At 41.4% G+C, this 121,896-nt stretch overlaps 5 protein-coding genes across 6 annotated transcripts; 3 read left to right on the forward strand and 2 right to left on the reverse strand.

Moving 5' to 3' along the window:
- Window positions 1-3,084: 3,084 nt before the first annotated feature.
- Window positions 3,085-7,159, forward strand: LOC310944413 (zinc finger protein RFP-like; the record flags this gene model as incomplete). The annotated part of the gene is made up of 7 exons (XM_083910193.1): window positions 3,085-3,675; window positions 4,878-4,973; window positions 5,668-5,901; window positions 5,992-6,139; window positions 6,229-6,255; window positions 6,369-6,544; window positions 6,788-7,159. 7 exons carry the CDS (start codon window positions 3,085-3,087, stop codon window positions 7,157-7,159), a joined length of 1,644 nt encoding a protein of 547 aa, XP_083766319.1.
- A 1,779-nt stretch (window positions 7,160-8,938) lies between these two features.
- vbp1 (von Hippel-Lindau binding protein 1) lies at window positions 8,939-13,073 on the reverse strand. Its single transcript, XM_083909951.1, has 6 exons — window positions 12,937-13,073; window positions 12,042-12,166; window positions 11,450-11,516; window positions 11,239-11,337; window positions 10,152-10,290; window positions 8,939-9,623 (listed from the first exon to the last, which is right to left on the reverse strand). Exons 1-6 carry the CDS (start codon window positions 13,015-13,017, stop codon window positions 9,553-9,555), a joined length of 582 nt encoding a protein of 193 aa, XP_083766077.1. The 5' UTR covers window positions 13,018-13,073; the 3' UTR covers window positions 8,939-9,552.
- Window positions 13,074-16,201: 3,128 nt separating this feature from the next.
- rab39bb (RAB39B, member RAS oncogene family b) lies at window positions 16,202-22,177 on the reverse strand (the record flags this gene model as incomplete). The annotated part of the gene is made up of 3 exons (XM_083909334.1): window positions 16,202-16,447; window positions 16,980-17,160; window positions 21,963-22,177. The coding sequence occupies 3 exons, from the start codon at window positions 22,175-22,177 to the stop codon at window positions 16,202-16,204; spliced, it is 642 nt and encodes a 213-aa protein (XP_083765460.1).
- A 6,318-nt stretch (window positions 22,178-28,495) lies between these two features.
- On the forward strand, window positions 28,496-34,164 carry LOC310924136 (ras-related protein Rab-38). Its single transcript, XM_083885779.1, has 4 exons — window positions 28,496-28,739; window positions 31,763-31,893; window positions 32,873-33,022; window positions 33,700-34,164. The coding sequence occupies exons 1-4, from the start codon at window positions 28,532-28,534 to the stop codon at window positions 33,916-33,918; spliced, it is 708 nt and encodes a 235-aa protein (XP_083741905.1). The 5' UTR covers window positions 28,496-28,531; the 3' UTR covers window positions 33,919-34,164.
- An 8,872-nt stretch (window positions 34,165-43,036) lies between these two features.
- On the forward strand, window positions 43,037-120,750 carry LOC310940064 (phosphatidylinositol-binding clathrin assembly protein). Of its 2 annotated transcripts, XM_083904983.1 has the most exons (19): window positions 43,037-43,885; window positions 62,478-62,620; window positions 80,024-80,099; window positions 80,202-80,304; window positions 81,329-81,422; window positions 81,825-81,936; window positions 82,200-82,306; window positions 85,080-85,121; window positions 90,675-90,760; window positions 90,954-91,077; window positions 97,583-97,719; window positions 99,175-99,275; window positions 102,099-102,209; window positions 108,049-108,222; window positions 109,423-109,453; window positions 109,661-109,793; window positions 116,822-116,878; window positions 117,190-117,306; window positions 117,467-120,750. In XM_083904983.1, exons 1-19 carry the CDS (start codon window positions 43,756-43,758, stop codon window positions 117,479-117,481), a joined length of 1,893 nt encoding a protein of 630 aa, XP_083761109.1. In that variant the 5' UTR covers window positions 43,037-43,755; the 3' UTR covers window positions 117,482-120,750. The 2 variants fall into 2 exon arrangements, with proteins under 2 accessions (XP_083761109.1, XP_083761110.1); XM_083904984.1 differs by lacking the exon at window positions 102,099-102,209.
- The last annotated feature ends 1,146 nt before the right edge of the window (window positions 120,751-121,896 follow it).

Below are 121,896 nucleotides of genomic sequence, written 5' to 3' on the forward strand. Positions count from 1 at the left end.
CCATTTAGGGCGCTTTCACACCTATAGTTCGAATGCTTTGGTCCGCACCAGTCAGAAAAATGTTACAATGTAGCAAACAGACGTGGGTACGGTCTGCTTTCACATATGCACATTTCTAAACGAACCAAATAGACGGGCGAAGCACCGGAACCAGACTAACCCCCCGATTTCCACCGGGCGCCTTCACCGCCGCGGAACGTAAGCGCCACGGTCACCGGAGCTGATCGCTGGCTTTGCCGAATACGGCTGGATCGCAAAACAGCGCTGCCATGAGCGCCCGGTGGGGATTGACGCTTGGGCAGAGACGGCGCAATAACACGCCGCTGACATTCCTCGCCGCCGACGCACCCCGTGGAAATTCGGGGTAATCCTGTATCTCATCTCATACAGATAATGCATTAAAGGTCACATAGAGTGGTCCTGTTGCACATATATGTTAGTTATGGAGGTCTACTTACATATATTAACTTGTTTTATGGTCAAAAACCTCCTAGTTGCTGTAAACGAGCCGATAGAAATCCTCTTTTCTGACGGTGTTTTTCTGCTGCGAGATTTCAGAGTGAACTTTCACCCCCAGAAGACAGAGTCTTGTGATTGGCCAGTACTATCCAGCAAATCCGTTCTCAGAAGCGCAGCGCCCCCCTCTGGAACGGTGGATGCACTGCTCCTCATTATCAAAACATTGTTTTAACAGTGTTTAAAAATAGCTTCTTCACGACTCCCCGCCGCAGTCCCTTTTATGACTTTAAACCGGAGTCAGACCCAGAGTCAGAAGACACTGTCGCTCGTGAAACACCTCCACAACGGACGTTATTCTTCTTCTGCGGTTCAATGTACGTAACCGGATGTGCCCGGACTAGTGCCCGGAGCAGGACGATCGCTTGTTCAGGAGAACCACTGTTTACGTAACTATTACGGGATTTTCAGTGATCTCGTTGAGCCCCGAGATTACAATAAACACAGCGTTCTCAGCAATGGCTGAACTGTTTGTTTCGAACCGTCAGGGCTTCTTCAACAAGGTAATGACGCAGATACACACCAAAAAAACAGCGTTAATAGGAACTTCCGGTCTAGTTCCGCTTTAAACTATAACGTTTCGTCCCATTTGGTTTGGTTGTTTTCACACCAGAGGAACCGTACCAAAGTAGGGCAGATAAAGCGATCCGAGACCACCCCTTCAGGCAGGTCTTGGTGCGCACCAAAGTACCGAGATTACATTCGCACCTACGTAAAGGAACCGAACCAAGGGACACAAACACGTTTGGTGCGCACCTAATGCTGTAGGTGTGAAAGCACCCTTAGAGCATCTTCTGATATCTCCGCGGTGGGTGGTTGAGCTTAGGGCCGGCCCTGCACCGCGCGATCACATTCACAGGTCGTCCCATATCACGTGATCACATCTCCGTCCTGACACTGAAACCAGCAGATTATCGTGGTGTAAAAACAGTAATTTAAGCTGAGGTAAAGTGAAGCAGAGACAAAGAGCTCAGTGCTGAGCTCAGGAGGGAGGGAGGGAGTGAGGGAGTGAGGGAGTGAGGGAGTGACGGGCTGATGAATAACTGTGTTGACGCTTAATTTTCCTGTTTCACTGCTGTGGTGCGGTAACGCGTTCATACTCATTCACACCAACAGCAGGAGAGTGTGACGTGTTACCGGCTCACCACAAGCAGCTAGCTAGTAAGTAAAGAGCACATTTGCAGTCATGGGCAACAAAACTATGAACAATGAAAATACTTTGTTAAACTTGTGTAAATATTGAAACGTGGAGTGGATCAAATCATAGTTTTAGCTCAGTTTCCACTATGTTCAGCCTTTAAAATGCTCTTTGTTGATGCTCCGTTTCTGTCAAATTCTAACTTATTTCTTTACCACTGTGCTAAAAAAACCAAACTTTGTCTGCCTTGTAGTGCATGAGACGAGTTTACAGTACAACGAGGGCAAAGTCCTGTGTGTTAAGCCTTTGCTGTGTGTCTGTACTTACATTTATGGCTTATTGGCCTCAGATGACAATATGCTGCTCTCTTGCCCAGCACTCCGCTAGCTCAGCCTAGAATAGCATGGAGCTAGTTAGCTTCAGCTAACTAAGGTTATAGTTATGTAGAAGATGTAAAAAAAAAAAAAAAAAAAACAGCATTAATCATCTTCACAGAAGTTTTGAATCCATGGTCGACTGACTTGTAAAACTCGTCTGAAACTTTGTCTGAAAATGTAAAAAATTAAAACTTTACCTCCAGAACCCGAATTAGCCTTTTTAAAAACATACTATGCTCTGTTGTACACACTCAACCAATCAATATATGGTAATATAACTTTGGTTACAATATGTATGCTAAGCTAGCTAGCTAAGCAGCACTTATTTTTTATAAATAAACTGCACTCACTTTATCTAGTTAACTCCCAAAAAAATTATTCCTCATTATAAATGATTACTTATTTACCCAGTAACTGAGTGGTACAGCTGATGTACAGCGCTAACCCTAACCTAAACTTTAAGCTAATGATTAAATTATATTAGCTTAGCTAGCATAATTAGATATTTCCCTATCATGGTGGGGTTTTTGTGTACCCATGGTGACGTGCTGTTTTCGTTGCTAATCTCAAGACAAATATTTTAACAGTGTTAACACATTGTTTACGTTGTAAACATTGAAACAGTGAGTCGCTTTCCGAAACCTACGTTAGCAAATCAAAGCTAGCGATTTAAGGAGAACATTTATTTTCTTTAATATTCTAATAGTTGATTGAGACTTTAGGTTTTTTTTGTGGTGTTTTCTGTGGAAAGATTGTCACAGAGTGGAAACGATGGGTGTGTTGAGCGTGTTTCTTTAAGAAAACAATGAGTCATTCAGCAAACACTGCAGGGTGTGTTTTACTGGACTGAAAGCATGCATTTTTCTGTATTTACACAGTGACGACACGTAAGACATTTCACCGTGTTGAATGTTTTCAAAAGTAGTTTTCTTTAATTATTATCTATAAATGTGTGTGCTCTTTCTACCACTGTTTGTTTTGCCAATCTTTCACTTTACTTCCTGAGCAACAGATCCCGTAACTTCCCTTTATCCCCCCTCTGTTCTGTAGATAATGGCCTCTTCAGGTAACATGCTATCAGAAAAACAGTTCCTGTGCACCATCTGTCAACAAGTCTTCAATGACCCGGTCACCATTCCCTGTGGTCACAACTTCTGCCAAGCCTGTATCCAGAGAGCGTGGGACGGCGAGGACGTCTGCCAGTGTCCCACCTGTGACAAGTCCTTCAGCTCTCTGCCAGAGCTGAGCATCAACACGGCCTTCAAAGAGCTGTCGGACATGTTTCGACGGATGACCGCGTGCGCGTCGGCACCGCCGCCGCTGTCCGCGGCCCTACCTGGCGAGGTGGTGTGCGACGTCTGCGCCGCCACGTCCCTGCAGGTGAAGGCCCGCAAGTCCTGCCTGGTGTGCCTGACGTCGTACTGCGAGGCCCACCTGGAGCCGCACCAGAGGGTCTCCACCCTGCAGCTGCACAAGCTGATCGAGCCGGTGAAGAACCTGCAGGAGAGGTTGTGCAAGAAGCACGAGAGGCTGCTGGAGATGTTCTGCCGGGACGAACAGAGGTGCGTGTGCCGGTTCTGCACCGAGACCGAGCACAAAGACCACCGGGCTGTTACGGTAGAGGTCGAGAGCGGGGAGCGGAAGGTAAGTCAACGGGTCAAGACAAGAAAAATACAGATATGATTAGGAAAATACGTATTAGAACATCTACCTGAAAGTGTTTCCAGTTGAAAGGGATCGCAGACAATGTCCATATCAACATTTTGTCCAACCAAAAGAGATCCTGGTCCTGGTCAGAAACAAACTTAGACCATGATTCCGTTAATTTTCAGTATGAAAGCCTTTTCGGTATGTTCGGAATTCTGAGGCAAAGAAGCAGAAGAGAAGCAAATTTCTAGAGCTGGTGAAACTGCAACAAAATTACCAAATTGACTTGATTTGTTTATTTTCATCAAGACCACTCCCCTGTAGACTTTCTACACTTGGCAAACTCCCATCGTCAGCCAGTCAAAGTTAGACCTAGCTCAAATAGGTAAGGATGACGAGACGTACGTATATCATGAAGTAACTGAGCGGTATAGCTGATGTACAGCGCCAAACCTAACCCGATTAACAGAAAGCTTTAAGCTAACGTCTAAATTATATTGGCTAAGCTAGCATAATTAGATATTTCCAAATTGGCAAACTCCCATCGTCAACCAATCAAAGTCAGACCTAGCTCAAGTAGGTAAAGATGCCGAGACGTACGTATATCATGAAGTAACTGAGTGGTATAGCTGATGTACAGCACCAAACTTTAAGCCAACGGCTAAATTATATTGGCTAAGCTAGCATAATTAGATATTTCCAAATTTCCAATCGCTTGTCTTTGTCGTCTCGTGTTAGAAGTTTGTGGTCTTTCATGCTAATTCTGATGCTAATGTATATGCTAATTCCTGTAGCAGTGCCATGTACACACCTGGAATTAAGTGTTGTTTTGGAGGAGTTTTCGCGTTGACAAAATCTCCTGAAACAATGCCACATTTACGTAAAATACTTTTTCAAAACAACAAAGATAGGCAGAAAGATGTTCCGCCTGACACTGAAATAAACGGGGAGACGAAGATTAGGCTAGCACGCTGCGTACAACTCCACCAGTTTGAAGGGTATTTCCAAATTGGCAAACTCCCATCGTCAACCAATCAAAGTTAGACCTAGCTCCTACTAGCTCAAGTAGGTAAAGACGATGAGACGTACGTGTATCATGAAATAATTGTTAGTCCACAATGTGAGAGCAGAACTAACTAAGGAGTTTTATTTGGGACTTTCAGGCGTGAATGTGAATGTTCTCATTCGTTATCCGACAGGTCCAAATGAAGAAGACTGAGGCTGGTTTCCAGCAGATGATCCAGGAGCGACTGAAGAAAATAGAAGAAATCAAAAGCTGTTTGAAGCTCAGCACAGTGAGTTTGGGTTTGCTGTATTTGGCCAAATGTAGAGACGGGGACAATATTTCCAGATTCATAGTCGTTCCATAACAGGTCTCGCAGAAGATGTATGGAACGAGCTAAAACTCCATCGGTTCATCCATCCTCTACCGCTTTATCTTCCACATGGGTTGCGGGGGTTGATGGTGCCAATCCCAGCATAGACATAGGGTCTTCTTGAGCTAAAACTCCATCCATCCATCCATCCATTATCTACCGCTTTATCCTCCACCAGAGGGTCGCGGGGGGGTGCTGTGCCTATCTCAGCAGACATTGGGCGATAGGCGGCGTACACCCTGGACAGTTTGCCAGTCCATCGCAGGGCCACATATAGAGACAAACAACCATTCACTCACACTCTCACACCTACGGTCAATTTAGAGTGACCGATTCACCTAATCCCCATATCGCATGTTTTTGGACTGTGGGAGGAAGCCGGAGAACCCGGAGAAAACCCACGCACACACGGGCAGAACATGCAAACTCCTTGCAGAAAGGCCCTTGTTCCGAAGTTGTCCCAAACAGGGCTCAGACCCAGGAACCCAGGTCTTCTTGCTGCAAAGGCAAAGAGTGCTAACCACTACACCAATCGTGGGCCCTGAGCTAAAACTCAAACCGTCAAAAAGGTTAAAAGAGGTGTCCTCGTCTTCTTTTTCCCATCTCCATCCAGGCGAGCGCAGAGAGGGTAAAGCGGGAGAGCGAACGCCTCTGCTCGTCTCTGACTCGATCCGTCAAAGAACGACAAAGCGAAGTCGTCACCGAGATCGAGGAGAAGCAGCAGGCGGCCGAGAGGAGAGCGAGGGAGCTCGTCGAGGAGCTGCAGCAGGAGATCGCCGAGCTGAGGAGGAGAAACGCCCAGCTGGAGGAGCTGAGGAACACCGACGACCATCTGAACCTCCTACAGGTGACGGAGAAGTCGGTTCGAGCTAAAAAAAGAAGACCACGAGGTCAGACGTTTCGGTACCGGTAGGTTAACTTTTCTTTCGTTGAACAGCGGTCGCCTTCTCTTACGTCGCCTCCGCCCACGAGAACGTGGACGGAGATCGGTGTCCATCCTGAACTCTGTGTGGGCAACGTGAGGAGAGCACTGGCTAAAGTGGACAACACCCTGAAGAACGAGCTGGAGAACCTGAAGAAAGAAGGTGAAGTTGGTGTCATTTTGGAATCTACGTAAAGCTTTTTTTGTGTCTCCCTCTTCTGACCAAATATTCTCCAACTTTTCTTCCTACAGAGATGAAGATGATGCAGAAATACGCAGGTATGACCTCCGTGAACGTTTACCGTTCTAATCAAGAACTTACGTACTCAGCAGCGGACTTCCTGCGTTGAAGTTACAGGCGTTTACGTTCTACGACCTTTTTTCCGCCCCAGTTGACGTGGTGCTGGACGCCGACACCGCCCATCCCAACATCATCCTGTCGGCTGACGGGAAGCAGGCCGGCCGCAGCGAGCTGCTGCACGTCGTCCCCGACAACCCCCAACGCTTCGACCCCGTCATCTGCGTCCTCGCCAAGAAGAGCTTCCTGTCCGGGAGGTTCTACTTCCAGGTGGGTTTCTTTGGCGACGTCACCGTAAGTCATAATAGCGAAGACCTGGAACTGCAACAGGAAGAGATTCTGGGCGAGAATAGCTTCAGGTTTACACTGTTGTTTTAGAGATAAAAACTGGTTTTAGCCATTTAGCTAGGAGGCTTAGTTAATAAAGTCTACGCCTGCTAAAGTCAACACTACCTTCAGAATGTTCACGCATCAATGCCTCAAGTAACCACACTTCCACGTGCCTTGAATCAGGTCGCCGTTGGGACGAAGACCTTCTGGGACCTGGGCGTCGTCAAAGAGTCCATCAACAGGAAGGGGATGATCACCTCCAACCCGGAGAACGGTTACTGGACGGTGCGTCTGAGGAACGGGGACGAGTACCGAGCGCTGGACTCGCCGTCGGTCGTCCTGTCGCTCCGGGAGAAGCCAAAGGCGGTGGGGGTGTTCGTCGACTACGAGGAGGGGACGGTGTCTTTCTTCAACGTGGACAACGGCTCTCACGTGTACAGCTTCACCGGGTGTTTGTTCTCCGAGAGGATCTTCCCCTTCTTCAGCCCCGGCGTCTGCGACGAAGGGAAGAACTTGGCGCCGCTGATCATCACCGCGGTGAATCCCGAGACTTAAGACTCGTGAGGACATTTGTTTGACCGTGTCCTGAACCTGAAGGACATACTGTATGCTAATTTCTTTCGGAAAATGGGTCTGAGAGTGGGAAAAAAAATCAAACAACAAAACCCTTTCGTTGAGACTACCATTACGCTAATTTGGGAAAATTGTGATGTCATAGTGCCGCCTCTCTCTATGTCCTATATTCACCGTCGCTTGTCTTTGTGGTCTCGCTCCTTTTTGCGTTAGAAGTTTGTGGTCTTTTATGCTAATTCTGATGCTAATTTTAATGCTAATTCCTGTAGCAGTGCCATGTACACGGCTGGCATTTAGCGTTTAGTGTAGTTTTGGAGGAGTTTTCGTGTTGACGAAAACCTCCTGAAACGATGCCGCGTTTACATAAAACATTTTCAACAAACAAACAAACAAAGATAGGCGGAAAGATGTTCCACCTGACACTTTCCCAAAGTTGCGAATACACAAAAACGCAAAAGGGTGGTAGTTTGACTTTTCCACTCCGGGCGAGTAAAAATTGTTCATCAAAAAGTGCATTTCAAGGCCTCCAGGCCTGTGGTCTTTTTATGCTAATTCTGTTGCTAACGCTCATGCTAATTTCTGTAGCAGCGCCATGAGTTTTCGCATTGACGGAAATCTCCTGAAACAACGCCACGTGACGTTTACGTAAAACTTTTTCAACAAACAAACAAAGATAGGCGAAAAGATGTTCCGCCTGACACTGACAAACTGGAAGATGAATATTAAGCTAGCACGCTGCGTACAAACTCCGAAAGCGGCATCTAGCAGTTTGAAGGGTTAGAGAGGTGGAGCTATGGCATCGTTTTTTTCCCAAAGTTGCGTATACACAAAAACGCAAAAGGGTTGGAGTTTGACTTTTCCAGCTCTAGAGGGATTTGTTCATCAAAAAGTGCATTTCAAGGCCTCCAGGCCGTCGTTTTCATGCATATATTTCGCATTTTCTCCCAAACTCGTTCTCGTATGCAAGGACCCTTCATTTTACGTAGATTTCCCCAAGTTTCCCAACTATTTGCAATCAGTCTATCAATCCGTACGCCCATGAATCAGCTATAAGGTCCGAAAAGTCGATTCTAAAGCATTTTTAAAACAGACGAGAATAGAAAACGTAGACAAAAGTGAGTTCACAATTGTTAAATCTCTACCTGTGTGAGCAGCAAATTGGCAAAACAGGAACATTTGCGATGGAAAGCCCTGGACGTCTGCTTTGACTGCAGGACGTCTGCGTATCCAGGAGCTTTAAATTGCAAATTCAAAAAGAAACACAACAAGAAATGACTGCTTCCCATATCCCAATGTCAGTTTAACTTAATGTAAATATTAGAAATACACTTTTAAAGGTGCATTTTGTAATAAATCTAAAGCAACTGGCCATAAAAATCCTCCTAATATGTCACAGAGACTCAGCAACAACAGTACAGACAAAATATTTGCATTAAAAGAAATATTTTTGCAGACTGCAAATCATGTTTATGTTTTGAAATCATGTTTTGGCGTCATGTGGCGCCACCTACCGCCGTCTACCAATCATTGCAGTCAGTAGAGTCTCAGCTGCCGAGCGACCACGGGTTGCCAGTTACGTCAAAAAACGAAACCTTAAAAGACCTCGGTATTTTTAATTTGAATGTAGTAACCGTTTTTGGCCACATTCTTACATGTGGCGCCTTTAAGGTTAATTTGGGCTTCAAACGTCTTTGATTCTTTTTTTTCCATGAGATAAAGATAAAGACACTCGTCTCGTCTCTTTTGTCCAAATGTTCTTTTACTTCATTCAATGTTCCACGATCACAGTGAGAGATATAAATAAATACAGACGGACAAAAACGGCAGGAAAGAGGAGGAGGAGGAGGTGGAGATGGTGGAGGTGAAGAAAGACGAGGGACGGAGACGTGGAGTGAGCGAAAACCCGAGCTACAAGGCAGAAGTTTATTATCCTCGTACAAAGATCCTGTGGATTATTACGGCAACTGTGTTTTTTTACATAATGAGAAGAGGAAAAACAACAACAACACAGAGAAAGTCGCTCATGATCTGCTGAAGACAAACTGAAATCATTAAAAAGAATACAAAAAGTTGCCTTTTGTTGGGGTTTTTTGTTGGTTTTTTTACTTGAAAAAATACTTTAAAAAGTAACAAATCAGCAGGAAACAGAGGTGTTGGAGGAGGTTTGAGAGGACGTTATTTCTTTAGAAAAAAGGAAACGAATAAAGAAAATCACGGCGAACGCTTGATTTATCCTTCTTAAGTTAAATCAAATTCACCACGACTTCCGCAAATATCGTTGAATTTGGCCTCTTTTTTTTGCGTAGAGATGGAGATCCTGGATGAACGTGGGATTAAATTCCGTTTTTCTTGATTTTTTTGTGGACATTAGGACATCAGTCGCTCGATTTGGGCACATTTTCTTTGCTCCTTCTCTTCACGTCCCAGTTGTAGACTCGTGCCATGTCTGAGGAGGGCGGTGCGTTCAGGAACAACCGTTTTCACACAGTGAACTGTATTTTTTTATATATATATAAAACATTTAAATATAAAAATACAGTATTTGTCTGTGTTTAATCTGATTTAAATTCAGGTAAGATGTTGTTAGTGTGCCTGAAATCGTGGCTCACTGGTTTGCCGCAATTAATATAATATAATATAATATAAACAAAGCAGAAAAAATACATACATTTGTAATTGTCTGTGCCGCTCCATAAAAAAATATTGATTTATTATAACTTAATGCTATCATGAGAACTTAGAAAATACCAATATTATTATATTATATAATAAATACTAATATTTTTGAGTTTGTTCCTAGTCTGAAATCAACTCGCACCAGTAAGAAATCTAGAATTCGGCCACCAGGTGTCACCATTTTTAACTCATCAAATGTTGCAAATGTGTGAATCACTTTGAGTATAAATATTTTTACATCACAAAATATATGTATATGTATATACATATACATATATACTTCACCGTGGAAGGATACTGACTTCGATGGTGGTGAACTGGTCTCGCAGGAAATCCAGATCGTCCATGAGAGTCTCTAGATTGCGAGACGCCGTGGACAGGTTCTTCTCGAGCAGCGCCTGAGCTTCGTCGATGTCGTACTCCAGCATGACGTTAGCCTTTTAGCGAGGGATGAGATTATGTCAATAAAACACACACGGGGCTGTTTATGTGGCGTTTAAACTCTACGGAAGAGGACGAGGGCCACATGTGACAAGATTCAATTCATCATTTAATTTTTTTTCAAAGAATCCTGAGATTGAAGTAAATATAGCGGAGAAAAAAAGTCAGATTTCTGGGATTAAAAATCAGAATACTGGGATTACGGCAAAAATTCCAATAAAACAGTCAGAATCGTGAGATTTAAGTAAATATAGCTAAGATTAGAATAAAAATTCTGGGATTCAAGTCAACACTCTGGGATTAAAAAACAGAATACTGGGATTACAGTAAAGATTACAAGAAAATGGTCAGAATCGTGAGATTTAAATCAAAATTATGGGATTAAAGTTTGATTAGAAGTCATAATTCTGGTACTAAAGTCATAATTCTGGGATTAAAAAACAGAATACTGGGATTACAGTAAAGATTACAAGAAAACAGTCAGAATCCTGAGATTTAAATCAAAATTCTGGGACTAGTCTAATTAAATGTCATAATTCTGGGATTAAAGTCATGATTCTGGGATTACAGTAACATTTTCAAGAAAATTGTCAGAACCCTAAGATTTAAATCAAAATTCCGGGATTCAAATCTGATTAAAAGTGAGAATTCTGAAAAAAAAGAAGCCAGAATCCTGAGATTGAAATCAATATTCCGAGACTAAAATAAAAATTCTGTAATCAAAGTCAGAATTTTGAGATTAAATTTGAGTAAGAATTTTGAAAAAGAAGTCAGAATTCTCAGATTAAAGTCAAAATTCTGGGATTAAGGTAAAGATTCCAAGAAAAGAGTCAGAATTCTCTGATTTTGTTTCAACAGCATTAAATGTAATCACATATGTTTGCGCATATTTGCTCTGTGACATGGATTGGATTTTCACGACATTTAATCCAGGCTTCACTTACCCCTAACCATAGACAGACTTTGTCGGTGGGCGACACCGAGGCGCGGCAGTAAACATTGTCGGCCAACAGGAAGTGCGTCTCCATGGGTTCTGTGGTTTCCTGGAGGAAGCAAAAGTGCCGTTTGTCAATCACAAAATAAAGGTCAACTACACATAATCATTTATTGATTTCTGTGTAGCGGCTACACGGGTGTTTATTACGTCAAACGCACCTTCTTCTTCTGCATGTGTCGTAGGATTTCTAGCGTCTGTGTGATTTGTGGGATCTGACTTTTCAGCCTAAAATGTGAAAAAGAAACGAGAGGAATTAGGCATTTGTGTTAACACACAACCTCACAAGTCTAGATTGTGGAATTTTGTGTTTGACTTCAAATAAAGAGATACGACAGGATGTAATTCACAAATACAAACAACAAGACAGTAAAAATGGAGTCATTGTTCCCCTCCGCTCCACTAGGGGGCGTTTCATCTCGTTAGAACTGGGCTTTTCCCAGTTAACTATGTGGCTAATTGTTAGCGTGTCAGGTGCAATTGGATTAGCATCATGTTTTAGCAAATTAGCAAATTATTTTAAGATGAAATAACATGTAAATTGGCCTCATCCATATCACCTTTTCACTCCGTATATTGGTTTATTCTGTTAATTCTATGTATTAGCTAAAGGTTTGGACTGGTCTGGTCAGATTTAGTCCAATTTTAGTCCTGCTAACATGTTAGCTGGTGTTTTAAAAGTTGGACTAACACAATAACCAGTTTTTTACGAATTCCAAGTAAACAAATGGACTGTGTTAGTGTGTGTGTTACCGATGTTTCTTCTGAGACAGGTTGAGCTCCATGTATTTATATTTCTGGTATTGTTCGTCCAGCCTCCTCAGCACCGCGTCTGCCGTCTCGTTGCCGGGCTGTTTCATAAAAGAGTCGACGTCCTCCTTAACAAACAAACAAACAAACAAACATGTCAATAATAATTCTTATTACCTATTTATTATCCTTGCCTTTCGTAGGCCGATCTTGCGACGCCAGCAACACAAACGATACCAAATCGCGTACAGTCGAGTGAGTGGTGCTAGAACTGTATAATGGAAAAGCGCCATGTGTCTAACGTATTGGCTCTTTAAACGCATTAAGGACGAAATCAACACAACTTGACTTTTAGATGGGAAAAAACCTTCTAGCAGCAGTTGTCAAGTTTCTGTGACCAAATATGTGTAAGTTAAGATAAAAACGTCATAACCATCCAATGAACTAAAACAGAAATTAGCTGTTAATAGACATTTGGCTGAATTAGTCCCAAAATATATTCCCTAGGAGTAGAAATAACTGTCAATTCTACATTTAAAGGGGCTCTTTTTTTAATACAAGTGAATACATGTGGAAGACTAAAGCAGCTAATGCTACTTTTAATGTCACTAGCAGCGTATCTTCTCTCCGTGACGTGATACACGATGAAATATACGTTTAAAAAACACTAAAAATGGGTGAAAACGAGCTGCAGCTGTTGCACCAAAGCTCTGTCATGTCCATAGATGGAGCTGAGCAACCGCCCAACACACACACACACTATGATTAGCTGTTAGCTCGCAGCTAGCATGACGCGCTAACAAACCGGCTTACAGCCGTAGTCGGTGGCCCTTTCGGCGGCTTAAAACCCCCCGCTGTAGACGCGGGGACACGGTGGTAATGGCCGGGGTTAACGCACCAGAAACGCCGCCTCGGGAATCCCGAGGTGCTTCTTCTTGGTCGCCTGGGCGGCGTTGCTGTTGTCTATGGTCACCGCCATCTTGGTGAGAGAGAGAGGATGCGCCTTCCTTCCTCACGCTCGGAGTGTCTGAAAACAGGAACGGGGAGGCTCTGGCGCCCCCAGCGGCTTCTTGACGTCGCGGCGCCCGGTACAACAAGTACGAGAACCACTGCGAAGCCTGGTGGAGGCATTGCGAGCACAAATTAATAATTTTAACAACTATATTAAGGTTCGTGAATATTTTGTGTAGTAAGTAATGTAAGATAACCACCCCCCACCCCCTTTCCTCAGTGGTTTGGTCTGGTTTTTTAACGCCGGCGTGGTGTATGGACTGTACTTTGGTTTTCCAGGTGCGGTAAGTTCATTAAAAACCTTCACGAGTTCGTGGACAGTGAGTTATCGAACACTTTACTTGTTCAACAAACACATACAGAAAATTAAAAAAGCGATATTTCAGCTACTTTTATCGGCTTAATGTGCCGTTGAGTCGCTGCTTTGTTGTCAAAACAAGCTAACATTGAAGTTGCACGTTAGCTTAGCGATGATTTGACAGACAGGTGACATACTGACGTCATCCTCTCATTGACCTACATTAGAGAATATTCTTGTGTCATCACGATGGATGGATATTGTTATACAGCTTTATAAACATGTTTATTGAGGCTATTTTAACTTTGAATATGATGTTTTGTTCTAGCTTTAATGTTATGTAGTAATTTATTTGACTTTGATGTTCACGCTAATGTTACAATAGTCATAACACTAGGGCTAGCATCCGCTCCTGCATAGCAACTAGAGCTAATAATGCAGTTAAAAATTATGTCTTTTATACTGCTTACATGGCTTGGAATAGTTTGCCTATTGCTACACAACTCCTAGCACCAAAAATGATTTTCTTTCATCCTGCAGTTGTGTTTTCTTATTTGTTTACGTGTGTGCAACACCAAGGACCATGCTGAAAAAAAAGTTGTGTACTTTTTGCATGGTTTGCATCCATTGGATTACTGTATTTTATTGGCTTAATCCAGAAATAAATCAAATTTTTAAAAAAATTCAACAGTTATCCAGTTTGTAATGAAGCCAAGTATTGTTAAATTCCGACTGATTTTCAAGTCAGATGTGTATTTATACAGGATACTTGTGTTTTTGTATACTGTCAAGTGAATATTGGGGAAGTCAGTTTGTCAGGGTAAGCAGTAGGTGGCGCCAAACCCTGTATCATCACAAAAGGCTCAACTTGGCATCAGTCACATCTCTTATTTTAGTTTCTATTGCACTCAATTGCATCCATTTTTTCATGTGGGATGCAATATTTTGTTTTATTTTGTTTACCTCTCTGTCTAATCTGTATCCAAAAACTATTATTGGACCTTACATGTGTGACTATAAGACGTTTGTACTGAAAACTAATTAGTAAATACAGAACAATACTCAGTGCTGTGCTATGTTAATGTTTATTTAAGTTTCAATGAGTCGTCTAATTTTATTTAGCCGGTCTGAAGATCTTATAAGTATATTTTTAAACACAGTCAGACAAGAACAGGTAACGACAAAACGAGTGAGCTCGTGTTTATTTTTCCAGTCACATTTTATTTTATTTTTTTTAGTACATTTCAGTTTGTAGATATATAACTAGAGCAGAGGAAGAGGAAACTCTTGGCTTTAACCCGGGGCAGGTTTAAGGACCGTGTAATACAGTGTTGTCTGTACAGGATCGCAAAAAAAGAAGAAGTGTACGATCACTGCTCCTGTGGTGAGAAGGGGTTACACTGAGGGCAGGAAATAACTGCAGTCACCCGACAGATACATGCTTTGAATGCAGGACTTGTGGCTGATTTCGGAATTACCGCGGGGGTTTTTTATTTTTTATTTCCTCTTAATCGTGTGTTTGTATGTACAAAGGCAAAAGAAAAGGAACAGCGTGGAACAAGTCTTGAGGTGTGGCATGTGCAAATGGCTTGAAACAAATCGGGTCTAAGTAGTTCTCTTATCACCAGCGTGTCAGCTTCAGCTCATTAGACGTTTATTAGCCTTTTTATGGCCGGCAGATAACGAGAGTATTTGTGCTAATAGGGGAAACAAATATTTAAACAGTTTAGAAAATTGGCTTCTTCTTCTTCTTCTTCATCCCAGAGCCATTTTGGTACAACTTAATAACCCTCTAATACACACTTTAAGCCTGTATCTGTGTAGGTTTGACTTCAATCCTGCTCAATAGACCCCCTTTCACTTGGCTTCACAGCCCCGTCCATGTTGGTGAAAGGACGCTAACACGAGTCCCGCGCGGACGCCGTTCTTCGGGTTTCCATCGGCGAGGTCCGGCCTTTGTTTGCTTGCTCTCCCTTTTTTTTAGAAATAAATAATCTCCACTTGAGATGGACTTGGCTCTGAAGGTGCTTTTCTGGCTCCAACATTCCCTAATAGTTAACGTTAAAGAGTTACCACGTCGTGAAGGCAAAGAGTTAGGAGTTACTGTCGTCGGGGAAAAAAAAGTCCGCCTCGGTCAATTAAGCTGTACATGTCTTCCGATTCGAGGAGTCCACGAGTGATTATTAGTGGAATGATAGCGGATCGTGTAATAATGTGATCCCAGTCAACAGAATAAAGGCTTAGTGGAGAGAAATCTGTCGTCCCTCGTTCGATTCCGGAACCTCCAAGATTCCTCCGTCAAGGTACGATCATGGAATGTGGTGCAGTTTGTCAGCACGGGGGGGGGGGGGGGGGGAACCACAGTTCTTATTATCGAGGAAGGTTTATTTTTGAAAGACTCAAAGGACGTTGGATGGAGGTTGTCCTATACGTGTTCGTTTAATTGCATATTGGAGAAGACGAGAAGGTTGGGTGGAGAGGTAAAGGGGAGGCATGATGGTAGTCGAGAGCGTCCAGAACAGACCAAAACAAACCCTCGTTCTGATTCGTTCCCGTCGACTAAGAAGAACCCCAAAACTAGGTTGAATCGTGGGAGTCCTCGCAAGAAAATTAGCATCTGCCATCCTTCGTCTCCAACGACAACATATTTAGAAATGGGCACATCCCTTTTGCGTGTTCTTTGCCGCCTTCTACCATCATTTGAAATTCTTCAAGCGATCCCTTTTTTGTGAAGAAAGAACAGAGGGGAACGCAACAGTTTCTGCCAAAGGGCCGACAACTCAGTCCGTCAGCCCGTTTTCCCCCCTCTGAATCCTTCCCTCTCCTTCGGTCCCAATGTCAAACTCTTTCCAGATCAGCAGAGACAGCGGCGGTCGCTCTTGGTCACCTCCTCCGAGGAGTGGACCACGTTGGGCACGAATCCGCTCTTCACGCCCTCCCAGCCCTCCTGGATGGTGATGTCGCCGGACCGCACCAGGGCGAAGATGTCTCGGGTCAGCTCGGTGAAGGCGTGCTCAACGTTGATGGCGTCGCGGGCCGAGGTCTCGATGTAGCGCATCCCGTATGCTCCGGCTAGCTTCTCTGCCTCCTGACGGGTCACCTAGAAGGTAAATTTAGAGGGGATGACTATTGGCAATTGGGGAGTTTATAGATGTAGCACACTAGAACCACACTAGAAGGTCTTGAACTCAGAAATGTAGCCCAGGAACTAAGGAGTTCATGTTTGAGCTGATGAAGTTGCTGCAGTTTGGTTACTATTTTGGCTAATCGCCTCGCAGGCCTACGACCATCTCCTGGTCGTAGGCCTGCAATTCCAAAATGGTAGAGCACCTCGAAAATTAGCTAAGTGATGATAGTGAGTGGGCTTCTTTGATTCTAATTTCACCTGCGTTTTATATATCGTGGTGCAGTGTAATCCTGTAAAGCCCAATTTGGTGATATATTGTGATATTTGAGGCTCCTGCGAGCTGCCGCAAGAGAATCAAACTAAAAGTAAATGAGTCGCCTGTGATCCAAAAGTGTGCTGTTCTAAAACTGAACAAAGAGGTTATTTTTAAAACCCTAACCCGCAACGGATTTAACCTCAACACAGCCTTGTGAGCAGTTGTTTTTGTATTTGTTGCTGTACACACCTGGCGCTTCGCCTCCAGGTCACACTTGTGGCCGACCAGTAGGAAGACGATGCTGTGCGGTTGGACGTGGCTGCGAGCTTCCTCCAGCCACTCGTGAACGTTCTGGAAGGAGCGGCGGTTGGTGATGTCGAACAGGAGGAGGCCGCCCACTGAGTTGCGGTAGTAAGCCCTGGTGATGGACCTGCAGAGGTCGGAAAACGAAGGTTAGATCTAGGGAAAAAGCAATTATTCAACCCATGTTTATGCTACTATTCTTTGTTTTGTGTCACTTTTTATGACGTTTCCTGATGCACGTTTCTCGGTAGCAAGTTAACACTCATTGTTGCCTTGTTAGCCAAATTCAGTCCATTTTCCCTGTTTGTACATGTGTCTTTATTATTAGCCAACTAGCTCTCAGGTCTAAATGTCTGCCTTGTTAGCCAACTACATCTCTTGGTAGCCAACTAGCTTTCTGTATTTACCTTGTTAGCTAATTAGCTGTCAGTGCTTTTGTGTTTTTCCTCCATTTTTACAATCGCGCATCTTCCCTAAACTCTTTGACAACCCGCTTTCGCATTTTTTAGTGTTTTGCACATGTGCCTTAATTGTTAGCCAACTAGCTTGCAGCTCTCAAAACCAATTAGCCAAATAGCTGTCAGTGTGTTTGTGTTTTCCCTCCATTTTCCAGTTGCACATCTCTTGTTAGCCAACTAGCTCTCAGTACTTGCCTTGTTAGCTAATCAGCTGTCAGGTTCTTTGTGTTTTTCTTGCATTTTCCACGTGTTTTATCCGCTAACCACCTCTGAGTGCTTGGCTTTGTTGGTTAATTAGCTGTTAGCATCTTTGTGTGTTTTCCTGTTGCACCCGTGTCCCGTTAGCTAACATTTCTGTGGTTTTATCGGATACTTTTTATATCTTGGAAGATTTTGACAGGATTCGACGTCCCACTTGCACAAAAAAAACACAAAACAAGGAGGCGTCTGTTTTAATAACAGAAACCTCACACAGAGACGACATCGAAAATAAAACCAGGGGGATAATTACAGGTTAGGCGACAACAAAAAGAAAATCTGAAACCAGCAAGCGATTCGTCTCTGATTCGACACTAAGCACAAAAGACGTGGGCGACGTGACTAAGAAACGGCCGTGACTAAGGCAGATTCTCAAAGAAAAAAGGAAGAAGAAGAAGAAAAACAGTCTCAGAACAACAACAACGTTAACAGTCAAATGAAGGTGTTCTTGATATTCAACGGGAATGTCATGGAACCAAAGCCTTTAAAAAAAGACATGACACAGAAGATTAGTTTCTCTAAAAAAAGAGCGTTCTAAACTTGTCCTTTTGCTCTCAGAGGGACGTTGTGTCATAGTTGCCATGGAGACAGGAATCGTGCTGACAGGTGTGACCAGTCCTTCTGTGGAGATGACTGTAGGTGTGTGTGTGTTTGAGAGCGACATTCAAGGCCGTCAGCTAAATTTTCTCTGATGCCTGATAATGTCGAGGCTCAGTGTTTCACTCGAGGGCACTTTTTGATGTCGCTGACGCTGAATTCAAATGGCCGCCTAATCCATAATCTGGATCAGGTACGGATGAAACGTGGCCTGGTGGTAGAGTGTGTGAACCCGCGCGCACACACTAAATTTCACTCCAATCTGATTAGTTTTGACAGAGATATGTTTATATTTCTTTCCAGTTTTGCCCATTATAAGAGATCGGGATTGTTTGAAACTTTGATAATTTTTTGTGACGTCATCTGTTGGTTAATTCTTACAGAAATTGAATGGGTACATATTTGAGCGATCGCCCACCATCACAAAAAAATTTAGACCGATCCGAATAAAAGAAAAATCAAACTGTTGAAATATACCATCATAATAGTCGGCATCGACCTGAACAAGGATCTGTTGAAAAAATTTGGAAAAATATTTTTAATGAATTTTTGGAATTTAGGAAATGATCCATTTGCCCTGATGCACTTTGACAGTGAACTGACTTTCTTCTAAAAAAAAAAAAAAGTATCTCGGAATGACTTGAAATTTACCATCATAATAGTCGGCATCACCCTGAACAAGGATCCGTTGAAAATATGTGTAAACCTCTTAAGAATTATTTTTAATGAATTTTTGAAATTCAGGAAATTATCCATTCGCTCAGATGCACTTTGACAGTGAGCTGACTTTCTTCTCGAAAACAAAAAGTATCTCAGAATGACTTGAAATTTACCATCATAATAGTCGGCATCGCCCTGAACAAGGATCTGTTGAAATTATTTGCAAACCTCTTAAGGAATAATTTTTATGAATTTTTGAGATTCAGGAAATGATCCATTTGCCCTGATGCAGTTAGACAGTGCGCTGAGTTTCTTATCAAAATCGAAAAGTATCTCGGAATTACTTGAAATTTACCATCATAATAGTCGGCATCACCCTGAACAAGGATCTGTTGAAAATATTTGTAAACCTGTTTAGAAATATTTTTAATGAATTTTTGAAATTCAGGAAACCATTCATTTGCTCAGATGCACTTTGACAGTGAGCTGACTTTCTTCTCCAAAAAAAAAAGTATCTCAGAATGACTTGAAATTTACCATCATAATAGTCGGCATCGCCCTGAACAAGGATCGGTTGAAATTATTTGCAAACCTCTCAAGGAATAATTTTAATGAATTTTTGAAATTCTGGAAACTATCCATTTGCCCTGATGCACTTTGACAGTGAGCTGACTTTCTTCTCAAAAACAAAAAGTATCTCGGAATGACTTGAAATTTACCATCATAATAGTCGGCATCGCCCTGAACAAGGATCAGTTGAAAATATTTGTAAACCTCTGAAGGAATAATTTTAGTGACTTTTTGAATTTCAGGAAATTATCCATTTTCCTTGATGCATTTTGACAGTGAACTGACTAGTATCTCGGAATGACTTGATGCACTTTACATTTGATGTGAAATATTTTATGACGTGAATTTAACCTGGAAAAACTAAATTTTTTGAAAAAAGTAGCATTTGGTCGCAGGTTTACTGCGGTTTACTTAATTTAAAAGTTCCACATACGTGGTAACATGACACTTTAGATGTGTTCTTACAAATCTGATCATAATTAAAACATTTTTACAGTGTAAAATGAGGCTGAACAAAACAAACTCTACAGTTTTTCCTGAAGGCCCCTGCAGCGCCCCCTACAGCAGGAAGTCGAGGAGTTAACCCGACTCAAACACATGTTGAGTGTTTGCCCGACACAAACGCCTCCGGTCGTTTTCTCCGCTCGCGTCGTTCTCCCGTCAAAACCCTCGTTTAAATACCGGATCTTTTTTTAAGAGCAAATACGTTTCAAAGCGGAAATACCGGTTTTTACAAAAACCACGAGGCGAAACGATGCGCTTAAATAATACGCTCTTAACTCGCCGTGTTCTATTTACACCCCCAATTTAAAGCAAAATCTGGGTAACGTGCATCAGTTATTTGTGTTTTTGAAATGGAAATATTCATATTTCACGTTTAGAAACGGATTACAATGACATTTTGGCTGGGTTTTTTTAATAAAACATTGGCTGTTTCATGAGTTACTTTCACTTTCGAGCGTCCAACAATGAGTTTACGTGACTTTCAGGAGGAGAAAAAAACGCTTTCAGTTTCTGCAAAAGTCACCGCAAACTTCCTGGTTCCTCATTCTGATCAGGTGCTTTTAAAGGGACATGCCACGGAAATGTGGAACAAACATTATTATGTCATTTAAGTTAAATTTAAACTTTTTTTTAAAAATAACTTTAACTCCCGTTCATTAAAATCACAGCATTTCATCACTGAATTATTGCTCCAAGAATCAGTGGCCAGTATAAGAGTTCATAGATGTGGGAAATTTGACTCATTTATTTTCATATTTATCCAGATTTTCCAGAATTGCAACAGTTAAATGATTCCAAAAGTTCCTTAAATTTTGGAAAAAGTTCTACTTTTTGCTTTCTAATGTTGAATATTTTTGTTTTGTGATGTGAAAACGTCATCATTTTTAAGGTTTGAGGAAACGTTAACTACTAAAAAGTTTAAAAACCAAACGATTTTACAGAAAAATGTAGCATTTTTACTCATAACAACTCATTTCAAATGGATTTAGGGAGTTTTATTTCACTCATATGGCTTTTTATGTCCTTGAAAGTTGTGATTTATGACCTTTAAAGTGAAATATGTTATATGTGAATTTTACTTTACAAAATTGACTATTAACTTTAAAAAAAAATATATATATATGTGGTTATACGAAATGTTTTTCCAATCTGATCATAATCAAACATTTTTTACAGTGTAATTATTTACCTTTTCTGCATTTTTTTTTTTTTTTTTACACCATACATTTCGGAAATTGTGACGTAAACCAGATCATTAACAACATTTAACGCTGAATTGGATTTTTATATCTGTGAATATTGAGATTTATGAAATTTATGAAATTTAGAGTGAAATATTTTAGAATTGTCACAGGTTGAGTTAAATATGTATAAAAAATATGTGGTTATAAGACACTTCCTGTTTGTCTTCAAATCAAATCTGATCATATATCAATGTAATTATTTACCTTTTCAGCTATTTTTGTTACACCATGAATGAGAAATCTTGACAATATAAACCATATAATTTACATTATTTAACACTTATATGGCTTTTTTCAAATATTATTATTAATGTATTTGGTTTTTTTTATGCAATTTTACAACATTTTATGTATTTTACTGGTCGCAGGTGAGTAATATTTACTTGTTTTATTTTTTGAGTGCATTTGACTCGTGTCATTTTTTACAGTGTATCCCTCAGTGTATCATTTATAATGTCATGTGTTGTGTACTGTAAAAGAAATGGACTCGCATTTCCCATGTTTGTTTACGTTTAAATGTACTAAAACACCACTTCCTGTCTGCATATATATACATATATATATAATCTGTAACACAATAATATATAATATAATAATAATAATCTCGTGTCGCTCTCGTGTGTGTGTGTCCCCCTCACCTGAAGCGCTCCTGTCCCGCCGTGTCCCAGATCTGCAGCTTGATCCTCTTCCCGGGCTCGATCTCCACGAGGCGGGAGAAGAAGTCCACGCCGACCGTGGGGTCTGACACCTGCGCGAAGCGACCCTCCGTGAAGCGGCGGATCAGACACGACTTCCCCACCGTCGAGTCGCCGATGACGATCAGCCGGAACTGATAGAGCCAGATGGCCTCCATGACGACGACGATGATGAAGGTGACGACGAAGGACCGACGTGTCCGTCTGTTCCGTCTGTTCTGTGTGTGTGTCTGTTCTCTGTGTGTGTGTGTGTGTGTGTGAGGGAGAGAGAGCGCGCGCTGGAGAGGCGCGTGCGTGTGCGCGTGCCCGACAGAAAGAGAAAGAAAGAGAGAGAGAAGAAGCAGATCAGTATCAATGTGGAATTTGTTCATCTGTGACCTACTTTATCTGCTGTGAAAGTTCAAAGGTCATAATGTAGCTGTTATCAAACACTCACAAGAGATCAGCAGGACACAAAGTAACTACATGGAAGTACATTCAATATATATGTATATATATACACTGTATATATGTGTACATGCATCTGTATATATATGTCATATATATGTGTCATAAACATGTATATATATATATACTGTATATATGTATACATACACATGTATCTGTATATATGTCATATATATGTGTCATAAACATGTATATATATATATATACTGTGTATATGTATAAATACACATGCATCTGTATATATATGTCATATATGTGTCATAAACATGTGTATATATATATATATACTGTATATATGTATACATACACATGTATCTATGTGTCATAAACATATATATACACATATATACTGTATATATGTATACATACACATGTATCTGTATATATGTGTCATAAACATGTATATATGTATGTATATACATATATATGATATATATGTAGGTATATATATATATAAAACTCTCTCTTAAATATATACTGTATATATCTTTAGCTCTCTTTATATATTTTTGCTATCTCTAACTTTCTATGTATTATCTCTATCTCTCTCGCTCTATATATCTATATAGATATATCTATATAGATATATCTATATCTATATAGATATATCTATACATATAGATATATATATCTATAGATATATCTAGTTAGATCTCCATATCTCTGTCCAACTCTTTGTGTCTATATACCTTGATATATCTGTCTCTTATATATATGTATATATACATATATAACAATATATGTATATGTATATATATATATACATATATTGTTATAGTATCTACTCAACTCTCTGTCTCTCTATATATGGTGATATATATTTATCTAAGTTTCTATCTCTTTTATATACCATATATCACTATATTTTATATAGCATCTCACTTTATAACTTGCTATTTCTCTCTTTATATATATACATTATAAACTATGTATATATAATCTGTCTTTACATGTCTCACTATATTTCTCTTGCTTTATATATATATATATATATATATAAATATAGTTCTTGTCCTACTATACTGAAAATGTTTGAAACTGTATATACATATATATATGTATATATATACGCACATACCCAGGCAGGTAGCGGCTACAGGCCTATAAACAAAACAAAGCAAACACTTGTCGCTACATTGTTAGCTTTGCTAATAAACAAAGTAAACACTTCCTGTTTCTGTCTGTTACAGGGCCGCTCCTGGACATTTTGGCGTCCCGGGCACAACATTGTGATTTTAGTAGACCCCCCCCCCCCCCCCACACACACACACCAAACATATCATATATATATATACAGCAGAGTATTAACTATTATTATTGGCGGTGGAGATTGTTGCATGTAATCAGAACCATTAGTGTGACTGACAATCAATGCACCAAAGGAAATCAATGAATATTGATGATATGCTCATGTGACCTGATGACTTTATTGATTGATTAACAGCTTAATTAACATATTTGACGGGTAAAATAAATGCTAGCTTCCTCTTATAACTACAATAAAATAACACAAACCTACCTGTAGTAAGAGAAGAACTTAGATTAACCCTCATGTGGGATTTTTATATCATTTAAAGCAACCAACTTTCAACAAGCTTCTTAGCAGCTAGCTTCTTAGCAGCTAGCTTCTTAGCAACATTCAGCTAGCTTCTTGGCAACTAGCTTCTTAGCGACATTCAGCTAGCTTCTTGGCAACTACTCAGTGAAGGTTCTCCGTCATCAGTAGTTAGCAGTAAGTCCAGTCGCCGACAGATAGCTACACTGGAGATTCTTTGCAAATAGCGGGTTAGGGTTAGCTGACTTTCCAACTAGCTTCTTAACAACTAGCAGCGATAGCTTTTCAGAAAGTTGCAAATGGCTTCTGAGCAACTTGGCGCTGGATTCTTATCAAATAACCGGTAGCTACTGGTAAAAAAAACCGCTCGCTAAACCTAGCCCTGAACAGTCAGCGCAACGCAAACGTATTTCGGGGCTAGCCATTGTTAGCAATACTAAACAATAACAACGCTCAACACCGTATTTTGCACGCAGTTATTAATATTAGTAATATTAGTAGTAGTAGTAGTAGTAGTAGTAGCAGTGGTAGTATTAATATTATTAGTAATTGCAGTAGTATTAGTAGCAGTAGTTATTATAATTATTACTAGTGGTAGTAATAGTAGTAGCGCCAGTATTAGCAGTAGTATTAGTAGTACTTGTAGTCATAGTACTGTATTAGTAGTGGTAGTGTTAGTAATTGTAGTTGTAGTGCTACTAGGACTACTACTAATACTGCCACTGCCACAAATAATAATACAAATACTACCACGAATAATAATGCTACCGCTAGTAATACTACTTGTATCATTTCTTAAAGTTTTAACTTTTTCTTAATGTTTAAGCGTTTTTTTTATGTAGCGTTCTTAATGTTTTAGCGGTTTTTTTTAATGTTGCGTCATCTTAACATTTAAGCATTTTTTAATGTTGCGTCATCTTAACATTTAAGCATTTTTTATGAAGCATTTTTTAATGTTTAAGCGTTTTTAACGTAGCGTTTTTTTAGCGTTTAAGTATTTTTATGTAGCGTATTTTAATGTAGCATTTTCTTAGCGTTTAAGCGTTTTTTATGTAGCATTTTTAATGTTGCGTCATCTTTACATTTAAGCATTTTTTAATGTTGCGTTTTCTTAACGTTTAAGCATTTTTTATGTAGCATTTTTTAATGTTTAAGCGTTTTTAACGTAGCGTTTTCTTAGCGTTTAAGTATTTTTCATGTAGCGTTTTTTAATGTAGCGTTTTCTTAACGTTTAAGTGTTTCTTATGTAGCGTTTTTTTAACGTTTAAGTGTTTTTTAATGTAGCGTTTTCTTAACGTTTAAGTATTTTTTATGTAGCCTTTTCTTAATGTTTAAGCGTTCTCAATGTGGCTTTTTGTTAGCGTTTTAGCGTTGTTGTTTTTTTATGTAGCGTTTTCAAATTTGTAACATGTTCTTAATGTTTCCTAATGTGTTTTCAGCAGTATTATTAATAGTGGGCAATATTAGCAGTATTATTATTATCATTCGTGGTAGTAGTCGTATTATGAGTAACTACGACTAATACGACCACTACCGCTATTAAAAATACAAATACTACCATGAAGAATAATGCTACCGCTACTAATGCTGCTCGTATCATTAGGCGTGTTATTAGTAGCGGTAGTATTTGTAGTATTATTCGTAGTCGTGATAGTATTAGTAATAGTAGTAGAAGTAGTAGTATAATGAGAGGAAAACCTACTTGGATGATAGTGGACTGGACTTTAGGCCACAAACGCTGCTGCTGCTCCTCTCAGGACCTTCAGGACCAGACTGATGTGGACTCCATGATGGCGCTCGCTCCCTCTATGTGTGTGTGAGCGGATGAGTGGATGAATGGATGAATGGATGAATGGATGAATCCCGCAGCGGAAAACACGGGCGACAGGGAAGAATCCTGCTGATGGCGGAGGCTGGAGCAGCGAGAACAGGCCGTGGTGATGTCACGCACACACACTCACACACACACACACACGCGGCAGGTGCAGTCAAACACTCACGCGCTCACACACACACACTCACGCACTCAGACACACGCACGCGCGCGCGCGGATCCGTCGCGTCTTTCGCGTGTTTTTCTCCGTCTATGAGGCGCGGATGCTCGCAGTGGGAGGGGAATCCCGCGGTGTCATCTCCGCTGATGAAATGGCAGCAGCGGGAGCAGCAGCATCACGCACGCACGCACGCACGCGCACGCAGCCTCACGCACGCACGCGCACGCCGCCTGACTCATCCCGCATCAGCACCACTGCCGTAAAGCAGCGAGCAGAGGCGCAACACTCGAGAACTCGGCCACTGCTGCTCCCCGTTCACGCGGATTTCACCGTTTAAACGCCGACGACGCCGACGCTCTGTGGACAGTTGTCGCTCGTGTCGTTGTCATGGCAACAGCGCATCACACGCTCGCGGCGTTAAACGCGCGCGTTTGTGCCGCGCGGTGTCATAAACGTGTGTTTTTGTGCTTAAAAACGTGTTAATACGTTCATTTTAATCACGTGACGTGACAAACTGAGTCATAAACAAAGTGTGAACGAGCGAAACGTGAATAACTGTGGTAATAAACGCGTACAGAGAAGTTTTCCTGCACAGTTAGAGGAGGCTGGTCACGCACATGCGCACCAGAAGACGGAAGTGGACGCAATGGAAGCTGGGAAATGTCGTTTTTAAGCTGTTTTCGGTTTTTCCTTGGACATTTTTGACACACTCTGGTTTCCGTGACTTCAGAGGAGATTATGCTAACTTTAAACCGTTTTAGCGTTTTTTTTAAGTGTATAATTTTCTTTTTTTTTTATTAGTGTTTTCTTAATGTTGTTGCATTAGTGTTTGAGCATTTTTTTAATGTATCTTTTTTTTACGTTTTAGTTTTTCTCAGTGTTTTCTTAATGTTTAAGCATTTTCTTAAGGTTTTAGCTTTTTCTGAATGTTTAAACAGTTTTTTAATGTAGCGTTTTTTTAAGAAGCGTTTTTGAATGTAGTGTTTTCTTAATGATTGTGTTTTTTAATGCAGCATTTTCCTAATGTTTAAGTGTTTTTTAATGTAGCTTTTTTTAAAGTAGCGTTTTTTTTAATGTTTAACCACTTTTTAATGTAGCGTTTTTTTAAAGTAGCGTTTTTCTTAATGCTTAAGCGTTTTTTAAAGTAGCGTTTTGTTAATGTTTAAGCATTTTTTAGAGTAGCGTTTTCTTAATGTTTAAGCATTTTTTAAAGTAGCGTTTTCTTAATGTTTAAGCGCTTTTTAATGTAGCGTTTCTTTTAAAGTAGGGTTTTCTTAATGCTTAAGCATTTTTTTAAAGTAGCGTTTCCTTAATGTTTAAGCATTTTTAAAGTAGCGTTTTCTTAATGCTTAAGCGTTTTTTAAAGTACCGTTTTGTTAATGTTTAAGCATTTTTTAAAGTAGCGTTTTCTTAATGTTTAAGCGTTTTTTAATGTAGCGTTTTTTTAAAGTAGGGTTTTCTTAATGTAGGGTTTTCTTAATGTTTAAGCATTTTTTAAAGTAGCGTTTTCTTAATGTTTAAGCATTTTTTAAAGTAGCGTTTTCTTAATGTTTAAGCAATTTTTAAAGTAGCGTTTTCTTAATTTTTAAGTGCTTTTTAATGTAGCGTTTTTTTCAAGTAGCGTTTTCTTAATGTTTAGGTGTTTTTTAAAGTAGCGTTTTCTTAATGTTTAAGCAATTTTTAAAGTAGTGTTTTTTTTATAGTAGCGTTTTCTTAATGTTCTCCAGGGCCACCGTAGTTATCCCTAACCTTAACCACAATTCAAATCTTAGTCCTTAACTGAACCAGTTTCTCAGAAATTAGATTCTCTCGTCGTTAGGACCAGGTTTTGGTCTCCATCAGGACTACTCTGGTCCTGACAAGGTCAGTGTTTATGACAGGAGAAAAAAAAATATGTCCTTAAGAGGCGACAAATACTAGAACACACACACACACTCACACACACACATAGTGGGCGTGGCCACAGACCAGTTTACTGTCAAACTTCTGCTTGTGTCTCACTTTTTTCCTCCGCGAGGACGAAACCGAACAAACTGGAGGAGCAGAGATGACGAAGATGACGAAGATGATGAAGATGATGAAGATCAAACAAACTTCAGGCTAAACTGAACTCAAACTCTTTCACGCTGATGTTTTTTGTTTGTTTTTGAATTATTTTTTTCCAGCAGCTGTTTAAACATCCACTCTTCCTTCACTTTGAACCACAATAGTTCAGGGTTTTTTTTTAGTCTCGGGTTTTATTCAAACCACCAGGAATCGTCGTGAACTTCGTTTTTTTATGTTAAAAGTAAAGTTTTTAACACGGCTTTTATTGTCGTTGTCTGTGCGTAATTTGCGCATTTACGTGCGTAAATCGTGCGTAATCGATCATTAAGCTGCTTATTCTGGACTTAAAGCTTGACATTTTTTGACTCAGCAGCAGCAGCAGCTTTCACATGAGACTCCAGACTCTGCGCACAAACCCTGCGCGTAATTGGAGACGTGAGTGAGCAGCGTGCCCTTTTGACGCAGCAGCGATGCAGCAGCAGCAGCAGCAGCAGGAGCGGCTGCTCAAAGTGCTCGTCATCGGTGACCTCGGCGTGGGCAAAACGTCCATCATCAAGCGCTACGTGAACCAGGTCTTCTCCCAGCACTACCGCGCCACCATCGGCGTGGACTTCGCCCTCAAAGTCCTCAGCTGGGACCACAAGTCCGTGCTGCGGCTGCAGCTGTGGGACATCGCAGGTGCGTGCACGAGTTTAACAGTAAAACTGTTATTAATGCGTGATACTGCAGCAGTGGCGTGCACGGTGCGTTTCATGGGTCAGGTCAGAGGGAACCCTCTTTAAAAGTAATGTTAAAGTGGTAAATATTGTACTTGATGTTGTGGAAGTTTATTACTGTACAGAAGTTACTGCTCTTTCGCCAAAAAACCAACAATTTAAATGCAAATTTTGAGCTCGAATCGACATTTTTAATTGCGAAGTGATGCAAAGAGACAAAATATATCAGTAAAGTCGTAAAAAATCGACCACAAATGACCACAAAATTTAGATTTTGAGAGACTTTTTTTGTTTGTTTTGACCGCGAATTGAAATCATTTGCCAAAAGAATTTGGACAAACATGGAATCGGAGCTAAACTTTAATAAATATTAATAAAAAATTTGGCAAACTTTAATGAATTGTCTCGCGTGTCCGAGTGATGAAATGAAAAATGCGATCATTTGTAGAAACAAAGAAAAACTAGATAGATTTTGTAGCATTGGTGCAAATTAGCCAAAAACGCCTCCGTTTTCGCGCTCAATCCAAAATGGCCACCTTCCTGTAGGGTTCACAGGACACTTGTCATCGACTTTTATTTACAGCACAACCTAATGAACGTTCGTACCGAGTTTCGTTCATGTACGTTAAACCCGACAGGAGGTGACCTACTAGCACTTTTTTGCGCCAGTTTTTAGCTCCTCCCACTTCTAATTTTCCACGCTTTTTCACCAAACTTTTTAAATGAGTAAATTTCGCAAAAATCGCAAAAAAATAGTGAGTTTTGGTGTATGTTCAGGCCCTCAAAAATGCAATTAATTTGACTGAAGAATAAGAATAATCCCTAAATATACATGTATATAATTGAACAAATAAACTCCACCTGCAGTATTTGTGCATTTCTGTGCATAAACTACACTTATCATTCAGAATTTGACAGAAAACAAGCTTTTAAAGGTCCAGTGTGTTAGAATCAGTAACTCCTCGGTCATGGTGATGGTTATTTTTGTGCATTTGCTGTAGAAACATGGTCACGCACCACGGCCTTTATCTAAAAAACACATAAAGGCTAATTCTAAGGCTATGAAAACCACGTTTATGTTTCATTTTAAAGCGATTATTCTCACGAAAGTGTCCTAAATGAGTTTTTTTTTTTTTTTTTTTTAAACATCTCACACCATCTTTGTCAAACTCGTCCGCTTCACCGTGACTGTGCACGAGAAACGAGAAGTGGTCGCTCTGTCGCTGGAGTTTTCTTTCTCGCCGAGTCGACGTCCGCTAACGCTAATGCGTCGCACCGTCCGCCACATTAGCTGCCGTGAAAGAGACGCTCTGTGAGGACACGCTAATCTCCTGTAATGACGGCTAATTTGAGTGCACATGATTTTGGGAGGACAAACACACACACTCACACACACACACACACACACACACTCACGCACACAGTCGAGTTTATCTTCACTTTGAGGCCGTCGAGCACAGCTTGACTGCAGCTGATAAGAGGCCGTATTTGCGTGGACGTGGCGAAGGTCCAGCGTTCTGTTTGATGATAAGTCACAAAAAAAGTCAAAATATCAAAACGTTTTACATCATTTTTATCGTCGTTTCATTTATTTGCCGCTTCTTTTATAAATATTAACATGTTAAGTTAGTTTTTATAATAGTTTTCAGATTAAATTTTTTAAAATTGTTTTAGCTTAAAATGTACCGCCAAAGAAGTCTTAGCATCATGTGGAGGAAGTGTTTCATGTTGTGTAATAATGATTCTGCACTTCCGGGCCACCGTAGTCCTCACAGTGTGTGTTTGTGTGCGTTTGTGTGTGTTTGTGTGTGTGTGTCATGACACATATTTCCATCTAAAATCATCCTCAGCTGTTTTTCCTCGCCTTAAACTCCAAACGCAGACCGTTAGCAACATTCCTCATCGACAACGTCAACAACAACAACAACAGTGTATTTGTATTTGTGCATTTGACGTATTTGAGAACTAACTACAAACTGTGCTGCGTAAACAAACACACGGAGAAAACAAACGTTTACATCTCATTAGTTTGGTCATTTGTGTGCTAATGACAAAACTAGCTCAAAACTGCTATCAACACCTGTGTTTGTTAGCTTAATAAAACAAGCTAATTTATCGTCTAACTGTGATGATAACGCGGGTTAACAGTGTTTTAAGCAAAACAACAAACAGAGTTAAATATTCTCCGTCACATACTGTCATGTTTTATTGACCTAAATTCACTGGCAGTGACTAACTTTTAGCTAACTTCCTGTCTCTTGCTAACGTTAGCTTCCCTCTCTCTCCTGCTTAAATGACAGCAGTTAAAAGTGTTTGGACATGAACAGTATTTATAAGCAGCTCATATCAAAGTTATTCTTCTATCCTGTGAGTATTTTATGCTTTATTTTTTTTGTTTTTATATGTGATGTTTTCAACTTGCGCTACAGGAACTAGCAAAGTTTTGTTTTGTTGTCTTATAAACGAAATACAGCTCAAAAAAGGAGAAACTTGGTAAATACCTGGTTTTTAAAAGTTTTGGTTTTTTTTAAATCAGATTTTTAAGCTCTTAAATGTGAATATTTTCTAGTTTATTTATTCCATATAACAAAGAAATCAGTAAAAACTGAATATTTTTTGGTTTCAGATGTTTTAATCAACATTTTTCAACATTTTATAGACCAAACCATGAAATGAAAACAACGGATTAACCGACTGTGAAAATAATTGTCCATTGAATAAAATAGTCATAAAATCAATAATTCAAAATTGTATTAGCTGCGGGAGCAAAATTAACGGTAAATGATACGTTTTACTTGTTTACTTCTTTCAGCTGACCTATAACACGGTTTAATTTACAGACGAGAACATTTTTAATCGAGTTTCCTGAAGCCTCAGATGACCTGTGCTCATGTGACAAAACAAAATGGCCGACATCACATTTAAGCTGATTTAGCTTCCTCTTGAAGTGTGAGTTGAATTAAACTCTTGTCCTGTTTCTAACAGGGCAGGAGCGATATGGCAACATGACCCGAGTTTACTACAGAGAGGCTGTCGGAGCCCTGGTGGTCTTTGACATGACCAGACTGTCCACGTTTCAGGCCGTCCTCAAGTGGAAGGGAGACCTGGACTCAAAGGTACGAGTCTGTGCTCTCTTAAAGGAATACTTCACCGATTAGCATTGTATTACTAGAGAAGGGGTAGCTAGTGTTTTTGAAAAACTGTGCTTCCCATCCTCGGTTTCCCCCGAGTCAAAAAATATCTTGGTTCGAGGCTTGAAACTGCTACGCTAATTCCGCACTTTTTAGACCCAACCTTAGGGGGACGGGACCTCACTCCCAGAATGTAAACAGTGTCCGCCATCTTTGCTAGCAGTTATGCTAACAGGACCAAGTGTCACTGGTGGGCACTTAACAAAAAAAAGTTGGGAAACTGAAGTTCGTAAGCACAATTTTTTTTTAGCTAATACAAAGCTAAAATCAAATCGGTGAAGTATTCCTTTAAGAACAATATTTGCTGATGTATCTTGTTGTTTTCTGACTGAAAAATTTACGATATATACTGCTTACTCTCCTTCACCAAAGTCCATAGAGAAAATCTGTGTTTGTAGCGCACAGGGACACAGGAGCTGCTGGTCTAGTGCTGCCTCGTGTGGTTAGTTTGTGTCACTGAGGTCAATCCGAATGAAGGATTTCATGCGCTGAAGTTTAATAATAACAACAGGTTTTAATCTAATGTGTTGCAATGATCTAAAATCGACGATTTTCTCTACGGACTTTGGTGCGGGGAGCGACCAGTTTACGTACGTCCGTTTCCTGTCCAAAAAAAAAAACACGATCTAACTCGTTCAGATGTCGTAAAAATTAAGCAGGAATAGATTTCTCTAATCTGTTTCCCATAGACGAGCTTTTTTGGCGTCTTCTACAAAGTCAGTGTTGATAATTATCTCAGTACCTCATACAAGCCATGGTGGTGCCAAAGTGTGGTGCGTGGGCGCCCTCTGGTGGTAAATCTGTATAAACCAGGACATGTGATCAGAGTGGTCTTGAAAGTTCTTGCAGAGTCCGAGGCGTGGACGCGATCTCTGTAAACGTGCGTCTTTCTCGTCACCGTCAGGTCGCCCAGGGCAACGGGAAGCCGGTTCCCGCCGTCCTATTGGCCAACAAGTGCGACCAGCGTCCCAACGGTCTGTGCCCCAAACTGCCCAAACTGGAGAACTTTTCCCGGGAGTACGGATTCGTGGGCTGGTTCGAAACCTCCGCCAAGGTAAGTTGTTAAAGGGGTAGTTCGGGAATTCTGGACATAAGACCTATTTTCCAACTCAGCCGGTGTGATGGAGACGTCTGGAGTCGTTTTTCAAGAAATTTCATTCAGTTCTTCTAGTTGCCGAGTTGCCGCTGGTGCTATGGCTAGCGCAAGTCAATGGTAGCAGCTAGCATGGCATTAGAAACACTCATCCCGACTCCACAGTGCACCCGAGGCAAATCAATTGTAACGGCAGACTATCGATGTACATATCTGTGTTGATAGAATGATATTTGAAGCGAAACTAACCTCGCATCGCATGAATTTTTGAGGGACTACTTTCTCAGCAGCAGCGGAATCAGTCCGCCGCTGCCGTAGCCTAACAGGAAGTACGGCGCGCTGCTGCTGCTGAGACATAAATTATTATTTCAAACATTCTATCAACACAGATAGTCTGCTGTTACAATTGATTTGCCTCGGGTGCACTGTGGAGTCAGTATGAGTGTTTCTAATGCCATGCTAGCTCGTACCATTGACTTGCGCTAGCCATAGCACCAGCGAACTCGGCAACTAGAAGAACTGAATGAAATTTCTTGAAAAACGTCTCCAGACGTCACCATCACACCGGCTGAGTTGGAAAATAGGTCTTATGTCCAAAATTCTGAACTATCCCTTGTGTGTGTGTGCGCCCCCCGCAGGACAACACCAACATCGACGCGGCCATCACGTGTCTGGTGAAAAACATCGTGTCTGTGGAGGACGAGCGAGCGTCGAGTGAAGCGAGCGGCGGCGTGGCGGCGTCGCCAGCAGGGGGCGGCGTTCTCGTTCTGCCGCACTTTGATTACAACACCAGGGAGAGAGGAGTGAGCGGATGTTCGGGATGTCCTTCGCTGAAGAAACAGAGGGACGTGGACTGAACCACTCGTGGATATTTAAAATTTAAAATACGGGATTTAACTTGTTCAAAACAAGTGGAATTAAAAAAAGAAAAAGACTTCCATTTCTACTAATTTTGTATATTGTTTATTTTTGTAAAAAAAAACAAAAAAACAAAGTCAAAATTGTCTTATAGCATTGTTTGCTAACTAGCGCGCTAACCTCGTCCGTTTGATGATGAACACTTTATTGGGACAATTGCGTCTAAATTAACCAAAATCAGATGAAAAAATGTGGTTAAAGTGATTTTATATACATAACAAAAGATTTATCAGAGGTTTTGTTGACGTTTGTGTGCGTTTTGAAAAAAAATAAAAATAAATTATGTTGCTAATATTTTGCCTCTAAATTAAAAACAGAATATGAACACGTGTGCGTCCGCTTCACTTATTCTTAACGTACTCACGCTTTGTATAAAATTATGTATATACTGTATATCTATATATATATATATATACCTACTGTATTATGTATGTATATAGATACGTATAACACATGTAAATGTATATATGCATATATGCGTTTATAGACATACCTGTGTATATATACATATATAGCTATGTATGTACATATATACACATGTGTTTATATACATACCTGTATACATACATATATAGGTATGTATGTATATATATACATACCTATATATACATGTATATATAGATATGTATACAAACATACCTACTGTATATGTATGTAGGTATGTATATAACACACACATATATATACATACCTATGTATGTATGTACACATATATGTACATACATACATATATATGGATGTATACAGGCATGTATATACACACATATATGTACATGTGTGTATATACATATTTACACATATGCGTATATATGTATATACATATGTGTTTATATACATATATGTGTATATATATACATATGTGTTTATATACATATATGTGTATATATGTATATATATACATATGTGTTTATATACATATATGTGTATATATAGTGATTATATATATATGTATATATATATATACATATATGTATCCAGCTCAAACATTGAGGTTGTAGTCTCTCTCTCTCTCTCCCTCTCATTAACCTCCATTCATTCTTCCTCTTGTTTCCATGGAGATTCCTGCTTTGTAACAAAGTATCTGTTTATCCTCACTGATACCATCATCATCATCATCATCATCATCATCATCATCATGTGGCTCCGCCTCCTCCTGCTCAGAGAAACCTCTGCTCTGAGGTCGTCGTTTTTCTTTATTCCTCTGGAGAAGAAATGGAAGGATGACATCCTCTTCTTCTTCTTCTTCTTTGTTTATTTATTTGTTTGTTTGTTTGTTTGTGGAGAAACCTTCAGGATCAACACCTCAGACTCTCTCATCTTCTTCTGTAAGTTGACAAACAGAGAGTTCATATCCTTGTTTTCCATGATACGTGTCTGTTTTGTTCTGTTTTGTTTTACTTTTGAAAGAATCAGTTTCAGTCGTGTGTGTTTTGTGTTTCCTGTGATGATGAAGACGAGCTGAGACGATCCAGAGAAGATGGTCGTTGTGGTGAAGAGCGTCGCCTCAGTGATGATGATGATGATGATGAAGATGATGATGATGATGACGACGCTTCTCCACTCCAGTTCAGGCGAGTTGATCCTTGTCATGATCACACATAACAATCAGTCACGTCTGCTCTGATCTGGTCACAGATCTCATTTCATCAGGGTTTAGTTCACTCTGAGGTCCTGACTGTGACATAATAACATTATAATAACATTATATAACATATAACTGAACAAACAGGTGTTCCTAACAAAGTGGCTTTATTATCTGATGACTTTCCTCTTTAGTTCTGAAACATTTTCTTAACTTTTGTCGGTGAACAATTATGAATAGTTTGTCAATTCCTGTCAATTGTGTGTAAAATTGTCCTTATTTATCTTATAAAGTGGTCTTTGTTTTATCTGTATCATTGTGTTGTTATTATTATTATTATTATTATTATTAATATTATTTTCATTATTTCACATTTACAGAATGAAACTATAGTTGGTTGGTTGGTGGGTTGTTTAGTTGGTTGGTCTAGATAGGTTGGTGGTTGGTAGATTAGTAGATTGGTTGGTTGGTTGGTACGTAGGATGGTTGATTCGTTGGTTGGTTGGTTAGTTGGTTGGTTGGTTGGTTTGTTGGTTTGTTGGTTTGTTGGTTGGTTTGTTGGTGTAGATAGGTAGGTTGGTGGTTGGCAGATTAGTAGATTGGTTGGTTGGTAGGTACGTTGGTTGGTTGGTTGGTTAGTAGCTCGGTTGGTTGGTTGGTTGATAGGTTGGTCGTTCAGTAGGTTGGTTGGTAGGTTGGTTGGTTGGTTTGTTGGTTGGTCGGTCAGTCGGTTGGTTGGTGTTGATAGGTTGGTTGGTGTTGATAGGTTGGTTGGTTGGTGTAGATAGGTAGGTTGGTTGGTTGGTTTGTTGGTTGGTTGGTCGGTTGGTTGGTTGGTTGGTTGGTCGGTTGGTTGGTTGGTCGGTCGGTTGGTTGGTGTAGATAGGTAGGTTGGTGGTTGGCAGATTAGTAGATTGGTTGGTTGGTAGGTACGTTGGTTGGTTGGTTGGTTGGTTAGTAGGTCGGTTGGTTGGTTGGTTGATAGGTTGGTCGTTCAGTAGGTTGGTTGGTAGGTTGGTTGGTAGGTTGGTTGGTTGGTTAGTAGGTTGGTTGGTTTGTTGGTTGGTCGGTCAGTCGGTTGGTTGGTGTTGATAGGTTGGTTGGTTGGTTGAGATAGGTAGGTAGGTAGGTTGGTTGGTTGGTTGGTTGGTTGGTTGGTCGTTTGGGATGGTTGGTGTAGATAGGTAGGTAGGTTGGTTGATTGGTTGGTTGGTCGGTCGGTTGGTTGGTGTAGATAGGTTGGTTGGTTGGTTGGTTGGTTTGTTGGTTTGTTGGTTGGTCGGTCGGTTGGTTGGTGTAGATAGGTAGGTAGGTTGGTTGGTTGGTTGGTCGGTTGGTTGGTTGGTCGGTTGGTTGGTTGGTTGGTTGGTCGGTTGGTTGGTTGGTCGGTCGGTTGGTTGGTGTAGATAGGTTGGTTGGTTGGTTGGTTGGTTGGTTGGTTGGTTGGTTTGTTGGTCGGTCGGTTGGTTGGTGTAGATAGGTAGGTAGGTTGGTTGGTCGGTTGGTTGGTTGGTTTGTTGGTCGGTCGGTTGGTTGGTGTAGATAGGTAGGCAGGTTGGTTGGTCGGTTGGGTTGGGTTAGGGTTAGGGGTTAGGGTTAGGGTTAGGGTGTTTGTTGGTAGATAGATAGGTTTGTTGGTAGTTTTGTAGTTTGGTAGATGGTAGGTAGATGGTAGGTAGGTAGGTTGTTTTGTTGGTTAGTAGGTGGTAGGTAGGTTGGTTTAGTAGGTTGGTTTGGTAGGTAAGTAGCTGGTAGCTGCTGCTCCTGGAACCTTCCTGTGTGAGACGATGAATCCTCTTCTTCTGTTTCCAGGCCACAGACCCAGCGACGTCTCCTCGTCCTCGTCGTCGTTCGCCTTCACGTTGCTCAGCGTGAATCCTCAGTGCGTGATCAGCCTCCTGCTGCTCGCCCTCGCCGTCGTCCTCTCCACCACCGTCTACGTCTGGGTCCTCAGACACATCTGTGAGGGCTGCTGTTGGCCCGTCACAGGCACCGTGGAGCCCGAGGATCTGGCTGTGATCGTCTGAACTGGAAACTGAAAACGTCTCTCAGCTCTGGTTTGATTCCTTCATCAGTGAGAGAGAGAAGCTGAGTGACGTCATCAGTGAGATTCTCACCAAACTTTAACAGGAACTGAAGATCACGTCCTCGTCACAGAGCTGAGCTGTAGATCACAGCATCATCTGCATAAACATAAATCTAGATCTGGATGGAGTAGATCAGTGATGAAGACACACTCTGAAGTCACTCCTGTGCAGAGAAGTTCAACTGAACGACATGTGATGTTATATCTATAAATGTCATATATGTAAATATTCAGTTGTGTTTTTAATGTTCCACACTTCATACAAATGTGTTTTGTCTGTGCGTTTTCAGGGTTAGGAAGGGAGGAAGGAAGGAAACAAGGAAGGTGTAGGAAAGGAGGGAGGGAAGACTGAAGAAAAGAAGGCAAGTTGCTAGGCAGCGAGGGAGCAAGGAAAGGATGAAGAAACGAAGGAAGGAAGGTCGGTAGGTAGGAACAGAGGAAGGACAGAAAGTAGGAGGGAGGAGGGACGGAAAGAAAAAAGGAAGGAAGGCAGACAGGCAGGTAAGGGAAGAAGGTAGGGAGGAGGGAAGGAAGGAAGGGAAGAAGGTAGGGAGGAGGGAAGGAAGGAAGGGAAGAAGGTAGGGAGGAGGGAAGGAAGGAAGGGAAGAAAGTAGGGAGGAGAGAGGGAGGGAGGTAGGGAAGGGAAGAAGGTTGGGAGGAAAGAAGGAAGGAAGGGAAGTGAAGAAGGTAGGGAGGAGGGAGGGAGGAAAGAAGGGAGGAAGGAAGGTAGGGAAGGGAAGAAGGTAGGGAGGAGGGAGGAAAGAAGGAGGGGAGGATGGAAGGTAGGAATAGGAAAGGAGGGAGGAAGGACGGAAAGAAAAAAGGAAGGACAGACAGGTAAGGGAGGAGTGAGTGAGGGAGGAAAGAAGGATGGTAGGAATGGAAGGAGCAAGGATGGAAGAAATAAAGGAAGCAAGGAAGGAAGGTTGGGAGGTAGGAACAGAGGAAGGACAGAAAGTAGGCATAGGAAAGGAGGGAGGGAGTGAGTAAGGAAGGAAGGTTATATTTAAGGTATGAAGGGAAGGAGGAAGGAGGAAAAAGGAAGCGAGGTAAGAAGGTGGTAATGAAGGACACAGACTGAAGATAAATGTCTTTAAATATCAGGACTGAAGATAAAAATGTAACAATGATCGTTTATTTTTTCTAAATAAATAAATAAAAGTTTTTTTTGATGATGATTAAAACAAACAAACAAACAAACTCATCCTGTGATTGACAGCAGCAGAGAGTTGCCATGGTTACGGGGGCTCCCCGCATCCGCACGTGCACTGCAGTTACCATGGAAATAGGAGGTGAGTTGACGCCTCTGTCCAGCAGAGGGCAGCACCGCGCTCTACAGTCAGGTCACGTGGTTCAGAGCTGTGCTTTCACTCCGTCTCCTGTAGAGGGCGCTGTTCGTCATCAGTCTGTCTGAGCTTCATCACTCACGTTTGTCACTTCAGTGAAATCTCGTGAGATTTCAGAGGAAACTGAAGTCACTTTTTAGAACAACGGTAATAACGGAGTAGATTTAATCCAGACCTGAAATCAGTCTATGATCTGAAGTGATTTACAGATTATACACAATATAGAGATTATATACAGATTATATAGAAACAGTTCACTTCACTGCAGCTGCTTCTTTATAAACTTTACCTGTTTATAATCTGCAGTGAGGAAGGAAGGAAGGAAGGAAGGAAGGAAGGAAGGTAGGTAGGGAAGAAGCTAGGAAAGAAGAAAGGAAGGAAGGATGAAGGAAGGTAGGTAGGGAAGAAGCTAGGAAAGAAGAAAGGAAGGAAGGATGAAGGAAGGTAGGTAGGGAAGAAGCTAGGAAAGAAGAAAGGAAGGAAGGATGAAGGAAGGTAGGTAGGGAAGGAGTAAGGAAAGAAGAAAGGAAGGAAGGATGAAGGAAGGTAGGTAGGGAAGAAGCTAGGAAAGAAGAAAGGAAGAAGGAAGGAAGGTAGGGAAGGAGTAAAGAAAGAAGAAAGGAAGGAAGGATGAATGAGGGTAGGTAGGTAGGGAAGGAGTGAGGAAAGAAGAAAGGAAGGAAGGATGAAGGAAGGTAGGTAGGTAGGTAGGTAGGTAGGTAGGTAGGTAGGTAGGTAGGTAGGTAGGTAGGTAGGTAGGTAGGTAGGTAGGTAGGTAGGTAGGTAGGTAGGTAGGTAGGTAGGTAAGGAAGGGAAGGAGCAAAGAAAGAAGAAAGGAAGGAAGGAAGAAAGGAACGAAGGAAGGTAGGTAGAGAAGTGAGAAAGGAAAGAAGAAAGGAAGGTAGGTAGGTAGGGAGGGAGCAAGGAAAGAAGAAAGGAAGAAGGAAGGAAGGTTGGGAAGGCGTAAGGAAAGAAGAGAGGAAGGATGGAAGGAAGGAATGAACAGAGGTAGGTAGGGAAGGAACAAGAAAGGAAGGAAGGATGGAAGCAAGGTAGGTAGGTAGGGAAGGAGCAAGGAAAGAAGAAAGGAACAAATGAAGGAAGCAAGATAGGTAGGGAAGGAGTAGGTAAGGAGTGAGGAAAGAAGGACGGAAGGCTGGGAGGGAGGAAGGAAGGGTTGTAATAAGGTAGGTAGGAAAGTATATAGATATGGAGGGAAGGAAGGAAGGAAAGTAGTAAGGGAGGAAGGAAGGAAGAAGGAGTGTTCATCATCATCATCATCATCATCATCATCATCAACAAACTACAAAACATCAGAATCATTTTAAAAAAATTAGAGAGAGGTCATTAAAGGTCACGTGCACCTGCCACACACACACACACACACACACACACACACACACACACACACACACACACACACACACACACACACCTAAAGGACAGTATGTTCTCAGACTGGAGTCAAACAAGGACACAACGTCTGAACGATCGTCTCATTCCACCTTAAACTCACGCTTTACTTCAGTCTTTGACTCAATAAAAGACGTAATAATTGAAGGAAAATCACGTATATTTACGTCATTTCCTTGTTTTCACTGAAACAGAAAAAAAACCAGTTGAATGTGGAACAAAAATGTTGTGATTTAATTCGATTGTTTCACAGATTCCGCTACAATTTAAACCGGGACACCTTAAAGGCAACACTCACTCCTCAGCTCTGGACCAATGGGAGCGAGGGGCGTTCAGGGGCTGTGGGAAATAAACTCAAAAGTCATTTTAGTCAAAAGGCTGATTGTAAAATGATATTTTATTATGATTTACCTCTATTTCATATTGTTATCTGCTCATGTTTGACCTGTTTTACATCATATCATCATTTTGAATCTTTGTTTTTTGACATTTAGTACAGTACATGTCGATATATAGATATATAGATAGATACTTTATTGATCCCGAAGGAAATTTTATGTTACAAAATTAAACATTTGCATGACATTTAAATATGTACAGAGAATAGACATTTACTTAAGTGATATTATAAAGTAAGATTGTTTTTTTTAAGTTGTTTATTCATATGTATCTGTGTGTATGTATAGATATGTATATTTTAAATATTTGTATGCTCTACTTTTGTATGAGCATATACCTATATATATTTTTCTTGTATTGTTTTTTAAAATAAAATAAAAATTGATCACAAAAAATAATATTATATATATATATGTGTGTGTGTGTGTATATATATACATACATACATACCTATATATGTATGTATACAGGTATGTATATAAACACACATATATGTACATACATACCTATATATGTATGTATACAGGTATGTACATAAACACATATGTATTTATGCACATACATACCTATATATGTATGTGCATAAATACATATATATGTATGTATACAGGTATGTATATAAACACACATATGTATATATATGTACATACATACCTATATATGTATGTATATAAACACATATATAGGTATATATGTACATACATATCTATATATGTATGTATACAGGTATGTATATAAACACACATATATGTATATATATGTACATACATACCTATATATGTATGTATATAAACACATATATAGGTATATATGTACATACATATCTATATATGTATGTATACAGGTATGTATATAAACACACATATATGTATATATATGTACATACATACCTATATATGTATGTATACAGGTATGTATATAAACACATCAACCCATATATGTATGCACATATACATTATGTGTTATATACATACCTATATACATACACATAGTAGTTATGTGTTTGTATAGGTATGTATATAACACATATATGTATGTGTAATTATGTATGTGAATGTATATTTTACAAAAATGTCATCACAAAAAAGTAATATTATATATATATATATATATATAGTAATAATAGTAGTAATAATAATAATAATAAAAAAAAGAATAGTTGTAATGTAGTAGAGTAAAAGTAAGTTGCTAGAAATATAAATAAAGTAAAGTACATATACGTGAATGTTGTACTTAAGTCTTTCTACTTACAAATCTGCTGTTTCGGTCCCCTCTGTACGTGAAACCCGCACAGCGTTCTTACGTGTTAAAAATTCCGAGCCCATCAAAGGCACGCGAACGCAGCACAGTAGTGAGATCAGCTGATTTTTTTACGCTGCCATTTTGTCCGGTAGAGAATCCGGAGGCAGTCAGTCACTGCCGAGACTTCCCCCTCAGACAAGCGGCACCGGAGCGGACGAACGGACGGTGGAGCGGAGAGAGAGAGAGAGAGAGAAAAGGGGTACTATAAACGGAACACTTGTGTGGAGCCAGGAGCCGCAGGACAGCACCAACTGAGCCCGAGCACCGCGAGAGGAAACTACGGAGCGGAGGGAATTGTCACCCCCCCCCCCCCCCACTTAAACTTAGTGGTTCCGTCGGCGGGGCGCTTGTCCTCGCTCGCACCGCCGCTGCTCGCCCGCTCTCCGCCCGCCCGCCTCCCTCCCAGCCCCGCTCGCTCGCTGTGTTAGCATACCCCCGCTAGCTAACACACCCGGAAGAAAGTGCACCTGTCCCGGCTGTCAGTCACCCACCACCCCGGTGTCACCTCCGAACAATGTCCTTGTCCGTTTTTGGTGACTTTTTACGTCCGACGTCGGCTTTAACGCACACTTTCCTGAGCCGCCAGTGACCGCTAAGCTAACAGGCTAACAAGTTGACGTGGAGGCGGAACTCGGAACCTTTTCTCTTTTTTTTCTGTGTGGATTGTCGAGATTGTTGTTGCTCTTCTCCCAAGCTGTGATTTCACACACGGATTATCATTTAATACCAGTTTTTGGACTATTCCCCCCCCCCCCCCATTTTTGCTGGTGACATTTTAAAACAAATCATCCGCGTTTTTTAAAAAAACAAAACAAAAACTAGTTAGCTATGTTTATTTATGGCCAGAAAGTTCGAGTCTCCAGTGTTTACAGATTCCACAGCGGGACGATTTCCTGGTTCCAGCGCTGCAACGGAATCATTAGCTAACACAGACTTAGCTCACGTTAGTCGTAGTACTTTTATGTTTGCTAGGTAGGTAGTTAGTGGAGACGAACTAGTGCCAAAACCGTTAAAATCGCACATCGGAATTGGGTAAAAATCGAATTGCGATTAGCCCGTGTTGCCATCGTTGCGATTTTTAATTAACGATGTTAACTGGCTTTAGCTCAACATTTTATCGTTAAAGTTACTGCTTCGTGTCAAAATTAGCTTAATCGCAAAATTAGGCGATTTTAATCGCGATTTGGAAACGATACTTTTGTTGGTAGCACAGCTGTTGATTGTGTTTTGTATATCCGGTGTTCACAATTAAGAATAATCGAATAATTGAAATCCAGCAATATTGATTTAAGTCACTAAAACAAACAAATATAGGCCCAAATTTCATATTTTTTTTCTCTTTTTGGAACAGAAGTCACCAGCTGGAGAAACCCTCACACCTGCAGATTTTCCCCCCTCTCTTTTCCAGTGACATTACGCCTGTTTTTCTACGAAACCTGGACCCAAACACTGGGTCTGATCACTGAACCCTTTTCACCTGCACTTGACAGTGAAGTCACGTTGACTTGTGTCCCGCGGGGAGTCGATCCATTGATCGGATCGTTATTTGTGCGTTTTCGTTGTCGTTTTTGTTTGTTTGTTTGTAGGAGAAGCAAATAAGACGCAGAGAGAGAGTGCAAGAGAGAGATAATAATAGATAAGTGAGAAGATGTCAGGCCAGTCCATCACAGACAGGATCGCCGCAGCACAGCACAGCATGACCGGCTCGGCCATCAGCAAAGCTGTGTGCAAAGCCACCACACATGAAGTCAGTGGACCCAAGAAGAAACACCTGGACTGTGAGTACAACTGTGTGTGTGTGTGTGTGTGTGTGTGTGTGTGTGTGTGTGTGTGTGTGTGTGTGTGTGTGTGTGTGTGCAGACATGATGTATTGTTCCTCTGTGCTCGATCTGGTCCTTCACACTAACACTGAGAACAAGACAGTGGGAAGATTGCACAGGCCCGAGGGGTTTGAACAGCTTGAAAGATTTATTTTCTCTCTCTTTCTCTGGCAGAGATTTGTGTAGCAGCTCTGTCACACTAAGCCCCGCCCCCACGCTAGATCAGATCGATAATCGATCCACGTTTTTGGTCTCGTTGTCCGATAATCGCGGGGTTATCGTACCTTCAAATTTTCGGCTAATTTGTGCAGGTTATCCTGTGGGTTAACTGGCGCAATTTGAACGTCAACGCGTTGAGGTGAATGGATCTCCGTGTAGACGGCAAATACGCAAAGAAATACGTAAACAAAACAGTTTTTCGGCGTTACAGCGCAACATACTGTCCTGGCGTATGTACTACAGCGTTTTGAGTCGACGTCGAGTCTTTTACGGGGGAACTTTTCCCGTTTCCGTCAAGATGTAGCCTTAGCGCGATTAGCGTTTGATATTTTCTCAGCACAAACCAACAACAGCTACTGACGACAGTCCGCCTCCGTGTCTGTTAAAGTTCTGAAGTTAGCGTTAAGTCACGCGAGATTCCAAATCCCCGGAATCTCCTCCCTGAAGTCGTTTTGACGAAACGTGAACAAATACGTAAACAAAAGAGGGTTTTGAGTAATTTCGGGGGGAGGTGGGGGGGGGGGTTCCGTGTGGACGTAGGATGCCGTCTTTACGGGGGAACTTTTGCCGTTTCCGACGTAGCCTTAATCGCGTTTGATATTTTTTCCGACCATTTTACGAGTAACCAACAAGTTTCTCAGCACAAAACAACAACAGTTACTAACTGACGACAATCCGCCTCCGTATATCTGTTAACGTTACGAAGTTAGCGTTAATCACGTGAGTTTCTGTGAGATTCCAAATCCCCGGGAATCTCCTCCCTTAAGTCATTTTTTTACTAATCTGTGCTTTCGGTGCGTTCCATTTGTAGTTGGAACTCGGATTTCCATGTAGACGGCGAATATGCAAAAACAAATACGTAGAAGCGCAACCTACTGTCCTGGTGTATGTACTACAGCGTTTTGAGTCGTTTCGGGGAAGGGGGGGTTTCCGTGTGGACGTAGGATGCCGTCTTTACGTGGGAACTTTTGCCGTTTCCGTCAAGACGTAGCCTTAATCGCGTTTGATGTTTTACAACCATTTTACGAAAAACCAATGAGTTTCTCAGCACAAAAACATCTACTACAGATGTTACTACTACAACAGCTACTAACTGACGACAGTCCGCATTCATGGCTGTTCACGTTCCGAAGTTAGCGTTAAATTCACGCGAGTTTCTGTGAGATTCCAAGTCCCCGGAATCCCCTCCCTGAAGTCGTTTTGCGTGGTCCTGCGTCTGGACTGGATCGTCTAATCTGTGCTTTTGCTGGGATTAAAACGTTTAAAATGATCGTTTACATCATTTATCATCGTTTTACTTTGATTTTGTAGGCTATAGAATTGTAACTTAGTAAGTTCTTCTGCCCCTTTTTCCCCCAAGTTTACTTTCACTTTTAATATCTGGCAGTTTTTCAACCGTTTAGGAATGATGGTACTGAGAAGCTAACGTCACAAACGCTGGGGAATCTCATCTGCGATTGGATGGTTGTACCATGGAAGTCCTGAGGTTCTCCCGTAATATACAAGTATATGGACGTAATGCTCCGATTCTCTGCTTTCCGCAACATTTTGAATGTTCTAGACGTCGCCAACGGTCAAACGGAGTTAAGCTAATGAGAAGTGCGCGGGCCAAATTGGCTAAGAGCTAAAATATCCAATTATATTGCAAAATGTCCTCGAGCAAATATCGATTTATTAAAATTTTTCTCTTTTGCGTGTAAAAAAAAAGGCGATTAATGCTAACATTGCTATGTCCCAGACACATTCATGAAGACCAAGACTAGAGTTTTGGGGGTTGAGACCAAGGCAGGACGTCTTTGACTGGTTTTGGTCTTGCTAATGTGCTAATTGCCTGAAGATAATTCTGTTTATTGACATGCTAATACAAGTTGTTATGAAACAGAAACTAAGAAAAGCACATTTTTCCACTCTCCACCCGCTGATAACCTGACCATTCATTCATTCACGTGACGTCAATATCATTCTGACTCGGTGACAAAACTCCTCCAGCAGGTTTTTCTTTGGACGTAGAGACAGGAAATGACGGAAACGTGTGACAAAAGCAACGTCTTTGATTGAGTTTTCAGCCTTGGGAAGTACATTCTGTGCCCTCCTGTTTTTTTGTTTTTTTTTGTTGTTTTAAAGACGGTAGACGGTGCACTGTAAAAGCTCCCAGATGGTGTTTGTGAGAACAATCGCACATGCAGCATGATATTTTCTCCTGAGGCAGCTTCTGTGGCTTTTATTTTGGTCGGCACATTCCTCACACGACACATGCAGGTGCGTCCAGGAGTTCTGGAGCACAATCAGCAAAAGCAGAGACGTTCCTCGAGGTTGATTTTGGCATTTTCTTGTAAAGCGCCGGATAATTCTGCGTGTTTTTGCACTGTGTCATCGAGGGGTAGAGGTAGAATTAGCCAAATCCTTACAAATGATGCTTTTTAGTCTTGATAAATGTTGCTAAAATTCAAATTTTCTTTTCAAATGTTGATTACTTAATGTTTAGTTTACACATTATTCTCATTGAGAATCCTGTATATAGTTGAACTGAAGTGCCGACATGGTTAGTTATTAACCGATGACTAAATTACAGTGCGTTCCATGTGTAGCCGGAACTCGGATTTCCGTTTTCGGAAAGTCGGAGCAACCTGTACTAAACGCTGTTTCTTGTACAGCTAGTAGCACACATGGTACCGTTGTATTCCTTTATCGTATTTTAACATATATGCTTTGCTATATTGTTACGGTGCGCAAAATACCACATATCGGCATCGCTATCGACTTTGTATTGCTAACATTGGCGAAGCTGAGATTCGTTTGCGTGGCCGATTTTTTCAAATGCGACGCGGTGAACTAATTGCCAACTGTTATAGCGATTATTCGGCCAGACCTTTTCTGAATTTTCAGCTTCTTAAATGTGAATATTTTTCGAGTTTCTTATAACAACAAAAACAACAAAAAAAATTAAGCTAAAATTAAGACATTTGATGAGAACACAATTGGTTTTAGGTTTGGGGAAACAACGATCAGCTAACGCAGTTTCTTGTGCAGTTCGTAGCACTTCTGTTCAGTCGTACACACGGTACCGTTTTATTTGTTTAACGTATTTTAACGTAGACGTGTTATATTGTTTCGGTGCGCAAAATAGTCTGGTATCGCTAACATTGGCGAAGCTGAGATTCGTTTGCGTGGCCGATTCTCTCGGACGGAATGCGATAAACTAATTGACAACCGTTCTAATCGATTAATCGGCCAGACCTTTTCTGATTTTTCAGCTTCTTAAATGTGAATATTTTCGAGTTTCTTATAACAACAAAAACAACAACAAAAAATTAAGCTAAAAACAAGACAATTGATGAGAAAAACCATTGGTTTTAGGTTTGGGAAACAACGATCAGCTAACGCCGTTTCTTGTGCAGTTAGTAGCACTTCTGTTCAGTCGTACACATGGTACCGTTTTATTTGTTTAACGTATTTTAACAAAGACGCGTTGCTATATTGTTTCGGTGCGTAAAATACCACGTAGAGGCATCGTTATCATCTGGTATTGCTAACATTGGTGAATCTGCGATTTGTTTGCGTGGCCGATTTTCTCAAATGGAACGCGGTGATCTAATTGCCAACTGTTAGAATCGAATAATCGGCCAGACCTTTTCTGAATTTTCAGCTTCTTAAATGTGTGAAAAATTTAAACTAAAAACAAGACATTTGATGAGAAAAATACCACGTAGAGGCATCACTATCGACTGGTTTTGCTAACATTGGCGAAGCTGAGATTCGTAGCTTCTTAAATGTGAATATTCTCGAGTGTCCAGATAAAAACAACAACCAAAATTTTAACTCAAAAACAAGACATTTGATGAGAACACCATTGGTTTTAGGTTTTTGGGAAACAACGATCAGCATTTTTCAAACGTTTTCTGACCAAACGGCTAAATAGCCGACAGTTTAATGGATGAATAAAATTATCGTTAGTTGTCATTTAAAATGATTGACTTGTTGTGATATTTGTGCACAAACAAAGATGTTTTCTTCTAAAATGATATTGAGCGGGTGGCTGTATTGCGATTTCGATAAAATCAGTCAGCCCTACATAAGATATAGACGGGAGAGACGGACTATTTATTAGTGTGGTTCAATAACTGGTTAACGACTAACCGGATCAATGTAGGGGCCCAAAAAAAAATCAACATCGACTCTTAGTTATCGGCTTATTAGTAAAAAAAGAAGATCAATGTTAGCTGCGGAAGACGTCGGTGGAGTTACACTGAGCCGTGATGAAAGTGTCAGAAACACTGATCGGATAAACGCGCCCGTGGCCCAGAATGTGCTGAAGTTCTGTTTCTGGGAAAAGCTTGCAGATGTTTGATGGATGCTCCGGCTCAGCTGCCTCACATCCGTCACCTCCTCCTCCTCCTCCTTCCTCTCAGGCCTCTGCTGCTGCTGCTGCTGCTGCTGACGTTCAACTAAAGTCATGCATTGTCTCTGTGAACTTGGCCGGATCTTTTACAGCCAATACGCCACGTCGAGCTTAATCATTGTGGATTATTGATTATTTTTTTTTTCATGTGGGGGGAGCAAGGACCTCGGTGGCGTTTCTCGCTGGAATTTCCAGTCAGTGCTGCATTGCATAAACGCCTGATTGTTACGTTGTTGTTGTTTTTTACCGTGCAGGTAAAAAAAAAAAAAATCCTGGCTTGTCGAGCTGTCAGGTTTCGTTGTGTTGTCTCTAAAGTGTGGGAGAGTTTGTGAGTCGGTAAACAAGTCAGTCTGTCATTACTTTGTCAAGCAGCCAGCGAGCCGATCCAGCCCTGAGCACAGCGGTAGTAGCAGCAGCTAGTTTAACAGCCGTTCAGTCACCAGACGTCCTTCTATAACGACAGATCTACAAAAAAAGTCTCCAGGAGGCCAGACCCAGACCCAGACCCATACCCAACAGGGCTAACCCTAATCCAGGGTTAACCTGGATTTATTTAGATTTTATGGCTGTAGAATTGTCTTCTGCCTCCTATTTTCCAAGATAACGTTCATTGTTTAGGAATTAAGATAGTGAGAAGCTGACGTTACAAACGTTGTCTGCGATTGGACGGTCGTTTCGTGACAATCCTGTGGTTCAACAAGTACCCTGGACAGATCGCCAGTCCATAATTTTTGAATTTTTGGAGATATCGCAGGATTCGGTAAGCATGCCGAATCCTGTTAGCGATCACGGCAGGAATGGTCACGGAAGGCTTTAATCTCGCCGTTTAATCCCAGAGACTTTGATCCGATAAAGTTCAAATTCGGCGTCTGCCATCGTAAGACGTTAAAAGATAAAAAAGACGAGTAAAAAACTTAAATTCTGTGATTTTTAAGAAACGCAATCATGGTACATTTTCAGGGTGCGTTCCACACTTGATTGTACTTGTAGATTGAGTGGTGGCTTAAGAAATTCAGTTTGTCCATTTTGATATTTTATACACGCGTTTGCAGAGCTGTAATTGTGATTTGTATGTAGCGCGCTCCTGTTAGCATGCTGTTTTTCCCTTGTTGTCAGATTAAGAAGCAAAGTGGCCGTCACTCGTTTTTTTACGCATCCAGTCGTCCGTTTTTCGTATTTCGCAAACCGTTTAGGCGTCGCGTTTGTCCCAGGCGGACACTTTGCAAAGGGAACCTGCGCTGGTGTCTGGAAAATGATGCAACGTTTGGTTGGGCGCTAACTGACGAGGAGCAGGTACCAATTTAGGGGATGTAAGAATAAGTCTTTTACTGTATCTGTGTTTCATCCTCCTGGCGTTTTTGGCATTTTGCCTCCTGAAACTGTGTTTTTTTTGCAGACGAGTCCCAGAGTGGGAAGATCTCCAAATGCCACCCTTGCGTTTTTGTGTTAACAACTAATTAGCGCTGGTTCTCGATTCCCATCGCGAGTAGACGGACAAGTGTCCGCCTGTGTTAGCCGTGTGTTAGCTACTGTGACCTCAAAACCAGGTTAACCTCTGTTTTTTTTGTTCTTTTTAACCTCGATTCGTCACAGAATCAGCAGCAGAGGCCGTGTTCACACAAACACAGACTCTCACAGTAAGGCCGTTCTACAAACAGCCATCATTTCCTCCTCCTCTCTCTTCCCCCCCTTTTGGCACAAATTCACTGCCAGCAGCTGTGACTGTCTGACAGCAGGCTGATCTCAGAGACCCAATAACCGAGCGACAACCCTGGCACGAGTCTGTCGGCGCGCGAGCCTTCGAGGTCGCCGCCGCCGCTGCTCCGGCAGCCGTGACATTCACGCACCACTGGTGAAAATAAGTGCCTGATCGGAACAATTTAGCGTCATGATTTGGACTCGCCGCCGTTTACGCTAGCGTCGTAAAAGTCAACGACGGAGGGTCAAACGATTGTCGGATTGTGTCTGCGTCTGCTCGCGCACCTGCTCGCCGTTTGTCATCGTGAAAGATGTTGTGTGTTTAATCCATTATTATTTGTTATTTATTCATACACACACACACCACACACAGTATTTCCCTCACAATTACATTCCGTCTGTGGCGGTAGCCGCCCGGAGGCGATGGAGGGGAATTGATTATCGAGTCCACTCCAGTGCAGAGGCGGCGCGCGAATGTGTGTGAGACTCAGACGGCGTTAGAGGCGTTGTTAGCCCCGCGGCCCGCAACATATGGCCAAAAAACACAACCAGGGATGGGAGGAGATGGCAGCTGCCGTCACGACGTTACGTACGTCTGCGAAGACGGTTCGAACAGCGGAGAAAAGTCTCTGCGGAAAAGCTACGCTGCGTCATATCGTAGAAAAAGTGTCGACTATAGAAATTTCACTTTCACAACAATAGATTTCTTTCCCCGAGTCTTTATTCCTCGCCACAGTTAGTGATTTCCTTTGCGTCCTCCTCTCCCATTAGACGACACACACACAAACACACACACACACACAGAGGGGAGTGATTAACCGCCATCGACTGAACGCCACGAAGGAAAAATTGGAAAAAAGCTCCATGAGTTGTTTTGTGTTTTTTTTTTTTTTTTTAAAGGCCATTTAAGGATCTACGAAGGAGTCCCAGTGTGCATCGATTCTGACGCCCGATAACGGCGGGCGGCTGCAGGGTGGAGCCGCGTGGGTGGGCGGTGTCTTAAGGGATTGTGGGTGGGGTCTAATGCTATCTGGACGGCGCACGGGGGTACGCCCCTCCCTGGCTGCACGGCTGAGATAGGACCTGTGTGTGCGTTTTTGTGTGTGTGTGTGTGTGTGTAGAAGTGGAGACCCGGGAGAATTCATGTGTTCACCGTGAGTCTGGAGAGGAAAGTGGGTTCATTCGCAGTCTGTGAATCGGTCTGTCCTTGTCCCAGAAAAACTAACTTTGCAGAGTACGAAAATTCATGATATTGTTGAGATTAATGTAAGAAAACAAACAAAAACTTGCTTTAATATTGTAGATTTTAGCTTCTTAATCGTACCTTAAAATCCCTTAAACAACCCAAGCCTCAATATGTCCATCCAGACTTTTTTTCCCGCTTATTTTAACCATAAAAGGGTCAGAAAATGTCCTAACTTTCAATATCCTGGCAGTTATTTACAATTTACTGCATGTTAAAAATAAAACTTTAAAATGAAAAGGAAAAACAGATTTTGCACGTTTTGTGCGCTGATTCGCAAGCTTCCTGCAACGGCGCGAGCTAAATTTACTGTAATCGCCACAACACGTTGAATTTGACGCACCGGCGGCACAAACAAATTGCGTAATTACGGTAACGTGTCGTCCGCGATGTGCTCGGTGTTAAAGGGTTTAGAGTTTAAATTTGGGGAATATTCTAAATGTTACCATTTGCTTCATATTGGTTAACAAATATGGACGAATGATGGAGAGGAAACAAAATGTTACTAATCTTACAAAGACGTTAGCGATGCAAAACTTTGCTAATGTAAAACGTCACAAATTACATATTTGACGTTTTAAGTTAGGAAAATGTAAATTGTGGTCCTAAAAAAGTGACGTTGTACAACATTACATAAATATGGTACAGGGACATTTGTCGTGTTACCAAAAAAACATTACAAAACGCTGTAATGTCAAGAAAATGTTACCAAACGCAATCGAACTTGAATAAGTTTTGTTTCTAGTCAAGTTTTTGAAAGTAAAAGTATTAAAAACAATCACCACAACACGTTGACTTTAACGTGCAACTATTATCTGATATCTGTAAACAAATATGGACGAAAATGATGGAGAGGAAACAAAATGTTACTCATCTTACAAAGACGTTAGCGATGCAAAAACTTCACTAATGTAAAATGTTTTTTAAAAAAGAGGCTACCGGCGCATATTAGTAACGTCTCAAACAAATGACATATTCATGACATTTTAACGTGTAAATTGTGGTATTAAAAAAGTGACTATCAACTTTTTTACAAAATGTGGCGACTATGTTACAAAAAAAAACTACAAAAACATGGTACAGGAACGATTTGATTTCGTCGCAATGAGTCACAAAGATAGTTAGTGAGTAAATGTAGTGGAGTAAAAGTAAAAGTTGTACATAAATACACATGAAGCGTATTCCGTGTGCACGAATGTTTGGGAACGCTCGCTGCTCCTGTTCCTCGTTCCCCAGCACTGACGTTGTTGTTGTTTTTATTTATTTTTAGCCGTGTTCCAGAGCCTTTGACTGACTTCAACAGTGTTCGTGCGTCACTGTCACGATCTGTGGTTTTTATTTTTTTTTACCCTGACAGAAATCGGTCGACGTTCCGCTCAGAGCTCCTGTTTCCTGTTCACTTGACAAAATTCCACCTCTTTCTTTGTCTGTGAGACACCAAACAGAGAAGACACCACTTCTTATTTCAAACCTCAAGGGTGGAATTAAAGCTCAAGAACCAGAGCCGCTCTATTAATAGATCAAACTTCACTCTTTTTACCCCCTTCTCTCCATCTTAATTCTTCTTCTTCCCTCGCCGCCTGCCGCCTGCACTCATCTTGACTTTTCCTCTCCGTGAGACTCAGACGCTGATGCCAAAACTCACTTTTGGCAGATTCTCAACTGTGATCTTGCTGCCAGGGATCTTTTTTTTTAATTTCCTGTTGTAAAGTAGCTCAGCTTCACTGCTCGGGAAACTCCCTTTAATGCACAGGGTTGAGTTCAGGGCTGCAGCTCACGATCGATTTGTTCCATCCATTTTAAATACAATGAATTGGAATTTTGATACATTTTTCAAATCGGAGGAGGCGCAAAAATATCCTGTCAAGTCACAGGAGGCGCAAAAATATCCCGTCAAATCACAGGAGGTGCAAAAATATACTGTCAAGTCAGAGGAGGCGCAAAAATATCCCGTCAAATCACAGGAGGTGCAAAAAAATATCCTGACAATTCACAGGGGGCGCAAAAATATCCCGTCAAATCACAGGAGGCATAAAAATATCCTCTCAAGTCACAGGAGGCGCAAAAATATCCCGTCAAATCACAGGAGGCGCAAAAAAATATCCTGTCAAGTCACAGGAGGCGCAAAAATATCCCGTCAAGTCACAGGAGGCGCAAAAATATCCCGTCAAATCACAGGAGGCGCAAAAATATACTGTCAACTCACAGGAGGCGCAAAAATATCCTGTCAAATCACAGGAGGAGCAAAAATATCCTGTCAAATCAGCATTTTCATATCAAATATTGTGGAGTCAGTAGAGCTGAAACAGTTACTCCATTATTAATCGGTTTGAAGCATTTTTTTTCATGATTAAAACAAGATTTCTGACTGTTTCTGCTTCTTAAATTTGAATATTTTTGTTGTTTCTGTGCTCCGTAAAAAACAAACACGGATTAACGTTGACTATTGCTCGATTCACTGCAAAACTAATCAACAGTCTAATCATTGACGGAAATAATAGTTAGTTGCAGCCCTAGAACGGAGCAAACCAAGACGAAGCGCACAATCGGAATGCGCAAATTGCAAATAAAATATGGATTTAATCGTTCAAAAATATTGTATTTTTGCTCCGACTCTATATATAATATCTACTTTGCTTCTTGTTACCAGACAACGGAGGAACGAGACACGAGCATGAATAAAAATACAGATTTGATCGAGGCTAATAAATGCAGCCTGGTTACCAAGGTGAAGCACAGTTCTGCTGCTGCTGCTCTTACACTTTCACTCAAATCAATTTGAATGCTCCGGGAGTCGTACAAAACACCGGCGCAGCATCAGTCAAGTGGAGCACAAATGAACCCAACTGATTAAAAACAAGAGAACATGAAAGCGTCTCTGCCTGGTGGTGACTGGAAGCACCATTTTTATTACTGTCGTTGATGCTTTTACGTAGCAGAAGGATTCCCGCAATGCCCGTTAAAGGTGAATTTGCTGGGTTTCCGTGACCCCGGAAAGGAAAATTGTTGCAGTTGGGAGTTGAATTTGTGCATCTGTGCAGATTTGGACCAACAAAGAGACAAAAATTTAAGTCTTTAATTGAATATTTTGATGTTTATAGATGGCAGAGAGACGCGTAATTGTGCTCGACATGAGGGCGAATGCATCATCGACTATTTTGAGCGTACAGTTTCCAGCTTCTGCTTTGCTTTTGCTCCGTACGACAAAGAAATCGTACAAATGTGGACAAAACATAGACGACATTTTTTGACATTTTCCGACACATTTATTATTTATGGACCAAACGTGAACCGTTTCCGTTCCTGTTCCAAACTTCGCAAATCCCTAACTTTTGTAGCTTCCTTCATAAACTTGCGTAATTTAAAGGACGTAGAAAGACTTAATCGGACTGGTATCGCTATCGGAAGATTCTTGAGATTTTAATATGAGCGGGGCCATATCGCCACCTAGTGTTTCGGAGGCGTACGCACTTCATTCAAAAATATATATATGTTCAACGTATAGTTTTCGTACCCGGGAACTCTGAGCACGAGCTTCGGTTGACACTCGTCCTTAACCGAAAGGATCTCGCGAAGCCGTCCTTTGCGTTTTCTTGTACGAAACTAATTTACGCAACTTTGGGAAAACCATCATGTCATAGCCCCGCCCCTCTTTTTCTTTTTTGCATTAGCGGTTGCGGCCATCATGTTTGTTTTCTTCTTCTTCTTTTGGAGTTCGTACACGGTGCGCAAGCTTTATGTGCATACTCCGTCGCCTTTTTCCTTTTGTTACACCGCCCCCTACAGGCCTGGCATATATACTGCAGGTTTTTTTGTGTATAAAGACAATTTGTCAAAAAAATGCTGTATTTGTGGAAAACCTTTTGGGTTTTTTCTTTCGAGAAAGTTTCTAGCCCGTGTATCCATGTCGTCCTGTTAGTGCTACAGTGCCACATACAGGCCTGGCATATGTACTGCAGCGTTTAGAGACCTTTGAGAACCAAATGATAGAGAGATCGTATCGGGAAAGTTTTTAGCCCCAGTCTGTTCAAAAAACTACAAAAAGTCTTTGTCAGTTTTTTTTATATTCATGTACTCCAGAAAGAGGAAAGGCTGTCTCACTGTGCCGGTAAAGCTTAAAATTGAAGAGCAAGGCAGCTTTGTGAAATTAAGCAGGCTTACGCGTCTTTATCCATTTGTTCAACACCTCTCGCCTCCTCCTGTCAGGAGGATTTCAGAGGGTGAAGAAGACGTGGTGGAGCGCTGCACTGATTGAATCCTCTTTTGTGGCCAACCCTATTCGGCAATCCTTAACAGAGACACAGAGATTACTAATACATGCCCGACAAGGTGCTGATGCCACAGAGCGTTAATCTTTAACAGATTGGGGTTGCACGCCTTCCTTCCCTCGTCTGGCTTTTCATCAGCGGTTCATGTGCAGGTTTCACCCTCGTTCACTCTTTAAAACCTCGACGTTCGAGCGTTTGGAACCCGCGGGACGGCCGGTGTTTGTTGTAAAACGCCGTCCTTCAAACGGAACGGGCAACGTCCGCGAGTCCGCGTCCACCTGAGGAAATGTCCTTGAGTGAGAAGCTGAGCTAAAAAAAAGAAAAAGAAGGTGTTCTGTAGTGAGGTCAGTCTCTGGAAAAAGAAATTTCCCACGAGAGCAGAGAAGAATTTCACAGTTTTGTGGATTTTTTCAGATTTGGTGAAAGTTCCAACATGCTTTTTTACACATTTCATAAAAGGTCTTTGAGAGATTCTCGTGGCTAGTTTTTGCAATTGTTGGTGCATTTCTTCACGCGTTGATCTGCAGATTGTCCCGATTTAACCCCCGAAGGAACTTTTGAGAACTGAATCTGTCGAGTAGCTTCATTAGCTACTTTGGGAAAGCGATATCTTTGTCGTCTCCTTGTTTTTGGATTTGTGCAATAACGTAGTTACACGAATTGGCAAATTTCGACATTATCCATCAAAATATCCGAAGCGATATCTGTGGAATACGTAGCAGAGGCACACATACGCAATACACAGGTACGCTACAGTTCCATTGTAGGGGTGCTAACGGCGCTAAAAGGAGCTACTGCAGCTAATGGAGCTAACTGGTAAACGGTGCCTGGACTCCGTTGTGTCGTGGCACGTAAACATGACGTCATGCACATTTTTCTGGTCAGTTGTCATGGAAACGTGTCATGCGTTAACGGCACTAATTTTTCCAGATAATTATTAGCCTGTTTATCCGTGGTTTCGTTAATGTGCTAACCATCTCCGCTAACGTCGTTGAAATTAGCTTTATTTATCCTACGCTAATAGAGCTTAGCAGTTCCCCCACTCAATTTCTGTGTTTTCTGAAATCGATTGCTAGTAAGAGCGTGAGTAAGGGAACGGGTTTTTCTTTTTTACGAGAATCCGCATAACGAGCGTTTTGGAAACGTTTGTGTTTATGAGCACTATTTGTGTATACCCGTCGACTAGCTTCATTTCCGCGATAATTGTGAAGCCGAATCACTATTTTTGTGTCTTTTTTTGGTTTAAAATTCACAAATATAAGGATGAGGAATGAGTTTTATAGCCTGACAACTGTGTTTTTCATCGGACGATGTTGTGATTCAGACGATCTTGCGTTTTTCCAGCTAATTATTAGCCTGTTAGTCCGAGGTTCCTCAGCTTACAGAGTTGAAATTTGCTTTATTTTTGCAACGCTAATAGAGCTTAGCAGTTTGATGTCTTCAAGCAAATTTCCCTTCGCTCAATTTCTGCATCACGTTTTCAGAAATCGATTGCTAGCAAGGGCGTGAGTAAGGGGATGTTTTTTTTCGTTTTTTTTACATGAATCTGCAGAACCGGCGTTTTGGAACCCCCCCCCCCAAAGATAAACGTTTAATATGATCACTACTCAACATTGGGAAAGGGATATCTTTGTCGTCTCCTTGTTTTTGCATTTGTGCAACAACGTAGTGCATGAATTGGCAAATTTCGACGTTATCCATCAAAATATCTGAGGCGATATCTGTGGAATACGTAGCCAGGAAGCTAACGGAGCACTTGTCTGCTAATCTGAGCAGAGTAAGAACGGTAAAAGAGTGGATAGACAGACTGTGTGCGTCTGTGTTTGTGTGTCTGTGTGTGTTTATTACGCAGTAGCAGGTGTGCAAAAGAGACGAGTGTAGACAACAGACTGCAGGTAACCAGCTGGGCCAGATGTCATTTGTCTACACCTTCCCCTCCTCCTCCTCTGGTTCATCCTCTACATGATCTGACCACCTGCTTTCTTTGTCGCTAACACACACACACACACACACACACACACACACACACACACACACACACACACACACACACACACACACACACACACACACACACACACACACAGGTAATAACTCAAGTTCAGTATCGCAGGTGTTCACTGGTACAGCTGACTCGATGACCTCACACAAAGCAACTGTACAAGAAAGTGCAGAAAATGTTTGTTTTGCACTTTTAGGATCGAGCTTTTCCGTTATGACTCTTCAGAGCATCATGATGTTCAGGCCGCCTGGATTTATTTTGGTTTTATGGCCGTGGAATTGTCCACGAGGGAGTTCTTCTGCCCATTTTTACCCCACGATAACTTTCACTCTCGATATCTGGCAGTTATTCAACCGTTTAGGAATCACGGTACTGAGAAGCTGACGTCGCAAACGCGTGACTGCGCTTCTCACAGGAAGTCCTGAGGGGCTAGCGTAATGGCACCCAAAGCTCTAATTCTTCTTCTAATGATTTCGTCCGTCTTCTGCCGCTTTATCCTCCACACGAGGGTCTTTCGTACTTGACGGGCTTCCCAAATTGGAGCTAACGGCGTATTTCCACGCGGCGGATATAGTGGTCGACGGTGCAGCCTTGAACGTCCTCTGTTGACCCGTTTCGTTTCCATCGTACATTGGACAGCTAGTGCGGCGGCGCCGTTCATGAATGTGGTAAAAAAAAAAGCCCCTAAAACCGAACCGAGTCCTGTGTATTGAAAGGTTTTCATAAAGTCTTAAGTGTTTTAAGCCGAGTAAATGGTCTGTTACTGGTCTGGGGTTACATGGTCTTGCCTCACCAAGGACACATCGCCACGTAGACTCGTGAGGTCAAGAATCGTACCCACGGCCTTCCAGTCTAAAGACGGTCTTTCCACGAGAGTTTGAAGTAGTAACTCGAGCGGCAACTAACGATTATATTCGTACTCGATGAATCGTTTGGTTCATGAATGTTAAAATTTTTTAAAACGTTTAAAAAACGTTGGTCAAACCCGGAGATTACGATTTTCTAGAAAGTCTTGTTTTTTGATCGCAAACCAAAATGATTCAGTTTTAATGATTTCTTTGTTATGTGGAGCAAAGAAACAAAGAAAATACTCACATTTAAGAAGCTAAAACGATCAGCAATCTCGTTTAAATCATGAAAAAAAGCTTTAAACTGATTAATCGATTATCAAAATAGTCGTTGATGAATTGTTTCAGCTCTAAACGTCATGCTAGCTACGTTTAACCGTGTCAAAACAGCCCATTGGACGCTTCACAGTGAGTCACCTGACGGTCTATTTGTATCTTTCACTTCATGACCAGTTACTGATATGTATCAGTTAATTGTTAACGGTCCCTAAAGCCTCGCATCTCGTCCGCGGCGCCGGTCCCTCGGTACCAGGAAGTCCTTACGGTCTATTGTGGTTCGGCGAGAGGCCGCAGAGGTCAACGCGGGACCTGTAACAATGGGCCTCACATCAGACAGGAACAGAGAAAGTCCCTGTTAAGGGAGTGAGGTCATTCTTTTACACATTGACACAGCCGTCACTCCCACACCATAACTGCTGATGCTAGATTACGACGAGTTTCCCCCCTGACAGATACAGCCGTCGATTTAGCTTTGTCTTAGCAATTCAAGGATTCTGTTGTCTCTTGTACCTTTTTGCGCTGATGTGAGGGTTTCTACCTCAATTTCGTTGTACTTTGCAATGACAATGAAAGATATTCTATTCTATTTTATTCTAAAGGGAGCTTTATTGTCATATTTATTGGCGGTCAGTGTGAATAAAACGGGTGTTGGCACCAATTTTTCAGGTGAAGTCAATGCACAGATGCTTTTTTTTTTTTAAACCAATAAACTAATATGTTTATTTTTTGAGAGGTTTGAAGTACACTTGAGTCATTTTAGCAGTTTTATCAGCCAAAAACAGTTATATATTGTATAGAGGCTCCACAGACATGGTTGCAACTGGCTACTAGCACGTCAAGCGCAAAATCTTTAGTCCTTAGCTAGCTTTACTCATGTTCAGGCCGAGATTTCATGTCTGTATACATGATTTTTGTCCTGATGAACAACAACAGTTTGACCTTTTATAACCTGTCACGATAGTCTCCACAGACATGGTTGTTACTGGCTACTAACACGTCTAGCGCAAAAGTTTTAGTCCTTAGCTAGCTTTGCTCATGTTCAGGCCAAGTTTTCCTGTCTGTATATGCGATTTTTGTCCTGATGATCATCAACAACAGTTTGAAAACTCAAAGATTACCGTTCAAAACAATACCGTTCTGTACCAAACCAAACTGCACCATCATGAAGACTAAAGCTTCATGCGGAACAAACTGATTCAGCTCAACCAAAGGCCCGTTACCTGCTCCACAACGTGGCCTCTATTTGAGGAAATGGTGTAATAAAGAAGTTGGCCGGACTTCAGTGTCTTCCGTGGCGTTGGCCGACAGCCAGCTCGTTTCTTTTGGTCGGAGTCTTGCAGTTAATGATTGTTAGAAATGAAGCGTATGTATTTTCCCCGTCTGTGGTTGAAGTAATTGCTCGGCTTGTGCTGCAGCTCAGAGATATGAAGACACAGGCGTGTGAATTCCAGCAAATTGTCTGGATGAAGAGATGCTCATGTCTCACATCTCGTTATCGCTTCTGTCGTTCACTACTCTCCTCGAATCCTTGGATCACTGCTCCTTTTTTAAAATTTTTATCTCTTTCTTGTAGCTTTCAATCGGACTCATCCTCCATTGATTATGAATGGACTTTACTGAACTCGTCTTCAACTGATCTTTATTTATTTATTTTTACATCTATCTATAAATCAAGTTGCATCTGTGTGTCTGTCTGTGACAGGCATATCTTGCTGACCTTAAGTCAGATCGCCCTAAGACTTTGGATATGGGTTGAGCATGGCCTGATGGTGTGCATCCTTGATTTTCACATATTTTGGAGGATTTTAACTTTTCACGGATTTATCACGCTACACCAGGCACGCAGCGGCTCATCAGCAGCAGCAGCTGCGTGAGACATTTTCACAGGGTTCACCGCAGAACATGGCGTTAGACTGAAATGTCGGTGTCCATTCACCAATACGCAAGCACATTTTTATGTAGCATTAACATGCTACTATTTTTCGTCTATCTTGGGCGAACCTGTTCCCAAAGGTAAGCTAGCGAGGCTACAATTTTAGCATTAGCGTCGCTAGCTGTTTTGTGACTGTCAGCCACGCTGGAATCTCTTTACAAGCCGTATTTGATTTGTGTTGTGCTTTATGATGTTGCACAGTGTTTGTATTATGTTAGCCTTTACGTATCCTCATCATGCATTACCATCTTCTTCAGCTCCTGCTATAGAAATACATACTTCCTACGGACACTGCACTAGTTTATATTTATTTAAGAACATCTCAGAAAAGTTCACTCAATAAAAACACGAACTGTCCATAAAAATCTGTCATTGTTTGGCCCATAAAATGTCACCAAACCTGGAAAATGATGACGTTCTCACGTGTATTGTTTTGTCTACAAACTAAAACGATTCAGTGTCGACGATGTCTTTGTCGTACGGAGCAAAGAAACCAGGAAATATTCACATTTAAGCTGAAAAGTCCTGATCTACTGTACCACACTCGCTTGTATTGACTCCACAGCTCAGTGTGGCCGTTCTGAGTCGAGTAAAGGTGCCGTGCGAGAATGAACGAGTGAGAATAATGGACGAATGAAGCGCGAGTGTGTCAGCAAGTGCCTGGCGGACGATTATGCGCTAAGTGAGTGAAGGTGGGAGCGAGGACGAGGCTTCTTTATTGAATGAGCGCGAGCTCCCGCCACGCCACGGTTTTCACGGATACGGAAGAACCTCTATACGAGTTGGCTCCATAGTCCTGCGCTCGTCTATAACGAGAGGCTGTTGTTGCCGTAGTTACGCGAGCCGCCGCCAATGAATAACGTCCTGCGGTGAGAAACAAAACAAAAGGATGGAGGTGACGAGGTGACCCGACGGGAAGCAAATACATGTGGTCAATGAGGGCCAAAAACGTGGCATCGTCATCAGGCAGGAAGTGCCTTAAAACGACAAAAACCTGCGTCGTCGTGTGTGAGATTCGTACTCCTACCGTTTCAAGAATGACTGCTTCTTCTTTGGGCCGAACAGACGTGAAGTAAAGAAAGAAAAACCCTCCTCGTTATCTGCGGTGAATGATCAGTGCGTGTCTGTGTTGATGCTCGAGGATCCGCGTTAAAGACACTGAATCTTTACGACGAGCCCGAGGAGCCGAGTAGAATCCGCTGAAATCAATCTCCACTAGAGTGGAGACGGCGGGCGGAGGAAACGTGCCGGTGTCTGGTCAGATTCTATCAGGGCTCCCCTTTCAAAATAAAGCTCTCATTTGAGTACATTTTGAGTACGCGCTTAATGGGATGAGCGCAGTACCCGTGATGTGGCCTGCTTGGAATCCCGTATCGCGGTTTTTATCCCATTATCGTACATCCCTCATACTTTCTAGTAATTGGCTGATTCGTACATAATAATCTGACTATAATGCTGATTCTTGAGTGATTTAACTCTTGGGATAAAACCCAGTTGGAACCTTCGAAAAACAATGCCGTACAAGTACGTTTTCCCCTCTCCTCGTCTTTCATGAGAAGTTTTAGTTGCTGTTGTTATCGAAGGTGGTTTCTCTGCTTCTCTTTTGTTGTTCTTTCTCTTATTGGGTGTTGTTGTTTTTTTTGTTGTCTTTTTTATGCCAGATCTGATCCACTGCACCAATGAGATGAACGTGAACATTCCCCAGCTGGCAGACACGCTGTTTGAGCGCACGGCCAACTCCAGCTGGGTGGTTGTCTTCAAAGCCCTTATCACCACCCACCACCTCATGATGTACGGCAACGAGGTAGGAGACACACACACACACACACACACACACACACACACACACACACACACAGGTTTCCATCACCTCATAGGACATTGCATTGACTAACATTGGGGCTAACCCTAACGTTGGGGCTACCCTTAAACCCTAACGTAGGGGCTAACCTTTAACACTAACCCTGATGTTAGGGGTACCCTTAGACCCTAACCGTAACGGTGGGGCTAACCCAAGGGTTAGGGTAACCTTAAACCCTAACCCTGATATTGGGGCTAACCCTGGGGTTAGGGTAACCTTAAACTCTAACCCTGATGTTGGGGCTAACCCTAGGTTAGGGTAACCTTAAACCCTTACCCATATGTTGGGGCTAACCCTCGGGTTAGGGTAACCTTAAACCCTAACCCTGATGTCGGGGCTAACCCAAGGGTAAGGGTAACCTTAAACCCTAACCTATCCCTGACCTCAGTCTAACTTTAAAAACACGTCTTTACCTTAAAATGTAGTAAATTGCACGATGTGGACTAGGTTTTTGTCCCCGTAATGTGACTGCGTAAACAGATTTAAGGTCCCCCCCCCCCTCCACAACAGCTCTACATTGACTTCCACTCCATTTGTCCAACCTAAACCAAGCCTTATCCCTAACCTAAACCTAACCACAGTTCAAATCTTAGCTTAGCGTCCTCATGAGGACCAGGTTTTTGGTCTCCATGAGGACAACAGGTCCTACATCAACCCTTTTTTACAAAATGTACTCACTTCCTGTGGTTTTTACAAGTTTTTTGGGGGGATTTTTTGTTAACAGTAGAAGAAGAGGGCGGGGTCACTAAAGTATAACGGAAACTCTGGGAGTTAATTAGCTCAGCGTGAGCCGGAAGCGATTTGGACGAGGACGGCAGCCTTCATCGAAACAGTCAAGTCGATTAATAACTTCATTAAAAGTGTTGTAATAACAACACTGACCCTCTGAGGGATCGGGAGAAAAAGATTGGAAATTAAAATTCAAGCAGCCCCCACGCTGTGTTAGGGACAATGTTTTGATTGAATTAATTAATTGCGTGTTGTTTTTTTTTGCACAAAGACACAAAGAGTCTGATTTGATCAAATCCCGTGTCTGCAGAACATCTCCATTTATATGCACAACAACACTGTGTCTGGTACTGGACGATCAACAAACAGACGCTCAAATAAAAAGTGTTTCCTCAAAGGAGGATAACATTTTTTCGGGGCTTATATCCGGCCAATAGTCAAAAGATTCCTCTTGTGTTAAAGTTTGGCTTAAACCAAATGTTATAGCAACCCCTAACACCTACAACTTTTTCTAGAAGCCATGTTATCGCTTAAAGTTAGCTTGCCTGCTACGTAAAGCTAGCGAACCGTTATGGGTGCGACAGTTCACCAAGGCCCACAGTTGCGGTTTTGGGTCACGGCTTTTTCCTTCTTGCATTTTGTGTTGTGTTTAAAGATAAATAAATCTGTTTGGACGCGATGAAACGTCGTCTTTCGTATGGCGACAGTTAGCTGGGCGGCTATTGCTAGAAGTCGCGTATAAACACAGTTGCACAGATGATGCCGTGGATTGAACGCTTCTGTTTTTAACGGTTTGGTTTTGCTAGCCCCACCAAAGACTGACCAAAGCACAAGTCTTACTTGTTTCTGCTGAAAATAAGATCCGTAGTTTGAGCCTTTTGCTAAGTGGCTAAAGTCCGGAACCTCATACAAACACCTAAACTATCCCTTTAATTTTGTTTTGTAAGTTTTGTTTTTCATATAAAACACTGCGTACATTTGCGCTATTAATTAATGATCGCCCTTGAAAATGTAAAGGAACACACACACACACACACACATATATATATATATATATATATATATATATATATACACTTTATTCACACACACACAGATGGTTATTACTGATAATTAATAAAAACGCAGTCTCTCGCTTTGTTTTGATGATTTTTTCCCTTTGATCGTCACTTTTACAAGCGCTATACATATGCATGAAAACACCATGTACCATTACTTTATCTCCTTGTGCACACACACACACACACACACACACACACACACACACACACACGTGCGCTGTAATCACACACACCCAGAGGTTAACACACCCTGAGCCACATTCCACTGCTTTCTCTTTGAAATGGGGAAGCACTGCTTCCCTTTTTTTTTTTTTATTATTCAGTTGTGCTGTCGTGACGCAACGCTTCCTTCAGTTGGCCCCTCCGAGTTTATTGCTTCAATCTAAACTTCCTCACAACGACTCGGCGAGGAGTGATTTTGATTGCGTTCGAGGCGAACGGCAGCTCTTAAAACTCTCTGGAGTCCTTTATCGGGACTTTGTGAAGAAGAGAAAGAAAGTTGAGTTGATGTTTAGGTCGAAGATTCCCTCGTCTGTTACGACGCCACCGACTGTTTCTTTGACAATCGCTTGTCCGGATAAAAGTGGACGTGGAGTGGGTGAAGCGGCCCTTACGAGTTGCAACTCCCATCTTCAGCTATGTCAGCACATTCTGTCCTTTAATTTTGAGGGAATTTCTCCTGAAAAGTCCTTGAATTTTATGTTTTTTTTAGTGTTCGGCGTCAACGCTAAGGAATGTTAACCCATGACGCGTTTCCATGGCAACTGACAGGAAAAAAGTCGTGCGTGACGTCATGTTTACGTGCCGCGACACCGGAGTCCAGGCACCGTTTACCAGTTAGCTCCGTAAGCTGCATTAGCTTCTTTAGCGCCGTTAGCGCGCCTACAACTAGAGCGGCCCGTTTATTAAACGAAAAAGAGCAGCGCTAACAAATAACTGCGTATGTTTGCCTCTGTTTTTAAAGTTTAGCGTTACTTCAGAGACTCATTTTAACAATCCGGAGTCACGTAAACATGACGTCACTCGCGTCTTTTTCCGGTCAGTCGCCATGGAAGCGCGACGTGCGTTAACGTTGACGCCGTTAACCGCAGTTATCGCGTTAACGTGCCCAGCGCTACTCTAAATTAACGCTAAACTTTAAAAACACGGCACTAAAGGAGCTAACGGAGCTAACTGGTAAACGCCGCCTGGACTCCGGTGCCGCGGCACGTAAACATGACGTCGCGTGCGTCTTTTTCCGGTCAGTCATCATGGAAACGCGCCATGCGCTAACGTTAGCGCTGTTAGCTGTGATCTCTGGTTTCTTGCACGTAAACATGGGAGATGTTCAAGACACTGAATTGAACTGATATTGGTACAAAGTACACCCACGATGCACAGCGGTTAGAAAGCTAGCACACTGTAGCGCTGCACACATGGTGTGTGTGTGTGTGTGTGTGTGTGTGTGTGTGTGTGTGTGTGTGTGTGTGTGTGTGTGTGTGTGTGTACATTTGTACATTTATCACAGGTGTCAAGGCGGCGGTGCTGACTGAGACTCTGTGGCCAGGTGTCCCTGCTCTCTGCCGTCGCTCCCATCCATTACCGTCAGAGCAGAGAGAGAGAAAACCTGGCCGCAAAATTAGAAACCGCAGACCCACAGAATTGGGGTCAATGGACTCTTCGTTCTCCCCTTTCACATCATCCACACTGTGTGACTGGTTCCAGCTGGTCTGGCTCTCTGAAGGTGGCCTCGTACTGTCGTCTGTTGGACGTCCTGACTGTGATGAACATCTACGTCCAGTTCAGCTTTTTATTTAACGTACGCAAACCTCTGAGTGACGGAAATATGGCATTTAAATTGACTTTATGTCACTTCCTTAAGTCATGAGCGCGACTTCCGACCAGGCTTCAAGCTAGGATTCTTTCCATTTTTGTTGTTTGCTGGCTGTGTTCACGCGCTAACCGCCGTTAACGTTTGCGCATGATGCGTTTTCGTGACGACTGACCGGAAAAAGACGTGACTATGTGACTTCCGGTTGTTAAAATTAGTCTCTCAAGTAATGCTCCAGTTCGACTGTAGGTGCGCTAAATGAGCTAATGCAGCTAACCGAGCTAACAAAGCTAACCGGTAAATGGTGCCTGGACTCCGGTGCCGTGTCGCACGTCTTTTTTTTCTCGTCACTTGTCATGGAAACGCACCGTCAACGCACACCGCTAGCGTTAACGCGGTTAGCCGCAGTTGCACCAAAGACGACAGCTTTACAAGTCACGCGTTTGTGTGGCGTTTTTTATGGAAAACGACTCAACTGATTCCAAACCGAGTCGTGCTAGAACTGCGTCGTAGAAAAGTGCGATAAAACGACTAGTACTCCAGTGACACAAGAATACGTTGCACATGACATTCACCCGTTCTCGCACTTGTTGCCTAGCGTCTATAGTTTTATTTTTATCGTTAAACGGACTGTGGAAGAATAACCTGGCTGCGTCAGTCGTCTGTGTGAGGCCTATAACACGTGACATTTAAATTAAGTCTGCTGTTGTGTTTCGACGTAAAGTAGCTCTGCAAAAATACAGCCACTTAAAAATGCTGCGGCACCGTTTTCATCCCACCGCTGATATACTCTCAACCCTCTCCGTGTTTCCAATTTATTTCCAGTGTGAGAATTTACCGTTCGGAGCAAAATGGCAGCTGAATTAAGTCTCAATATCTCTGATTTGTGCCACAGCTGTGGCATTTGTTAGAGGGCTTGAAATTAGAGTAGAAAGCCTGTGTGTCTGTGTGTGTGTGTGTGTGTTATAGTGGTTGACAGGTGTGTGTGTTGACACTCATTCAGTTCCTCACCTTCAGCTGCAGAGATAAAACCGTGGCTCGCTAAAAACCCCGCGACACTCGGGAGTTTGATGAGCGATCAAGAGCCGGTCGATAACTTTGATCACAATTTCACTTTTTTTGTGCTGCTACAAAAAGCCGCTCAAAGACTTTGTTCAAAAACCGAACCAGGATCTTAACGTCATTACCTGCGAGAAACCGACTTCCCGTCTACGGCTTGCGACGAATCGATCGAGAATGGTACGAAGCTACGCTACCGTTCAAAAAGTTTGGTCTCACCCGTACAATTTTTGTTGTGTTTTCCATTAAAAGTTAGGCTTTTATTCATCAAAAGAGTTGCGAAATGAATAGAAAATATAGTCAAGATGTTGACGAGATTAGAAATAATGGTATTTAATTCAAAATAAAACAGTTTTCAGCTGTGCTAACATCATTGCACAAGGGTTTATTAGCCTTCTAACGCGATTTAGCAAACACAATGTACCATTGTTACCATAGTCGTTTACCACATAAACAATGTATAGAGTGTATTTCTGATTCATTTAATGTTAGATTCATTGAAAAAAAGTGCCTTTCCTTCAAAAATAAGGACATTTCTAAGTGAGCCCAAACTATTGAACAGTAGATTACCTGCTCATTACGTCCATTCCAAGAAATCCCTGAAGGAAAAGCACCAAAAGAATGGGATGGAATGGACTGTTCCGTACCAAAATAGTCCCAAACAGAACCGTTCTTATATCACATTTAAATGTAAACGTCTAATCTGGCGTGTGATTAGCACACGTTAGCGCAGCACTCCTCGTCTCGCCCATTTGTCTGCCTTGTTATCGCTTGTCAGCGTGTTCCTCTGCTTCCAAGTCTTTGAATGAAAGGCCAATATGTACCGAAAACAAACCAGCAGGAAACTCCAAACAATGGCTGCCTCCCTCTCTCTGCAGCCTCCTCCTCCTCCTCCTGTACAGCGCTCTGATCGTCCAGGACGATGCATGTACACAAAGATAAAGAAGGAAGTGAAGACCTGAGAGAAAATGAGTCTGCTATTTGCTCATGGAATTACAGGAATTGGGGGGAGGAGGGAGGACAGAAGACGAGGCGAGCGTTCAAATACGAGGTAGAAACGAGGGTCAACGCTGGAGTCAATGTCATTGTAAAAATCGATCTTTGTAAAGGTTAAAAGCACCTTCGACACGTACGACTCCTCGCTTCTCCGATTTATCGATTTATCCCGACTTTACTTTATGCTCTGAGGGTGTTTTAGTGGATCATTTGGCCGTTTGCTGCATGTCTGTTACTGTAGAGTGGGAAAATAAATGGCTGTATTGTGTAAATACTGAATTAATACTGGCATTTAATTCATCTTATTTAATTCTACATGATATCACAGCACTGATTAGCTCGTTTATCAAGTGAATTACTATTCTCAAACCCCTAAAATGGACTAAATAAGAACAACTTAAAGTATTTATGATTTATATAACTTAAAGGTCCAGTGGGTAAGATTCAGGCACATTTATTTTTCATTTCAGAAATTCAAAATAAAACACGATTTTTATCACCCCCCCCCCAAAAAAATTTTACTTTATTTTTTCATGTCAAGAGCTGTGGGGCAGCCATTTTGGACCACCATGTTTTAACAGTAGCCCACAGTGGACAAACTAAATGTCTTTTCGGCCTCAATGCTAACCCCGCTGCAACATGCAACTTCACCAATAAATGTTGCCAAATTTTTACGCACTTTACCTTAAAAAAAACCCAAAATAAACAAGAAAAGCACTCGGAGAGCGCAGACTTCCGCCGAGGCAGCGTCTACGGATCATGACCAAAATTGAATCACTTGTTCCTGGTCCCATTGCGGATATTTCCTGAAAATTTCATCCAAATCCGTACGTGACTTTTCGAGTTATGTTGCTAACAGACGAACTCCGGCGAAAACGTATAAATAACATAAACTTTAAATCGCAACTCGTCAAAAGAACCTCTCGCTTTAACACATCTGAGTCCTGAGGAGCCATCTTTGTTTCTGAGGGAACTGTGCTCGTTTTAGCTAAATGCTAATAATCGATTGCTGCTCCCGCGCACAGTCATGCCAATGCTAACGCCATACTGTTTGCGAGGATGTTTACTGTGTTAGCTATCGTAGTTTAGCATGTCGGCTTTAGCTAATTAGCAGTAAAAATCCACGGAGGGCATTTGTCCTGATGATGGCGCTAAAACTTTTTATTTATTTATTTATTTAATGGCAAAAAATTATTGATGATGATTTTTACGTTTATGTGAATTTAGTTTTGTTTTGCGCCGCGAACAACTCAGGTTTTCTACGCTGGATTTTAGACAAAGAGTCGAGACGGAAAATACGGGACGAAAGGATTGAAATGGTGAGGAAGGAAGAAGAAGAGGAGAGAGACGGTGTGGGAGTCATTAAGGACATGAGAGGAGACGAGGACGGTCTGGTGAGGACGGCAGGGAAAGTGCTGATGGAAGCTGTGTGTGTGTCTGTGTGTGTGTGTGCGTGTGTGATAGCAAGAGATAAAGGGAGGGAGCGAAGTGCAAGGTTTGTGTGTGTTTTCACGTTGTGTAAAGTCGCCCCGCGCCGCTACACCACCACTGTCCCAGATAACGGGGCGACGGCCCATTTGTCTCCGCCGTGACGTCACCGGAGCGCTCGACGTCCTGCGATGTGGACGCAAGGATTCACGAGTTGAAGTTCATTGAACGAGTGATAGTGTGATAGAGGGAGAGAGAGAAAGACAGACGTTTGACTCGGTGGACGAGAAGGAGATAATGTAAAAGTGCTGATTCAAGCACAGTGTCAGAGAGAGGGTGTTCTCTCTGTGTGTGTGTGTGTGTGTGTGTGTGTGAGTGAGGTCACCCTGACTCTAACAGGGGTCACTTGTGATTATCTGACGAGCTCGGATGCACAAAGTCACAACACATGTGCTTCCCTATCAGCTGCTGGTGCGGCAAACATCAGGATGATTAGTGTGGACGCTGATATCGCAGTACATGGACTCTCTTTGTGTGTGTGTGTGTGTGTGTGTGTGTGTGTGTCCGTGCACATCCCATCTATAAATGAAAAACATCAGGGTGACCCACAGCTCGACACACTCTGCCTTCCTCGGGGGGCTTTTTTCAGGAGACTTAAAGGGGCCACGGGCAAACAAGGGCCCGTCATTAAAGCCCCACAGAGCCCAATTAACAGGGACTGATGGGGATCGGGTTTCCCACGGTAAACCCTCCGGTTACGAGCCCAAATCCCTTCCGCTTGGCCACTGGCGCTGGATCCATTTTTGAGATGTTTAGCTGTCGTATTTTCCTTTTTTTTGGCCATGCGGTTGTTGGTTTGCGTTTGCCTTTGCATTATATCTATCTATCTATCTATCTATCTATCTATCTATCTATCTATCTATCTATCTATCTATCTATCTATCTATCTATCTATCTATCTATCTATCTATCTATCTATCTATCTATCTAGTTGGCTTGCAAGCTATCTATCTAGTTAGCTTGTGATCTATCTATCTATTTATTTATCTATCTAGTTAGCTTGCGAGCTATCTATCTATCTATCTATCTATCTATCTATCTATCTATCTATCTATCTATCTATCTATCTATCTATCTATCTATCTATCTATCTATCTATCTAGTTAGCTTGTGATCTATCTATCTATCTAGTTAGCTTGCGAGCTATCTATCTATATTTCTAGTTAGCTTGCTATCTATCTATCTATCTATCTATCTATCTATCTATCTATCTATCTATCTATCTATCTATCTATCTATCTATCTAGTTACCTTGTGATCTATCTATCTATCTATCTAGTTAGCTTGCAAGCTATCTATCTATATTTCTAGTTAGCTTGCGAGCTATCTATCTTTCTTTCTAGTTAGCTTGCGATCTATCTATCTATCTATCTATCTATCTATCTATCTATCTATCTATCTATCTATCTATCTATCTATCTATCTATCTATCTATCTATCTATCTATCTATCTAGACTTTGGATCCAGATGAAGGTTGTTCTTAACATCACCGTCTGTGAGAAATTGTAGTTTCTTGTTGTTTTTTTTACTCCACTTAGCCGCTTTAATTAGCAGAGCTGTAATTAGCTCTGCTCCCCCTTGGTTACAAGTGCTGCCCAAAACCCTACAATTATCCCATTCACCGAGTTTGATCTCCGCTTAAAAGTGATTTAAAGGACACGACTCCTAACCCCCGTGTTTCCTTTAAGGAATAAATAGTATCCTCGACTTTTCTCCTGCTTCTGAAAGATTGCGAGTGACCACACGCTGTAAATACACTCAAAAATAAACGATATCTACTGCGTTACATGACCGTAAAATACTATCAGATTATACCTGGGTTAATTTCTTTGACTTTTTCAATGGTAACTGTTAAATTCAGGATATTCACGTGCGTTAGAAACGATGTAATTGACCGTAAATATGGTCAAATTCAGCTTTAACGCAAGCAATTAGATGGAAAATTTTAATTTTAAATATGTGTGACACTAATTTATTCCATATAATACAAAAAAAAATGTCCTTGATAAAATATAGTAAGTCATTTTCAGGATGTCCAGAAAAACAGGTCATCGTTGGTTTCTCTTGGTGCAGTGTTTTGGTATTCCCTCCTTAATTCTGCGGTGGTGGATTATTTTTTAATGGCGCACTACAACATCCATGAGCCTCGGCCTCGCTGTTGCCATAGAAACAGAGGCAGGATGCAGTACAGACGCTGGAGGAAAACGTGGGAGGAAAACACTGCGCACAGTGGGCGCCCGCATTAATCCAAAACTGACCCAGAATCTGATGTTCTCTAATCTTAATCTCTGAATGTGCACAGAGAGGAAGTTTTATTGAATCACTTAAACCCCCCTTATTTTTGAATTTAAAAGTAACCTTCTTCTTTCACTTAGCTTAAATTCCTATTACTGTTTATGTACTGTATAATGTAACTAAGTAATCACGCATTATGTCACAGATCTTAAGTATCGCATTCACGTATTTTTCCAGAATAAAGTAAAAATCTGAGGACGGAGCGGTAACGCAACGCCGACTATTTCTGAAGACGAACGCGACCTTTAATATAAAACTCCAAAGGACTTGAAGCAGATCGTTCTTCACACTTTCCCTTATCATTATTTCATAACACAAAGGACTAAAGGTTAATTATGTAACCTGTAGCTGGGACAGTCTGTCAAACTTAGAACGGAACAGACTAGAGATTTTATTGTCCTTGTATTAAAATATCAAATAAAGAGAGCTTATTCTGCTCAGGGCAGCCAATAATTAGGATTATTATACATTTTTGCGCATATATTTAGCCAATTTTTCTTTTTTCCTCCATCTAGTTATAATGTAATTGATTAATGATAACAAATAATACAAAAAAAGTTGCTTAACTTAACCTCAATAACTAGTAGCTACAATAAACCATGTAAATCTCGTCAGTGATGGGGAAGTGCTGGGGGCTTATGGAAGTAGCTACAAGATGCGTTCAATAAACCTTGTAAATCTCATAATTATGTCTGCAGGTTACAGAGGGTGTTGGGCTTAAAAGAGCAGCTACAGGATACATTCAGTGAACCTCGTAAATGTCATTATTTCTGCCGTATCCAAAAAGCGTTGGTCTTAGCGAAGAAGCTGCAAGATGCGTTCAATAAACCTCGTAAATCTCATAATTATATCTGCAACTTCCGATGAGTGTTGGGCTTGTAGGAGTAGCTACAAGATGCGTTCAACAAACTGCGTAAATGTCATTATTTCTGCGTTATCCAAAGAGTTGGAAGTAGTTTCAAAGATGCGCTCAGTAAATTTTGTAAATGTAATCACTTCTGCGGGGTCATAAGAGTGTTGGGCTTGGAGTAGTAGCTACAAGATGCATTCAATAAACCTCGTAAATGCCATCGTTTCTACAGAATCTTAAGTGTTGGGCTTTGAGTAGTAGCTACAAGATGCGTTCAATATACCTGGTAAAATCTTATAATTATATATACAGGTTTTAAAGAGTGTTAGGGGTTGAGAGGAACGCTATAAGATCTATTCAATAAACCTCGTAAATGCCATACTTTCTACAGAATCTTAAGAGTGTTGGGGTAGGAGTAGTAGCTACAAGATGCATTCAATAAATCCGGTAAAATCTCGTTATTATATCTGCAGGTTCCAAGTAGTGTTGGGGGTTGAGAGGAGTGCTAGAAGATCTATTCAATAAACCTCGTAAATGCCGTAATTTCTGCCCGATCTAAAGAGCGTTTGGGCTTAGAGAAGTAGCTACGAGATGCGTTCAATAAACCTCACAAATGCCATCATTTATGCTCGATCTAAAGAGCGTTGGTGCCTTAGAGAAGTGGCTACAAGATGCGCTCAATAAACCTCGTAAATGCCATACTTTCTACAGAATCTTAAGAGTGTTGGGGTAGGAGTAGTAGCTATAAGATGCATTCAATAAATCCGGTAAAATCTCGTTATTATAGCTGCAGGTTCCAAGTAGTGTTGGGGGTTGAGAGGAGTGCTAGAAGATCTATTCAATAAACCTCGTAAATGCCGTAATTTCTGCTCGATCTAAAGAGCGTTTGGGCTTAGAGAAGTAGCTACGAGTTGCGTTCAATACAACTCGTAAATGCCATCATTTTTACAGAATCTTAAGTGTTTCGCTTGGAGTAGTAGCTACAAGATGCGTTCAATAAACCTCGTAAATCTCATAATTATGTTTGCAGGTTTTAAAGTGTTGGGGGCTGAGAGGAGCGCTAGAAGATCTGTTCAATAAACCTCGTAAATGCCGCAATTTCTGCCCGATCTAAAGCACGTCGGTGGCTCAGAGAAGTCGCTACGAGATGCGTTCAACGTATCAAACGCACACGTGTCGGGTAGATGGACGTCACAGGGTCAGGGGGAAGTCGGTAACGTTAAAAACGTGGAGGAGGAAGTGACTCAGAAGTCGGGGATTGGTGGACGTGAGTCAGTCCACACGTTTGTTTCTCTTCTTACATAAGAGCAGCGTTCATTCAGCTCACGACTCATTCTCCGTGTGTGAGTCATCGCCTTTTTAACTGGAGCTGGATTCGTCATCACTTCACGTGTGTGTGTGTGTGTGTGAAGTAATAATAGAAAAAGAAAAGACTCTGGAGTCCTTGAACTCCGTTTGGAGACGACTCCACTTACTTGACCCTTGTTTGGAAACTGATAAAACAGTGAATCCCCAGATTGAGAGAATTTCACAACCAGGATCGATGATTCCTCTGGTGGTTGTTGTTGTTGTTCGTAGGTGTTTGTGTAAACACTTGAGCGGTGACTCTTTTCAGAGTCACAGATATCATGCAATATGTGGTCAGTAAGAACACTCCTGTTTACCAACCAGGCTGGTCTGTTTCTCTCTGTGTGTGTGTGTGTGTGTGTGTGTGTGTGTGTGTGTGTGTAAGGAGAGTCCGTTTGCTGTATTTGTGTGAAAACAGCTGCACTGTAGACGTCAGACTTTATTTCCTTGTTGGTTTGTGCGACGTCACAAAAGTGAGACGGAATCCACTCGTCAAACAGATGAGAGAAAAAAAACAAACGGTGATCCGGCTTTTTTTTTTTAGCTTCTCACGAAATAAGAAGAAAAAAAAAAAAAGCAATACCCTTTTACTTTGGTGCAACATCATGACTCACCTATTCTCATTGGTTCCCATGGAAAAGCTTTAGTATAGTTTAGTTTAGTTGACGAAATCTAACGAAATAACGAGAAATAAAACTGAAAAAGACATTTTCGTTAACTAAAATAAACTAACTTAAATTCTAGCTAAAATGTGCTAAAACTATATATATATGTTTATGTGTGTATATATATATGTAGTTTATGTTTCTATTTATGTATATGTGTACGTACGTGTGTACCTACGTACACACACAAGTACATATGTGTACGTATGTATGTTTATATATGTACTTATGTATGTCTATATATCCACATATATATGTATATACACACGTGTGTGTATATGTGTATACGCGTGTGTATATATGTGTGTGTATAAAGTACACGTGTGTATATATACGTGTGTATTCATGTATATATCTGTGTATACGTGTGTATATATGTGTATATATACGTGTGTGTATAAATGTGTGTCTATACACGTGTGTATAGATGTGTGTATACACGTTTGTGTATATATGTGTGTATATACATGTGTATTTATACATATGGGTATATATGAACGTGTGTGTGTGTATACATATATATACGCACATATATGTATATGTAATTAAATTTTTACCAGAAGTTCTTTATTTATTTATCTATTGAGTATTTTCTGGATTCATCGATTAGTCGTTTGTGTCGTGAATCGTTGTAAAAACGATGATTGGCGTTTCCTCAAACCTTGAAAGTGATGTCTTTGTTTTTGTCCACAAACCAACATGAGTCAGTTTTAATGATTTCTTTTCTTTTATGCAGCAAAAAAAAAACAAACAAACACTGAAAAAACATGAAACTGATGAATCAACTCTCAAAACACTCAGCGACTGATTTAGTCGTCGACGAACGATTGTCGTCCTTTTTTACGACTTCAGCCGCGAGTGATTGAGTTTAACCTGACGACGGTGACGGGTCACTCCTCAGACTCTGGTCTGCGGTTTCTATGGAAACCACATCGAGTCGTGCACTTGGGGCGATTTGAAGAGAGAAAAGAAAGGAGATGGAGGAACGAGGAGGAAAAGGCCGAGGTGTCTTCATCTCCAGCTGCTGTAGTAAATGAATCAATAATACATGAGATTGTTCTTCGCAGATGCTGACATGAATTATTTGACGAGCGGAGGCCGACGTTCCTTCTCTACCTCCTCACTGTCCTCTCACTCCTCCTCTCTATTCTTACGCCTTCTGAATAGCGTCTTTTCTGGGTAATCTCCGGCTCGGCAGGTGTCCTTATTCTACCTCTCGCCGTCACTCGCGGCAATGAGCGTTTCTGCCTTTTCAACTATATCCACGTGTTTTGTGTGGGTTTCTCTCTGCCGCCGCCGCCTTTGTGCTCCAGGCATGCGATGGACTTTTTGATGAGGGAAAGACAACAGTCGGCAGAGAAAGAAAGAGCTTATGAAGCTTATGCTTTTTTTTCTTTTAACCGGCTTCCTCTTCCTCTGCCTCTGTTCATCTGTGACCATCTTAAGTCTTGACCAGGGTTCATTTTGACACCGGGGAAAGTGCTAAAGTCAGTGAATAATTCATAACGCGTCGTCGTTTACCCTGAAGTCAGTGTCTTTGAAAACACCTCCTCATTGTTGTCACGTTTTAAATTTGCACGTCTGGACCGATTGAGGCAACCTTATCCACACGCAAACGAAACAAAACGTGGATTATGTTTACATTTTTCGTGACGAAAACGTCCGCAAACAGGACATCGTTTCAGAGAAATTACCCTAAACGATGTAGTACATACGCCGGGCCTGTAAGTGGCACTGTAGCGCCGCGACACCCGAATCTGAGAAATACGCAAAATTGGTTACTCCCATTTTGAAATGCCAGCTGCAAACTTGTGTAAAGTCGTCCCACCGTATCCTCGCCATCCATTCGGCTCGCACACAAACATCCACCAGAAACCTATGAAAGTTTATCGTACTATAGTACCAAGACAAATTTGTACAAAGGGGTACACAATGTAGGGCTGTCGTTCTGACTTTTTGATAAGATAACCGTCTCTCTTGTATCCGAAATCCGCTAATTTTTACGAATACACTTGACTCTACGACTTAGCACTTCGCTAGCGTCTCTGGGAAATCGCAACGTCAACACGACCTACCGGAAGCAGCCCAGCGTTACCGGAAGCCACGGTTGCTAGACGGAGGTTCCATTGTGCACGTAGCCTATTAAAAAAAAACTTTGGTGGATTCGGCTAGACTTGTTTTCGCGTGCTAATGCTAATGCTATCGCTAGCATCCACCAAGCAGTAGAGAGCTGTTCCGCTCACCACGGTGTGGTTTGGAGCAGTCCACCATCGTAATCTGACGTTACGTAGCTAATCAAGGAGCCGTACCGCTGTTCTTGGTAGCCCAACAAAAAGGTCTTCAACCCTTCTCAAACTTTAACCGCGTTGCAGTGTCGCAACTCAACTGTCCGATTATTTTCATGGATCCAAAAAGTGGTTCGTCCCAACAGGTAGAATACGCAGTACACGGGTACGCTGGTTATTTGTAGCGCTGCTGTTTTCGCTTAATAAACAGACCGCTCCAGTTCAACTATAGGCGCGCTAACGCCGCTAAAGGAGCTAACGGAGCTAACTGGTAAACGGTGCCCGGACTCCGGCGCCGCGGCACGTAAACATGACGTCACGCGCGTGTTTTTTCCGGTCAGCCGTCATTGAAACACGTCATGCGCTTTTGTTAACACGCTAACGTGCCCAGTGCTAGTTTTTACGGATATTTACATCCTTGAAATCCATAGAGAACAAACACATATGGTACCCGACGTGTTTATAGAACATATGCGTTCAACACGACAAAATTAAAGGTTCATAGAACATAGTCCAAGAAGACTTTTCTGCTGCATGTAACAGTTCTTTGGAACATAAACTATTAGTTTGACTCCAAACCAGAGACTTACCCATTAAAATACAAGCATCGACACAGAATCCTGACATCCAGCATGTGACAGTGTGAACACCCCCCCCTCTCTGCACACAACAAATAAGAGGCAAGAAGCAAGATCACATTCTTTTTTTTGCTTCTTTAAACAGTCCCAGAGCTCTTGGAAACGTGTCAGCGCGCCAGAGTCCAACACACACACACACACATGCCCACAAGCATATTTGTGCTCACAGACGCACATTCATAGATGTTCAAACCGGCCAGTGTGGCTTGGTTCCACGCCAGATCGGGAAGCTGGCAAACGGGCGAATCGCATCACATCGTTTCAAGTCAGCTGGACAAGAGAGAGACCGCCTTAATGTTGAGACGCTGTTGGGAAGCCCGAGGCCCCGAGTTCCCACAACCGTGGACGTCGGCCAAGACTTGTTTCCGCAGCGCTCTGCGGTTCAGTGGCGTGAGGAAGATGAGATAGCAGAGATGTTCACCAGGGATAAAGGTCCAACCTTCGGAGACGGAGTCCAGGTCAAGTGTCACGTCTCCAGCCTCCTGAAGACTCGCTAACTGTGTTTCTGGATTCATTTGCTGCCAATATTATCGCACCAGTCAAACTGTTAACTGTTCTATCACTAAGTAAGAAATAAACTTTCTTTTAAAACAAGACTTCTCGGGCAGGAACTGTTGGCAAAAGCTGTGGGGAAAACTACAGAAAGTATCTCAACCAAAGGAAGTATGAACGCATGATGGAGTCGTAAACCTCAATCACATCAACCACGGATGAGCAAGTAAATTTGGTGATTGGATTAACCAGCGAGCAGGAACAGAATGACTGAATGAATGAATTGAAATCCAGAAAGCGACTTTTCGGAAGTCTGTTAACCTGTTTCATATACTGTCCGTCAGAGGAAAACATGCCATAAAGTCACTAAACAAGGTTAGCTAACGCGGCGTTGGCTCGTTGACTTAGCACAGCATGTCCCTCTTGTTGATGTGTTTTCAAGCTGCATACACACATGAAAGTAGACAGATTTTTTCTTTAATAAAATACAAAATAAATTTTTTTGCTCAATGCTTCAAATTGGCAAAAATCACGTGAACTCACCGAATACGACTTCCTCCAGCTTGCGCCTCCTCTCCGACAAAGTGGCGGACTTCCTCTTGCATTTTCAAAATGGCTCCAGGAGACGATGGACAAGATGCTATCGTTGACCAAATTTGGTACGCCTTGAACAAACGTGTGCCAGGGGCGGACTTAAGGTGGAGCTGTTGGCCACGTCCATGACCGAAAATGACATTGTTTGGGGAAATTTGGGGAAATTTTGCACGATTCAAACGGGTCCTTCCAATGCGAGATCAGAAGGGGTGTACCCTTTCGTGGCCTGGCCTTTCGCGAGGTTCCTCGTGTACCAAGGACAAATATAACGGTGGCCAAAACCATCCAAAGAACAGAATTTGCGAAAATCACGTGAATGCTATCGTTGCTCAAATTTGGTACGCCTTGGACAAACGTGTGCCAGGGGCGGACTTAACGTTGAGCTGTTGGCCACGCCCATGATGAAAAATTACATCGGTTCCGAAGTTTGGGGAAATTTTTAATGCGACTTTGGCAAGAAGGCCTCGAGTTGAATCGCGATCTTCCGCTCTAGGACCCGTTTTTTCAAAGAATGGTTTTAGGTCTTCCCAAAATGCCAATTTCTGTGCATAAATGTGCGCCAGGGGGCGGACTGTGGGTGGTGCTGTTGAGCCATTTTCAAAAGTGATCCTTTGGCAAGAAGTCTTTCAGTTGGGGTTAGGGTTAAAATAGGGTTAGCTAAAAGGACACAAGGCCTTAAAAGCTGTGGGTGAGTTGCTAGGCGACGGTTTTAACTCAAACGCGAACTCTCCGTAGACCAGACCGTTTCATTTGGGTTCAGCAGTTGTGGTTTACGCGGCCTGCGAAGGTCATTGTTGGCTACAAAGTCTGCATCCTCAGAAGGACGCGACCACTTCAGCCACTTTAGCCACGGCTTAAATTTTAGCTCCAGATTCGATCTCATTAACATTTAAAAGGGATTCTGTTTTTACAGAAGAAACTCTAGGACGACGTAACAAATACAACAAACGTTTCATCTCACCGCTCCTTTGTTGTTTTTATATTATATATTGTTAATTAATAATAATGAAATGTGTTTGTTTTTGTCTTGTTTCAGCGTTTCATCCAGTACCTGGCGTCCAGAAACACCCTGTTCAACCTGAACAACTTCCTGGATAAAGGAGCTCTCCAAGGTACCGTTTATAACCGTATATGAAAGGGTTTGTATCAGAAACGATCAGAAATCATTTGTCGCGTAAAAAAAAAATAAAAAATAAACCCACTGTCTGTCGCAGGTTACGACATGTCGACCTTCATCAGGCGATACAGCCGCTACCTGAACGAGAAGGCCATGTCGTACAGGCTGGTGGCGGTGGACTTCACCAAGATGAAGAGGGGGTAAGACACACACACACACACACACACACACACACACACACAGTCACACACGAGGTGTTAGCCTTTAGCGACAGACAGACAGACTGAGAGAGACACAGAGAAGCAGAAATCTTGACATTTCATTTCTTTTCTCTGCTAAATCTGTCGCCGTTAAATGTCAGCGTTCCGACATCTGTACGCAGAGCGTCGTCTCCGTGTTTGATTTCGATTCACAAGCGTCTCTTTTTGGGCCGTGGACGCAGACAAAAATGTGGATTTGAAAAAAGAACCCTTTTACGAAGTGATGTGTGGTAACGTGAGGTCCTGTTATGCTTTTATTTTGAAGGGATAGTGGCAAAGGCTTTTCGCAGGAATCGCATGAAAAGCACTCGCATTAGATCTGTTGTCGTAATTTGCCATTATCGTGGACACTCGTGAGCAGGGAAGTGACCAATGTACAGTCCTAGTGATTTTATTTAGCGTGCCACAAGGGGGAGCCGACACATTTCCAGTCTTTTCCAGACCGTGCAAGTTTGTACTGAGGCACGTGTTCAGACATGTTTGTCTGTGCAGGCTGCCGTAGATGCAAAATGGCGGCCTCCATAAAGCAAGACCCGAGCTTAAATGTACATGGCACTGGCCCTTTAAGAGTCTTGTTTTTCTTAACGATGTCCGAACTGCGATGAAAAGGCAAAAATAAAAGTATTTCAGTGTATTTTAAAAAACATTTTTATCACGATTATTTTGCTCACGATGCCACTTTAAGAGTAAAGTTTAGGAGTCGTGGGTGACTGTGATGCTAACTAGCTCGCTAACGCTCTTTCCACTAAAAGTTCCCGTTCTGGCGGGAAGACACACTTTCAATGACATCCGCGCGACATTTCACGTGAGACTACACGTTTGCGAGGCCAAACGGCGATTATCGTCAATTAGCTCGGGCTAGCGCCAAGTCTGGCGGCCGTCATTCATTCCCGTTTTAAATTTGAATAAAGCCTGACGTCGTACAAAGTTTCCCGCCCACAGTTGTTGTTGTTTGTCGCGTCAGGATCGACGGAGTGATGCGAACGATGAACACGGAGAAGCTGATCAAGACTCTGCCCATCATCCAGAACCAGCTGGACGCACTGCTGGATTTCCAGGTACCGTGTGTGTGTGTTTATAACTCTGTCTTTGTGGGGACATTTTGCCTGCTCCGATTTTTAAAGGGCTTTTTTGGTGTTAAGACCTGATTTTAGGGTTAGAATTGGGCTTAGTTTAGGGTTAGGTTAAGGTTTCAGCTCCACTCGACACAGTTTTACGATATAGAACCTCCTCAACGTCGGCGGAGACATCACCGCTCCGCTGCATGAAACTGAACATGTCGTTTTCTGGTGTTAGAATCAGTTTGATTGAAAAGATTTGTTCACGGAATTGTAAAATGTTGCGATTTTAGACGTTTCCATGGAGATTAACGCACATTTCAGGGATTTTTTTTAAGTCGAGTCGAGCCCGAGCCTAAAGTAAAGGAGCGAAACATGTGCTTCACCTCCAACTCTCTGCAGGCCAACCCTAATGAGCTGACCAACGGAGTGATCAACTCGGCCTTCATGCTGCTCTTCAAAGACTCCATACGGCTGTTTGCAGCCTATAATGAAGGGGTCATCAACCTGCTGGGTAACACACACACACACACACACACACACACACACACACACACACACACACACACACAGCAGTCTGGTTGTCACGGCAGCAGCAGAGTGGATTTTTACAAGCTGCTAAATGTTTGTGTTTGTCTCGACTTAATTATGCACTCAGTCCTTCCTCCTTTACTTCCTACGTCGTCTTGTCTTTGTCGTCACTTCATGTTTGTGATAACCTCTCTGTCTCTCTCTCTCTCTCTCTCTCTCTCTCTCTCTCTCTCTCTCTCTCTACAGAGAAATACTTTGACATGAAGAAGAATCAGTGTAAAGACGCTCTGGACATCTACAAGAAGTTTCTGTGCAGGATGACTAAGCTGTCAGAGTTCCTCAAAGTGGCCGAGGTACACGCACACGCCCACACACACACACACACACACACACACACACACACCCACACCCACACGTTCACTTTACTCTCCGAATTCTGAGGGTAAAGTTGACAATTCCCGACACACGTACGTGCGCACACACAAAAACAGGAATTTAAAAAAACTAAGGAAAACGGGTGAAATTATGTAATTTACTCTCAGAATTCTGAGAATACATTCTAAAGTCTCTTTTTTTCTTACCGATCGTTTTCCCTGACACACGTACATGCACAAAATTTTTTTTTTTTTAAACACTGAAAATTTGAGATTAAAGTCCGAATTAGTTAATGAAAAAACTAATTTTCATAACAAAAACGACTTCAGACTCACAAAATTAAGTTCTCAAATTCTGAGAATTAAGTTTGACTCTGATATTGGAATTTGAACTTAAATCTCGAGAGTTTTCAGTCAGAATTCTGTGAGTTATAGACCGAATTCTGTGAGTTAAAGTCCGAATTCTGAGAATTGAAGTCCAAATTTTGTGAGTTAAAGTCAGAATTCTGAGTTAAAGTCTGAATTCTGACATTTAAAGTCTGAATTCTTAGAATTAAAGTCAGAATTCTGAGTTAAAGTCCGATCTCTGAGTTAAAGTCAGAATTCTGTGAAAGTTCAAATTCTGAGAATTGAAGTCCGAATTCTGAGAGTTAAAGTCTGAATTCTGACATTTAAAGTCTGAATTCTTAGAATTAAAGTCCAAATTCAAGTCAGAATTCTGAGTTAACATCAGAATTCTGAGAATTCAAGTCCGAATTCCGAAAAGGACTTTTTTTCCTCAATTTCTTAAAATTTTTCTTTAAATGACCAAAGTCTGGAATTCCGTGTCACACTTTAGCTCCTGCAGAGACGAGAATACAGACGGGAGAAAACCTGCTTTACCCTCACTGACCCACATTTACTACACACACACACACACACACACACACACACACACACACACACACACACACACAATAACAAAGATGGAGGACGTGGTTAGACGCTCCATTAGCTCCTCCACCTCCTTTTTCCTCCCCCTCCCTCCGACAAAGATGGATACCAGTGCGTCTCCTCCTCCTCCTCCTCCACATCATCCCTCCTTCTTCCCCTCCTTCTCTCTCTCCTTTGTTTCAAACACTCAGAATCGACTCTTGTGCTCGAGGAAGTGCAGAAAACTATTAGTTCAAATAAAATCTTCCTTTGTCTTTTCTAATTGGCTCCTAAAGAAGAACTCGTGGGAAATGAATGGTGTTTTCTTTTCTTTTGTTCAGACTGTGGATTAACAAAAATAACTCTGTAAAGATCTTATATTTCATATATCAAGTGTAAAAATTGGTCAAAACACTGAGATGGAAAAAAAATTCAACTAATTTCTGATGAATGAACTTGGAATCAAAATAAAAACATTTTTACTGCATAAAATAGCATTTCAATGCTTCAAATTCAATAATAAAAAACAATCATTATGTTAAAAAAAACAATACAGAACAATATCTATAGTTAAATTTAAAAAAAAAATGCTGAGGTTAATGCAGATTTACATTTTGTTAATTCAAATCAATTAGCAAACAAATTGTATGGACGAGGATTAGATTTACACATTTTAATGAAATTACCCCAAAAAAAGTCAGATTTCCTAGGGGGGAAAAAAAATTGGAATTCTGATAATTCTCAGAATTCCGACTTTAATCTTCGGAATTGGTATTTTTAATCACACAAATCTGTGAATTGTCTGAATTGCAATATTTAAAGTCCAAATTCTGAGGATAAAGTCTGATGTTTGACTGTATTCTTGGAATTCCAACTTAAACCTCAAGAGTTAAGAAGTCTGAACTCTGAGAATTTAAAGTCTGAATTCTGAGATTTTATTGTCTAAATTCTGAGATTTAATAGTCTGAATTCTGAGATTTTAAAGTCTGAATTCTGAGAATCTATAGTCTGAATTCTGAGGATTAGTCTGAATTCTGAGGATTAGTCTGAATTCTGAGATTTTAAAGTCTGAATTCTGAGAATCTATAGTATGAATTCTGAGGATTAAAGTCTGAATTCTGAGGGTTAAAGTCTGAATTCTGAGATTTTAAAGTCTGAATTCGGAGAATCTATAGTATGAATTCTCAGAATGTATAGTCTTAATTCTGAGATTTTAAAGTCTGAATTCCGAGATTATAAAGTCTGAATAATGAGAATCAAAGTCTGAATTCTGAGGTTTAAAGTCTGAATTCTGAGAAAAAAATCAATTATCTGTGATGAAGGTCAGCGTTCCAGTACGGAGGGGGGAGTAGGAATACCGAGATTAAAGTCACAATTCCGCCTTTTATCTCAGAATCTCAGAATTTTTAAAAGAAAGGTTTTTTTTAAACACAGATTTTAAAGATCTATAAAATCAATGATTTTTTTTGTCTTTTTTCAAATGTCCGTCTGTGAAAACGTCCTCGTCTCCAGTCGTTTGTCTCCAGTGTTTTTTATTATTATTCTAATTCTTATTATTCTGAGTGTATTTCCATGTGGTCTTGGTTCACGAGTCTCTCTCACATTTCACTGTACACTCATCATCATCATCATCATCGTCATTATTCTTCAGTGTGAGGATTGACTCGTTTATTTCTGTTGTTGTTTACGTTGACGCTGCCACTGCATGAAGTAACCAACCTTTGTTTTTCTCATTTTTTTTTCTTTTCTTTTATTCTCCATTATCCCCCCCCACCCCCTCCTCCTCCTCCTCCTCCTCCTCTTTTTGTTTTCTTTTGTTTTATTGTTTTTTCGATGACAGCAAGTTGGAATAGATCAGGGTGACATCCCAGATCTCTCACAGGTCAGTGTACATCCCACCTTCCACTCTCTCTCTCAACCTCTTTTTCTCTCTTTCCTCGCTTCCATCCATCAAATCGCTTTCTCTCCTTTAGGCTCCGCCCACTTACCCAAAAAAACTTAACTTAACTTTCTACTTTTCCCTCCCACTCTTTCTCCTCATCACATCGCTCATCAGAAAGCGAACTTCTCCTCTCTTTCGCCGCTTGGATTTCGGGAAAAACCTCACGCGATCGCGAGTGAAATAGCTAGCCTCGGAGGAAACGGTCATTTCAACGGCGAATGGCGCGGAAACGAGACGACGGTATAAACCGATTCAATAATAACTGGAACTGTTTCTACGGGGACAAAAAAACCGATCGTCTGCTTCCTTTTTTTATTTACGAATAGAGACTACTGCCACCTGTTGGTAAGGAAGTATATTTCCTTTTTATTTGGGTTCAGAACATTCATTTGATCGGAAGCCACACCGAACATGCAAATTTTTCAGTTTTCACAATTGTGGAAAATAAAAAAAAATAAAAAATTCTGTATCGATTTCCTACCCACGTAAAATTCCCCGGTACATTCCCAGAAATGTTCCATGGTAATTAACTGGGAATGCTATAAAACGAGTAGAACCACTAATGTAATGCACAGATGCATATATATGCTTATGTATATCTACGAAATATTTTACAACAGATAAGCTAACCTCTGTAACTGAAACGGTGCTAGCTAGCTTACATTTAGCATATCCGGTTAGCCAGCTAGCACACTGTGATTGATATAGTTAAACTCATGGCTCAAATGTGTGGCTTCAGTATTTCAGGTTTTCCCGAAATCACCCGTGGTGTCGTGTGACAGTTCATGTAGGGGGCGTGGCCTCAATAGCCCAACAGTTAGCAATGTGCTATGTGTCTATAATTGAGGAATAACGTCGATATTCAACTGTATTTGGTTTAAAAATGGGATTGTTCGATGTCCGGGGATCAGACGACGCAGATTCATCGTGTATTTATTTATATGAAGCGCGACGACCAAATAGAGCACGTCCATTGCCCCGCCTCCCCGACGACCCATGAACCACGAATGATGATTGGTCGGATGTTCTCAACATTGAGTGTTGAGCAAAATTCCACTTTATTCTCATTAATTCCTGCGGAAAGTTGACAATATTGCAAACTCCCAGACTTTTTTTCCAACCCCGTTTTTTTTTTTTACGGCACATGGGTCGACCCACGCGGTTGTTGATCTCACAGTCGCTAAATAAGACAATTTTCTCCTTCTCCTTCTCCTTCTTCTCCCTTTCCTGCCGCAGAAAACTAAAGGATCGTACATTGTAGGTGGTGGTTTTGTTGCGTACTGTGCTGCTAACTGCTAACTGCTAACTGCTAACCCCCCCCCCCCCCCCTTCCCCCTGCATGAACATGAACATGAGCCTGGGCCACATGCTTGTGTTTGTGTAAACACATGCGAACACATGCCGTTTCTGGTTTTTTCATGCCACAGCGGAGCGACGTGACTCAATACAGTGTATGTGTGTGTGTGTGTGTGTGTTTGTGTGTAGCACTGACGCACACACACTTTGACACGACAAGCAAAAGGGCAGCGAAACCTCATGAATAGAAAATGAGGCTTCACCTCTTCTGCCCTCTCTCCCGTCTTCATCTGCATGAATAAAAAGGAAAAAAATCCCCAGCGCCGGGTTGTGATTTGAATTCCTTCGCCTCCTTAGATGTTGTTTATTTCACATCTGTCGCCGCACGACGATCGTCGCCCTCGACGCGAGCTTTAATAGCCGCTAACCCGGGCGATATATCGTGTTGTTATTGTTGTCCCAAAAGAACAGGAAACTGATTCTTAAACCTGTAACAAAACGCTTACCTGTTATAAAAAAATCCACCTCTGTGATATCTTGACAACACATTTGTCGACTCATCACATTTGACAAGACGGCCTTTTTTTCCCGCCTTGGGGGGAAACTGTAGAGTTTGTAAAGTGCTCACTCGCTCGCTCTCCCACACCAAATCCCATTGAGAAAATCAGCACTTTTTCCACCGCAGCAGCAGCAGCAGCAGCACAGGAGCCTCAGCCTTCATCTGTGAGTCCAAGTGTGTTGTTTTCATGAGTTCTGTGTTTGAAATCCTGTGTTTGGATTCACCCGGTGGACACAAACTCACCACACGAGGCAGCGGCGGCTCAGCGGCTCCTGTGTCCCCTCCAGCTAAAATCGCTGTTTTTCTCTATGGACTTTGGTTTGGGAGGCCATTTACAAACTTTACTAGTGATTTGTTTTTTTTTAGTGGCTTTTTGGACGACATACTAAACTACAACTTTTTTGGTGACTGGGCGACATACCTTACTGTGACTTTTTGGATGACATACTAAACTACGACTTTGGTGACTTTTTGGACGTCCAACTATACTACGACTTTTTGGTGGCTTTTTGGACGACATACTAAACTACAACTTTTTTGGTGACTGGATTACATACTTCACTGTGACTTTTTGGACAACATACTAAACTACGACTTTTTGGACAACATACTAAACTACGACTTTTTGGACGACATACTAAACTACGACATTTTTGGTGACTGGATTACACACTTTACTGTGACTTTTTGGACGACATACTGAACTACAACTTTTTGGTGACTTTTTGGACGACATAATAAACTATGACTATTTGGGGACTTTTTGGACAACACGCTAAACTACGACTTTTTGGACGACATACTAAACTACGACTTTTTTGGTGACTGGATTACATACTTTACTGTGACTTTTTGGACAACATACTAAACTACAACTTTGGTGACTTTTGGGAGGGCATAATATAATGTGACATTTTGGACAACATACTAAACTACGACTTTTTGGATGACATACAAAACTACGACTCTTTGGGCGACATGTTAAACTACGAAGTTTTGGTGACTTTTTGGACGACATACTAACCTACGACGTTTTGGAGATTTTTTGGATGACATACTAAACTACGACTTTCTTTTGACAATTTGGACAACATACTAAACTACGACTTTTTGGACAACATACTAAACAACGACGTTTTGGAGACATACAAACCACAACCTTTTTTTGACTTTTTGGACGACATACTAAACTACGACTTTGGTGACTTTTTGACAACATAATATAATGTGACTTTTTGAACAACATACTAAACTACGACTTTTTGGATGAAATACAAAACTACGACTCTTTGGGCGACATGTTGAACTACGAAGTTTTGGTGACTTTTTGGACGACATACTAAACTATGACTTTGGTGACTTTTTGGACGTCCAACTATACTAAGACTTTTTGGTGGCTTTTTGGACGACATACTAAACTACCACTTTTTTGGTGACTGGATTACATACTTTACTGTGACTTTTTGGACGACATACTAAACTATGACTTTTTGGACGACATACTAAACCACGACTTTCTTTTGACTTTTTGGACGACATACTAAACTACGACGTTTTGATGACCTGAGTAGAATATCGTCACATGACGAGGACGTGTTTGTGTGCGTCTGAGTCAATGTTGACCTGAGGGCGGACACTCGGGCGTATTCAAACACCGCCCGACAGACAAACAGTGGCCAGTCTTGTGTTTCTTTCACAACCAAGGAAACGGTTTGGCAAGAATCCACCGACGTCTCAGCGACCGCAGAGGCCTCGCTAGCCAAAACATTCCCCTCTGTGTGTGTGTCTGTGTGTGTGTGTGTGTGTGTGTGTGTGTGTGTACAGCCCGACTGACAGCAGCTCACTTCACATTCTTGTGGATGGAGACGCAGACATGACGTTGTCATATTTTCACAGTGGAAGAATTTCCTCTCTTTCTCTCAGGAGCAGATCTGCTGCTATTTCTCTTCATGTTAAACTTGTACATGTGTGAAGAAGAAGAAAAAGCTGTTTTCAGCGTTTAAGCCTCTTATGACCATCATGATATTCAGGTCCAGTCTGGATTTATTGAGATTTAACGGCTGTAGAATTGTCAACAAAGGTCAAATGAGTGAGATGACTTTCACTGTTCATATCTGACAGTTATGGAATCTTGTCTGTGATTGGACGGTCGTTTTTGCCGAAATCGCGACGGGACTTTGTGGTCTCATTTCGGACGTCCAACTAAACTACGACTTTTTGGTGACTGGACGACATGCTTTACGGTTACTTTTTTCGATGACGCACTAAACACTGACTTTTTGAACGACTAAACTGTCTTTTTGTGGCTTTTTGAGTGACATACTAAACTAAGATTTTTTTGGACGACATACTAAACTACGACTTTTTGGTGACTTTTTGGACAACACACTAATTCAACTTTTTGGGCAACATACTTAACTATGACTTTTTGGATTACATACTAATCTACGACTTTTTTGATGACATACTAAACTATGAATTTTTGGACGACATACTAAACTACAACTTTTCGGTGACTTTTTGGACAACATACTAAACTATGACTTTTTGGACGACATAAACATGACTGTTTGGGGACTTTTTGGAGAACACCCTTAACTACGACTTTTTGGACGACATGCTAAACTACGACTTTTTGGATGACATACTAAACTACGAATTTTTGGATGGCATTCCAAACTATGACTTTTTGTACAACACGCTAAACTACGACTTTTTGGATGACATACTAAACTACGACTTTTTGGATTACATACTAATCTACGACTTTTTGGATGACATACTAAACTATGACATTTTGGACAACATAATAAACTACGACTTTTTGGAAGACATACTAAACTACGACTTTTTGGTGACTTTTTGAATGACATACTAAACTATGACTTTTTGTGGACTTTTTGGATGACATACCAGACTACGACTTTTTGGGAAACACTAAACTACGATTTTTTGGAAAACAAACTATACTACGACTTTTTGGACGACATACTAAACTATGACTTTAGGGGACTTTTTGGATGACATACCAAACTATGACTTTTTGGGTGACACTAAACTACGACTTTTTGGACAACCAACTAAACTACGACTTTTTGGACGACACTAAACTATGACTTTTTTGTCTCATTTTGGAAAACGTACAATACCAGAAGTACACGACGACAGATGTTAAGATGGCGTCTTAGAAGAAAGCAGGCGTGTAGAGGCGTGATTAAGGTAAAAGGTCTGGAATAAATTGCGTTGTTTTCAGAGTTTCAGAACGGAGGCTGCAGCAGACGCACAAACACAGCAACAGTGAAGATGAATGGAGTAAAAGAAAGAAATAAAGAAAGAGAGAGGCAGCAGCACAGACATTTATCGCCTCCTGCTCGTGTGGAGAACTGACGCGACGTCTCCTCCGCACTCTCCCTCGCTATTTATTTTCCTACCTCCTCCTCCTTTGTTCCCTCTCTCCTTTGAGTCTCCCTGCTAACACTGTGAGTGTTTGCTGCATGTTGACATGGCTATTCTTGGAAAAAAATAACGTCCTGTGAGACCTACTAACTCCGGCTGCTCGGTGTGTGTGAGAAAGTGATTTTTCATAAGAGACGTTAAGTGATTTTTTCCTTCTTTTTTTTTTTCCCTCCTCCTCTCAGGCTCCCAGCAGCCTCCTGGAGGCGCTAGAGCAGCACCTGGCCTCTCTGGAGGGGAAGAAGACCAAGGAGTTGAACGCAGACACCAGGTAAACGTCTATGACCTCCGGGCTCAGATCACGTCACATTTTCCCACAGATATTTCCTACAGATAAGTGTCGCCCCCTGGTGGCCGACTTCCACTTCCATCCTACTTCCTAGCTCATGTTCCTAAATGCATCCTCACAGATCCGATCGCAGAAACCGCCGTCCTCACGTTTTTTTGTTGTTTTTGTTTTGCAGAGCGTCCACGCTGTCCAACGCCGTCTCGTCCCTTTCCACCACCGGCATGTCCTTCAGTCGCATGGACGAGAAGGAGAAGCAGCAGGCTTTAGAGGAGGAGCAGGCCAGGCTGCAGGCGCTCAAGGTAACGCAAATTTATTTTAACGAAGTTTTAAAAGTGAACTTCCATTTTTCATTCACTGCCGGTTATTTTGGTGCAATTCTTAAAAGAATCAAGCTAACTTTAAGCTACTACTATTCACTAGTGTACGAAAGATAGAAACAACACAAATAAGTCGTACATTTTGTCTTTGCCGTATTGCGATTTTTGATAAGATTCCGTAAAATACCTAAAAACGTCCGCTGTCTTTTTGATGCAGATCTTGACGAGCTGCTGGACGTCCTCCTTTGTTGTCTTTGTTTACCGCAGTAAAATTAGCTCGTGGGCACGTTTTATCTCTCTCGAGACTTTTTTTTACGTAGATCTGACGCCATATCTGCCGTGTTGTGTCGATGTCGTACGACGTCAGGCTAAGCTCGTCAGAGATAAACAAAACAACGACGCATACCTAAAAGACCCGAAAAGACTTACGTCGTCACTCCTTTGCGAGCGGTGTTTCTTCAACGTCCGCGGTCTGATCTTGACGAGCTGCTGGACGTCCTCCTTTGTTGTCTGCAGTAAAACGTGTAGCTTTATTAGCACGTTTTATTGCGACTTTTGACATATATCTGTCGCATTGTCGATGTCGAACGACATCAGGCTAAACTCATCAGAGATAAACAAAATGAAGTAAATACTACCTAAAATACCTAATACTGTTGAAAATATAAAAATATAGGGTTAAAAACAACACAAATAAGTTGGACGTTTTGTCTTTGCCATATTGTGATTTCGATAAATTGTTAAGCTCTTACGTCGTCACTCCCTTGCGAGTGATGTTTCTTCAACGTCCGCGGTCTGATCTCGACGAGCTGCTGGACGTCCTCCTTTGTTGTCTTTGTCTGCAGTAAAACATGTAGCTTTATTAGCTCGTGAGCACATTTTATTGCGACTTTTGACATAAACTTGATGCCATATCCGTCATGTTGTGTCGATGTCGTACGACGTCAAGCTAAACTCATCAGAGATGAACAAAATAAAGACGCATACTATCTAAAAGACCGGAAAAAACCAAAACGATAAAATACTGTAGAAAATATAAAAATAAAACAGAAATAAGACGGACGTTTTGTCTTTGCCGTAATGCGATTCCGATAAATTGTAAAGCCCTTACGTCGTCACTCCCTTGCGAGCGATGTTTCTTCAACGTCCGCGGTCTGATCTTGACGAGCTGCTGGACGTCCTCCTTTGTTGTCTGCAGTAAAACGTGTAGCTTTATTAGCACGTTTTATTGCGACTTTTGACATATATCTGTCGCATTGTCGATGTCGAACGACATCAGGCTAAACTCATCAGAGATAAACAAAATGAAGTAAATACTACCTAAAATACCTAATACTGTTGAAAATATAAAAATATAGGGTTAAAAACAACACAAATAAGTTGGACGTTTTGTCTTTGCCATATTGTGATTTCGATAAATTGTTAAGCTCTTACGTCGTCACTCCCTTGCGAGTGATGTTTCTTCAACGTCCGCGGTCTGATCTCGACGAGCTGCTGGACGTCCTCCTTTGTTGTCTTTGTCTGCAGTAAAACATGTAGCTTTATTAGCTCGTGAGCACATTTTATTGCGACTTTTGACATAAACTTGATGCCATATCCGTCATGTTGTGTCGATGTCGTACGACGTCAAGCTAAACTCATCAGAGATGAACAAAATAAAGACGCATACTATCTAAAAGACCGGAAAAAACCAAAACGATAAAATACTGTAGAAAATATAAAAATAAAACAGAAATAAGACGGACGTTTTGTCTTTGCCGTAATGCGATTCCGATAAATTGTAAAGCCCTTACGTCGTCACTCCCTTGCGAGCGATGTTTCTTCAACGTCCGCGGTCGGATTTTGACGAGCTGCTGGACGTCCTCCTTTGTTGTCTTTGTTGTCCGCGGTAATAACGTGTAGCTTTATTAGCTCGTGACCACGTTTTATTGCGACTTTTGACATAAACCTGATGCCATATCCGTCATGTTGTGTAGATGTCGTACGACGTCAAGCTAAACTCATCAGAGATAAAAAAAAAAAATAAAGACGCATACTATCTAAAAGACCGAAAAAAAACAAAACGATAAAATACTGTAGAAAATATAAAAATAAGACGGATATTTTGTCTTTGCCGTATTGCGATTTCGATAAATCGTTAAGCCCTTACGTTGTCACTCCCTTGAGAGCGATGTTTCTTCAACGTCCGCGGTCTGATCTCGACGAGCTGCTGGACGTCCTCCTTTGTTGTCTTTGTTGTCTTTGTTGTCCGCGGTAATAACGTGTAGCCTTGTTAGCTAGTGAGCACATCTTTTGACATAAATCCGACGCCATATGAGATGCCGTACGACGTCGGGCTACGTTTCTCGCGAGAACGCAAGCCTGAGCGAGGGGTTTAGCGTAAATGTTACCGCGGCACTTTGTTTATCCTGACCGATGAATCCTAAAAAACGTCGCAGACTCGGTGCTCTGTGGTTTTTAGAACTCCGCCCCCCCTGCCGGTTGAGGACAAAGGCCACGAGTCTCGGCGGGCGAGTGGAACAAAAGAAAGAGTCGGGCGTAGAACGTGTTGACATTTCTTGCTCCAGCCTTGGGAGTTCCTGCTTTTACACAGACTGTAATTGAGTCAGTGAAGCTAACACTCGCTGTCTGAGCCGTGTGTGTGTGTGTGTGTGTGTGTGTGTGTGTAAAGCCAGGCAGATAAGACTCGGTATGTTCTTGCCAGTGTGTCTTGGTGTGTTTGTTTGTGTGTACGCTTGATTGGATTTTATCCGTGCCCTTGGTTGCCCCAAACCCCCCCCCCCCCCCCCAAACACCACCACCAGTGCTGCCAAGGTCCACTGATTACCTTTTGGGTTTAGCGAGAAAGGACAGAGAGGAGATAAAGTGTTAGAACATGATGGAGCGCGAGGGTTAGCGGGGGTCGGTCCAAAGTGCTCCGGTCCAGCTGTGTGTGTGTGTGTGTGTGTGTGTGTTGCGCTCTCGCCCTGGTGTCCACAAAGAAAAACACACACTTATACAGTCGGCGAGCGTCCAGCTGGGGCCGCAGCCCAAACAATAACAGCCGCTCGCATTTGTTCCGCGGCGACGCCGTCGGAATATCAATGACGCCGCGGAGCAGCAGGAGATTCTGCTTTATTCATCCCACAGTAGTTCAGGGACGGAGGATCTCAATCTCAGTTCCCTGAAACGAACCGTACATTCGTAGTTTGCACCATACATCACTGACGGCATATCAACAATAACTGGTCCCTTTGCTGGGGATTAGACCAGATCACCAAAGATCCTAAGGGATGGTAGTGATGGGAATTCCCCGATTCTGCCCCGTCGTTAATCACGACGCTAAAGTTAGCATCCTGATTCACAGCTTCCCATTTGGCAGTCAAGGGTAAATTGAAGGGTTTTTAAGTACTTAAACCCTCTAATGACCGTCTCGATAATCGGGCCACCTGGATTTATTTGTTATGGCTGTAAACGTCGGTGACGCTTTTTGCGGAATCTCGTCTGTTATTGGACACAGGTCCTACCGTAATGTCGAAGCGTATGAGCGCAAAGCTCTGCTTCTCTGCTTTCCAGTGTCCATCCATCCATAAATGCTACTGCTTTACAGGCCAGTGCATAGTTTTTGAACGTTTCAAGGTGAAACGGTCTAGGAGTTACGGTCATGCAGACGTACGGCGATGACAGGAATGGTAACGGCTTACGACGCACTTTGACGTCATATTTACAAAGTTGAGTTTGCCTGAGTCCGGATTCTAACTTGAGCGTCGTTCCAGGCTAATTAACTTAATTTTTATCGGTTCTTCTTACGTGCTTTTATTGCCATCTGTCTGCGTTCTCCAGAGTAAGATGAAGGGAACGTTAATCCGAAAGTTGAAGACGTCGGAGTGCTACAGGCTGTTTTTTCGTACTTAAATGAAAAAGCACACAGTGTTATTCAGGATTATGACAATAATTCATCTAAATTTTTAATACAATTTCGATTAATTGTTCAGCCCTAGTTGCCAAGTCATTAAAAATCTGCTTTATTTTATTTATTTTTTACTTTTTTTCCATAGTTTACTTACTAGAATAATAAGTGGTTACTGAAGGTTTTTGTATTATTTGTTACCATTAAACACTTGGATATGGAAGCCTGTTTCTGCCAGAAAAAAAAAATTATGAGATTAAAAAGTCGAAATTATGATTTTTATCTCATAATTTCGACTTTTTATCTCATTATTACAACTTTAACTCATAATTACCACTTTTAAACTCATAATTACCACTTTATATCTCAAAATTACTACTTTTTATCTCATAATTTTGACTTTATCTCATAATTTTGACTTTTTATCTCATAATTAAGACTTTTTATCTCATAATTACAACTTTATCTCCTAATTTTGACTTTTTATCTCATAATTACAACTTTTTATCTCATAATTACTACTTTTCATCTCATAATTTTGACTTTTTATCTCATAATTACCACTTTTTATCTCATAATTACGACTTTATATCTCATAATTACGACTTTATATCTCATAATTACGACTTTATATCTCATAATTACGACTTTATCTCATAATTGCAACTTTTTATCTCATAATTACGGCTTTATATCTCATAATTACGACTTTATCTCATAATTACGGCTTTTTAATCTCACAATTACGACTTTTTATCTCATAATTTTGACTTTTTATCTCATAATTTCGAAAGAAAGAAATGTCCACCAAAGGTTGCCTGCCTCTCTGCTCTGCTGCTGTATACACTCAAACGCTCCCTCAGTCAGGTTTTCAGGAGTCAAACGGAGGCAGAATAACAACAACAGCAGCGATCCACAGAAATGACGTACTGCAGCTTTAAAGTTAAAGGGTCCACACCTTCTACTCTTCTGTAAATTGCTTCCCTTTGTCCAGCAAAACCACCCGAAAAAAAAGCCAGATGTTATTTCCCAGTACATGTTCTCACGTGACGGGACGCCATCTTATTGATCCCTGTGGTGAGATCGGGTCACTGCAGCGGCTAAAGTAATAAGATCCAGCGGGAAAATATAGGCAGACGCGGGAGAGCGCCAGCTCTAGAAATAAGCAATAAACGCAGCGAGGACGACAAGAAATCATTTAACGAAGGCGCTAAAATACAACGTTAGTCACTTCTGGGAGGACTCGAAACATCCCCGGCAGCTTGAATGTGAAATATAAAGCTCTTGTGGAGAAATGTAATGCGTTTTTATTTAGGTTTAAAACCCACATAACGCTTAAAAAAAAAAAAACACTGTCACAAAGAATGATTTTTAAACCACGGAGCCTCTGGATGGATGTGGAGAGCGAGAATTTCCCCGCTGTTAACCAGCGTGAGTCAAACCACCCTGAAGGCAAACGTTCAAATTCATGCAAGAAATGAAAGTCTGGAACAAGAAGGGAGAATTTTTTAAAAAATAATAAAAATCCCAGCTGTGATGGAACATCTTCAAAGTGCTGTCTCCCATCAGTAATTAAAATAACTTTACCATGCTGTACGGAAGTGCTCTCAAACTCTTCATATCCACTTATAATGACTTATTTCTCTATTTCTTTTTATTAATACATTCATTTTGAGTCATAAATATGTTTATATTGGGAACTATTACTCAAAAGAAAGACTTTTATTTTGAAAATGATGTGAAATATCATCATAGATATTATTTTGGTGTGTTTTTCCTCACTTGACCTGCCCCCTACTGGCCAAACTTGACACTAAAAACAAACCCGTAAAAAGTATTGGAAAAACGGACTTGAAAAAGAAAAACTGCGTTTCTCGTCCAAAAAAAGAAACCCCAAAAAAAATCTAATGAAAACAGACCCATAAAAAATATTGTAAAATCAGACCTGAAAAAAATCTCGTAAAAATAAACTCTGAAAAAAAAATCTTATTAAAAACAGGCCAGGGAAATAAATTCGTGAAAACAGAACCCGAAAAAAAATCTCGTAAAAACGGAACCCGAAAAAAAAAATCTCGTAAAAACGGAACCTGAAAAAAAATCTCGGAAAAACAGAACCCGAAAAAAAATCTCGTAAAAAACGCAACCCAAAAAAAAAAATCCTGGAAAAACAGAATCTGGAAAAATATCTCGTAAAAACAGAACCCCAAAAAATCTTGGAAAAATAGACCCGGGGAAAAAATCTCTTGTAAAAAGAGAACCCGTAAAAAAAATCTTAGAAAAACAGAATCTGAAAAAAAATCTTGTAAAAATAGATCTGGGAAAAAAATCTTGTTTAAACAGAACCCTTAAAAAAAATCACGGAAAAACAGAACCTGTGCTGAAAATAAGCACATAAAACACTCTGTATTGTAATAACTTCTAATTTCCCCTCTTTCTTTTTTTTTTTAATAATAATGACTAAATACTTGGCGTTTTTTACACATCAAATTAGTATTTTCTGACGTGGGAATTTTCTGGAAACCAAACGTTTAATTTGTTTGTATTTAGTTTTGAAATGACTGGTGTGTGTGTGTGTGTGTGTGTGTGTGTGTGTTGCAGGACCAGCGCCTGAAGGAGATCAACATGCAGACGACGCCCTCTGCCTCCCCCAGCAGCCACTCAATAGGCATCGCCAACAACAACAACCACATCATGCACAACCCAGAGCTGTTCACCTCTGTACTGCCTGCCAACAGGTGCACACACACACACACACACACACACACACACACACACACACACACACACACACACACACACACACTCGGCTTTAGTGGCATCTAGGGGTGAAACGGCAAACTGCATCCAAGCGAAAACAGTTTGAAAAAATGTCGGACTACGTGGTAGAAGACGAGCTAAAAACAGACCCGGAAAAAAAAAAGTCGTTAAAAAAAGACCCGGAAAAAACAAATCTCGGAAATTGAGACTCGGGGGGGAAAAAAAATCTCGGAAATACAGACCCAGATTTTTTTTCCCCTAAAAACAGACTCGTAAAAATGTCGTTAAGAGACCTGAAAAAAATGTCTTAAATCAGACCCGAAATAAAAATCTCACAAATTCAAACTCTGGGGAAAAAAATCTCGATAATATAGACCCAGATAGTTTTTTTTACGTAAAAACAGACCACAATTTTATTTTTCTCCCTAAAAACAGACCCCTAAAAAAAATGTTGTGAATAGCAGACCTGAAATTCAGACTCCGGTGGGGTAGAGGTGGAAATTCTCCTAAAAACCGACCCGGAAATATTTTTTCGTAAAAACCGACCCAAATTAATTTTTTTTTTTTTTAAACAGACCCGAAAAAAAACTTGTAAAAACATAACCCGAAAAAAAATCGCATAAAACAGGCCGAAAAAAAATACTCGGAATAAAAACACAGATTTTATGGGTGCAATCAAAAAACACTCAAATTTAGAAATTTTAGAAAAGCGTAATTTAGATTTTTGAATATTCTGTAAATATTCTGTTTCAATGTACGTGAAAAGATTCCGACACACTGGACCTTTAACGTCGTCTTTTAGCTGTTCAATGATAATAATGATCATAATTGATTAATCGTGTACTTGTTTGGTGTCAGAAAAAGTTTCCCAAACTTTTTTCCATTTGTTTATTTTTGCGGGATATTTTGTTTGACGATGGATAATCCAGATTAAATCTCGCAAAAACAAACCACACACACACTGTTTTCCGGGATTCATCGCTGAACGAGTGTTTCACTACCGGGAGTTAATTCTTAAGACGATAAAGAAGTCGGTAAATTAGCTGTTCCCACGTGAAGTGACGCGACACACTGTGGATTTTAATCCCCGCGGTAATCTGACGTTTTTTTCCTCAGCTCAAACAGTCTCTCTCTCTCTCCACACGCCCGCGCTGTAACCGGCTCTGGATTTACTGCTCGTAACTGTTTTATAGCTCAGTCTGAGTTTTTACAGCCCTTCAGAGGCAGAGAATTCATCTTGATCTGTGACAAATGAACATTTTTACTGGTGGCTTTAGCTGTTTATGCGCAATTGATTAAATATTTATGGCCAATTTCTGCCTGTCTCTGCCTCTTTATCCTGTCCCTGCCTTATCCTTCCACCACCGCTCTGATCGCTCTTCACTTCCTCTTCCTCCTCCTCCTCCTCATCATCATCATCTCTCTCTCCTCAGTGTCCCCAACATGAACAGTGACCTGTTTGATCTTCAGCCGACCTTCATCCCCGCTGTGCAGAGCACGCCCTCCATCTCCACCGCTAACAGTGCCTGGGGAGGTAGGACTTCACACACATTTACATATATATGTATATATGTACGTCAACGGGCTAAGCTAATGTGGCGTCAACGGACTAAGCTAATGTGGCGTCAACAGACTAAGTTAATGTGATGTCAACAGACTAAGCTAATGTGGCGTCAAAGGGCTAAGCTAATGTGATGTCAACAGACTAATCTATTGTGACGTTGATCAGATCTGCGTTACAGCTTAGCTAAGGCAATGCTGCAACCAAGATCTAGACTAAGCTAATGTGACGTCAACGGACTAAGCTAATGTGATGCCAACATTCTGAGCTAATGTGATGTCACCAACAGACTAAGCTAATGTGACATCAACATTCTGAACTAATGTGATGTCTCCAACAGACTAAGCTAATGTGACATCAACATTCTGAGCTAATGGGATGTCACCAACAGACTAAGCTAATGTGACGTCAACATTCTGAGCTAATGTGATGTCACCAACAGACTAAGCTAATGTGACATCAACATTCTGAGCTAATGGGATGTCACCAACAGACTAAGCTAATGTGACGTCACCAACAGACTAAGCTAATGTGACGTTAACGGACTAAAGTAATGTGACGTCAACAGACTAAGCTAATGTGACGTCAACAGACTAAGCTAATGTGACGTCAACAGACTAAGCTAATGTGACGTCAACAGACTAAGCTAATGTGACGTCACCAACAGACCAAGCTAATGTGACGTCAACAGACCAAGCTAATGTGATGTCAACAGAGTAAGCTACTGAAGGGCCAGAACGCCGCTCCAATGCTAAATGGATTGTGTGTGTGTGTGAAAACAACTGTCGCTAGTTTGTGTGTTTGCGTCGAAAAGGACATGACGCCGTTACCGTATCCTGGCCGTCTCCATGACAACAGCGGTGTTTTTAATTTTTTTCAAACCAAACATTTTGTTTAGGTTTCTAGCAAACATATTGTTTTCAGAATAAAAGCTCTGGCTGGACAGATATTACTTGAATTAATGTGCACAGTGCCCCCCCTTGACCTCTGGTGGTACTGCGTTATTTTGTTTGACGCGTAGTTGCAAAATTACGTGCACAAATACGGACGACGTGAGTGTCTGTATCTAATATTGAGCTGAAATGAGTCTCAACTCTTTTATAGATACTTTTAAATTAGGTTTCGGTTGCGTTAAAAACAAAAACACTTGCAGCGTTTTGAAATAATAAATGCTGTCATCATGTTTTCACTCAGTTAAACCAAGTCAAAGGAAACATCAACTTCACTTCAACCTCCGTCTGCTCCTTTTTTTGTTTGTCCAAGTGGGAAAAGTGGCAGAAATGCTGAGTAACCACATACACACACACACACACACACACACACACATTCAAAAAAAAGTTCATTTCCGCCTGCAATCAGCGATCTGAAGTAAAAAAAAAAGGTTTCTGAGAGAATTACAGGCTTTATAACGGAGGATTAAAGTGAAGCCATTTTTAAAGAGTTTGGCCTTAATTCAGAGTTCTTTAGCCGCAGATCTCGTCCTTTAATTCTCTTCTCAAAACAAAACAAACGTCAGTAAATGAGACACTGATCGAGTCTCAGGTGCTTTAAACAAAATGGTCTTTGGTGTTTTACAGATCGTCATCTGCATAGAAGTTTATATACGGCCAAAACGACCGTACTCCGACTTTAATGTGGGCTTTAGATAGAGATTAAACTCTTTCAATTAAATAGGTAGAGCAGTAAAAGGCTAAAGCAGCTGTTTGTGTGTTAAAGGTTATTAAGGCTGCGATTAGCGATTATTTACATCACAGAATAATCTGTCGATCATTTTCTCCGATCGAGAACTCGTTTGGTCCGAAAAATGTCAGAAAATGTTGATCTGTGTTTGTCAAACCTACCTCATTATTTAGTCTTATCATCTCATAATTTTGACTTTTAATCTTATAATTTCGATTTTTTTAATATCATAATTTGGGCTTTTTATCGCATGATTTAGACTTTTTATCTCAGAATTTTGGCTTTTAATCTCATAATTTAGACTTTTTATCGCATAATTTCAATTTTTAATCTCATAATTTGGATTTTTTTCCCATGATTTTGACTTTTATCTCATAATTCAGATTTTTTTATCTCATAATTTTGACTTTTATCTCATAATTCAGATTTTTTTATATTAGAATTTAGACTTGGCTCATAATTTTGACTTTTAATCTCATAATTTCGACTATTAATCTCATAATTACATTTTTTTTATCTCATAATTTTTACCTATTTCATAATTTCGACATTTTGTTAATTTCAACTTTTTCATTTAATAATTTGGAATTTCTATCTCATAATTGTGACTTTTTAATCTCATAATTTAAATGTTTATCTCATCATTGTGACTTTTTAATCTCATAATTTAAATGTTTATCTCATCATTGTGACTTTTTAATCTCATAATTTAAATGTTTATCTCATCATTGTGACTTTTTAATATCACAATTTCAATTTTTATCTCAGAATTTTGACGTTTCATCTGTTAATTTTGACTTTATCTTATGATTTCGACTTTTTATCCCTTTATCCTTTTTGACTTATTTATCCAACTTTTTATACTTTTTTTTTCCTTATGTCAGAAAAGTGCTTCCACAGAGAAGAGAAAGGAAATAAAAAAAGAAGTTTGCATCAGTGGATTTCCTCAAACACACGAGCTTATCTCTTAACTCTCCTCTGAAAACCTGCACCGAGTCCCAAGTTACTAAGCAACAACAGTATCCGTGAACTGGAGACTGTGAGGTTCATGTTCCTAATCTGATGGGATTAGTTTAGCGGCAGGTGACTGAAGTCATGATCTGATTTCTTCTCCAGGACTGGAGAGCCAGAATCTGCAGCAGACCACAGCGGCCATGACCGTAGATTTCGATGCGGTGTTTGGGAATAAGGCCACGCCGAGTAACAACGGCCCACAACCAGCAGCCGGTAAACCCCGCCCTGTCCGACCGTCCAGGCGGACGAACTAAACTGACAAACTAAAAAAACCTCTTGGCTTTTGCGTGCAGCGGCTGCGGCTTTTCACTAACCCTCTTCACTCGTTTTTCTCATTTCTTCAAAAAAAACAAAAACTTGTGGCTTTTCCTGCTCGGCGGGCTTTTGTAGGGATTAAAAGGTCTGTAAATCTAACCTGTCAATCCAGTTTTTTTAACGACAAAGAAAAATGCCAACTCGTCAGCAAATTCCCTGAAAACCTCGTTTCACGTCTTCGGTGTTGGATTTGCTGGATTTGAGCTAAATTAAAGATGCCCTGTGTGATTTTGTGGCTCGGTCAGATTTGATTTGGGATTATTTTCTTACCGTGGCGTCTCTTCCTGCTCGTTTGGGCTTCGGTTGGATTTTCAAGAATATTTGAGATGGTTTTTCGGAATAATCTGGACTAAACTGGCTGCAGATTAGCTTAGATTTTGGCTAATTTAAAGATGCTCTGTGTGATTTTGTTGGTTTGGTCAGATTTGATAATAACCTCAAGTTAATCTAACATTTTAACATACAGTTTTTGTCTCATTGTGTTTTTCCTCCAATTTTTGCCTCCGTTTTCACCTTAGGGGGGCGCTATAGAGCCCTTGAGCAAAGCACGGGTCTGGGAACGATGCCAATATCGCATTTTCACCAGACCTGACAAGATTCAGGAGTTTTTATGCACGTTAACCCGTTAACCCGCTCAAAAATAACCGCAAAGACGTGGATATAATGATAATCTGCGGGATTACAACAGGCTGGTGTAGTTTTTCCCACCAAATCAATCAATCAATCAATCAATGATTAGCCGAGGTAAGTTAATCAGCCGGCTGCTCATCGTCGTTCAAAAGCAGTTTTTAGCAGGATTTTCCACACAGAATAACCATAAATCTTCCTCTAGTCTATATTATCATCGTAATTGGAGTTGTTATTTGCGTTAATGTGCCGCGTTAGCCGTCACATTAGCCACGTTAGCTTCTCCTCTGACCTCGGCCGGGCTTCTCTTCTGCTCTGGCGTCGTTGTGTTGGGTCTGGCTCCGCTGGCTTCACTCAAACTAACTTCCTCCTATTAATAGAGCTCGTGTCAACGCTGAAACAACCAGTAAATACACCATCTGTGTGTGTGTGTGTGTGTGTGTGTGTGTGTGTGTGTGTGTGTGTGTGTGTGTGTGTGTGTGTGTGTGTGTCTCTTTATATTTGTTAGTGTTTGTAACCGTGTGTGTGTCCACGTCCGCGTCTGCTCACGCGTCGTCGCTCGTTTTCCCTCCGTCCATCTGTCTGTTTCTGCTCGTCTAACACACACACACACGCACACACACACACACACACGTGTTTGTGCAGCTATTCTTATAAGGACTCCACATCGTCGTCCCATTCGTTTACCCACAATTCATTCAAACCGTAACGAGCTCCTCAGAAAACGAGGTTCTGCCTCGTCACGACCAGGTTTTTGGTCTCCGTGAGGACTTCCTGGTCCTGACGTGGTAACCAATACAAAACCACACGCACACACACGAGCCCCTCCCCCTCTTCTCTTCCATCCATTTATTTCATGTCTCACTCACTCTCACTTTTTCCCCCCATCACACTTCACGAGGCAAGAATCACCCAGGCAACTCCTTCCCATCTGCTCTCCTCCTCCTCCTCCTCCTCCTCTTCTCCTCATTTGTCTGAATTACTTTGTCCACGTTTGGCTGAAATCGTTCAGAATTTACGTTCTCACGTGCAGGAAGTTCCTCTGTAACACGGTTTGAAAGGGAGTCTGTGGTAAAAAATAAGCATCTGATTCTTACTTGATTTCTAGCATCAGAGGAGCTAATGGTCTCCATTAGGGACGCACTGATGCTAGTACCTGTATCTGGTACCGGGTCCGTATTTCCATTAGGAATAAAACAAAAAAGTAAAAAAAAATTTGGCATCCTTTCCGTGGGGTATAACTCGGTACGTTTACATGCACTGTTTAATCGAGCTAAGGTCCGACTAGGACAGGCAACCGGACCAAGTAGCTTAGTCTGTTGACGTCACATTAGCTTAGTCTGTTGGTGACGTCACATTAGTTTTAGTCTGTTGACGTCACATTAGCTTAGTCCGTTGACGTTGCATTAGCTTAGTCCGTTGACGTTGCATTAGCTTAGTCCGTTGACGTTGCATTAGCTTAGTCCATTGACGTTGCATTAGCTTAATCACAAGTATACGGTTTCTCTGCTTTCCGTTATCCAACAATCTAGCACTTTGTCCTCCACATGAGGGCGCTGTGCCAATCTCAACTGACTTAGGGCGAAGGGCGGGGTCACGGATCGCCAGTCTTGAATGTTTTAGATATCGCAAACAGTCTAGGAGTTACGCTAATGAGTAGTATGCTAATGCCTGATGGTCACAGAAAGAGTTACGAAAACCCCGCCTTCCAACCCTGGACTTTACCATTCCAAACCGAACCGTACCATGATGGAAACTCTGCACTCTGCTTCAGATAAAACTTGAATTTCTCTCGCAGTTCGCAGCGAGTTTGGATCCGAGGCGTGACATGGATTTACCTCCCTGCCCTTTGATCTCAAACTCAACCGACTGTCAAATCCTATCACCTAAACTTCTTCCTCCCTCTTTGAACACGTCCGTCTCGGCGCTCTGTCAGTTTTTCCTCCTCCTCCTCTTCCTCCTCCTCTTCCTCGCTGCCCTGTGTGATGTGTTTGATCCGTGTCTTTCTCTTATCTCTGCTGCTCCCCTGGTTCACTTTAATTCACTGAGCTTTAAAAGGAACAACAACAAACACTATAAATCACCCACAATCCCACAGTGTTTTATCTCAGTCGCCACGATAATGGGAAATGTCGACAGTGGGAGAGAAATTAGAGTCGGGAGAATTTAAAAGATTGCGAGTGCGTTTCCTCTCCCTCGCTCTACTTCCTGCTTCTTTCGGCAACTTTCTTCTTCGTCTTCCTCTCTTTTGTCCCCCCCCCCCCCCTCCTCCCCTCCCTCTCATCTGCTAAGCTAGCAGGAAAAGTGTTTTTCTGAATCTCATGTGTCAGCACCGCTGTCAGACCATTTCCCAACTAAATATTATTCCTGCCTCTTTTTTTCCGCCTCCATCAGCTGCCTCGCTTTTCTTTCCTCCTCCTCGTCTGTGTTGTTTTTTTTAGCGACGCGTAAACATTTACAGCGCTTTCAGCGTACTTTGGTATCTTCCACCGTGTCGTTACGGTCTTTCTTTCTGCTTCCTGTTTCCAGGTTGTTTATATTTTTCAAACTCTCAAGGGTTCATTCACACGGAAAGTTACGGTTCATCTGGGGATGTGTTAATGCTAGGGTTGGCTATCGTTCATCGGTACGGTATCGGTAGCTGGATTTCGTTATCGGTAACAAATGGTTCCTAATTTTTGGTACTTTTAAAAATGTTTTTAGCATGATGCGTTTCCATGACGACTGACTGGAAAAAGACGTGCGTGACGTCATGTTTACGTGACTCCCGATTGTTAAAATGAGTCTCTAAAGTAACGCTAAACTTTAAAAACAGAGGCACAGATACACAGTACACAGGTACGCTGGTTTTGTAGTGCTGCTCTTTTCGTTGAATAAACGGACTGCTCCAGTTTGACTGTAGGTGCGCAAACGGCGCTAAAAGGAGCTAACGCAGCTAACTTCTCAACGGTGCCTGGACTCCAGTGCCACGGCAAGAGAACTTGATGTCACGCTCGTCTTTTCCCAATCAGTCGTCATGGAAACGCGCCATTCGTTGCTGTGCGTTAGCGCTGACGCAGCTAACGTGCCCAGCACTCGTTTTTCAAACTCTCGAGGGTTCATTCACACCAGCTCCTTCGTAATCGAAACCTAGTTTGTTTGCTCGGAAAGTTCCGGTTCGTTTGGGGAGGTGTTAATGCTACGGTTGGCTACCGTTCATCGGTACGGTATCGGTATCTGGATTTCGGTATCGGCACCAAATGGTGCCTTTTTTTGGTACTTTCGTAATGTTTTTGGCATGACGCGTTTCCATGACGACTGACGTCATGTTTACGTGACTCGCGATTGTTAAAATGAGTCTCCAAAGTAACGCTAAAACTTTAAAAACAGAGGCACACATACGCAGTACACAGGTACGCTGGTTATTTGTTGCGTTGCTCTTTTCGTTTAATAAACAGACCGCTCCAGTTCAACTGTAGGTGCGCTAACAGTGGTTAAGGAGCTAACGCAGCTAACAGTCTTTTTACGGTCAGTCGTTATGGAAACGCGCCATTTGTTTTAATGTGCGTTAACGCTGTTAACGTGCCCAGAACTCATGTTTTCAAACTCTTAAGGCTGCATTCACACCAGCTCCTAATTAATCGAACCCTAGTTTGCTTGTTAGGAAAGTTCCGGTTCGTTTGGGGAGCTTTGAATGCTAGGGTTGGATACCGTTCATAATCGGTACCAGTATCGGTATCTGGAATTCGGTACCGATACCAAACGGTACCTTATTTCGGTATTCGGTAAAATGTTTTCAGCTGATAATTACCTGAACGTGTCGATGAAGTGGATTCATCGCTCATTCCGTTGTCAACGTTGCTAGCTTGACCGGCTTCAGGGGTGCTACGACTACTAGCAGTGCTAGGGTTAATGTCGTACGGTGCCTAGTTTTCCACCAGACTCCTTCCAAATGTTGAGATTTTAGATATTTCCTTTGTTAAATGTTGCCGATTAACGCACGTTTTCAAGATTTTTGAGTCTTTTTAACTGATCTACGATTCGCCATTGTTTGCTTTGATTCTTGTGTCGGACGTCGCACTCGTGACTCTTACAGTGACGCGACACTCTCTGACCAATCGGTGGCTGGCGATATGTTGATGTCACATTTTATTATCGTCTTAGCTTTGCTTAGAACCTCGCCAGAGCAGGTACTAAAAAAAAGTACTAGGTACCAGGTTCTATCGCTAATGGAAAAGCAAAAAAAACAAAAACAAAGGTGGTGTAGAAACAAAATGGCGACCTCTTAAATTACAAAAAGCTTCGTCTAAGGCTTTAGAAACCATTTTTATCGGCAACTTTACCCTTGAGCAAACTTTTTAAATTGGTAGTACCCCCTAAATCTGACACATTGGTCCTCGAAACTGAAAAAAACTGGAAAAATTCTGCAACTTTAATTGGCGACCCACCCCCCCCCCCCCCCCCCCCAATCTCTAGTCTCTGAAAATGACAGCTTTTTGAAAATAAACACACTCGCACCTCCGCGTTTCTGCCGAGACGTTCGGCTGAACGAGTGCTGACGTGAGAAACTTGTTAACAAAGATGCTTAACACACACAATCGCTCACACACGCACACACACGTTTCAAACCAATCCCAGTCTGGAGTCGGGGAGTGTGTTCGTGACGACAAGCAGCAGATAAATCAATCATTTTAAACAACTGCTACAAGTCCCTGAGTCAGGGATTATATCTGCTGATGGAGGGAGGGGGTGGGGCTACGGGGGGGGGGGGGGGGGAGGAGGAAGTGGGTGGAGCTTCATCTGCTGGAATCTCTCTGTCCTCGCACGTAAACGCAGAAATGGGTCAGGAGGAAGTTAATTAGCGGCGCGCGAGGTCCGTTCGCTTTGGCTTCATCTGAAGACTTTTCCAGCGCTCGCAGATTAAAAAGCTCTCGGCTCCGCTTCATTAAAGACGCTGCGAGTGTTGGCGGAAATGTTTGAGAAGTTGTGTTTAAAAAAACTCATTAAATCCTCGCTCTCTCACTGCCCTCAAACTCCCGGAGAAAAACTCCTCAAAGTTTTATTCAGCTTCTTTTTAGCAGAATCCTGGATGTAGCGTTGTTAGCATGTTTTTGTGTCTTTTGTGGCGCAGGTTTCGACGCTCTGGGAGATTTGTTGAAGCCCACGGTTCCCACACACACCGGACCTCCTCCTCCTCTTCATCATCTTCACCACCATCATCATCATCCTTCTCAAATGGCCATCCATCCTGGAGGAAAGCTGCTCGCCAACGACCTCGACTCGTCTCTGGCTAACCTCGTAGGCAGTGAGTGTCGTCGCCGTCGTATACGTTTAGATTCTCGACTTTCGCGAGGCGTCGATCGCTAACTGTGGAATCTACAGAATCTCCTGCTCCTGTCGTTAAGAATTCCACTTAAAACGAGTTCAAAAGTGATGTTCTTATTTTTGACTTATAAAGTCGTTTATTTTGGACGTGATGCATCAAAAGACGACAGAAAAGAGCAATAAAATGCGACAAAGGAAAAAGGAAAAGTCATCACTAACTCATCTAAGTCAAGATACGATATTTAAGTCACAATATGATATTTAAGTTACGATACGATATTTAAGTTACGATATATTTAAGTCACAATACGATATTTAAGTCACTAAACGATATTTAAGTCGCAATGCGATATTTAAGTTATGATACATTTAAGTCAAGATACGATATTTATGTTATGATACGATATTTAAGTCACAATACGATATTTAAGTTACGATATGATATTTAAGTCACGATACGATATTTAAGTCACAATACGATATTTAAGTTACGATATGATATTTAATTCACGATACGATATTTACGTCCCAATACGATATTTAAGTTATGATTTGATATTTAAGTTACGATATGATATTTAAGTCACAATACGATAAAATCACGATATTTATGTCACGATACAATATTTAAGTTACAATATGATGTTTAAGTCGCAATGTGATAAAATCACAATATTTAAGTTACAATGCAATAAAATCACGATAATTAAGTCAGGATACAATATTTCAGTCACGATACTATATTTAAGTCACGATACAATATATAAGTCATGATGTTTAAGTCACAATACGATATTTAAGTCACGATACGATATTTAAGTCACGATACGATGTTTGTCACGATACAATATTTAAGTTACGATATGCTGTTCAAGCCACAATGCGATAAAAATCACGACATTTGAGTCATGATATGATATTGCGATATTTAAGTCACGATACTATATTATCATGATATTTAAGTCATTGTATGATATTACGATATGCAATATTATCACGATATTTCCCAGTTACTAACCTCTATTTTCAACAAATACCAGTCCTGTATCAGTAACTGTATATATTTTAAAACCTGTAAAATACTCCTTATACTATATTATATACATATATACATAATCAGATGTATAATATTATACGGTAACACGATGACTGACTTCCTGTGTTTCTGTCTCTGCGTCAGATCTACAGTTTGGTGGAACTCCAGCCAAGAAGTAAGTGTCTTTGCTTTGATGATTCCTGTTTTTCACTTCTACAAATCAAACATTGAATGCTCTTATCTACATATATGATCTATATATATGATCTGCATATATGATCTGCATATATGATCTACATATATGATCTATATATATGATCTACATCTATGACAGAAGATTAAGATCTAAAGTAAACAAATGTGCTCTGGTCCGTCCTCTCAGGCCAGAGATGCAGTGGAATCAGCCGGGAGAGAAGAAGCTAACAGGTGGTCAGAACTGGCAGAATAAGACCATGTCCACCACACAGTGGGGTCCAGCTCCTGTGGCACCGCAGCCCATACCTGTACAACAAGTGGTGAGGACTCACTAAAGTGTTCTTCAGAGTTTCTGCACCTCATTAAATAGTTATAGTTTAACGTTAGCGGCTAAAGCTAACCAGCTAACTGTCTTTGGACGCCATTTTCCTTCAATTCATATGATATAAATAACATAATAAACAAAGAAAGTGCATGTGGCTCCCCCTAGAGGCCAGACACAATCTTGTTTTGCGTAATATTCCCAAATACAATAATATTCATTCTGGGGCAAATTATTAAAAATGAAGTACTCTTACATTTTAAAATAACTTATTTAGCGGGAAAATAAATTACTCTGAAATTTAAAAATGTAAAAATAGTTTAAATAAATAAATAAAAGATGATTAACTCAGAAAATCTGTGATGGATTCTAAAATTCACGTAGAAAATTGAAAATTATTTACAATTTATAATTTGCATTTAATTAATAATTATTGATAATTATAATTTAATAAAATAATAGTAAATAAAATAAAATATTATTATAATTAAATAATTATTGACTCTGATGCGTTTTAAAAATGACAAATTCTGCAAAAGAAAATTTAAAAAAAAATGTATCTCCTGAAATCTAAAAATCACAAATTCAGGAAAGAAATTATAAGCTGAAATTTTAAATGTGATTTAATTCTGAAAACATAAACGATGTAAAATACGGTTAAATATGTAACTTTTTTATTATTTTCTCAACAACAATAATATAGTTGTTTACATTCTGATTCCTTTATATAAAGAAAATAGATTAAAAACGACTAAATCTGACATTTAAAAACAATTCAGTCTTAAAATCCACGCGAATAAAAGATGAAATTGTGTTGAATTTGTGGACAAAGTTTGTTTGAATTGTAAAAACTTGCTGAGTCGTTGATTCTCTTCATGTTTGTGTGAAAAACTGCTGACGAACACAGTGTCACTAACTCTCTGCACTTCCTCTCTCTAATCTGCTCTTCTGCTCTGTCATCCACTCGTCTTCCTTCCCCTCATTCTTTTATCATCTGCTCTTCTGCTCTGTCATCTACTCGTCTTCCTTCCGTCTCACTCGTTCTTTTATCATCTGCTCGTCCTGTTTTCTGACCTCGTCTCGTTCTCTCTCTCTTTTTGCCGACGTCGTCGTTCTTCAAACCTTCGCATCGTCTCGTGTTTTCCTCAACGTCTTCTCTCTTTTGTCTCCGTCATCCTTTCTTTCTTTCTTTCTTTCTTTCTTTCTTTCTTTCTTTCTTTCTTTCTTTCTTTTCTCTCCGTTTGACCTCCCACCTCCACCTTTTTTACACTTCATTTTGTCTTGTTTTCTTCACTTTCTTTAAATTTTCTGTGCTCTATCTTTTCTTTTTCCCCTCTCTTTCACTTTCTATCCCTCTTTCCCATGATCATCATCCCCTCCTTCTCTCTTCTTTCCTTTATTTTCTCTCACCTATTCTCTCCATTTGACCTCCCTCCTGCTTCATTCCCTCCACCTTTTTTACACTTCATCTTTCTCTTGTGTTTTCTTCACTTTCTTTCATTTTTCTGTGCTCTCTTTTCTTTTTTCCTCTCTTCCATCTTTTCTTCCTCTTCCACATCATCACCTCCTTCTTTTCCTTTCTTTTCTCTCACTTTTTCTCTCCATTTGACCTCCCACCTCCTTAAATCCCTCCTTTTCCTCTTCATCTTCACCTTTGTCTCATGTTTTCCTCACTTTCTTTCATTTTTCTGCGCTCTACCTTTTCTTTTCCGCCTCTCTTCCCTCTTCCACATCATCACCCCCTCTTTCTTTCTTCTTTTCCTTTCTTTCCTCTCACTGTTTTCTCTCCATTTGACCTCCCTCCACCTTTTCACTCTTCATCTTCACCTTTGTCTCATGTTTTCCTAATTTTCTTTCATTTTTCTTCACTCTATCTTGTCTTTTTTCCTCTCTTCCCTCTTCTCCCCCTCTTCCACATCATCACCCTCTCCTTCTTCTTTCTTCTTTCCTTTCTTTTCTCTCACTTTTTCTCTCCATTTGACCTCCCTCCTCCTTCATTCCCTCCACCTTTTTTGCTCTTCATCTTCACCTTTGTTTTCTTCACTTTCATTTTTCTGTGCTCTCTTTTCTTTTTTCCCCTCTTCCATCTTTTCTTCCTCTTCCACATCATCACCTCCTTCTATTTTTCCTTTCTTTTCACTCACTTTTTCTCTCCATTTGACCTCCCACCTCCTTAAATCCCTCCCTTTTTCCTCTTCACCTTTTTCTCTCGTATTCATTTTTCTGCGCTCTACCTTTTCTTTTTTCCCTCTTTCCTCTTCCACATCATCACCCCCTCTTTCTTTCTTCTTTCCTCTCACTGTTTTCTCTCCATTTGACCTCCCTCCACCTTTTCCCTCTTCATCTTCACCTTTGTCTCGTGTTTTCTTCACTTTCTTTCATTTTTCTTCACTCTTATCTTTTCTTTATTCCCCTCTTTCATCTTCTCACTTCATCACCCCGTCTTTATTTCTTTTTCTCCTTCTTTATTCTCTCCATTTTACCTCATATCTTGTTTCCCTCCATATTTAAACACATTATCTGGTCTCTATCGTCCTCTTTTTCTCCTTCACATCGCTCCCTCGTTTCTCTTCCTCTCTGTCTTCAAACCTCTTCCATGATCCGTCTTCATCCCTCTCTTTGTCTTTCTCCTCTGTCTTTTGTCCTTTTTTCCCTGTTGCGTCCTGACGCAGAATGGAATGTTCTATGCTAGTTATGTAAGTACTTTTCCCTGTGCTTTAATGAACTCCTCTGTGATCTGAGTCTTCGTCTTCTTCTTCTTCTTCTTTCTTCCTGTAAATGCTCAGGTTTCTCTCTTTAATCTCTGTTTTCCTTCAGCTAACGCTTACTTTTGCTCAAAATGAGTTTCTTAGAATGTGTGCGAGGGAAAAAAAAAAGAAAAGTAATTTAAAGTTATTTTATTCTCCTTTACAATTTCATACATCGTTTATTTCCTGGCTGCTGTGATTTACATTCATTTCATCTCTCTGTCCGTTTTATCATCTCGGCTTTTATCGCATATCTGAACAAGTGCGACATAAATAAAGTCGGTTCAGTGTTAGACAGAGTTTTTATGACGTTGTTTTCAAAGCGCTCACTCTCCCCACACCAAAGCCCTTAGAGCAGGGGTTCTCAAAGTTTTGATACCCGAGGGCCAAATTAGGAACCCAACATTGGACTGACAGCCGCCAAAGGAAAAAAAAAAACTTAATAACTATGTCGTCCCTAATTTGACAATTTTGGGGAAAAAGGTTTTTGGTCCCAAATTTGACTAATTTTTTTCAAAAAAAAGTTTGGTCCAAAATTTGACAAGAATTTGTCGTTCAAAATGTTACAATTTTTGGGGAAAAAGTTTTTGGTCCAAAATTTGACAAAAAAAATTATTTTTTTTAAGTTTGGCCCAAAATTTGACAAAAATGACATACTACTATGTCGTTCAAAATGTTACAATTTTTTGGGAAAAAGTTTTTGGTCCCAAATTTGACTAAATTTTTTTTTTTTTTAAGTTTGGCCCAAAATTTGACAAAAATGACATACTACTATGTCGTTCAAAATGTTAAAATTGTTGGGGAAAAAGTTTTTGGTCCAAAATTTGACAATAACGTCATACTATACTATGTCGTCCCTAATTTGACAATTTTTGGGGAAAAAAGTTTTTGGTCCCAAATTTGACAAATTTTAAAAAAAAAAAATTTGGTCCAAAATTTGACAAAAATTACATACTACTGTCGTCCAAAATGTGACAATTTTGAAAAAAAAAAACCCACCAAAATTGGACAAAAACGTCTATACTGTGTAAATACAGTTGTACAGTTTACACTTATTGGTCTGTATCCAGTAATGTCCAATAAAGCTTAGTAGCTCCTGGATTAAAACCATCAACTGTAATTCATTGCGGGGCCGCCAGAAATGTTTCCGCGGGCCGCCATTGGCCCCCGGGCCGCACTTTGAGAACCAATGCCTTAGAGAAAATCGCTGATTTAAACGTCACACAGTGGAGCTGATCATCCACTGCTGCCTCCTTCACTGTGTTCAAATGATTGAGTTTGAAATAATTTTGGCGTTTGAAATAATTTTGTTTGGATTGACCTCAGTGGCACAAAGTGACCACACGAGGCAGCAGAGGACCAGCAGCTCCTGCGTCCAACGTGAGCTAAAAAACGCTCATTTTCTCAATGGACTTTGGTGTGGGGAGTTTGTGAACTTTTATACACTTTGTTTATGCAGCTATAATTTAAATGCATCTCTTTATCTTTCAGTGTGTTATTTAACCATTTACGCTCATCGGGCTAAACCAACCGTGTGACCTGTTAAAAGTTCAGTTTACACGATGAGCGCTCGACTCATCGCTTCTATTTATGATAAAAACAAAAGCACAAATGCGAGAGTCTAGACTCTTTGTATGGATCCTGGAAGTGGTCGTTAAAGTTGTTGTTGTTGTTGTTGTTACATAAGCAGTAATTACTGGACTTTTCTCCCACACACACAAGCTTAAAAAACTACTGTTTTTACTGCACACTGATTAATGTGATCCAGTGTTTGACAACAGACATGATTTCACAGCTAATTAATGGAAGCTGTGTGTGTGTTCTTGTACATACTGAGGACCAGTGAGGGGTTTTTAACCAACAAAGTGAGGACATTTTGGCCGGTCCTCACTTTGTTTTCATCCAAATCACTTCCTTAGGTTGTAAGCATGCTATACTCTGTTTTTAACACAGGTCCTCAATTTGGTACAAAAACCCAGTTTTCCAGCCCCGGTGTTTCACACACTTTTTGTTCTGGGGCTCCACCTGCAGACATTTTATGGTACTGCACTCGGTAGTTCTTTATAGATGTCATTCATGAAGTAGATGTTTGTAATTGTGTTGATTTATAAAGTGGAAATGCTGGTCCTCACTTTGCCAGCATTTATACCTGGTCCTCAGTACACGGCAAGTACAAGAATGTGTGTGTGTCTCACTCTATCAAAGTACTTTTAGTGCTGGGCAGTAACGGCAGCTAACTGCGTTAACGACGCAGCTAACAGTCTTTTTACGGTCAGTTGTCATGGAAACGGGCCATGCGTTAACGTGCGTTAACGTGCTTCAGTTCCACTGTAGGCGCATGCTAACGGTGCTAAAAGGAGCTAACGTAGCTAACTGCCTGGACTCCGGTGTCGCGGCACGTAAATATAACGTCACTCGCGTCTTTTTCTGGTCAGTCGTCATGGAAACGCGTCATGCGTTAACGTGCATTAACATACGTTAGCCTAATGATCCAATCCGATTGAATTTGAGGCCCGTTGAGCCATAGTGGATTTGATTTGTGCAGAGAGAGGAGAGAGAGGGCAGGCTTTTCCACGCCGTCCTGTTGAGCCGCTAGCCCCGCCCCTTGCCCCCCCCCCCCCCCCCCCCCGCTCTTAAAGCTGCGGTAATGATTGCTCCCAGTGGGATCCCACTAAATACCTCTGCTGCCGTGTTGAGCTCCTGCTGCGCTGCCGCTTTATCACCATTGAATGTTGTGTTCTCTCTGCACTTCAGTCCACTGTGAGGGTTTGACTTATTGTGTTCACAGAGACGCCGTCTGTCAGAGCTGATTACACTAGAACGCTCTTCATTTGCTCTCGTTAAAGTCATCGTCCAGGCTTTTTTTTTTCCAAAGTGTGGTCGTGTGAGCGTCCTCTGCGCTAAGAACCGGCTACAGACCTGGAAAAAAACTGATTTAACCAAAACAATAATATCACCATACGACGGTGTACAATCTTTTCGTCATTTTCAAACTCCCAAAACGAGGCAAGAACCACAACTGTAACAGTAGTAGTAACAACAGTAGTAACGGCAGTAGTAACAGTAGTGACGCTGGTATCAGCGGCAGTAGCTGTAGTAACAACAGCAGTAACAGTAGTAACAGTAGCCATAACAGTAGTGGTAACTGTAGTAACATCAGTAGTAACAACACCAGTAATAGCAATAAAAGTAGCCGAAACAGTAGTCACAGCAGTAGTAACAGTGGTAACAGCAGTAACAGCAGCAGTAACAGTAGTAATGGCAGTAGTAATAGTAATAACAGTAGTGGTAACTGTAGTAACTGTAGTAACATCAGTAGTAGCAGCAGTAACGGTAGTAACAGGAGTAGTAACGGTAGTAACAGGAGTAGTAACGGTAGTAACATCAGTAGTAGCAGCAGTAACGGTAGTAACAGGAGTAGTAACTGTAGTAACAGCGGTAGTAACAGCAGAAGTAACAACAGTAGTAATTGTAGTAACAGCAGCAGTAATAGTAGTAACAGCAGTAGTAACAGCAGAAGTAACAACAGTAGTAATAGCTGTAGTAACGGCAGTAATAGTAGTAACAGTAGCCGTAACGGCAGCGGTAACAGTAGTAGTAACTGTAGTAACAGCAGTAATAAGTTTGTCTAATGCTAAAAATATAGCTGAACATATATTTAAATATAAGTGTATATTTTCTTGGCGTCTCTGCCTGCAGCCATGTTTTCACTAAGTCGTTCATGTTTTCACAGAGAGTAGAGTCGTTTATGTTTTCACAGTCGTTCATGTTTTCACTGAGTCGTTCATGTTTTCACAGTCGTTCATGTTTTCACTGAGTCGTTCATGTTTTCACAGAGAGTAGAGTCGTTCATGTTTTCACTGAGTTGTTCATGTTTTCACAGAGTCGTTCATGTTTTCACAGAGAGTAGAGTCGTTCATGTTTTCACAGTCGTTCATGTTTTCACAGAGAGTAGAGTCGTTCATGTTTTCACTGAGTTGTTCATGTTTTCACAGAGTCGTTCATGTTTTCACAGAGAGTAGAGTCGTTCATGTTTTCACAGTCGTTCATGTTTTCACAGAGAGTAGAGTCGTTCATGTTTTCACAGAGAGTAGAGTCGTTCATGTTTTCACTGAGTTGTTCATGTTTTCACAGAGTCGTTCATGTTTTCACAGAGTCGTTCATGTTTTCACAGAGTCGTCGTTCATGTTTTCACTGAGCTCAGACGATCGTTAGAACTCAAATGTTTTGCTCAGTTTTGAGCTCAGCTGACTCAGCGTTAACTGTGATTCTCTTCCAGGCTCCAGCACCCATGGCTTTTCCCATGACCACACCACAAGTGCCTGTGTATGGAATGGTGAGTGAGCGCCCTCTACAGCACTGTCACGTCCTCACTCTGTCCTGGAATGATTGCTCTTTTAATAACTCGTGTTTTTGCATCATTTCATTTACATTTTAATGAGAAAACAGTGGTTTGTATCACTGCAGAAAGCACATACACATACACATTCATTATGAAATAACAAGTTAAGACTGGAAAGACGCAGGCGCCCCCTTGTGGCTCCTCAGCAGAAATGTTTTGGAGCAGTGAATTTTAAACCCAAACAGATTGAGCGCTAACCCTTTTCTCCTCTGGACCGCCATACCCCCCCCTCCCCCCCGCTCCAGGTTCCTCCCCCGATGGGTCAGATGGGCGGAGTCCAAGTGATGGCTCCTCAGCCGATGATGTACAACCAGCCTGTTCTCAGACCCACCAACCCCTTCGCACCCATACCTGGAGCCCAGGTGATGAAAAAAAAATGGTTCCTGTGATTTTCTCTATGGGCTTTGGTGCGGGGAGAGTTAGCGCTTTGTTTACCAGTCGGAGAAGCAGCAAAGCTTTTACATTTAAAATGTCAAAATGACTCCAAACTAACGTCTTCTCTGTGTCTCTCTGTCTGTCCAGATGCAGTTCATGTAATCCAGTCAGAGGGGGGCAGCAGAGAGCCAAACGCGACAAAACAAAACGAAACAAAAGAGCAGAAGAAAAACACGCGAGGGGAAAATGAAAATCGGACGGACGGACGAAGGAGGAGGAGGAATCTGACGGAAGTTTATACGACTTCAGAGACGCAAGAAAACCAAAAAACATGAGATGATGAAGAGGATGAAGAGGATGAAGAGGAGTCCTGACTGTGTTTGTCTGAAACAACTTGAGTGAGAGTGAGAGTAAAAGTGTGTGTGTGTGTGTGTGTGTGTGTGTGTGTGTGCGCTTCTTTCTGTTCTCTTAAAGTGATGAGAGAGAGAGAGAAGAGGTGGAGGAGAAAGAGGAGAAGGAGGAAACTCTACCTCTTGCTTTTGTTTTAACCCAAAAAAAAAAAAGTCGGACTCTTTTGTTTATCGGTGAAAAGTCTCTGCTGCAGAATTAGCTTTATTTCATACTGGTGCTATTTTTGTTTCCTCTGCGTTAAAGAGGAGACAAGTGTGTGCGTGTGTGTGTGTGTTTGTGTGTGTGTGTGTGTGTTACCGTTGTTTCAGACAACACCGTCCTCTCCGTCCAATCCGGCGAGCGATTTAACGGCAAATCCTGTGGCGAACTTTTCCTCCTCTGTTTGGATTATCTCAGTATAACCCCTCCCCCCCCCCCCCCCTACAGAATCTTTGTCAACATCACGTTTTTTCTTCTCTTAAAGCCGCAGATACACACAGAGAAATGGGACGGATTTAGCGGTAAAAAACATGCTAGCTCGCTTACAGAGTTGCCCCCGAACTTTCGGTAAACCAAAAACATTTACGCTAGGGATCCTGTTTCAGAACGCAGTACAGCAAAACCGGTTGTAGCCGTTTAGCTAACCATTTAGCTAACGCCGTAGCTGCTAGCTTTAAGCTAGCTAGTGCTAAACTGTCAATAATTAGCCTTTTCTTCTTTTTTTTTTTAGCTGTTTTGGTTATATAAAAATAAAGAAAGATAAAAGTAAATTGCGTAGCAGTTTGTACTCTAACGAAACATTTTCTGACGTAAAATAAACGCATATTATTTTCATATTAAACGGCGAACGTGTGAAACACGGCTAACGCGCTGCGACAGCTACCTCCATTTTGGACTCGGTTCGCAATAAAAGGTTATTTTTTATGAAAACATTCTGCACAAATTAAACCTCGCCAACAGTTTTTTTTCTTTGGAGTTTAACTACGCCGTGACCGCGGCTTAGCTAGGCAGCATTTTAAACGCACTTTTGTCGCACTGAAAACGGATCGAAAAACAACGTTACTATCTCGACCTTCGAAAGCAGAGGTGGAATCGAGGACTTAACCACGCCCCCCCTTGTGTGACGTCCTGCAGGAAAAACACGAGCGTTGTGGTTGTAGCCGCCGTAGCACGACTACACGTTAGCTCCTCCCGCTAACCCAGCGCTGCTGCTAACTAATAGTAACCATGGCATAGCATGACTCGAGTCTAAAAATGGCCGACCCATGTGCGCTAAAAGAGAGAAACTAAATTGAGCGTCAAGGATTTGGAGAATCTGGACACCCATAATTTACTAGCATTAGCTTAGCTTAGTTAGCACCTCGATGACCTGTGTGTATCTGTTTGTTTGCTTTTTTGTCCTTTGTCGTCATTCGCTCGTCATGCCGGTTCCAAACATCGATCGTCTCTTTCGCGAAAGGTACGACAACTTCCTGTCGACAAATTACGTGCCAACGATTGACGATTGAGGGCGCTAGCGCCGCGCGACTCAAGTGTCAAACTCAACGTAGTCCAATTCACTTTAAAATCGCACTGAATCAACGTCGCGACTCCGTCGGCGCCAAAGCGAACATGAGATTTGACTGTTGGTGTTTTATGCATTTTATCGTGTGGGTTTTTTTTGTTTTTTTTTCATCCGAGGGCTAATTTCTTAGCGTCAAATTTGATTGCCGGCGAGTTTGACGTAGAATGTGCTTGTTTGTTTGTTTTTTTTCTTCTTCATCTCGTTTGGAAAAATCAAATTTTGTTGCAAAAATGCACAAACACGCAAATTTTTTAGCACTGAAGTGACGATCCTGCCGCAGTAAACCTGTTTTTACCGGGTTTTTTTTTTTCTGGTGTGAAAAAAGTCGGTCAGAGTGTGTTTTGAAGTTTGTAAAGAAAGTTTTCGGGGTTTTTTTTCTAATCTACGTTATTTTCAAACTTTTTTTTTCAAATTGTTCGTAACTTTCCCGTTCATCCGTGGTTTCCAGCATCACTGTGAGATCTCCAAAAGCTAGCTTCAGCTCTGTCGACTCCAGAATTCTTCGTTTTTAGTCGGTTTGTGTAGATATGTAAAAAAAAAAACGTTAAAAAAATCGTAAATAATAGCCCGTGTTCCTGTCTAGATTGTCTGCACTCGCTCATCACTGTGTGTTGGATAGATGTAGCTCTTCTTGTTGCGGTCTTGTGTTAGCTTAGCCTCTCGTCATCGTGTCCTCCTCGAATTCCCCGCCGTAGTTTCGTCCTCGCCGGTGTCTCGTTACTATTATCTCTCGGTGTCTCTTGTCTTTTTAGGTGGAACCTTTCGGATTCTCGGGCTTTGCGGGTTCGCTATGCTAGCTTCTCGCTTTTAGCGTCACTCCAGTGTCCGCTACGAAAGGTCGTCATTTTGGTTTTTTTTCGCCTCGATCATAACGTCGCGAAAAGTCAACGACGGTAATTGAGATTCGGAACATTGTCTTTCCCGATACATGCTAGCAGCTGGTAAGGGCCGCGCAATTAGCAACTGGGCTAGCTGTTGCTCGGGGATTTTAGTTGGAAACCCGCTGAACAAGGCTCGACTCGTTTGCTCACGCGCTTCTTGGACAAGAGAAAATTCCAGCCTCGGTTGCGGAAAACATTTTTGTTTATTTTTTTTTGTGTCCGATCATCGAACAAAATTTTTTTACCAACCATAAAAATTCTCAGAATTTGGCCGTCATTTTGTTGTTTAACCGTAAAAACCAACGTCAGCTCTACGTGAAGATCTGATATTTTCTAACGTTCTTAATCTTCCAACTCGAAGCTAATTCTACGTTGTTTTTTGCGTTATTTCCCTCTTCCCGGTTTTGTAACGTTGAACTTTTCTCTGCATGGAGTCGCGACCAGGATTTATTTGTCTTTGTGTCGCGAAGTGGATTCAAAATACTGAAAAAGATCGTAGACGAGGAGACGACCGTCTACGTTACTGGCTCATTTCTTCGGCGTCAGCGTAACTGCCAGTGATCGTAAGAGCTTTAATCGCGAAAGCTAAATTTCTTAATTCCTCTGGGGGGGGGGGGGGGGGGGTGTTTCCTGTCGACTTTAAAAAGCTGCTAGCGCCGCCTCTCTGCATCGTTGTAGCATGAATCCGAGCGGACGAGGAGACGAACTTTGATGTCACATAAACGCGTTTGTTTTGCGGAGATCGGATTCTTCTCCCGGCGCGAAAAACCGTCCCCGAGCGTTTGTTGGCGGTGAGAGCATGGTTGTGTCGTTTGTGGATGTTTGTTGTCGTTTTTTTTTGTTTTTTTTAACCAAAAATAGCATGAAATGACAGCGATGATGATGATGATGATGACGACGAATAGCGAAACTCCCTCGTTTTTTTTAGTTAGCGGCGAAAAACGCGACGAGACGGATCGGACTCTGTTGGTCAGTCCTGTCCGCGAGCTAGCTAGCCTCTGTCGCAGAAACAGGAACTGTTTTTTTTTTATCGTTCTCGGACGCCGATTCCGCGCCCGCCGCCGTCGTCAGTGGCGCCCTCTGCGGGCCGCTCCGAGGGTTGCAAAACAAAAAACGGAAGCGGTAAAATTCTCCGGGTTTTTCTTCTTTTTTTTTTGTCGTGTGTCGAGTCGAAGATTCTTGTGCACGTTGTGTTTTTTCTACATCGGTGTTTTTTGGTAAGAAAACCTCGGGATTTGCTGCCTCACTATTGTGTATATAGAGAAACACACACACACACACACACACACACACACACACACAGAGCTTAAACACATAATCTCATAATCCGCATCATTTACTCTTTATTTTCCTGTTTTTCCGCAGCAGTATATACGTACTCAGTGGGGGGGCGGGGCTAACTCTCCGACGATGCAGAAATCAGGATCAGCCGTGAATTCTCAAAGATGCCAAATGTTTTTGTTTTTGTTTTTGTTTGTTTGTTTTTTTTTTTGTTAACAACATATTTACCTTCTCTCTGGCCCCTCCCCCTCTCGTCTCTTTGTACATTTTTTTCTATTTATTTAAAGCAGAATGACGGATTGTTTCGAGCATGAAAGGCAAACAAATGTTACAGTGGATTCAAAAAGAAAATGAAAATCACAGGCTTTGATTTTACATCAGTATATTTGTTTATTCTCGGGATTTGTTTTCGCTCTTTTTTTTTTTTGAAGAAATAAAAGTCATTTTCATTCCTAAAACTT

The sequence above is a fragment of the Microchirus variegatus genome, assembly GCF_963457635.1.
Source record: "Microchirus variegatus genome assembly, chromosome: 2".
NCBI lineage: Eukaryota > Metazoa > Chordata > Actinopteri > Pleuronectiformes > Soleidae > Microchirus > Microchirus variegatus.

Coding starts and splice junctions, on each gene's coding strand:
- vbp1 (XM_083909951.1), bottom strand. CDS start 13,017: ATGGCGGTGACCATAGACAACAGCAACGCCGCCCAGGCGACCAAGAAG. Junction 12,167..12,936: donor TTCCCGAGGCGGCGTTTCTG/GTGCGTTAACCC, acceptor TTGTTTGTTAAG/GAGGACGTCGACTCTTTTAT. Junction 10,291..11,238: donor AAGTCTGTCTATGGTTAGGG/GTAAGTGAAGCC, acceptor CCTCGCTAAAAG/GCTAACGTCATGCTGGAGTA.
- LOC310924136 (XM_083885779.1), top strand. CDS start 28,532: ATGCAGCAGCAGCAGCAGCAGCAGGAGCGGCTGCTCAAAGTGCTCGTC. Junction 28,740..31,762: donor GCAGCTGTGGGACATCGCAG/GTGCGTGCACGA, acceptor TGTTTCTAACAG/GGCAGGAGCGATATGGCAAC. Junction 31,894..32,872: donor AGGGAGACCTGGACTCAAAG/GTACGAGTCTGT, acceptor CGTCACCGTCAG/GTCGCCCAGGGCAACGGGAA.
- LOC310940064 (XM_083904983.1), top strand. CDS start 43,756: ATGTCAGGCCAGTCCATCACAGACAGGATCGCCGCAGCACAGCACAGC. Junction 102,210..108,048: donor CGGCCCACAACCAGCAGCCG/GTAAACCCCGCC, acceptor TTTGTGGCGCAG/GTTTCGACGCTCTGGGAGAT. Junction 109,794..116,821: donor CCATACCTGTACAACAAGTG/GTGAGGACTCAC, acceptor ATTCTCTTCCAG/GCTCCAGCACCCATGGCTTT.